Genomic DNA, 144,179 nt, shown 5'->3' on the forward strand with positions numbered 1-144,179 from the left:
AAAGACTTTCTGGTGTGTCCTGCAATGAGGAACCATCTTCCCCTCTGCCCCTGAGCACAGGGTTGTTGCTGGCTCTCCTGGCAGAATTCCCCTTGTGCAGAGGGGCTCTGGCAGGTCGGTTGGGCTCCTCAGGAGGTGAGGCTCATGGTTCTGTGTCAGCTGGGCTCCATCAGCCAATTTCAAGTATGTTGGGCAAATTAATGTAATTAAGTTCCTACAAAGTTCCACAAAGAAAGGTGGGTGGGACAGGTGAAAGGGAGCAGCTGTGAGCTCAGCCTTTCACCATCAACCCTGGGCGAGGACTAAATCCTTAACAGGCCTTGGCATCTCTGCCAACAAAGAGTGTGGGGTGCCTGGCCCAGTGCATTGAACCAGGGCTGGGTGAGGCCAGGCTGCAGGTGAAGTGCTCCCACCTTCCTCAGCACTCACTGCACTTTGATAATGTCATTCTTTATGTGCTGATTGCAAAACAAATCACACAGGTGGTGTGTGAGGAGGCTACTGCTCACTGTGGGCTGGAAGAAGCTCATTTTGCTTGCGTGTAACAATACTGAAAGATCCTCTTACCCACCCCCACTATACTTTCCTCCTAAGGAACCTCTTCCCTCTTGCACCCACCTGGTCCCAAAGCTGGGCAGCTGCCCTAGGAAGGGCTGATGGCAGCTCTGTAAGGCAACTACTCATGCACTCTGCTCCCAGTGAGCAGCAGGGCTACACTAGGAGAGACAAGAGAGTGGGCTCAGCAGGATGAAGCCAGAGTCCACCAGTCCCAGGTATTCTCATTTTTAGGACTCAACACTGCAGCTTGGGCAACAGAAAGTGGGTAGGGAGAGGATATCCTCTCCAACCCAGACACTGAGGAAGGCAAAGAGACTCTGACTTGCTTCCAGCTGCAGGTGAGAGGAGAGGGAAGGGGGCAGAAAGGAAGGAAGCTGCCAGCAGGCTCCCCCCAGTGCATGATTAAGAAAGTGGCTCCCCATGCAGTTAGTTAACAAGCTCAGAAAAAACAGGAGCTTCTCCCAGCTGTAAAACAGGCTCGTGTTCACCTGCCTGGCAGTGAATCAGAGGTACCTGCACCTTTGCATTAAGGCCTCCCCACTGAGAAGAGCACCACCAGGTACCAAAGGGGCAGGGGAGCAGCCTGCCCACAATTACCTCTCTCCAGCAAGCAGCACTGCAGCCTAGCACAGGGGAAAGGTGGAGACAGCATCCTCAAGGAGATACTGGGAAGGATGGCAGTTTATCCTTTTGTTGCCTGAGCAGGGTCAGCACCTTGGGCTGCATGGTTTCAAAAGGCACTGCCTCCAGCCCTGCCCTTGCCAACTATCTCCCTCAGCTCCCGCAGCTCCCACAGCCAGGACCCAGCTGGGGCCTAAGTGGGAACAGCTGTGTGGTGGGGCAGAGCTGGGCTGTCTCTCCCCTGGTAAAGGTGGGGGTGAGCTGCTACTAACAAAGGAATTTACAAGTGACAGGAGTAATAGCACAATAGCTGCTCAGAGAATATCATCACCCTGGCTCGCTGGGCTTCCGTTCCTTGTCTACCCCCTCAGCAGCTACCTGCATGGCAGGAGCTACCTGGACACAGCAGCTCACAGTAGGCAGCCATCTGATTTTGTTACCCCATGGGGCTGGAGGGAAGGAAGTGTAGATGTCAGCTGCCCATTACCTTTCCCCAGAAAGGGGCCCTCACAGTCATGCTACTGAGCCACAAAACACCCCTTCTGCAGTGCCACTTCCCCTTCCCTGCCTGTTGGGTGACAGGCCCAGCTGCTTCTTTCCACTAGGGCATCTATTTACAGGGAGGCACCAGCACAGCTGAAGGCAGGAGACAGATTGCACATGGCCCCATGTGATATGTTGTTTGTTACTAGCTGTGCCATTCCCCAGCACTCACAAGCACTTTCTTGTCCCTAGCCCCCACCAAGGCAGACTGCCTTGCTCACCTGGGGGTGGCACAAGTGATGTAGAAGTTGTGGGGACAAGGCTGTGCCTGAAGGCTCATCTGGAGCCACAGCCAGAGGTCTGGGGCACTGAAGGACAGATTTAACATATAAGGACCTGGATTTTAGCACCTTTAAAAATCTGTTCTGCAGCCCAAAGCAGTGAAGGAAGGAGGCAGGGCTCTGCCACGCTCGGCGATGGGAAACCAGCACAGACACGCGTACCAGGTTGCTGGGGAACCCTGGTTCCCTTTGGCTATGTTTGGAAAAGGTGCCTGTTCTGCCCAGCTCCTCACAGCCCTGGGGCAGATCAGACCCTCCCCTGACAGATGGCAGGTGGTGCAGAGAGCAGCCGTGCTGGGCTCCCAACCAGCACTCCTGCCTTTGTGTCCCGCTCCACAGGTAGAATCCCCTTCTGCAACCGTTCAACCAATGCAAGGCCCTTTATTGCCCAGTCCCAGCGAGGTGTGGGAGCTGCTTCTGGAAAGGGCTTGGGCCCAGTGCTGCTCTGCCCTGCTCTGAGGGAACTTGTACCTGGCCCCACTGCACCCTGCGTGAGGCCATGGCTACTCCTGCCCTGAAGGGCAGGGTTCTCACCCCAGCTGGGTCAGGCCACACTGAGGGGGTAGGAGGCCACCAGCCCCAGAGCTCACACAGCCTCTTCTTACCCCCCAGCAGTGGTTCTCCCTGCCCTGGCCTGGCCCACTGCCCGAGCAGCGGGTCTGCCTTTGCCAGCAGCACCAGTTCCATGCAGGAAGGACACTGTTGGGGGAGGAGTACAAATACCAGGAGCTCAGTTCTGTTTTGTTCTTTTTTTTGGTTGACTGGCCTTTTCCCCCTGCATGCCTGTGCCCTCCCACTCCCCATTCCCTTCAGTCTCTGCTCACAGAGTTACAAGCAAGAATCCCAGTGCAGCTGCAGATCGTGTCCATCAAGGAAGTCTGTGGAAAAGAGGCTGGGAGCCGCAGTGCTAAGGGGAGCCAAGCTCATGACGGGCCCCCCTGGCAGCTCCAGCCAGTCCATGCTGTCCAGGTTAGCCTCAGCCAGATCCAGGGCCATGCCCCCGGAGGGCTCATGAGCAAAGTGCAATTCGGAGGTGTCCATGGGTGAAGGCGGGTGGTCCAGGATGGCCGAGCTGCTCAGCATCTCGCTGTGGAGGTCATCGATCAGGGACAGAGGCTCCGGCCCCTCGTGGCCTGCCGTCAGCAGCGGGAGGCCAGTGCTGCTCTCCAGGAAGTCCTCCAGCCGCCCCACGGGCACAGGCTGCCCCAAGGACGCTGGCACCGCCAGCTCTGAGGAAGGGTGGCTGCTGGGCGGCGGGGAGCACACCGGGGCCACGGGTGGCTCTTTCCCAGCTGGGGATGACTGATCCTTGAAGTCAGCAGAAATCTCTGTACAAGGAACAAAGAGGCAGGCCAGCGTGAGGGAGAGCTGGGCCAAGCACCAGAAGGATCCCTCCCACCCACCAGGGAAAGGGGGACCTCCCAGACTGAGCTACCATCCACCACTGGGACAAGGAAACTCCTCCTATGCCCATGCCTGGCCAGCTCTTGCATGCTTTCAGCCTGCCTCTGAGGAGTTCAATTTCTGCCCAGTACTGCAGAAGAGGTGTGCCCAGAGCTAAGAAGCTCTCTAGCATACCCATGCCTGACATCACCCTCAGGGCCTTAACGACTGCTGCCAGTACTGAAGGCACTGAAGCAGGGACACAGACCTTAGCCACATCAGATTCTTTCCTCAGTGCTCTGTAATCTCCAGGCTCAAACCCAAGGACTATGGGAAATGCTGGATTTGTCTCCTTACCTCCACTTTCAATGAGAATGTCAAACAAGTCATCCATCTGCTGGCTGGAGCAGCCATTCTCCTGAGGAGAGCAACCACAGCATTAGCTTCCTATTTACCAGAGGAACTTTCACCTCCAGCAACACCCTTGGCTGGCTCTCCTCCCTCTGTTATCTAGCAAGAAAGAGCACAGGGAAGCATGGCACCAGAAGTCCCCATAACCCCAGGCTGCTACTGGATAGAAAGCAATTCAGTTGTGCCTCCATTCTCTTACTGCAGGCCCAGATCAGGAATCTAAGCAGATTTACAATCTCCAAGGAAACCAGGGAGAAGAACTGCTCTCACCTGGGCCTTTGGCTGTTGCTTCATGGCCTCTTCATAGCCTGGTGGCTCTTTCATGGGGGTTGAAGGAACAGGGAGAGGAGGTGGAGGACTTCCAAAGAGCATTGTGTGCTGTTGCTGCTCTAGGTCCATCTGGGATGGAGAATGGGCAGCAGGAGAGCCAGGCTGTGATGAGGGCTGTTTAGAATGAACACAGAAGGGGGTTAGAAGGAAGAAAGTCCACATCGACTCCTGTTTCACAACTGCCTTGAGAGACCATCACCCCTTCTCTTGGTCAGTGCTGCAGAGGTCTGCACCACTCTGCTCCCAGCAGCCAGCCTGCCTTCCCCTGTGCACTGGGAGCACTCTGCCCTGGCTGCAGGAGAGGCAGACAGATTTCCCTTCCAACTCACAGCTGGAAATCTTTTGCTGAGTTTTTAAACACTAAAGCAACCACACCACAACCCACCCCCTGGCTGCTTCTGGATGGGAAGAGCCTCATCTCCAGGTGGGGAATTCCTCTAGCACTTTGGAGACAGAGGGCACTTCCCTTTTCTGTTCAGCCAGCTCTGTGTCTTTCACCCACCTCCCTCTGCAGTGCCTGCTTTGGGGGACACAGTCATGCTTCACTGGCAGCAAGTTTCACAGCCTGGTGGTGGGTGGAGAGCATTAGAGCCCTCAGCAGCACCAGAGACCTCCAAAGGAAACCCCAAGTGTTGCAGGAAGTGGTGCTGGTGACTCAGCTTTACCAGATGAATTAGCACACAACTGCCCAGAAGAAAAGTTAAAGCATGGATCAGGCCTCTACAGCAGCTATGAGTGATCCACACTGGAGCAGTGATCCCTGGGCAGCAGCTGAATGCCAGCTCCAACCCTGGTACATGTTGATGCCCATCCTGGTTTTCATCTCTTCCGTGACCTGCAGGTAGAGGAGCAACCCCAAATCCTGGCCAGCAGAGCTGCTCTGCTGTCTGCTCTCTTCTTGAGAGGGCCAGAAGCTAGCACAGGCCAGTGGGATGTGCTGGGAGGGCACTTTTTTGACACACCGGGTGGGCAGAAGCGGCTGTGAGACCTTACTTGCTATCATGATGGTCACTGACCATCCTGTGCTTGTGTGTCCCCTTCCACCACTGCTACAAACCCTCAGCAACAGGCAAAGAAAAACAAAGAAGATAAGTGAGCAGGCAGTGAGCTACCTTCCTGCCAGATTGGTTTAGTCCTCTGGACTGCTGCTGCTGCTGCAGGGTCTGCTGCTGCTGTGTGGGCTGTGGAGGGCTGCTTTTAGGTAGCTGACACGGTGGCTGGCTGGAAGCTTTAGAGGGTGATGATTGTAGTCTCTGGAAAGAGAAGGGTATCTGTGAGAAGTGATTGCCCAGTCACATCACAGAGCAAGACTTGTTTCTTAAAGGCTTCAGGAAGTTTCTTTCCCCCACTCTTTATGCTTTAGGAAATTTAGTCAACTGTTGTGTTTTACCAAGCAGAGAAATCAGGCTGGGGTGGGATTCAGAGTTCTAAAAGAAAAGGTAGTACCAGTCTGAATCCATAGACTATCCATGGCATCCTTCAAGTGCTAGCAGACCTAACCTGTGCCCTTCTGGAGGAGTGGCTGGAGTTCAGGTGAGAGACCCTGGGGTGTCAAGGGTGACACTGGATGTTGATATTTTAACAGCTGCCTGGCATCTCACCTGCTACATAGCAAATGCAGCCTGCTCAGTGCCTGTCCTCAGTGGTAGACACTGCTACTTGCTTTGCAGGAGGTGCAAGAAAAGTAGCAGCAGAGAATGAAGAATTCATCTTTGATGCCATGGAACCTGCTGGGGTTTGACTTAGGCCATAAAACCCAGGCATATTTATCCCTTCCTGGAAGAAACACTTGGAACATTTCTGTTAAGTGCTGAGCTCATGCCAGCAGGGGAATAGGAGACCATCTCTGATTAAAGACTCTGTTAACACTGAAATGCTGACATTCATTAAAACAAAGAGCTGTCAAAAAGGAAGAGTCTGCTCCTGGGGTCTGATTTCAGCTGTCAGTAGATAAGGTGACCTGTCTACTACCACTTTGATGATGATGTCTCCAGTAAAGGACAGGAGGTGAAATACACTCTGCTTTTTCTACTATCATGGCAGGCATCGTTTAGCTGTTCTCTCAAAAACTAGTGGAAAGTGGCAGCAAGCCCTTGTCCCCCAAGCCTGAGCTCCTGCCTGACAAAAGGCAGAGCCATGTGTTTGAAGCAGGCTGAAGAGCCTGTGACGCACACGGGCAGCGGAGCATCGCTGGACGTGGTTCATCACTGTCAAACCCCTGTGGCTTTGCTGCAGAGCTGCTTACGCTGCTGCGCTTCACAAAGCCATGAGCGACCGGCCACCCGAGCAGGCAGCTCACACATTGGAGTATTTACTGCACTGAATCTCCACCGTGTTAAGTCATCCCATGGTAACCTGAACCACAGGAGCAGCAAGAGGGAGAGAGGAACCCTACTGCCAAGAGCAGGGATGTGATCTAAGCCCTGCCTACCTGCAAGGCCGGGCAGCTACTCCCTGCCTTCCCATGGGGTGAGAGGCCCTGCCTCTCGGCGCTCTGCTTGGTCACGGTGAGGACGATGTGGGTCCCTGTGGAGTCCGTAATGAGGGTGGGGGGAGGGGTGCCCTTGATGAGGTCGCTCAGGGCACTCCCTGGCTGGCCAAGGACAAGTCGCGGGCTGTGGGACTGGCATGGCGGCTCCGCTTCCGTGGCTGGCACCTCCTGCTTCACCATCACGGCTTTCTTTGGCACCGGGCTTGGAGTCGAAGTGTCCATTTGGCTAGTGGTTGGTGCAGGGCTGAATTGGTCTGTTTGGCCACTGGATTGCTTTGCAGACTGGCAACTCAGGAAACCGTTCTCACTCTTGACCTGGGTGTCAAACGCTGCTGGGCTGGGGGCAATGGCTGTTCCTTCTGCCGCAGCCACCGGGGCCGACAGTGACTGCTGAGAGCGTTTTTCCTGCTCTAGCTGTAGCCTAAGCATCTCAACCAGCTGCTGTTTCTGCTTCAGCATGCGGGTGAGTTCCTCGATCTGCTTGTCCTTCTCCTGCAGCATCTGGTCTTTGTCCCTAACTTCTGCATCTCTGCTGTTCCCTGTGCTACACCGCTCTGACCTGGTCGTCGCGTTTATGCTGCAGGAGGCGGACTTGGAGCTTTCTTCCTTCACCAGAAACTGTACTGGAGATGCCTGCAAGGTGAGCTGGGTCAGGGGGGAAGTCACCATCTCTCCAAAGGTATCTCCAGTGGCTGAGTTCTCATCCCCTGTGCTCATTTGTGAGCGCTCAGAAGGAGTTGGAGAAACAGGAGGAGTTGAGCCTGTGCTGCCGAACTTCATCACGCTCCCGCCGGTGACTGTGGCCACTACTACTTCTGCTGGTGCAATGCCAGTGGTGACCAGGGCTGGCCCTGTGCTCAGCCTGGCAGCTGGAAAAGCTACCACCACCTCAGCAGCTTTTGGGAGGACAGCTGCTGTGCTGGGCTTGGGAGTGGGGGTTATTTGGCTGGCTGCACCATTCTGCTCTTGGTAAGCTCTGAGACGCTCAATCAGGTCTGTCTTTGTGCCCGAGACAGGCAAGGCCCTCAACTTCAGCTCTTGCTTCAGCTCTGCTACCTGATGTGAGTTACAAAAGAGGGCAACATTAAGAAAGCATAAACTCTAACCAGAACAACTATTAACAGCCACCAGAGCCATAGTGCAGGTGACTAAACTGACCCTTCTGCAAGCTTTCACCTCGGGTACAGACTGTAGGGTAGCAATACCGGCTGCTAGCACTAACTGCTGTCAGTTTGCCTCAGCCCTGCTCTGGGCAGCAAGATTGCTCAGTAATGCCCCCTTACCATGCCAGAAGAGGGGCTGTGCAGCTTCACAAGACATTTACCTTCATCTCATCCAGGTTGGCAGGGAGAGGGCCAGGCTTGCCGACCGCAGCATTACTGTTCTGTCGCATTAGCCCACTGGAACCAGAGGATACTGAAGATGTGCTGCTGACTGTGGCAGAGAGATTGCGCACAGCAGGGGCACTGGCACCACTCTGCTGCTCTCCTGGAGGCCTGCAGGGAATGAAAAAACACAGGCATCAGAACCTAGGCAAAAAGGCCCCAGAGGCCCTCAGTGTAAACAATCACATACATTCAGAAACACCTGGGTCACCAGTGCCACCCCCTAGGCATTAGAGCAGCACACCAGTGTCTTCGACTGTGTCCATGGACCTTACTCTGCCAACCAACTCACTTCAGTTACTTTTGTCTGATCCATCTGACACCAGCCCTTTAGCAGGCCCACTGTCACCTAACAAGATTGAGTGAGTTACACCCAATGACCACGCCTCACACCCAGAACACAGTGTCTCTGATAACAGTACTGGGGAAGCAAAGGCTTCCTAAGAGAGAGCTGCCATTTAGGACCCATACTTTGGTGGGGCTGGCAGGATGGTCTGATAGTTGTAGTGCTGCTGCTGCTGGTTGAGGATCTGAAGCTGGAGAAAGAGCTGCTGCTGTTGCAGTATTTTGGCATAGGATGAATCCATGGGAGGAGCTCCCTTGTCCTGCTTTTGGTCCGGGGGAATATACTGATGATATTTAAGCTTCTTGACTTTCGGCTTCAACTCCTTGGCTTTTTTACTGCGCTGAGACTTCTCACTAGCAGACTTGGGCTGGCTTTGCTATTAAGAAGAAAAGGAGGAAGCAAGTAAGAATGGAAACACTGATATAACACCCCATGTAAACTACACACACTGGGATTTTCATTTCAAAATTCTCCAGATTTGACCTCAGGGTCTTTCCATCCTTCTCTAACTCAGACAACAGTATATAGTGGCAGCAGCTTAGACTGCACCACGATGCAAGTCACCTCTCCCAGCACCCAAGATCATTTTGCTTATTCAATGCAGTGCTAACTGTTTTGAAATGGTTTGCACTCAGGACCCATCTCACATAAGGTGAATACATCATGGAATAGAAAAACCTATTGAATATGCTACAACCAGTGTCTGAGGAAGACACTTTGCATCCGTTAACACCGTACTTCCAACTCCAAATCTTCTTCAAAGTAACCATCTTAACTTCCTTCAGACCAGAACCCATGAAGAAATCATCCAGAATGGTACCTTAATGAGTGTTGGGGGGGGCTTGGCAGCAGTAAGAGCCACTCCATTTGTAAGACTAGGGGGCAGAAGAGGTGGAGGTGGCAGAGGTGGGGGTGGCTGTTCAGGTAGGAAAAGTGTTTCAGTGGCATCTGCATTAATCTGCAATTGGGATGTACCCTGCAGGGACAGAAGAAGGCATAATGAATACACATGCAAGGAGGGAAACAGTTTGAGAGAGTGCAGAAAGTGTCCAGGGAAGCAGAATAGATTTCAAGTCATTAATCAGACTCCTTTAACACACTGCTTCATCTGTCCCTGGGAAGTAGCACAACTCCTCAAGGGCAGAAAAGGCATCAAAATCCCACTCCAGTATCTCCCAACTTTGAATGCCAGACTCAGTCACACACAGGGTGTGTGTCACCAAGCAAAGATTGCCCCCATTCCCCACACAGCACCACTATGAGGGTTTCTCAAGAACCAGAGGACTTCACCAATACCACACAGAGCTAAGCCCCTTGTGAAACCTCACAGACCACAGTTCTTAAGGACCCTCGGTCTCACTTTTTAGCATCCTCTGCCACAAATCAGCAGAAGCTGTGAAGCTCCAGGGCACTGCAGAAGGTCATCACATTCTCACCTGAGCTACTGATGTGCCAGTGGTGCTAGGGAGAGACTCACAAATCCGTGAATCCATCGGCGATGGGACAGAGCCCTGGGACTCGTGGCTGGCTGGCTGCTCTGGGGAGAGGGCATCACTGCTGTCCTCATCAAAGGAGGAATTGTCTGCAACCTTTGGGTAGTTCACCTGTCCAACTAAAAACACAAACATCAATTGTGGTCTTTAAAATGGACTAAGAAACTCAGCTGCCACTAGAGGTTTCTCAAAGATGATGAAGGAATGGAGAGTTGTGTCTAAGTTGTGCTTAAAGCAACTGAGAGACTAGAGGTCAAACAGAATCAGTTTTAAGGGTTTGCATTCATCCCTGCCATCAGTAGAATAAAATAATGCAGACTGGAGTGAACCATTTCCCTTGCTTCTCAGCCAGGATTAGGAAGCTTAACAAGAGCTACTTAACTCTGCCCAAACCCAGCTCTGGGGCATGGCTTGTTTGATTATCATCTGGCACCCAAAAAGAAGGTGGTTAGATGTTGTGAGGTTGAAGAAGGCTAGACAGGGTGAGTCATGACTTCTTTGGTGTTCATCCTGTGTGGTGGAAGGTAGAATTCCTCCTCAAGACAGAACCCCAACTTTTCCTGTTATTTCACAAGCAGCAAGGGCAATGCATTAAGCAGTGGCCCTGACTGCTATTAGCATTTCTGTTGGTTTACATGTCCAGTAGATAACCTCATCTGAGTGCACATCTGTGATGTACCAATGGTCTCTAGATCACATGCTCTCAAATCACTCCTGGTAAGCAGGAAAATGCTCTCATTTGCACCTAATGCAAAAGCAACAAAACCCCAGACAGATGTGCTTCGCTCAGTCAGAAGGAAGCCACATCTCTAATGCTCCAGTTCACAAGTTCACTCTTTCTCTTCCTCAACCACTTCTTGGCAATAGTGAAGCCAGGCTGTCCCAAACTGTCCTTTTCCTTCTTTTTCATGAGAAGTATTTCATCTTGCTCACAGTTGTGTCCCATTTGTCTTAAAAGTAGCTGTGCATGTTTGAGGGGATGAATAGCCACAGACGCACACAGCCCCAGTCTGGGGAGATGGGAAAGAGCAGTGCTGAGGCAGTGGGAAGGGTATTCCTCAGCATTCCTTCCAGCCCTTGGAATGGCACTGGCATGGTGACATCTGTTCTGGTTTATTTTTAAAGGAGTTGAATCCTCTGAAGTTTTGAAGTTCACAGACAGCTTTTGTTTCATCACACCTGTTTATGTTCAGTCTCTTCTCCCTGATGTAAGTCAGAGGGTTCTCCCTGAGCAAAGGTTGTGGACATGCTATACAGGGAGGGAGGAATTTTTAAGGGGAGAATCTAGAGAATGCAATCTTACACAGTCTTTCAAGTCTTTAGGGTGTTTGATTGCTTCCATGTTATTCTGGGATGTCCATACTCCCTATAATTTTATGCCTCTGCAGCACTATGTGTCAGAACAAGTTCTGCTTTTCAGAATCCTTGGGGCTGAAAACCTGTGATTCTGAGACAGGAAAACAAGACCAACCATGGGACTGCTTTCTCTTAGACAGGCAGGTGAACTGATAGCAAGTCTCAGCCACCTGTGGGAAATGTCCTCAACACAGATCCTCCTCTGGCCTTACCAATAATGGCTTCTTTCAGGCTCGATTCCACAGGCAAGATGTTCTTCTCCACCAGCTCCATGGGACCTGGCCTCTGTGCTATCTTCTCATTGAGGTCATCTGCCAGTCTGGCTCTCTTTAACTTCAGCTGCTTGGCCTGCAAGGAGGGTTCAGCTGAGGTCTCTGTTCAGGGAAAAGTGAGTAAAATGGCATTAATCCAGCAATGGTCAACTTAGGCACTTCAGCAGTGTTTTATTTCAGTTCAGAAAGGTAACTCTAGTTAACTGCACACAAAAACAGTGGCAGATACCAACAGGTAACTGTGCACTATAAAGGTATTACAGATATGATGGATATTTAAGTGATAAGGTAACTGCAGTAACCCTGGTGACTCTAGAATAGGATACAGTCGCTGTTCTAAAATTGATGTCATCCAAATCGCTTTCATCTCTTTCAGCTGTGTCCTGAGCAGCAGCACAGCATGGAGGTGCTTACTAAGTAGATGAGATCTGCCTCACTGCCTGTTGGATATTTTGCAGTGTCTTCCCTCAGCAGAAGAGCAATCCATGGCCATTCTATGCCACAGTTGCTCAGCTATACAAAATTGCACAATTTGAGTTCACATCACAGATTCTTCTGAGAATCTCCATTCAAGCAGAGCTGAATCCCTCCCAAGAACTCATGCTACAGACATGATCTTCTGCCTGCTCCCAAACCAAAGAGAGACTTGAAGGTCAGAGACAAACTAGAAAGCTGTTAAGTAAGTAATTGAGATAAAGTTTATTGTTGCTGTTTTCCTGTCTAGCACGTGCCATACCTTCCAGAATGTGCATCCTAACCAGCTCTGATCTCTCTGGCCGGGACCGGATTTTCCGTTTCAGATAGTCCTCTGTCTGCAGCAAAAATAGACAAGCAGGAACCAGTTTCAGTTGATCAGACACAAGAGTGATGTAATCTTGGAGAGCACAAACAAGAGAAACAACCATCTTTAGTTGCTACTGAGTTCTAAATAAATACAGAACAGAGAAGGGGCATATCTTCTGTTCCAGAGCACCCAGAGAATGAGCTGATTCTGAAGATGAACTTCCACTGTAATTGCCTCAGCCTAACAGTGCACTGCTGCCCTGTAGAACAGAAACTGGGAAGGACTTCCTCAAGAGCTGAAGCCCTCTTTCCCCCTTTTATGCAGCACCATTAACTTGTGTCAGGGTTAAATTCAAGACACTGCTTTTTACATAGAAGATAAATTAAGAGCTTCCATTGTTCACAGCAAATACTTTCATATACTGCTGGCATTCAGGGCTGACTTGTGGTTTGGGCATACTCTTTTATTTGTTTAAAGATATGTTATTTATTAAGCTAAAGACCTTGTGCAGTCCCTTGGCAGGCAGAATCTAAATGCTAGAACAAGGCTCATCTCATTTCCAGAGCTGCTTTTAGGTCTGTCTTTGGAGAATGCTCTACAGAGCAGTGGACAGAGATGACCCTGTCTGGGCTGAGCGTGTTACTCTTTATGCCACCCAGGAATGGGAATCTGGCAGCAGTAGGTAATGGACTGGTAAGTACTGGCCACCAGGATGGGCCTTCAGAGAAAACAAACACTAAAGTCAATCAGAAACTGATTTTATATTTGCTTAGCTGACTACACCAAAATATTAATTTAGTAAGAACACTTTAGGGCAAAGAAAGAAAAAGGAGGGGGGAGGAAGAAGGAAAAGCCTTGGGGACACTGGTTTTAACACAAAGTCCACTCTTCCAGCCCTTCCACAGTTTGAAGTGTTAACACTTCCTTACAGGGTTTAATTACAGCTGTTATTTTTATAGTGATGTTGTTTTCACTTTCAACCCAAAACTTAGCCCAGCAGTCATAACAGGTTTTATTCCCCTGCAGGCTAAAACCCTATCCCCAGAGGCCTCCTGAGGAACACAAACCATCAAGAACCCCCCCAAGTTAGCAGAGGTGCCACATGAAGTGTGACACCTGGCTTCCTCATTCTGCAGGGCCAGAGCTCTGTGTGATCTCAGTGGTGAAAGACTGGGGGAGGGGGGTGTCTGTCTATTCAGTTTTCAATTTCTAATGTCCTGGGTAAAGAAGTGCAGGCAACAGAGAAACCAAACACTTTGTTCGAAGGTAAAACTGAGCTCCCCATGATAGGAGCATTTAAGGGCAGACACCATAAAAATAAGAACTATATGGGCAGTGGGGAAGAGGAGTATCAGTGACTCCCACAAAGAAGTCTGCAGGGGGAAATCCAGACACCATATTAAATGGTTTTGAGGCACAAATAGTTAACCACCACCCCAGATACAGGAACACCCCATCCAATACTGCTGCCTAGGCAGCACTGTATTACACCCAGAATATGAATGATTCCCTTCTGCATCTCACTGGCAGCTACAGCATGTCCCAAAACATAAGACACACTACTCCTGGCTTCCCCCAAACATTAGAGACTGCTCCATCTTACCCTGGCCCGCTCCAAACTCCTTCTTTGTTCATGAAATGCAGCTGGACTTTTCAGAGCTGTTGAGAGGAAAACATTCAGAGAGTGAATTAGAATTATGGAAGTTCTCCCTCGGCACATCCCTTCAGGCCAACTAAGCTAACAAATACACCTCAGCAACTGCCTCCTGCATCTTTCAACACACTGCCCAGCTGGTACACAGCAATGTGAACTGCCATACTCCATTTGACAGCACAGAAGCTACAGGAACTGACCTGGACATTTTGTGGGCTGCTGAAGAGACTAATACAGGTACACTTCTAGCCAAGCTAACTGCTGTTAACAAAGCTGGGCCCAAGAACGTGAGTCAAACCAAAAGCCTTTTATGAGCTTCAACATAAAGTAAGATATCCAGAATCCTTAAGTAAGGGAATGGCAGTGAAACACTGAAGAGACTCATGAAATGGTGGGAAGGATGGAGGAGGATTCTAATGAACTGTAAATCCTCTTTACTATCTTTTAATGTCAAAGGAAGCTGAAAGTCTTTCCTTAGTCTGCACCTGTGTTTTGTGAGCATTCAAGGGCTCCACAGGACATACACATTGTTCCCTGCAAGAGAAACTATCATGAGAACAGGAAGGCTCGGACAGGAAAGTACATCTGTCTGTTGACAGAAAACCAAGACTGGAGGAATTAACAGCAGCTCCCTGTATAACAGATCTCCTCCCTCCCTCAGGCCCAGTATAAAACCATAGCCAATATGGATCATGTTTTAAGAAACTGATCCTCTGCTGTCCAGGACCCTACTAACCCTGGAGGAATCTCTCACTCTGCCTGGCTCCTTTGGAGCACACAAAGCTCACGTCCCACAGTAAAAGCAGAGAAAGAGGGTGACAAAACTAAGTGTCACCAGCTGCCCAAGGTTTTCCTGAATCCACCAGCAGCTTGGTTTTGAAAACAATCACACTGTGGCTTGTGTTCAGAAGTAGCTGGAGGGAACATAACCATTTATTTTCATATTTCTGCAATAAATTTGAAACTGCCTGATGAAGCTTTTCGATTGCCATCCAGCTAAACAGCACAGCTAAACCCTTCAGCTTCAAAGATGACGTGCAAGTCTTTTGAAGACAACTCTAAATTCATGCAGTTAGTAACTCCAAAGTACTGCATCTAGGTCCTCCTTGTGCTACTTTTCACTTGAGATCAATGATTAAATATTTCTCAAGTGCAACTTCACAATGAAATCTCAGAAGACTATGAAAAAATAAAAGCCCTTGCATAAATATAATACAAGAAACAACTTCTGACACATGTGTAACTTCTAAACTCTCTCCTGTGGAATAAAATGGAACAAAGACATGTTCTGCAAGATAGAGACAGTCCCTCTAGGTTCACATCAGTGAGGTAAAAAGTTGAATATAGCCCACATGTCAGGAATTCTGAACACAGCAGAGCATCACAGAATCACAGAATTCTTAGGGTTGAAAGGGATCTCAAGGATCATCTAGTCCCAACCCCCCTGCCATGGGCAGGGACACCTCACACTAGATCAGGTTGGCCAGAGCCACATCCAGCCTGGCCTTAAAAACCTCCAGGAAGGAGGCTTCCACCACCTCCTCGGGCAACCTCTTCCAGTGTCTCACCACCCTCATGGGTGAAGAACTTTTTCCTAACAACAGATGGGATTCAGGCTACAGAACTGAATGAGGAATAATCTTTAGAATAAACTATCAATAACTGCAAACTAATCCTAGCCAGTGGGTACACAGACCCCTACAAGGATGGGAAAACCAGTTCCTGTTCAGAGTAAAGAGAGTTTCATACAATCTGGTTACAAAGAAGAGAAATCTCCAGAGAAAGTTACACAAGCTGTGAAATGGGAGGGCACTGATTGCACTTTGGGATAAATGAAAGCAAGAGTGAAAAATAAGGTTTTGCAATAACTGCAAAAACAACACAAAAAGCTTCCCTGGCTAGTTGAGACACCAACTCCAATGAAGAGCAAGCCACAAATGATATTGGGAAATATTCTTGCCAAGCTGCATGAACACTCATGTGCTCGGACTTAAATTTGGGGCTCTCTCCTTGCATGCATACCACAGAAAAGTTCAGAAAGAAGAGAAATAAAGAAATCAGAAATAAAAGCTCAGGTGCACTTCAGCAAAGACACCATACAGTGTGGGCCTGATGATCTCAAAGGTCTCTTCCAACCTCAACAGTTGTCTATAAATCAGTACAAAGATCTGCCCTGGAGACAAGTGAAGCAGGTCTCATCTTCATTCCCTAAAAGCTCTCCCACTGGAATGTGCAGGCCTGGCAGTCATTTTTGACTCTCCCCCTTCTGCCTACCTCTGCTGTCAGTAAGAGGCAGCACATGAACTTTAAATGACATTTCCCTGACCACAGCAAATGGTCAGGAAAGTCAACTGCAAGAGTTCAGCTGATGTCACAGGTAGTGCATACAGAACAACAAAACAAGAAGAAAAGAATCCCTGAGTGGGAGAACCCAGGCAACCTTCCCCCCAAACACCTAGACATTAAATAGTAAGTAATGCAAAAGTGCTGCAGGAAGAATCTTGTAAAGAACAATTTCAGCCTCTCATGACTAGTCCTCTGGAAACAAACACTGAGTTGTAGCTCTCTGGGCTGGCAACGTGACAGAGGACTTCAGATTCGACCTCTGAAAATGTCAAGAGGGCACAAATCCTTCACTGCTTCCCTCAGCACTCTCGGATGGGGCTGTCAGAAGAGGGGTGTTGTGAATTCATAGTCCATTTGAAATTAACCAAGCTTTGCACAGACCAGGGCTGTGCAGCTATGTCCCTTTTCCAGCTCCTACCACTGCCCTTCCTGGCCACTTGCCACTGGTATTTGCAGAACCATTCCTGCCCCCTGCACCCTTCTGGCTTGTTCACCTGAGTGCTGCTTCATCCATTCCACTCAAAACAACCCACACTGACAAAGCTCCACTGTTCTCAGCCACATGAGCTATTCTGGCTCATTCTGGCAGTGCACACAAATGAGTGGCTTAGCTGGTGGAGCAGAAGCAGCAGTAAGCAGGTAGGCATGTAGCAGCACTTCTATCACTGACAGGATTCATGTCCACAGCTCTTGGTCCCTGAAGCAGCAGACAGAACCACAGAGAACAGGGATGAAGACATTCCAGTCACCCAGTGCTTCCTCACTGCTGGATAAAGTGTACTAAACTAGCAAATACACTGAACTGTTCCTTACAGTAGGTTTGTCTAATCTGAAGAGCTCTGATTTTAAAAATGCAGTAGTATTGCAGAAAACTCCCAGTGCACAGATGTCCTTCCTGTGGAAAAACCAACCCTTTCTGAATGTCTAACTTACAGTTCCCTTCCAACACTTTATTCTCATTATTTTCTAATTTACCTGCAGTCATTACAGAGAACAACTCAGTTTCTTCCTGCTGCCATCTGTATATACTTGAAAACTTAGGGTTTCCCAGTCTTCTGTTACACAAAATGACCAAAGCCTCAACCTTTGCTTAGAGATGCCATTCTTCCAGATCTTTTCTTCTTTGCTCTCTGCTGGACTCCTTCCATTTGACCTGCATTTTTCTTGAAGTGTAGTGTTCAAAATGGGGATCATATTTCAGCCTATGCTGTACCAGCTTTTATGGAGCTAAATGGTTATTAAATAACACTTCTCATGTATATGTCCCAGCCAGGCTGCCCTTTGTGTACATAAACGCTCCCTTGTGCTGGGCTCACAAACCATGAAAGGTCCAATCCCCTCCTGCAGAGCTGCTATCCAGCCAGTCATTCTTCAACCTCAATTCATGCCACTGACTAGCTGGGGTTTGTCCTGTATTTCTCAGCTTCTCTAAATACTGTGAGCCTCAAACCTGTCCTCCTCTCAGCCTGCAACCTGCAGGCTTAATAAATACCACACCATTCCCTTGTTTGCATCAAATGACTGAAACCCCTGAGCAGTATCAGACACCGACCTTCTCTCTCCCCACCCAAAAGCCCCCCAAAAGCTCAACACATGCTGCCAGTCTGGCACCAAGCTTGTATTCCAATACTGTCCTCTCACCAGCTGCAAACACAGGAATAGGAATAGGAATAGGAATAGAATAGAACCGAACCGAACCAGAACAGGATAGACCAGACCAGACCAGGTTGGAAGAGACCTTCAAGATCATCGCGTCCAACCTATCATCCAACCCACCTAATCAACTAGATTTGAGAGCACCAGGTGAGCCTGTGTCACACCTTACTAAACCCAAGAAGTGCAAACAGACAAACACTCTGACTTCCTGGGGAGGCAGTTCAACAGTTCATCTGGTGGTAGGTCCAGCTTAAGTAATGACCTCTCCCACATCCCACACATTTCTGCCTTGCCATTAACGCTCCAATGTACCATGCAGGGAGCTGTTCTTAGGGAAGTGTCTCCATAAGGTAACTCCAGCACCTCCCCATGGCATTTGCCTCTCACCAGAAGGAGGTACAAGTTAACTCAGTTCCAATCCTTGATGTAGCTTTGCCAGCAGAACTTTGGGTGAATCCTTGGTGAGAATTGCACACTGTCAGAGAGGCAAAACTGAAAACCTAACACTTGCCAAACTACCAGAGCAGTATTAGCTGTTGAGAGTTCCTGCTGTACACTGTCTGCAGAACAAAATTCCCTTACATTTCTTTTGCAGAAGTAATTTCTGCCATGCCCAGTTTCACGGAGGCACACCTTTTGCCTGCCTTTCAGATTTTGCTTCTGCATGACATGTGGATGGGATTTTCACTGTCAGGAAACTGCAGTTACACTTTCTGCCTCTGTTCATGTACCTTGGCCTAAGACAAAGCATGTTAGCCCTCAGTTGTGCTGACAGAACCGTTTGTGGCCTCGGAACACAGCTGTTTGGAAACAGTTATTTGAACCTGGACTGGTATGCTAGTTTAGAGCACAGCTTCACAAATAATAGTGTCAGCAAAACCGAGCAAAAACTGCCTTGCCAGAGTCAGAAATGACAGGCTGGATTTGAGGCCAGTGCTGCAGCAGAAGCCCTCGTGCTGCTGAACCACTGCTCCTACGTCTTCAGGTTGCTCTGTTTGCCCTAGGAAAACAGCCTGATGTCACAAACAGCCAAACACTAAAAATGGATAGTGACAGAATGGACAAAGGCAGCACCAGCAGGGTTTGGGACTGCACAGTCCAGTCACCGAGTTGTACATACTTTTGTCCCACTTGGACAACCCTCTGGCAGTCTGCAACATGTACAGTTAGGAGGATAAGCTTTCCCCCTCACCTTTAGATGACTGACAGCAAGAGATGCTTTTCCTACCACAGCCAGGCTGGCTAGCAAGGATCTTATGCAATTCCCACCACATATATACTGGCTTTTTAGTCTCTCTACTAGTTGCTGTGGAGCTTTTTGGTGCTTCACCACCAGAATTCCTGAAGCATTAGTATCTTTGTGGTCACACCCTTAGCTACCATAAGAAATGTTCCTGGAGATCAGTGATGCAACTGTTCCGTGCCTCCACCCTGCTTCAAAGCAGTTTGCAGCTCTCCACTGCAACTGTCTTTCCATCTGACCCCTAAAGCTAAGCAGCAGCACACAGGACTACCTACAATGATGCACACTTTATGCAAAGCAGAGATGGAGGTTGCTAATCTTCCTTTCAAAGCAATGTATCAATTCCAGTGGAACAGGGACCAAAACTGCAAAGCACTACTTCAGTGTTCCCTCAGTCCAAGCCACATTTTGAGGGTGGCAATGTCTGAATGAAGAGAGAGACTGCTGCAAAGCATCCAACTAGTGCTGCTATGAACAGACTGAACCAATGCCCAGGAACCAACCCCAGATCTCCAATATGACAGCAGAGACCAAAAGCCAGGCAAAATGCTCTGAACATTTCTTTTCAGGGTTTACCCTGCAGTGTACAAACCAAATTTGAGCTTTGCAAAGCTTCCAGAGATGGTCATATGCAGATCTTTCAGTTCCTGTTGCCTACTGTGAGAAATAACTGGAATCAGAACCAAATTCAGTCACTCTAAGAATGAAACATAGCAGGGGAGGGAGGCTGACTCAACTGCTGAGGAAAGAAAAAGGTTCCAATATCTGTATACCCTGTGTTTGTTTATGTAGCCCACAGAAGGCACCAGGGTTTGCAAGCAACCAAATAAAGGGAAGAAAAGCAAAAGGATCTCCACATGTCCTCACAGCTCTAGGTGGGGAGCAGAGACTGCAAAACCTTCTGCTATCGGTAAGATCACTATTAGAAGCTATCAGATAAGGGCTGACAGGTGAGATAGCACATGAGCTTTCCTTGCCTGCAGTGTCTAGCTCATCACAGACAGCAAGGTGATACTATAACTGCAGATCAGCTGGTCAGACAACATGCAGTGTTTGTAGAAAGGCAACAGCCACATCCAAAACCCTGAGCCAAGCATTCTGCTCCTCAGTTCCTGGGAGAAAGGTAAGATCTTCCTTTGCTACAACAAAGACATGCTGACTGAAGGCAGGATGGCAGAAAGCCTTCTGCTGCAGCTGTTCACCCCTGCTCTCCACCAGATTCTAGATTCTCTCTCTTGTTTACTATGCTTTCGTAAAAAAAGATGAGATAAAGTGCTGCAAATAGGCTCCACGACTTCCTCTGTCGGTTCAGGGTGGGGCTCCCAGCCCACAGCATTTGGTAAGAGACACAAGGCTTGAAACAGAGCAATGCAGCTGGCACTTTGCTCCTCCCTTCATCTTCACTCCACTTCCAAGAAAGCTTTTCATGGCATGGAAGAAAAAAGTGTTCAAAAACTGAGCTACACACACAGAAGGAGCTGTTGCCTTGCTAGTGGGACAGTATCAAAGAGCAGCAAGCTTTAGAAATATGAAAAGGAGGCAGGGAACACACAAGTGACAGAAAAGAGATCTCCCATCAGCACCACCACCTCCTTACACAGCTCCAGGGAGTGCCACATCCAACACACAGACCTGATCATACTTCAGAATTCTTGCTGATTTCAGTCTGCTGGTGTCGGTAAGAGCCCTTGGATTAAGACTAAGATGTAAGTATCAAGTGAAGGATAAAAAAAGAAGCCACAACTGCTAAATTGTGAGTATTCAAACTCTGAAATACATAAACCTAGGAAGTTCAAAATTAAGATTGACCTAAAAAAAAACAACCAACCACCCCACAAGCTAAATACTTCCATGAAGGTGAGAAACACAGTTGGTAGCACATAAGACCCTTAATGGGAAGGTCGTGAGTTCAAGCCTGCAGTGGGCAGTAGTGTCCTCCCTACTCTGGTCATGAGGTCTGTGATGACAGGTTGGACTCGATGACCTTTGAGGTCCCTTCCAACCTTAGGAATACTGAATACATCTTTGGTACCCAGACACACACATCTTTGGCCTTCAGTGACACCCTTCAATAACAGTATCACTCTGATTAAAGAATTATGAGTACTTCTGGTCTCAAAGAGAAGAAGGAAAGCTGGGGAAAGGTCCTTCCTCACATTGTTACTGTTGCCTGCACTACAAACACATAACAGTTGTAGTGCTACAGTTGCACCAAGTCTGTCCTATGGCTGGGCTATTACAATCAATAGAGAGAGGGCACAGAAGAAGGCAGCCACATAAAAGCCATGCGAACTTGATCATTTGATGAGACTCAGGCTGTTGTGGAAGCCAGAGCTGAAGAGGCCCTACCTCCCTGACACCCTACCTCTTACAGAGCCACCCCTTCTCTTGCATCAACACTGATAGAGTCAGTTAGCCAGCAGAGCATCCTGGCTCATGGAGCTGGTTGTTCCCCAAACAAGGCTACTTTCCAGCTCCCTAAACTGGGTTTGCCCTGGTTGCATGAGCATCTGTACAGGTGGGACTGAGGGACCCTGCCTCAGCTCAGCTCTCTGTGGAGCTACACACCAGCTGACTGCTTCCAGCACCTGAACCAAGCATCACTCCAGAGCCTATACCCACAACTCACCAAACTGTGGGATCTCCCTTACAATGCACCTGAAGTTTAGGATTGTCCTTAGTTTCAACAGTGCTATAAGCCTCAGATGTAGCTTTGCCACAGGAAACATGACATTACTGACAGAAAAGACTAAGCTTTTTCAAGGCACAACATGGAATTAATTTAAACTCTAGCAGTTGTGTGTAATTTCTCAGAAAGTCTGTCCTCTTTAGGAGCAAAATAGAAAGTGTCACCCATGGCAACAGTTATCAGATCTTTGGGTGACTGTGGCTACAGCTTTGTGCCAAAGAACATTTAGAGCAAATAGAGATAATGTGCAACCCACTCCATCCACTGGCATTCAAATCCTGAAGTGAAAAACAAAAGATAAAGCCTCATTGCAATTAGGATTGTGCCACCTTCAAACTGAAGGGGAAAAGGGAAACAAGTAACTTCTACTGGAAGCCTCCGATCCATCTGTTCCTAGACCAGACTTCATCTCTGCTTCTTGGATGGATAATCACCCTTTGCAAACTCTCCTGACAACTTTACAGAGTGCCCAAGCTGGAGGAGGCGTGGGGTCGTGAGAAGAAAAAAGAGAGACCATTCCCAGCCAGCAAGTGAGAATGAAACCAAGACAACTGTGGGAACATGAAGGGAAAAGAGCTGTATTACATACCAGATTTTACTCCTCTGAATTATTATGTTCCTCTTGCAACTGGCAGAGTTAAATCTTTTATCATTGCAGGGATCAAGGACTAAATACAGCCTACCAAATCCCTGCTTCCCTTCTCCCCTTCAGTTTGGAGGTGGGAAACAGCACATTTCCATTACTAGCACAATGAACTTTCCTACTCCAACCAGATCTTATTAACCAAGATGATATGAACACTTGGGAAACAAACACAGACATTTACCTAAACCATAAACAAACCAGGTGCAGTTATTGGGCCCCCGACAACGAGGCGCTTAGCTTAAATGGACAGACTCCTCCTCCACACAAAGCCTTAAGGCTTCAAAATCGTGCTTCAAGAGATCAGAGAAGCAGCAAACAATTCCTGGGAGACAAGCTGCAGGTAGATGATCAAATTCAAATAAAATTTCTGTGCTACATGCCATGAACCAAAAAAAAACCCAAAAGTCAAAACCCAACAGCCAGCTGCAAGTGTCCTCTGCAGGTTTTGTCTGGTTCAGGATACCTGCTTGGTGTTCAGCCTTACTCTCAGACCATGGTAGCAAGTGTATCAAAAGCCTTGCTGCGATCTCTGTATTTGAAGCCCCATTCTGTAGACAAGGAACCAGGATACAGCAAGGTTTCAGAAGTTAAATGAAGTAGTAAAAAAAGAACATAAAAGCTTTTATTGTTTTTAGCTCTTAAATGAATTGATAGGTTTGGCAATTTTATTAAACAAGCTTGGGAGTAAGAATATTTCCAGTCAATAGCTTGTTATTAACTCCTTATCCTAAATGAAAGTAGATTCAGCTTGTTCTGTAGGAAACCAGTTATGAAGTGGTCACCAATAAGCAGAACAGCAGACACTAGATGGCAGGGAAGTGGACATTTCTCCTTTTGTTTTGGTGCTATAAATATATTCCCACAAGAACTTACGGGAATGTCACTACAAGCCCTGATCTGTAAAGCAGCAAGAGAATGACAGGAACATGTTCTGCAGCTGAGATGGTAAAGCAGGCAGAGCTTTCTCCAGGTATCCAAGCAGTTGGTTTATCTGCAGTTCTAATATAACACACAACAGTCTTGAAATATTGACTGTGTAGCCACCCTGCAGCACTTCCAAATCAGCAAAACTCCTCACAGGCCTAGCAGTCCATCCTCTGTCCTACCTTTTATGTAGGAGATAAAATATTGTTATGACATTCAGAACTGCATCTGCAGTCATCAGCAGGACTGCAGGACAGCTCCTGCCACAAAAAACACTGCACATGGAGGTAACTCAAAGGACAAGTCTCCTTCACCTACCACACTATATACAACATTGACAAGTTGCAGGTTTACAATGGCAGCTTCACAAGAAAATATAGACGTGAATAAATGATTGACTACAGAGCTATGGAATTGAGTTTGAAGTGCAGAATTTTCATCAACCTCTTTTCTTTTTCAACTGAGAAGTGGTTAGACTATCAGGCAAAGGCTAAAGCAGCAGTGCCACACACAAACACAAGTGTGGATCTGTATGGACAAATTCTGGGGTTGAGATGTTGAAATCTAGAGACGTGGTGAACTTCAGACACTGCCAGGTAGAAAGCATTTTGCTTCCTGGGATTAACACCTCAAAGATCCCTGGTTTCCCAGCATGCTAGCTGCACTGGGAGACCAGTTACAAGTTTTGCCTAGGTGATGATCAACACTGATGTGCCAAAGCATAACCTGTGTTCTGTCTCCTTAAACCCCTAAGCACCCCCAGTAAACAGTAACTCTTTTAGAATTAAATCTCACTGACTCTAAGCAATGTCTCACAGCCCAAAAAGGCAAATACTCTATTTTAGCTTTAAAACACATATTGAACTTTCTCCCTTAGCCTTATGGCCACCAAAAAACACACCACAATAATAATAATAATTGCAGCTAGTGATATGAGAGGCATAAGAAGATATTAGAGTTATTAAGGTATTAAAATACAGACTGCCTACAGGGGAAGTTTAGGCTTGAGGTGAGGAGAAAATCCTTCCCAGAAAGAGTAACTGGCCATTGGAATGTGCTGCCCAGGGAGGTGGTGGAGTCATCATCCCTGGAGGTGTTCAAAAAAGGATTGGATGTGGCACTTGAAGCTGTGGTTTAGTTGTCAGGAGGTGTTAGGTATTAGGTAATACGTTGGACTTGATGGTCTCTGAGGTCTTTTCCAACCTGGTTGAGTCTATGATTCTATGTTGCAATTGAGCTGTGGCTCCCCTCCTGTAGTCCAGAGATAAAATATACTCCCCTTGGGAGAGTTTGAAACCCAGCAGCACAAATCTGGTACTCTGAAATACATTTAAGCAGCTAACTAGCAGAAAACTGCATCAGAGTGATGGTAATACAGACCTACAGCATGGCAACACCCCAGCACCTGTGAAAACAGCCACATTACAAAAGCAACACTGACTCCATCCTTTTAGGATTCTCTATGCATCTGTGTGTCCTGCACATACTGTGTCCTGGAATGCAAACATAAAGGCAGAATGCTTGGATGGGGGCACAAAAACCCTGGCAAACATCAGATACACTGGAGTGAAAAAGAAGCCCCTGGAAATCCTCAGCCTGTGCTGCAGCCACACTCTTTCTAGCTTTCAGTCTAGACAATGCCCTTTTTCAAAGGCTGCTTTGTGTCATCTTTCAGCTATTCACAAAGCAGCACCACAGAGCAATACAAGGCACACTCCCAGGAATTCTCTTCTGCTTCTGTTTCTCCTGCTTAGGTGAATCTGATGGTCACAACAATGGCCTCCTTGCGGGACTGGGCCACACGACAACCTTGTATGCTTGCCCATATCTGGTGTTTGCAGCCAGAAGCCAAAGATCACAATGCTGATGGATAAAACAACAGCTTTGTGAAGCTTTAAACCTTGCAGAAGAGAGAAAGCACACCATATTTTGCAAAGCAGAGTATTGCTACATTTGCCAAATGTCTTTCCCCTGAAAGTTTTTCCTGTTTTCCACATCTTCCTGTGCAGATGCACACTAGCTACTGTTATAAAAATTCAAGGGTGAAAACCTGGGTGTTTAATACTCCCCCAAAAGAACTTACAATAGCAATAACCTTTAGATTTGACACTCCAAGAACTGAGAGCATCTGACTGCTCTTTTATAACGTGGCAGAGTTCAAAGAGTTGAGCACAGACAGCAGATTTTGTTTAGCTTGCATTTTATGAGGCTGTGAAGATGAAAATCACCTCTGCATAGCTATAACAAAAATGCAAATAGCAGAACAGCTTCTCTGTTTAAACTACCAGAAAATAGGCCAAAACCTGAATAAGTATGAAAACTCAGATCTTGTTTCTAGACACAGCCCTTCTAGCTCAGATCACAGGTACATCAGATGCTGACAACTTGCTTCTCACCTCTGTTGTATGGGCAGCTGAGAACTCTAATCTCCAGCTAATGAATCCTGCTACTAGGAAAAGGTTATGCAAAGTGATAACAGAAAAGCAAGAAGAATTAATGAAGCACAAATCCCAATTACTCCAAATCCTCTGTCACTGCTTATAAATGCTTTGTTTCTTACTACAGTGCACTCATTTTCAGTGAAGCACAGCTCCCTGGTAGGTGCCTGGTGGGTTGGAAAGGTTATTCAAGTAAGATTAAGTGTACTTGGTAAGGAAACGCTGAAACGTTTGCCTTTGCTCTCCCATGTAAACACAATTCCACGTGGGAATGAAGTAAGCAACTTCCATTTCTGTTGTGAACAAGCAAGGCAGGCATAGTGTGACTAACTCTCACTTTGATGTGACACAGATGTGTCTTCTCCCACTCCTCAGATTTACAGTGCCCCAAACCCTTGTGTTGAGGGAAGCCTGAAACGGAGTTTCTCTTTTAGGGCACCAAGCTGAATCTGAACACCAGGTAAGACTTACACTGCAGTCAGGAGAACCAAAGCTACCAAAATGAGTTTGCACACTAAATAGTTTTTACTATAAAGCAAAAACTTTTACTTCTCTCACACCTGGCTCATGGATTTTTGTATGTCAGTTTGGCTACAAATCCAGGGACCAATCTGTTCTGTCTAATGAACATGCAGAATAGCATAGCATAATCCTGTGCAGACTCCCCTAGGTGATCCTGCTTTTGGCAGGGGCGTTGGACCCAATGATCTCTGGAGGTCCCTTCCAACTTCTAATGTACTGTGACAGCAAGCAAAACAGCTGATGTTGAGGAACTGGCATCCACACTCCACACATGAAGGTGAAACAGGAAGTGTAGTGCCAGACAAGTTGTACTCTGGTCTCATGGAATGAACTTAAACTGTAGGCTGTTCTCAAGTTTACTTAACAACCCATTTGAATCCAGCTCTGAAACTTCATTCCATGGTGCAAAGCAAGGTACAGTAGGCAGGTGCAATCAGCATCTTCACTTCAAAAGCACCTTCTTGACACAAGCTATAGTGCCAATGTAGATACAACAGCAACTGCCACAATTCTTTCAAGAATGTTATGGCTCCTCAGATGGAAAATAAAGACTAGAAGCCAGTCAGCATTTCACATGGAAAGAGCACTCCAGCTCACTTAATCCAGGACCAAACCACCCTCTGGATTCCTGCTTTGGTATTTCTTGTTTAACCATCATAGAAGGCTGTTTGGAGCTTGGTTCCTGACTAACAAACTCAGAAGAGAGACATGAGTCCCAGTATAGCCATGCTTAGTAGATGATAGGGAAGCAAGCCAAGTACCTAAATGTTTTCACAGACAGGGGTACAGGGCAGAGGGGTGGAAGAATACAGGATACCTGCATAGTCCCAGTAGTAAGTGAAAATGTGTATTCTGAACTGCTGGCATGGCTCTGAGACACGTTCAGGAGGAGTATTGTCCCTACTCATCCTCCATACTTCTTCGGTTAAGAATAGGACTTTAATTTGAAGCATCAGAATTAATCTTACAGCTGATGATCTCATTAAAAATGGCCCAGGCAAAGGATGCTTCAAGCATTTCCTTATGGGAGGTTATTCCCAGCTGGCAGGTAAGGGTAAATGATACCATGACTTGGATGGAATCAATTTCAAATCATGTTCAGAACAGGTCTGCTAAAGAGGCTTTTCTCCATTGCAGAAAGAGCCTTTGCACATGTCCCCAGTACTTTCACAATGATATTTCACTGAGCATTCTTCTTTGGTCTGCCACAAAACTCATATGTAAGAGACACAAATGAAGCAATAAAAGGCACAAGTCTGAAAAGACTACTTATTTAAGCTATATTTTAAGCAAATTTAAGACTAATTACTCTGGGTGCCTTACTTGAATTACTTGCAAGGGCCTCCTTTTCAAAGGGCCCACAAAACAGACCCCTCTCAGGAATCACAAGTCTGGCCAGCTACACTTTGAAGAAAGCCAGTGCTGAACATAAGTTAATACAGGATTTGCATACATATCCACCTGAAGGAGGAGACCACAAAGAAGCCAGGAACATTTTCTTCTGTGAAGCATTAGTAAAAGGGCAGTCACCGAGACACTAGTCTGTCATCCAAAAGCAAGTAAGTGTATTCTGGAGAAGCACATATATAAGTCCCCCAGGTAAAAGTAAGAAGACAGGCATGATGTACCATACCCAGACAGGACAATCTTTCCTTTTGGTGGCAACAGAATTTTAAGTAGGGGTCCCAGAGACATCTTGAGCATGACATTACCTTCCAGCAAGCCACTTCAGCTGACAGAGTGCTGCTGATAGGTCTTCATTCAGAGAGAGCTAACTGCCTAACCTTACACCTTTAGTATGAAGTCTAACTCACATCACTGTGTCACATTACAGTGTGCACTCCAGAAATAGAAGGAAGGAGAAACTGCTCATTACTACAGTGTCTTCAAGTAAGGCTTGTGAAATAGGGAAAGGGTTTTGAAAGAAGAAAACACATACCTGATCTACTGCCTTTCACTAAAGCTGATAAATGAAACTGAGAGGACCTCAAGAATAAAACATGCTCTTGGGTCTTGCTTCAAGTTGTTACCTAGAATTCAGCTAGTTCATGATAAAACTATTGGTCAGACATCTTTTTGCATCTGGGGGAGAAGGAAGTGAACACAACAGCAAAATACCTTCTCCAACACTAACCTGACAGTGAATTCACTAAAGCTTGGGACTAGGGTATATCCTATGTGTTACACCTAGGAGAGTAAAAGTTCTCCTGACCAACAGATTTTGCCTTCCCCTGATGGAAGGAGAATGACTGATGCCCGCAGGGCTCTTACTAGCTATGTTTTCTAGCTGCAAACATGACACAGGGCTCCTTGTTGGCTAACATGTTGCATGCACCGCTTGTTGTCAGTGGGTTTATGGAACATGCACATACAAAGTTCCAACTGCCCCAGAGGTCTGGGGAGCTGACAAACAAGAACAGAAACAGCAGAGGCAGGAAGCCTGTTAAAAGAGTGATTACCAGCATGCATGAATTATATAAAGCACTTCCAACACAGTATCTTCTCCTGAAAATTCTGGTGCACTGTGATCAAACACAAACATTGGTTTGGAGCAGAGTTATGCTTGGAGCCATTGCTGCCTTCCTCAGCATCAGAGGTGGCCCCGTACCTCACGTACCAACACTTCAGAAGAACCAAGCTGGGTGGGACAGGGTGGGGCTCTCATATATGATGTTTTTCATGCAGAAACGAAGAATCTGATCTTTCAAACCCTCTGTGAAACCATTCTCCACCCAAAAACATGCATAAAACCACCAAGACAAAGAGTTGGTGCAAGACTTACGCGGCATGATCCCTTGGCTCACCAGCTCCTCCCGTGTGCGTCGCTGCTGGAGCTTCAACTGCAGCACTGCACGACAGCAGAGAGAGGGAAGAGAAGGAAGCCCATCAGTGCAAGAAACATTTTCAAATTCATGGTATTTTCTTCTTCATGTGCCAAGGCACCAGCAAGGAGCAGAACTAAAAAGATCCCCCTCCCACCCTGCCCCACTGCCAATTGCAGAAGTGGCCTTCAGCAGTCAGGTTTCCGTATCGTGCTGCGGGCGGCAGGGAGAGGAAGTTGCACAGGGTCTTGGCAGGGTGATAAAAATCCGCAACGCCAGGCCTCTTTCTCAATTCTTTCTAGAGCATCAACTTCTTTCCAAACCATTAATATTAAAAAACAAACAGAGAGAAACACCAGCTGACAGTCCTCCAATAAACACAGAGCGACATCCCAGCTGCTAATGACTCCCGAAAGCTCTAATTACCATGTGCAGATTAAACTGATAGGACAAAATTATTGGTCATTACTCTAAATTACAAGGCTTGTTTCCCTCCTCAGCCCAGAAATTCACCTTCACAAAAGTGAAATACCATGGTTCTGGCCACAAGTGTCCTTGTTCCACAGCAAAAGGAAGGAGCCCCTTATCACTAGAATTTTTCCTGTTTATTTTAGCATAACACCACACACACTTGACCCTGTGAAATGCAGCCCCATAGTTCTGTTAGCAATGCAAATCTCTGGGCTAGTCATAATTTCAACACTAAGATTATGACAGCAGTTTCTCTTTAATTTATACAATCAAAGCAACATTCTTAGATTATTCTTAGACAAAGACAGCTTCCATATGAAAGGGACTTTCCAAAACTGAAGAAAAAAATGCCACATACAAGTGTGTACACACCCCCCACACACACACAACCTGAGCCAGCATCCATGGATACTGAATCCCATTTGCAATCAATCCCAACCTTCCAAGTATACTAATCATAAAATATTACTAAATTAATGGCATGGCATCTTTCCTCTTTTCATTTTCATTTCTTCCTCAAGCTTATGTCTGCTGTACAGTCCACACAGGAGAAGTCCACACAAACGTAGTGGAACCATGAGAGAGCAATCTCATGGTAACTCTCAGGCTTCCTTTCCAAGTACTTTGTTTGTCCAACACATCCATTTCACACATTATATCCACATGTATACTGTACACTCCCTAAAGTAGATATGGAAAAAAATGAAGGAGAAGATGCCACTTCATCTACTCACACACATCATCACATTTTACCTGTTTCTTTCAACCTCCTATTTGCAGTTTGCATTTGACTAAAATACATCTTCTGGTCTGGTTCTGGTCTTCATGTGAAGTTAACAAGAAATCCACCTCTTCCTTGGTTGCTTGTACAGTGGCTAATCACCCTCACTTCAATGCACACTTAAATTTCTGCTTGGATTTGCCTAGTGTCCACGTTCACTGTCTCTTGATGTATCCTTCTTTGACAGTAAGAACATATTTCCTACCTGTATTTCCCACCCATACTTCCTTCAGCGCCCACAGTGTGCAACCAAGTTATCTCTCTTCTGGCTCTTAAGCCAAGCTAGGATTTCTTAATATATTCAACTGGGGCAGAAAACTACTTCCTTCAGTATGGGGAATAGAGAGGAGGGTGTACAGACAACAATGCTAATTCTGCATGGGATCAGCCAAGAGCCAGAGCCAAGGAGGAGGGAACACAGAGGGGAAGGAACAGGGCCTTCATTTGGCTGTGAAACTGCAAACAGAAGTGATAGTCCCAGGCTCTTCCTCCCACCGGGCCTGCAATCGCACGCCTACTTCTGTGCTAGCAGGAGGGCTAATTCAGCCTCCTGACTGACCTATTCACACAGCTCTTCATTTACTGGGTTCATTCTGAGGTGATCAAAACATTCATCAGGGAATGACACATCTACATGAGCACTTGAACTAACAGCTTGCTGCCACAGAATCAAATGGCTCGCTCCCCACACTGTCTTTCATGTTCCCCTAACTTGGGGCCAGAATCTCTGACAGATTCATAGAATGGTTTGGGTTGGATGGGATCCTAAAGATCACCTAGTTCCAACTCCCCTGCCAGGGGCAGGAACACCTTCCACTAGACAACACTGCTCAAGGCCTCATCCAGCCTGGCCTTGAACACCTCCAGGGAGGGGGCATCCACGACTTCCATGGACAACCTGTTCCAGTGTCTCACCACCCCCACTGTGAAGAATTTCTTCGTAACACCCTGTCTAAATCTGTCCTCCTCAAGCTTCAATCCATTCCCTCTTGCTCTATTACTACAAATCCTTGTAAAAAGACCTTTCCTGTAGCCCCATTTCAGGTACTGGAAGGTGGCTGTAAGACCTCCCCAGAGACATGCCAGAGACCACAACCCATCCAAAGCAGGGAACAGTTTTCTAGCTCAGTGAGCTGAAGAGAACACTCTACAGCCAGGTATTTGCTAACACTAACATAAGGTGGGAGTGAGACTTCATCCCTCCAGCAGCAGTGTGCCACTAAGTACCTATTAGGTAACGGCACATTAAATGTCTCACTGTATGGCATTATTTCCACTAGTGAGCCATTCAGGGACTCATTTCCATACCTTAAATTAGCACACCTCGCTAAATATATACAGACAAGGCACAGAAGAGCTGCAGCATCAGGTTCAACTCACCAGCTTTAAGTGCAGGTAATCTCATTATTGCTCGTGTCTTCCCATTTGCACATCTAGCTGTGCATGCCAGCCCTTTTTGCCACCTTGCTATTTACATGCTAGGACCATCCAACTTTCCTCCCATTTCCAACTACACCTACTATTTACTTTCCACATCCCAGAGTGAGGGATTTTCAGTTAAAAACTTCCCCACACAGGTGTGGCTGGCATCTTGCTCCTTGGTGCACAACTGCCCTCACCTGTCTCCTAAATGATCCTCACCTGTTTGTCCAAATGCTCTAAACCACTTTCTTTTAATGCCATTATTTATGCCTCTGCTTAGTCTGTGTTCCATCCACAGTGGATGGAACAATCTAGCATTCCTTTCCAGACTGCACCAGGCTGATCCCAACTGGAAAAGCTTTCCTACTTTATTTGATTGTGGTCAATACTTAATCCACTTAAGCAGCAGTACTTCATTACATTCAAAGATAGTTTTGAAAACCAAAATATACCTACTCAGGCTACTCAAAGTTGTTCTAGAAGTCTGTTACACCCAGACAAACCCCTTAGCAGCCACATTTTGTGTCTCCAAATGACACAACACATTTGAGCAGACCTGTTTTCACAAACTGAAAAGCTGAATAGCATGACTCTACTGCTGTTCTTATCCCACCTAAATTCTCTATCACATTTTCCACAGCCTTTTCCCAAGAACTTACACCAGTTTAGCTGCTCTTTGTTCACTTTGTTTCAGTAGTGGTGCAAGATGTTACTGGTTTCTCGCTCTTCTGAAGTCTCCCTGCTGTTCCCAGACTTCAGTCTCAGATGGGCAGCAAAAGACTTCACCAAATGACTTAAAATTCCCTTCCTGACTTCAGCTTCCCTTATGGATTTTCTAAATATATCTTATTTCTGTACAGTTACAATCTACTACCCTTTTTCTCTACCCACTATATGCTCTTTTTTTTCCATTTTCAAACATTACATCCCTTCCCTGCAAGAAACTAGCAACTGTCAAGAGGCCTAAACTGGAGAAGAGGAAAAAGGTAATTTTCAGAATACCTTTAATATGCACTGACTAATTCCCTGGGATTTATCATAGTATCAGTCAGGGTTGGAAGGGACCACAAGAATCATCTGGTTCCAACCCCCCTGCCATGGGCAGGGACACCCCACACTAGATCAGGCTGGACAGAGCCTCAGCCAGCCTGGGCTTAAACACCTCCAGGGACAGGGACTCAAAACACCCCCCTGGACAACCCATTCCAGGGCATCACCACTCTCATGGTGAAGAACTTCCTCCTCACTCCCAGCCTGAATCTCCCCACCTCCAGCTTCATTCCATTCCCCCTAGTCCCATCACTACCTGAAATCCTGAAAAGTCCCTCCCCAGCCTTCCTGTAGGCCCCCTTCAGATACTGGAAGGCCACAATGAGGTCACCTCGGAGCCTTCTCTTCTGCAGCCTGAACAGCCCCAACTCCTTCAGTCTGTCCTCATAGGAGAGGTGCTCCAGCCCCTCTGCTCATCCTCATGGCCCTTCTCTGGACACCTTCCAGCACCTCCATATCCCTCTTGTGATAGGAGCTCCAGAACTGGAGGCAGTACAAATGTATATACACACATACTGAGCACAACTTACAACCAGCAGATAATGCACTCCTTTTTTTTATCTCTTTCTTCCCAAAGACAGCTTATTTTTGTGGCAGGGAGGAGAGCAACAAGGATTACTTCACTCCTAAATCCATTTTGGCTCAAATAAGTACTTGGAGTTCCCAGCGGGATTTCATATATTTAGGAGATCACCTGTTTACATCTGCAAGTGTGTGAATCCTATATATAGACTAACAGATGTCCCAAGAGCCAATCCAACCCTGCTGTACATGGAGCTCAGCCAAAGGGCTAGAATGACCAGAGAAATGCAGAGTTACTCAAAGATAGACTCGGAGTGTAAGCCTCTCGATCACAAACCAACAACCTTCTGTTTCCTCCATCCCTGTATTTCAACTTTAAATTGATTTTCAATTTAAAAATCAATTAGGTCAGACAAAGGAGAGTATCTACCTGCTGGCTTAAAAATAAGTTCCATGCTGGTACCCTTCTACTCACCTCTCTCATTTTCTGAGCCACTCAGTTTAGGAAGGAGGTTGACTTGCTGGAACAAGTCCAGAGAAGAGCAACAAAGTTGGTGAGGGGTTTGGAACACAAGCCCTATGAGGAGAGGCTGAGGGAGCTGGGGTTGCTCAGCCTGGAGAAGAGGAGACTCAGGGGTGACCTTATCACTCTCTACAACTACCTGAAGGGAGGTTGTAGACAGGCGGATGATGGTCTCTTCTCCCAGGCAGCCAGTACCAGAACAAGAGGACACAGTCTCAGGCTGCGCCAGGGGAGGTTCAGGTTGGATGTTAGGAAGAAGTTCTATACAGAGAGAGTGATTGCCCATTGGAATGGGCTGCCTGGGGAGGTGGTGGAGTCACCATCATTGAAGGTGTTCAGGAGGAGACTTGATGGGGTGCTTGGTGCCATGGGTTAGTTGTTTAGGTGGGTTGGATTGGTTGATGGGTTGGACACGATGATCTTGAAGGTCTCTTCCAACCTGGTCTATTCTATTCTATTCTATTCTATTTGACTTGTGTCACAGTCTGTGCAACACTTTGTGGGCTTTGTGTATCTGTCTGATTTGCCCAGTCAAAACTGGCTATGACTGATTTATTTCAACAGCACTCAAAATTCTGAAATGCAGAGAAAGTTTGAGCAAGGCTTTTCTATCTCTCATGAGCTGCCCCAAGAATTAGCAATCTATTGCAGGGAAATATGGGAACTGGCACACAGGACTGCTGCCAGCTGTTTAAGAGGGGAGGTAGAGAAGAAATGAGGGGGGAGCAGAGTATCATAGTATAGTATCATAGTATCAGTCAGGGTTGGAAGGGACCACAAGGATCATCTAGTTCCAACCCCCCTGCCATGGGCAGGGACATCCCACACTAGATCAGGCTGGCCAGAGCCTCATCCAGCCTGGGCTTAAACACCTCCAGGGACAGGGCCTCAACCACCTCCCTGGACAACCCATTCCAGGGCTTCACCACTCTCATGGTGAAGAACCTCCTCCTCACATCCAGCCTAAATCTCCCCACCTCCAGCTTCATCCAGCATACTGAGAGAAAAACAACACTGCAATACAGCTGCTATCAACAGTTACACTGCCAGTGAAATGCAGCAAGTCATGACTACTTTTTGTTCATCTTAACATAAAACTGCCTCAACAGGGAACCCACTGGCATATTCCAAGCCCAGAGCTTGCTTCTGCCTACTCGTGGCTGGTGGCAGCTTAAAGCAGTACAGAGGCTGCCCCTTAATGTACAGAGGCTGCCCCTATATGGACCTGTTCATGCCAGTTACAACTCTAGTTGTACTAGAGGGGTGCATCAGTAGTAGAGGCAGTAGCAAGAAGAGATATTTATGATGAGCTAAGTTGTTCTTTGCAGCTCATCGTCTAAATCTGCAACAGCATGCCTGCCCTTACACCCCTGAAAGCCCTTCTATTTCTAAACCACAATTCCTGTGTAATAGTGTGACTAGAACTACTCCAGAAACTAGACTGCAGTCTCTGCATCTCAGGAGAAAGAAAGAAAATAATCTCACCTCAGAGCCTATGTCACATACCAGGATGGGTTTACAACAACACATCAAAAATTATTCTGCATTTCCTGTTTTTTAGGAAGCTAGTGAAGGCAAGCACCCAGCTCTCAACTGCAGCTTGTGGTGAGGCCCTGTGCTGCTCTGTTCAACACAGACTGAGTGCCAAGGGGACTCTTTGTTCACACTTCTACAAAATCTTTTCTTCTCAAGGCTGCCCAACCAAGGCAATGATTAAGCAGAGCCATATTGTGGATTACAACGGGGACAGCAGGAGCAGTAGTGCAGAACAGGAAGGGAAAAAGGCTGCTATAGCCAGACAAAATCCCACAGAGGGGCTGAGGGAGGCAGAATTCCCTGGAACTTGGCCTGGATACTCATGCAAAAACAGGAGAGTGCAAGCCATAAAGCACATATTAACTAGATAGGCTGCATGCTCACAGCTGTGAGTTACTCATTTTGTACACGCAGGGAAAGCAGTCTGCCTGACAGAAAAAATTCATCCTTGCAACCCAATCAATAAGCCATGTGATTAGAAAGAGAAACTACTGAAGAACAAGTGAAATTAGCCTAACTTCACTATCTAGGCTGAGGAAACTGCAAGCGTAAGTAAAAGCAGTAAAAAGCAAACTGTGCACTTTAATGCCCCTGAGGGTTCAGGGTCGTTTACTCTTCAGGCTGTAGAGCAGCTCTGCACACCCCATCTGAGAGTTACAGCACCCACTTGGCTCACAGCAAAGCACTAATACAGTGTGAGCTGGGATGGCAACCTGCCAGTTGGATCATCAACACCCAAACCTTTCAGTAGCAATGAAGATTTTCAGGAGAACATTCACTGCCCTGGGACTGAGTAGGTCTGGCTGGGTTTAGTTTGTGAGGGTCTGAGACCACAGCCTAAGGAAGCATGGCACTAGGCCACCATTTGCAGCCCACATCTATTTTTCAGTTTTTCAGTAGAGAGTATGTAACACCAGGAGATGAAACCAACAGCCTGTGTGCAACCACATTCATTATGATATGCAACCATAAGAGATTGTCACAGAACGCCTGGTTGGAAAGGACCCCAAGGGCCATCTGGGCTAACCTTTCCAGGTGATAGTGTAGTTTAAACGAGATGGTCCACCACCCTGTCAGGCTGAGTCTTAAAACTGACCAGTGTAGGAGAATCCACTACTTCCCTTAAGAGATTACTCCAATGTCTAACTGTTCTCATGGTGAAACATTTTCTCTGAAGGCATGGGATACTTGCTGAACAAAATCACCACAGATGTTCATGCAGAATTAGGTCCTCTGTCTTAAACATCACAAGGCCATGTATCTACTGCTTTGAAAGGTGAAGCCACCTTTCCACTTACCATTTGACCACCAGAAGCCCTTTTCACTTACTGGGAAGGTAATATTTTTCCTAGTTTCTAATCAAATAGTCATATCTGACCAGGTGCCAGTGCCAAATTCAGCTTTGGAATAGGCAACACACCAGCTGTAGCTTTCAGTGAAGGTTATACCTCTGAAACTGAATTCAGTCCCTTGGAAACATGGCAAGAAAATCTTCCCCTGGCACCAAAACCCTGAGCATTTAGCAGCTGTGCCTGCTTACAAAACAAATGTTGACTCACACCAGCTCTTTCATCCATCTACAAGAAGCTAGAGTACATGCTGGCTCATACACCAGCAACAGCAGCATCTGCTACACTCTGGTTGCAACACCTTTCTAGTGCAGAAGCAGCAAGGGGTGGTCAGTATTACCAAATGTTTTACAGTGTCCACAAGAAGCTGTAAGAAAAAAACCCAGGTGTGATAGTTTGCAATCAATGAGTGAGTATACAGTGGTCAAAATTAACTTTGACAATAACTCAAATTGCTGAGACAGACAACTTTTTCCCCTCTCCCCCTACAGCAGCTTGGTTTTGGTGCTGTAGACAACATCCTCCCCACATCACACAGAATGTGCTAGAATGGGGGTTACCAGCAAAGAAAAGCCAACTTTGGGGACCTTTTTTAAAGGCAACTTTCTGAGCCTAACAGCACTTTAATCCACTAACTGCTGATGGGGAATACATGCTGGCTTTGCATTTAAGCAGACTGTGCAGTTAACAGGGAAGCATTTAAGTGAAGCAGACTGTAAACGACACCCAAACTGCAGGGATTATGTGACAGTTTGCTACCCTGGGAAGGGGATGCCAAGAATTCACGTCCCTCTGTGGGGTGAAGGAGAAGCAGGAGATACACACACCATTGATCCTCACAGTCTGCAAGGAACCACTCTTGTAGGGAATTGAAGGCATACAGTTCTATTTAACTTGATGCACTTTAAAGAATAGCTTGGAGCAAGCCTGGGCAAAGGGACAGTTAAGCAGAAGTTTCTTTCTTTACTATTTGTGGCTATCTCCCATCCCACTACCCCTTTTCTCCCCTGCAGCAACAATGGCTGCTATTAAAATGCAGGCAGTTTCCTCAGCTCTTCCTTAAGCAACCATACTATGGCAAAAATGAAATTTGGGAGGATAAAGAATAGAAAGAGAATTTGTTTTGGTCCTTTAAGCTGTTACAAGACCCTTTCATAGTAGAGGCAAAAGCCACTATTTTATATTCCTGCTATAAATTTATATAGGCTTTTTGTGAGAAGCAGGATTGAGATCATTCTTTAGAATAAACCTTTATTTAGAATAAACCAAACCAGGTTGGAAGAGACCTTCGAGATCACCGCGTCCAACCCATCAACCAATCCAACCCATCTAAACAACTAACCCATGGCACCAAGCACCCCATCAAGTCTCCTCCTGAAAACCTCCAATGACGGCAACTCCTTCTTCCTACAGCCAGAGAGGAGGCTTGAAGCAGATCTGAACAGGAAACAAAACCAGGAGCAGGAACAGTTCCCTGCTGCAGGTCACATGAGTGATGAAAGTGGGTTTCTTAGCAGCATTGCAGAAATCAGCATGTTTGGCCACAAAGCACTTGGATGGGCAGGTGTGTCACATCAGTCTGGGGAACACTTATGAACTCCTTCCTTACCCAGCTGGGCTGGCCAGCAGAGATGATTGTAGGCACGAAGCCAACAGAGGGTTTAACCAAGAAAGCCATACAGCTGCATCAAAGGCAATATAGAGGACCTGAAACTTTCTCTATGGCCACCTTTTCCTTCTTATCCTCTTAGTAAGCTTTTGAGAACAAGAGTACAATTCTACCTCTATCAAGTGATTCAGAATAGAATAGAATAGAATAGAATAGAATAGAATAGAATAGAATAGAATAGAATAGAATAGAATAGAATAGAATAGACCACCCCAGACCAGACCAGACCAGGTTGGAAGAGACCTTCAAGATCGCATCCAACCCATCAACCAATCCAACACCACCTAATCAACTAACCCATGGCACCAAGCACCCCATCAAGTCTCCTGAACACCTCCAATGATGGTGACTCCACCACCTCCCTGGGCAGCACATTCCAATGGGCAATCACTCTTTCTGTATAGAACTTCTTCCTAATATCCAGCCTAAACCTCCCCTGGTGCAGCTTGAGACTGTGTCCTCTTGTTCTGGTACTGGCTGCCTGGGAGAAGAGACCAACATCCGCCTGTCTACAACCTCCCTTAAGGTAGTTGTAGAGAGCAATAAGGTCAGAACAGAACAGATCCTTCACCTGCAAAGCAACAACTTTCAAAACATTTCACAGCAGATGTGCTAGTAATAGCTTTAGAACATAATGTGGGTCACATAACACTAGGGATGCTTTATTCCATCCAGCACTTCCAAAAGCCCTCAGGCCCTCAAATGCCCAGCAGCTGAGGAGTACAAAAAAGAAGCAACTCATCATGTAAGAACACAAAAAGAGGAGGAAGAGAGAAAATTAACTGACTCTCAACCTGAGAACAAGAAGGGCTTGTTTCTTGATGAAATCACATTCTTCACAGCTTCTACAGCTCAAAATGTTCTTGGGTCATATAAAATCAGCATGACATGCACCTTACACATGCCTGCTGAAGCACTGCATTCATTGTCTGTATAGCTGTTTTCCAGAAGACCACTTGTGGCAACTAGAAAGGTCAAAAAAAAAACCCACAACCCAGGTACAGGACAGTAGTCCCTTCCTGTACTGTTGGAAGAGAAACAAGAAATAAGAATAATATAAAAAAATGTTTTCAAAGGATGATGAACTACTTCCCTGTCCTATCTGTTAATGAGTCAGTGTTATGAGGCATTAAAGAGTTCCCTCGGTGGAGACAGACAGATTCTTTGATATGCTTCATTTAGCAAAATTAAAGATTCCAACCTACAGAAGAACTTGGTCTCCAAGGAATATGGAATCAGAAGCAAAGACAAAATCAAAAGCAAAAGGCTCTATTTCCATGCTCACATACCACAAGGCTAACACCATGAACACAGAACAAGTGACTTCTGCAGGTCATTTCTGAGGCTTCATATCAAATTTGATACAATATGGAAATCATTAAGTAATGGTACTTAAGAACTGTATGTAGAAGATAAAGACACCATTTACAGCACTTTTAGTTTTGTTAGGATACAAGATCACAAAACAAACAAAAGCAGTAGCATGGTCCAAGTATCATGACATAACCATGAATGATGTTGATACATCAGGGCATTCACCTGGGCCCACTTCTTCAGCTTGTCCAGCTCCCTCGGGGATGACATCTCACCTGCCTGGCTTATTGACTGCACCACTCAGCTTGGTGTCATCTTCAAACTTCCTGAGCATGCACTTGATCTCACTGTCTGTGTCACAGGTGAAGATATTAAGCAGGACTGGTCCCAGTATGGACCCCTGAGGGGCATCACTTGTCACCCATCTCCATCTAGACATCAAGACATGGATCACTACCCCTCTGGATACAACCATCCTTATCGACCAAACGGTCCACCCATCTAATCCATATCTCTCCACCTCAGAGAGAAGGACATTGTGAGGGACCATGTCAAAGGCCTTGCAGAAGTCCAGATAGATGACATCCTTGCAAGCCTTTCCCTTGGCCACTGACATAGTCACTCCATCATAGGAAGCCACTTAGGTTGGTCAGGCAAGACTTGCCCCTAGTAAAGCCATACTGTCTGTGCCAAATCACCTCCTTGCCCTCCACGCACCTTATCAGAGCTTGTAGGAAGTTCCACGTTCTGCCAAGACACAGAGGTGAGACTGACAGGTTGATAGCTCCCAGAGTTCTCGTTTCTATCTTTTTTAAAAATGGGTGTAATGTTTCCCTCCTTCCAGTCACCAGGGACTTCACCTGACTGCCAGGACTTTTCATGGAGAGTGGCTTGGCAACTACATCAGTCAGTTCCCTCAGGACTCTGGAATGCATCTCATCAGGTCCCATAGACTTGTGTATGTCCTGGCTCTTCGAGTGGTCACGAACCTTGCCTTTACTTACAGTGAAAGGGATTTTGTCCCCTTGGTCCCCATGTAACCTCTAGAAGGGACAGAACAGTTACTCCTATCAGTGGTTCTCAAAGGTTCAAGCCAGCATCTGTATTCTGGGCTGTTAAAATGTGCAGACAGAAAAGGAAGACCCAGTTCACAGTCTAGAATTTACTGCCTCAGTTCTCAATATTGCACACAATTTTCTTTCATGGGTGCTACTCATGTATGTGACTCTAAATATATGCAAATGATTCCTACCAGCAAAGTTATGCTAAGTTTTGTGGGGTTCTTTTAATGTTTATTTAAAACAAAGACAGGCAGCTGCTCTGCATTTTACACCATTTGCTTTCCCCCATGATTTCACTCCTGCCATTTCCATGAAACATCTAAAATTTAAGGGGGGTTAATGCCATTTAGTCATTGCTACTCTGTCAATGCCAGCTTTGACTTCTTTAATACTAACACTTCAAGATCAGAGAAATGTATTGCTAGTATTACAAGTGTTTCTCTTCAACTCTCAGGAGCCCACTTCTATCATAGAATCTTGGTACACCCAGTAGCCCATTTCAGCACTTGCTGAAACTGTGATAATAGGACTTCAAGAAATTAACTTAAAACACATGTAAGCTGGCATATTCAGTAAGATACTCAACATGTGAAAATGTGCAACATGCCTGTTAGCAGGAAAAGTTGGTTTGCTTCCTGTGCAAGGGACTGATTCTTGTAAAATCACTTTGTCCCAGTAATTCTGCTTAGGTGAAAACTAAGCATGTGAATAACTAGGCATATATCCACATCTGGCTACCCTGCATGATAGAACAGAATAGCATAGACTAGCATAGAATAGAATTAACCAGGTTGGAAGAGACCTTTGAGATCATCAAGTCCAACCTATCATCCAACGCTATCTAATCAACTAATCCATGGCACCAAGCACCCCATCCAGTCTCTTCTTGTAACAAAATAGCTACATGGAAATGTCTACCTCAAATTGACACACCAGTATCATAAGACAGTCAAGATTATGTGTAATCAGTGCTTGTTGGTGCCATCTATATATCCATTGCTACAATCTGTAGCTGGAAGAGAAGCATTAAGGTGGGGAAAAGGGTGAATGTAAACTTCAGTCACAGTCTATACTGATTTATATGTTTCCATGAAAGAACAAACAAGGAGGAACTAACATTGCCCTTAACCACCTTGCAAAGACCCCAGAAAGAAATTCTCCAAGATAATTTGATATGACATGGCAGATGGGGACAAATGAAGGAAAAAGAAAGAATGGGTAGACACATCCTGACAATCAGATCTACAGCTGTCTACTAATGTGACAGCACAAAAGGCAAGCTACACAAGGGGAAAGCAGGAAGACAAGCTGCACAGGGGAAAAACAAGTTTGAATCATGGTAATTTTATCTTACAAAGACACTGGTATCTCTGGTTACATGGAGAAAGAGCTTTCCTTAGAGATGAGACATGAGTTGTTCACATAGCTTTTCTGAAAACCTATCCAGGAGGAAAAAAAGAGGGAAATGCACAGTCTGGAGATACATCAGAATGGGAACAATTTGTCATTTTCTTTAAAGCCCTGGGCTCAAGGGATATGTTTTTTGTGTATTTCTAATATGCAGGAAAAAAAATCAAGTCTTGAGACAGTGCTAATACACATCCATAAAACACATGACTGGTGTGCTTGCAATACTGATATTGATGAGGAAATCATTCCATGACTCTTTCAGCAGTAAGAGACAATGTCTAACATTTTTCCTTCATAGCTTTCTTCCCATTCTACAACTTCTACTACAGAAGAGTCCTCCAGTGTACTAACAGCCTCTCACCTCAAGGCCAAAAGCCTCCTCAAACATTTCATTGGAGACTGTGGTGTTGGCCCAGTGATTCAGCCTTCCTTCTGCCACAGGGCACCCTCTACAGACAGAAGTTAAAAGCTTCCTTCACAGAGATCTCCTAATGGTCAAGATACCACAGAACTTCTGTGGCAACAGTTGGGACACTTTGACATAAGAGCTGTAATTTTGGGGTTTCCCACTTAAACATGGAATAACTCTCTACTTCCAAGACCATTTCAGATTCTTAACCACTTAAAGACATTTGGTTTACTGAAACCAAATGCAAATGAGAGCAAATGTGTTCTTCCACAAGTGGTAGGGGAAAAAAATGAACTTAGAAGTATGCAAATCTAACACAAACCCAGCACTTCTTTAGAAGAAGGAATTAACCAGTTATTATAAGGTACTCAAAAAGCTGGCCCTTATAATTTTAAATTAGCTAGCTGGGGCATCTCCCAGCTTCAGCTGGTTATGATTCTGCTTGCAGTTACTTCACAGGACATGGAACAAAAGTAGTCATGTCCAACATGCCTATTACATGCAAAATACTCAGAGCATTCCCATTGCAGATAGTTACCACTCCTGCCACCAAACATCCTCTCTTAGCAAGAATTTCAGGTGGATGCTACAGGGAATTGCCATATTTCTTTAATTCAGGATAGTGAAAAGATCTTTGCTCTCCTCTCAAAGACTATAAAGAACACATGCCACAATCATGGCATCTGAGGTTCAAATAAAGATCCCAGCCTTTGTACTGCGACAGCCTGGCCCTTTCTTTACAACATAACAATTGCAACTCTGTTTCTACCTGTAAGAAAGTCACAGGATTCAGCTATGAGCATCATATCTCTCTACATTAGAAATCAGTTCCTTCACAGCAGCCCAGTGTGGAAGATGATCCCCAGAATTTGAATGACACATAGAAAGCACATCAAATTCCTTCAAAGTCTGTCTGCTACTTTTTACTTCCTTTCAAAACTCTGGACTACAGGTCTCCAGGGCTGACTTTGCTTGGGCTTTTCCATGAGGCAAGATCCACAGCATGGAAAACAAATCCAGCTCCGAGGCTTAATGCAGTTCTTACATGCTATCATAGCTATAAATATCTAAACAGTATAATTCTGTGTAACAGGTCAATCAGCAAACTAAAAAAGCCCAGCAGCCCAGAACGGCTTGCATGACCACTGACTTCAGACTGCTGGACAAATTCTGCAGATGTTTAAAGTGTTACTGCTGGCTCAGTCCTCTGCTTGAAGGGCACAGAGGAGAAGGCCAGTAGCAGCAGGTACTCCTGCACTCATTACACACAGTGGAAGATTCTCTCCAACTCCTAGCAGATGTGCACTTTAGCCAACATGCTGAACAAAAGCAAGTGGAGGACAGGCACGTGTCCTTTCTGTGGCTCCCTCCAGGAAAGAGGCAGGGGAGATAGCTACGTGGTGTTTGCAACCATGGCAGTTAGTCTGGTGGTCACATGTCAGTCCTGAAGGTACAATCCTCATTCTAAACTGTCAATGTGACACCTATTATTAGCAGCAGTAAAACAGTCTCTCAGTGAGGCACAAAGGTGCTACTCGTTGCATCTACTTCTAAAATGTTACCCTGCACTTCTGAAAAGGGAGGATTTGACACGGGAGCATGGAGAAGGGTTATGAGCTACAAGCAGGCTTAGAGGGACACTCACACATAAATACAATGCAGAAAGAGGCATGAAAGCTTAGGAAAGTGAAAGTGAAGAGCATCAAAAGAGCACCAGAAAGAGCACTCACCAAAATAAGAAAGAAACCCCACAACTGTTTGCAGGGAGAGGTTATGTGCTGCTTGTAATACTGACCAAATTCCACAAAGGGAGCTTGCACATCCTGCCCTTCAGCACTGCCGTGAAATCTGCAGAGGTGAGTAACCAAAGAACACAGCTACTGCCACATTCAACTTCTACACACCCTGCAGCTATTGTCTCCATACATCTGACATACAGCAGAAGGAAGGTGAGGAAACTCCACAGAAAGTCAAAGTGGATCTCTTCCTTATGTCATGCAGAGTGCACCACTGGGATCCCCTGTGCCAAGAATCCAGCTGGGCTGTGCAGTGTTTGTGCCTTGACAAGTGTTTCAGTGAGCAAAGCTACCAAGAAGATGTTCAACGTGTCAGCTGATAGGATGCAGCAGAGCTGTTCTGGTAAAAACCTCAGAATGGTGACAGGCCCATGGGCTGCCTTTGGGGATGAAGACCACAGAATGAGGTCTTCAGAAGCATGGTTGCAACAGATGATCCCTATCCCTACCACGGGGAAAAATTCATTATGAGGACTTCTACTGAAACCTTTGAAATAGTTGGGGGTTTTGGGGGGATTATGGCTTCTTTTTGTGTCTAAATTATTATTTTTTTACAGATGCTTAATTCTCAAAGGCTGTTTTAAAATTAGATAGCCTGGAAAGCCTGGATTTCACCAATTTTCACTAGCAATTTTGGAAAGAATCTCTGTCCCCTTTCTTATTACTGACTTTATTTCATATTTCTTTTTAGCTTTATCAGACTAACTCTAGATGGCAGAACTGCAGAATGTTTTCTTGGCTGAATGCTTACTGTGTTAGAGACACAATAAACTTTGACACTAGGTCACCTGCACAATTCTTCTCCCCATCTCACCAAACCCCCAAGAAAAATCCTCAGTACACTGATGAGCAAGAAACCTTTTGGTAGTTCTTGTTAGTAATGACCATATGGCAAGGTACTTCAGCCACTGCAAGTCTGCTTTTAGTTTGGAGAGGTATCAGTTTAGCAAATTTCATATACTGCCAGGGAAAAACATAGTATCTGCTTCCATTAACCCAAGGAAGAGAAAGAAAACCATGAGTTCTGCTCCATGTTATGCCATTCAGCAAATGATGCATCCACTTAGAGGTCCCCTGCAAGAAAAAGGCACACCATGTGCCCCAGGGGCTCCAGTGCATGTTTTTGTTTGAACCTACCTCTCTCAGGGGTCATAACCTGTTTTCTATCATAGGCTGCACAGTTTCTTGCCAAGAAATGTGCTGCTTTAACATTTTGGATCAAAATTTATTGATGCAGCAGGTGACAAGACCAGTAATTCAATGCTCTGAAAAGACTGGATAGATGGGAGTTGGGGCATGAAAGGAAAGATATAAGGAGGCACTTATTTTTGGTATAGATATTCATTAAGTTGTTGATCAATGACTTGCAGGTGTGACAGAATGCTGCAAAATCTGAGGTGACTAGTGACAGACCTTATAGGTGATAGAAGTAGTGAGATAGGGTTTACACAGGCAGTCTGATGTGGATCCAAAAAATATGAGCAGAAACCACAACTGTCACTGCCCCTTATCGTCTTTGGGCAGGAGAGTTACAGTGACATCTGTCTGGCAAGGGCTCTGAACAAGCATGTCAACTGTAGAAATTGTCCATGGATGCAAAACAGGCAATCTGAGCCTATGTATCATAGTTCTGCTTGCAGAAAAGCATCTGCTTTTCAAAAGCTCCCTGGAAGTCTAAGCATCAGACATTTGCTGGTGACAAGTACAAATAATGTCTTTCAAATACAAACAACAGATAATTATCCAATAATGAATAATTCCTTAGCCACCCATGTTCTTTCAAGCTTTATTAACATGCTTCCCAGATGCTGGGATCATCAATACCCCAGCAACTCTGCCATTGAACATGAAGCTCGGCTCAGCTGTGAAGAAAATTCAGTTGATGGGGCAGGAAAGTGCTTACTGCAACTGTTCCTTGGTATCATTACAAGTTCAAAGCACTGCCTGCATAAATGCTATTGACAGCTGTACTCATCACACCACACCCAGTCTCTGTTCTTTTTGTTTTCTGCATGTGTTGAGTCCCTACATCTCTGTGCTCTTGTGGGTCCAAGGCTACAGTTCTTTCATTTTAGTGTGACTTAGTGCAAAAGAAAGTATTACAGTAGCCAATTTTTTGACATATGAAGTAGATCACAGTGTGGTAAACAAGCTAGCTTCTGTCCTTCTCCTCCTCCCATTCCCAGCATGAAAATAGCTAGGGCTAAAGCAACAGCTGGGGATCATTACACTGACAGGAATAGGTCAGTAAACTCCAAGAGGGGAAAACATGTCACATCCAAAAAAACCCAAAAACACACTAGGGCAGCAGGCCCCAAAAACTATGTGAATTCAACTCCAGGGATAATGCTGTGATTCTCCTTTCACTGATAACAGCTTATAAAAACCCTGGTCATCCAGTGTTAAGCCTTTCCCTAAGCTTCCCAATCATGTCACAAAGTTAACAAATGCCCTGAAACACCTCTAGGCCTTCCAGTCAAATGGAGCACACTGGGAATTCAGAAAAACAAACAAATAAATAACTTAAACTGCCATCTCACTGCCCATTTCAAGCTACCTCACATTGATATACACTCATTAACTCCACTGCACTTCTTATCCTCTAAGCATAGTTGCAGTCACTGTGCCCCACGTGCAAAGAGTGGCTGCAGCACGAAGCTCCAGGGGGTCCAGCTCCATACATCCAGTGTGCCTCAGGATTTGTCACAAGAAATGCCAGCAGATTCGCTCCCCAGACATTCAGTGTGTTTTCTGTGTTCTCCATGTCACAGCACTGTTTGCATAAACAATTCTGAATTGTAGGATATGTCTGGCCATAATTCAGAGGTGTGCCTGTTAGATTTTGTGACTGATTTCTGACATTCCTCCCTCATGCGTCTGCATGAGACATTGCTTTGACACCTCCAAGAGCATCTTCAGGTTCACTCTGAACCAGAAAGACCTTTACAGAAAAAGGTCACCCTGCATTCCTGTGAGATGCCTTGGAGGCAGGGGCTGCCCTCTTGCTGGGCATCTCCTCGGTGTTGAGAGCTTCCAAGTCTGCACAGGGAGGTTCTTCTGCCCTCTACTGGATGGGCCACCGACCAGCTTTACGTCCAGGTGCCCAGAGGTGTAATGACAGTAAGGTCTAGCTCAGTCGTGAAGAAAGCTGTATGGTAATGAGCACTTGCATGACTCCTGATCTCTTCAAAGTACTGAACAGATATTAATAGTTTAATCAAAGGCTAAGCTAACTCAAATTACCTCACATTTGCTGTGGCCCAAGAATGTGCACACAGTTACTGCAGATCAGATGGCACAGGCAGGAACTTGTTCATGTGTCTGGACCCTCAGACACAAATCTTGGAAAAAGACAGGTGAGTTTCACTGTCAAACCCCCAAATCACACTCAGCATTTTTGAAGGGAGAATTTTAAGGGGGAGGGAAGTATTTAATTTAAGAGCAATGAATGAAAGACATTGCACAGAGATGGAAAGGTGCAGTTTGCTTCTGGAAACACTGACTTCTAAACTAGACTCACACAAATGCCAGTTGGTTTTGGAGTAGCTTTCTGAAGTTTTCTAAAGCTTATGATTTCTGTCTTCCATCAAGGGCTACCAACACTGTTGTGTTCACTGGTCTAGGAACTGTAAACTGGGCTCTGGTATTTGAAAACTAAATCATTCCAAGGCATTCTTGAATAGAAAACATGTTTAGAGATTCTTGAATTCTAGGAATTTTACAAATAACTTTGAAAAATGCAAGGATATGTCCATGTCAAAGCCACTTCTGTGTGGAAAGGATCAGCAGTTCCCAAACTTCAATGTCAAGCCCTAATTTAAAAAGCTAATAATAATAACAAATTGATCTGATTTAGGAGACCATCTGGTTTCCTGAGGCAAGGGAAGAAGATGAAGTCTATTCCAGAGACTCATTGGATTCATTAAGAGAATAGGTATGAGCATTATTAGCATGGTGCAGAAGGCCTGTGTTTGCCTGGCTTTACTGAGAGGAGAAGGCAGACTGGCACCCATTCACCTGTGTGTGGTAAAGAGCAAGGAAAAGAAGTGCATCCACTTTCTGTCCTGGGCCATAACAAAACTAAGTCATCTCCTTTGTAGGGGGATCAAAATTACAGTGTTATAGTCATTACACTGTCAGCTTAATGCTAGTTTTGGACTCCCAGAGCTTCAAAGGGTTTTCACATGCATGCATCTGCTTTTCCACTGCCTGCAAGATTTGGTTCTGCAAGACACAATGCATGCTACAGCATAAACACAACAGGCATCTCAAGACTGCAGGAGACTTGAGCAGAGCAGCAGCAAAGCTAAAAGGTTTTGGTTTTTCTCTCTTCAGAGATGCAAGAATCTATCAGCACCTATTTCTCTTCCTTATTCTTCCTGCTTGGTAGCTGGCAGAAAGCAGCCTTCCTCATCACATATAATATTAGAGTAGCATGAATTAGATATGGGGTAGGCTGATGATATTGCTTGACTTTGCAGAGTCAACACAGCTTTTCCCATAATCAGAATTACACACAAATTCAATGACCTTGGTTCACTTCAACTTGACATACTGTGCAGCAGACATTTTTATATTGATTAAAGTGCTACAGAATTGCATTTTCCTCGTTCTACATGTATTCCTACTGGAGCACTTGTGGTATGTAGTGACTGGATGAAAGATACATTCTGGCACACCCAAACGAAGAGCACTCACCTTGTGAAAATCAATGCCTTGCAAGTACAAGGCAGCTGCAAGTTCTCTTCTGTTCATTTCTTTCTGTGCTGCAGTTCTTTGCCTACAAAGCAAACTAATCTGGGAATACTGCCTAGACTATTGGATTTATAACTCCAGAGCATAAATTTGAGGACTATGACTTCAGTTTTCTTTTCCCTTTCCATCTCCAACAAATATTCCAATGAAAGTGAGCAACAAACAACAGCAATGTTTCTTAAATCCAGTATCAAACTGACTCTTGATACATGCTAAAGAGGCTTGGTAGGTGGGAGTGAGAGTAGCAGGTAGAAACTTAGCAGCTTGCTTTGAAAGATTCAGCAGGCCTAAAGCTTCATATGAGAGAGAAATCCTCTAAATGCAACTGCTACAATCATCTCCCACACCCCAGCCATCTTTCCACAACAAACATGGCCTTATTCTGTCTGGCTTTTTGTCCTTAACTTCTACCACCCTTTACTTTACTTTTCTATCCAAAATGTCACTGAAAGTCATTTTCCCTCAAATCACATTACCTGCTCTTTATATCAATCATCACCTTTTTTCTGTGCTCAAGATCTTTGTTCATTCCTGCAAGTTCCTATTCAAATGTCACCTGTAGCTAGATGCATCCAGTATTTCTGAGAAAACAAACCTTGTCACATTTGCCACTGGCATTTTGTTATGCTCTGCCATTCTCCCAGTTCCTGTTGTTGCTATTATTTATGCTGTGTGCTATGAATGGATCACTGTCTGTTTTCATCTTCTCAATCTTTTTCATTCCCTCCAGATATTCTTCTTTCCCTAAAATCTGACCTCTGTCTACATAATTCCTCCAGAATTGTCAAACCCTCATATAAAAACCACACATTTTTGCACAAGAACACTATTTACCTAAACCAGAATCACATTTAGATACACACACCCCAGTCCTTTCACACTCTGCAAACTTAAAACACAATACTCTGTCTCCTTAAAGGCAGAGCTGCCACTCCAGAACAACCCTTTACACCTTTATTAAAACAGCCTTAAAACATTGCTCACAAGAGCCCTACAGACTGAAAGTAATTTAAGCTATGAAATTAAAATTTCCAAGTGCAAGTGAAATTGTTCCAAGGTCCAGGCACCGCGAATCACGAGATACAGGGCTCCAGCCTTGTCCTGCGACAGGCTGATGAGCTCCCTCGGGAGCGACAGGTCACAAAAGTCAGAGGGAAACCCAAAATCTGGACTACTGCCCACCAAAGGAAAAGCAGGCAGATTCAGTATGCAAGAGGAAAAAAAAGATTAAGAAAAAAGCAACCCAACCCCCAATTCTACAGTGCCTACAACAAAGAAAGCAGAGCCTGCTAACCTTCTCGTAAGCTGTGGTATGAATCCTGATACGTGCTTGAACAGCTCTTCCCTTGCTTTGACACAGCCTCTGCAAGCGGCACAATTCCGACATAGGCAGGCTGGAGGGTCTTGGCTTTATCCAACATATTAGAGGAAATTCTTGGACCTGAAGGCAGATTCTGTAACTCAGGAGGTGTCCCAGGCTAGTGGAAGGGATGCTTAATCCTCACAAGAGACACAACCACGATCACTCTCTACCAGGTTTCAGTCACTGCACCAAGGGCAGAGTAGGGAAAAAAAAAAAATCAGTTTACTGCTAGATTCCAAGGCTGTGCTTGCATAGGAACAGAGAGGTACTCGAGGCACAGACAAATCCTGATAGCCAACATCTAAAGAGTAAAATCAGCAAAGCTCTTAGCAAAACTTTTTTTCCTTCTGTCTCAAGGCTCAGACAGAAACTTTACTGTTTCAGCAAGTGGCTGTAAGCATTTAGGATCCCAGTATGCAGAGCGGTGCTTATCAACAGATGCGTGGACTTCTTTGTGCAGCCACTTGCAGTAACAGCCAACCTCATTCACCCAAAATAGTGAACAGTTGGTTTCTCTACTCACACTACAGACACCTGCCAGACAGGCAATATCATGTGATTGAGCATTACCCTCCCTCTCTCTGCACCTCCCAACTGTAAGCATGCTGTGCACACAACTAAGAGAGCACCAGAAGCAGAAGCAAGGCTGCCTTTTTTCCCTTCCTATTGAAAACATTAGAAATCAAATTTCAGTTGTGGAGAAATCTAAACTGATAATCTGGAAACCAGAGTTCTTCTGTGCATTTGCTCTGAGACCACACACAGGTAACAGCAGGCTACTTCTGTACAAGCACATACTCTCACCTCTTCCCTTAAATCCTTTCTCCCAACCTAGTGCAAATGACTAACTAAAGATAATCTGCAGCCCACAACCCACAACCCTCTCCTGCAAGCACTAAAGCTGCAGAATCTGTGCTTCTCTGGAGGCAGTTATTTCATCTGGAGATTATTTAATACATATCACAAATAGATGTCATATGGTTGACCAGTTCTGGTTATACATATTGCCCAGGCTGGTACTGGTACCGACTGAGGAAAAGCATGCTCCATCTGAAGAACAGCCCAGAGGTACTCTCACCAGTAAAGCTGGTGGCTATGTTGGGTTTGATCTCACACAGCATGAAGCACAAAAGGTGCAATGAAGTTTGAGGACAACAGGAAGGAAGGATATAAAGAAGAAAAAGAAGAAAAAGAGTTGTCCAATGAATATACAGACCTGAAAAAAGTACTCTGGTGTCTTCCCAGAAAAACAACCGAATCAAAAAGGTTAACAGCTTCCAGTGTCATCTTACAAATCACAGAATGGTTGGGAGGGACCTCTAAAGGTCACTTAGTCCAACTCCCTCTGCAGTAAGCAGGGGCATCCTCAGTCAGATCAGGTTGCCTAGAGCCCTGTCAAGCCTCATCTTGAATGTCTCCAGGGATGAGGCCTCAACCACCTCCCTGGGCAATTCGTTCCAGTGTTCCACCACCTTCATGGTAAAAAACTTGCTCCTAACATCCAATCTAAATCTACTCTTCTGTAATTTCAACCTATTGCCCTCCATCCCATCATTCCAGGCCTTTGCAAAGAGTCTCTCTTGGTCCTTCTTGTAGGCTCCCTTCAAGTACTCTTAGGTCTCCCCAGAGCCTTCTCTTCTCCAGGCTGAACAACCCCAGCTCCCTCAGCCTGTCTTCACAGGATAAGTGTTCCAATCCCCTGATCATTTTCATGGCCCTGAAGTGGACCTGCTCCATCAGGTCCATGATGCAACCTGAAGCAAAGACAGCCTCATGGACACTACAAAACTAAGAAGTCTCCTTTTCAGATTCGCACACACACTCACCCCAGTCAAGACAGAAATTTCCTGTCTCCAAATAGTCTGAGAGGCATCCAAGTCATTTTATCAAATAAGGCTGGAGTAAAAAGGGAAACAAAGTCTCTAATACTGAAGATCATAGCTGAGAAAAGTGTGCAATCAGAGTTTTTAAGTATGACTTTAATTCTGTCACAAGCTGCACTAGAGGAACCAAACAACCTAACCTATGTTTAAATGGCAAACTGAAAACTAATACACAGAATTTTGCACATTTACTACGTCATTATGCAAGATGGCATCAGTAACATTTCTGAGCACCTTCAGGAGTACTGCTCTTGCTTTGAAATTTTCAGCCTTGACTCAGAGAAGAATCCACACTCAGTTCAGGTTCAAACAAAATTCCCGTGGTTTAAAGAAATGCCTTTGGCCATAATAATATACAGCTCCACAATAGCTTTATTCCCAATTAACAATGTATACTCACCACTAACTCTCACCTTAAATTCAGGATTTGTAAAAGTCAAGTAAAGGTTCAGTTTCACAATGAACTTTGGCCAGTAAGGTCAAATTACTGCACAAATAGATGAGCCTGCTTTTGCATGAGCACTGGCAGTCGTGACACTGCAGAGAGCTGCCTCGGGAAGCTGACCTGGCAGGCCATAGGAGCGCTAACGCCAGCACGAAGGAGAAGAGAGAAAACCACACTCTCTAGATCTCCCCTTTCAGCAATGACATAAAACTGACATAGAATCAGGCCTCATACTCTGTGCAGACAGGTCCCATAATTAATAACCAAAGAAGAGCTATCCTATGCCAGACTCTGAGTCCTATGTTTTCTGGCAAGCAATGCACCATCTGGATGGTCGAAACAACAAGATTCAGCTACAGAGGTCAAAGACTGCTGTTACTTTGCTCTAAGCAGCTCACTACAGTGTATGAGGCCTGGGAAATGGGAGCCAGTTGCTCTACCCAACTGACTCACCAATGTCCTGGTATTGCCAAAACAGCCCTAAGATGTTGCTTGAGTTCTGATGAATAAAACCTCAAAAACTTAGGGAAGTGAGGCACCAAATAGCTACTGACATATGAAATACATTGCCAGTCCTGGCAATCTGAAGATATAACCAATCCTCTGCTGCTGTAATTGACAGCTCCAACTTGATGAAGATAGGAGCCTCTCAATGCATTATTGCAGAGCTGCAGACACACCTTTCCTTCTTCCTATGTAGCTTGGAAAGACAAACTCTTGATTGGCTCAATGGTAGACAGATAAATATTTGGCAAGACATGCTAAAATTTTGGCTACAATATCAAATTAATCCTACAGCATTGTTCTGTGTTCTGAAATTAGGAGCAAGTACTCAAAACAGAATAATATGTGGCTGAACACTACAAAAAGGACTTGGATAACGTCCTCCATGCTGTAAGAACACAAACTCCAAGGGGCCCAGGTCTTCAGCACATAAGCAAGCACTTGTGGGTTATCTCTTTGCAAAATAGAGATTTTGATAGGTGAGTCAAGACCAAGACACTATCAAGGCACTGTCTTGTGCAAAACAGTGACATCATTGCCAGATGTTGATGAGCAACAAAATAATTAAACCAAAGTTTGGTATATAGGATCCTGATAAGAGATCTGGAATCCTGGTCAATGATCACATGGATAGTGGACTGTAAGCCCAAGTAAGGTGTAACTCTGACAGTTACTTTGGAAATCAGCAAGGTAGATGGGAAGGTCTGTTTGATGGCAGAGGGATGATTTCCAACAGCTTCTGTTGCTTAACCACTCCAGAAAAGTAGGATCAACCCACAGCAATGCATGCCAACATTCAGAGTCTTGCACATCCTTCACCCTGGAACTGCTGGCAGGAAAGGTCACCTTTACCACCAGGACTTAGGTATTTGCCACAGATTTATGTTTTGGAAAACATCTGGCCCAGCTTTCATTACCTGTCCATGAGACCTCTATTGAAACTTACAGCCTTTGGCTTTCAAGTGTGAAATGAGGAAGGCTATGGCAATGTGTTCTTCCTCAAGATACTGCATTAATATTTATACCCTCATACAGAAATGAAAAGAAACATCAGGTACACATATGGCTTGCACAGACACTGCTGCTGGTCCTGAGGAATGGTGGGCACAGAATGCAACACTTGCATTTGGATGTCAATTATCATTACTTACAATTTTGAATTAATTTAATTCATTAATAACTTTCTCTTATTTTTCTACCCTCAAAACCAAGGCAGCACATAAGCAGCAGCTTTTTCAAATTCCCATTCTGTGCTAGAAGAGAAATATGGAAGAGTGAACCAGTTCCTGGTAAAATGCAAGCCCCACTGTAGATACTGGAACCTTTAAAGTCCAGAAGCACACAAAAATTTGCCTCAGAACTGCAAGGTGCTATAGCTTAAAGCTTGCTGCCACCAAAAGGATCCACTCCCACTTCACCTTCTCCTGCCCTTCTCCCAGCTATGCACTCTCTTAGCCCCCTTAATAGCAGTTCTGTCACTCATACAGTATCTTAATGAGCCAATTCAACCTACTAAGTATCATTACCAACAAGTGGGATGAACAGCACAGCTGGTAGCTGATGGCTGCTGAAGATTGCCGGGAAGTGAGAGAGGGGCTTCGCCAGTCTTGGCACAGGCTAGACTTTGGATCAGCTCAGCTGTAACACAAAACTGCATCACTAGGTTTATCCCCCAAATGAATGCATTCTTTAAGTTCAAATTAATGAACAGGCAGGAAATGCACTTACACCCCACACACATCTACTTACAATGTGCATATATTTTTTTCCACCTTGCACTTCTAGTCCTCCAAGAAGCTCAATGCAGGTTTTTGGTCTTTCTTCCCCCACTAATACTGTCCTCAGGCGACACCATGCCTGCAAGGATCTGCATGCACATAATTTAATGATGAAATACAATGTTCCCCTAAAAACTGTCAAGCAGCTGCAATATATGATCACTCAGGCAACGTGAGCAAGACCTCAGTTGAGATGTAAGCCAGAAGAACCCTCAGAAGGAGATATGAGCCCACTATATTTGAAGAGCTGTCTCTGGTGTTTCTAGCAAGCAGACAAAAGGTGGAAAAATAATAGAATGCTTCACCTACATCACTGTAAAGCTTTGATGTCTCATGACTCTATTCATTTTATACTTCAGAATAAACACAGTCTTCACACTGACACTTGTGTCACTTCTCCTCAGCTAAGGATCACATTTATGTAATGTGAGTTTGCTTTGGATATTCCCAGGATCCTGCCTCCCACCAACAGTGACCTTCAGGAAGAGGCATAAATGCCAAGCTGGGAGCACTGTACATTCTTACTTCTCCAGTTCTTAGGAAGAGCCTGAAGTTTGCATACTATTTTCAAGTAGCTGGTGACAGCTATCACTGCCAGTCAACATTCACAAAACTCCTAGACATAACAGGTAGCCAAAGGTAAACCACCATGCAGATGTAAAACAAGAAAAGGCAACAGCAGCAGGCATGCCTGGGAACCTGGACCTTTGTCATAGCTTTTGAACAGCTCTTCAGTCCCCCAACCCACTCTGGGATATACCACCACCCCCACTTTTGGCAAGTTGGCTGTCATTGAGCTGTAAATACTTCGAGTTGAAAGCATAAAAATAGCTACTGCACAGGCTGGAAAACCTATCAGATGATGTCAAGACGTGTTTTGAGCCCTCCCCTCCCCCTCACCACTTCCTTTCCTATGTCACTTTCTCATTACCTCACTGTCTCTAATTCTGAAAGTGCTTCTCTCTGCATCTTTCAGCTGCCGTAGTGAACTTTACACAGCGGCTAAAGCCAAATCACCCCCCCCAGCACATATATAAACTCTGCCACCCACCCCATTCCTTGGGATTCAGCCAAGATGTCAGTTTGTCTTTCCCTGAAAACATGCACATGAAATCCACGATCCCTATCTACAAAACACAGGAGTGAGAAGAATCAGTTCAGCCCACGGAATGCAGCGCTGATCTGCATTTGATTAGGGAGTGAGAAGAATCCGTTCAGCCCAAGGAATGCAGCACTGATCTGCATTTGATTAACTCCCTAGATAAGCCGTTTCCAACCAGCAAGGCAAGTCAACCTCTCAAGTGAGGTGTGGAGAGACAGCAGCAGCGATGCCCCATCCCCCTTTCCCTACGACTGAGTCATTCAGCTCTGCCTCTGCAGACCAGAGGAGGAAGAGGCAGAAGGAAACTGAAACCTTTGCTTTTCTCACCTCTGCCCTCCACAAACCAAGAACTCATTTGGGCAGTGTTGCTCACCAAAGGTCATCTGCAAGACGACTATGGCAGTATTGCTACAAGGACAGGAAAAAGAGGAAGGAAAAAGAGGAAGGGAAGCAGACATATTGGTTTGCTTATGGTTCATATCTCTCCTCCTCTCTCCCTCCAAGACCTGTTGTACTGAGGAAGCTGGGACTCTGGGGAACCTGATCGAGTTGAGAATGGGAGGTCCCTTCCAACGCAGACCACTCTATGATTCAGAGAAGGAAATGGTCCAGAAGTCTACCCTACTCAAGATCACACCAAAAGAGAAGCACTATGCAGCACATGCTCCCAATATTACTACACTGGAGTGTGACATCCTCTCAGAATGTGTTGTCTGCCCAGACACAGAAAGTAGAGCATTTGTTGCATTTTCTTTCTAAATCCATTGGCAATGGTTCTGTCAGTGCTGTTGTCTAGAAAGCTGAGCATGTTTCTTGACTACAAAACAGCACTGCCTAGGTAGAGACTTCTATCCAAGAGAAGAAATGCAACTAAGAGGTGGATTTCCCTAGCTAATGCAGTGAAAGGACTCTCTCCACAACAGACAATGGAACAGCAGAGAGCAGGAGGAAAGTGGAGAGATTATGAGAAAGAAGTTTTATAGCCAGTTGCCAAACAACTGCACATATGAGCTCAATAAAACCAAACAAGTAAATTAGAAGCACATATCAAAACACATTGCAGTTGGGTTTTTTTACCATTTTGTTAGATGCAAACACTGTTGCATGCATCTTTATAGTTCAAAGTTAATAGCCCTTCTTCAAATGACACCCTGTGCTGAGCCCTCAGAACGGGTTGTATGAACACTCTCGCTCTGTTCCAGGGCAAAGTTAGAAAGATTAGCTCGAATTACCTTTGCTAAGCCAACAATCTTCACAGTGAGATCTCACAGATCAAGTACAGCATCTCAAATGTGGAGTGGGTATCTGTAGTGGAGGGGATTTAGCGAGAGCTGCTCCAGCTGGAATTGCAACAGAAGTGGTTCAGCTATTACCTCTCTTGCTCTAAAATAATCACTTGAGATCAAAGGAAGTGAGAGTAACAGTTTCCTGCTCTCACCTAAGAGCGATAGTTTACCTCTTATAAAAGAATTAAAGGTTTCAAGCCAGAGACAGTCACAGAAGATTCAACAAAGTTAGAATTGTTCTCATCAGCCTACAGTTAGATCTAACCTACGGTTAGATCTGCTAATCCACCCACATGCACCTTAAATAACTTCAACCACTTCAGGGGGAGGCAGATGTGCTCACACATACAGATGTGTATTTCCCCACTACCACCACAGCAGAGAGGCAGGAACATCCAGAGGCTGCAAACAGCCTGACATGCAAGTATGTACTGAGCTCAGTGAAGAACACTAAGCACAGGAATCCAGAATTTTCAAAACATATCTTGCAGATATTCCAAGCTTTAATTTAAACCACTGTGAACAAATGACAATGAGAAATGCCAAAACATTTGGGTTTGCTCTTGAAAGTAGAAAAGAAAGTTCTGACTGACAGACCAAGGAGAACAGTGAGCAGGACAGAGCAGAAAAGGAGGAAAATCAAATTTGTCTTAAAACAGCAATTTCTTTTTAGGAGGGAATAACTGGGAAGGGACAAAAGAAAGATATCCTTGCTCTCCTGTTAAGGCATGTCTAAGAGTTTGAGAAGTTATGTCACTAATTCCTGTGGTTGTTGAGCAGAAGATACCCTGCACTTCTCCCTCCCACATCCTTTCAGCTCCTGGCAATAAAAAGTTTCTTCTCTGCTGCACAAAGGAGCTACCAGCAAACACCTGGACAATGCAGTCTATTTTAAAACCACTTAAACAAGCTGGGAAACAGCCAGGCTGCATTCGATGTTCATGCACTGTTTGTGAAAAGAAAAGATGAGCAAACTCTTCAGTTTCTTCTGTTACCAGCTCAATAGCTACTAGGTAAACTCTTCTGACAGCTTTGTGACTTTTACCCACAAAGTTACTGTTCCTCCTCCAGACACATCACTTGCATGGGCAGTAACAACATCACTGAGGTTCAATGTGGCAATTATCCTTGGTTAATCTGATACAGACTCCCAGAACCTGGATTTTCATTTAAATGCCCATTTACTCTTTATGGTTGCAGAAAACTGCTTCCCAGCTTGAAACCACTGTGCACTAATGGAGATAAAATTCTTTTTAAACAAGTCTCTTCCAACCTGGTTTATTCTATTCTATTTAAACCATAAACCACTTATTAATAGGGAACTAATGCTAAGAATTTTAGACATGTGGCCTTTTTGACTCTTAATTTCTACTCTAAAAATGGTTCAAGTTCTTTTTTCCACAGTCAGGCAGTAGTGCAGGCTTGGATGAGGTAAAATAGGAGAGGAAGTTTTATCATACTTCTAAGCCAAGCCAGTGATTAGTTGCCACTGAAAATGGTGGTCACGGATGCTTATCTCACCCCACAGTAAAAAACAGGATTATTAGAGACAGGAAATCATTTTGTCCTTGGAATGTAAAATTCAGTTCTTGCATTGCCAAAGACCTATAAATCACCTCCAATGTCAAATGCCTAAACTTCTCCTTTAGTGCCAAAACTCAGTTATTCCCTGGATAGAGGCCAATCTCAAGCTTTCATGGCAGCTTCAACAGCTGAATTTATGTTTCAAATATAAAATGGTATGGTATGTTCAAGTTGCAATCCTTAACTACATCATAAAATAAGACTAACAGTGTTAAGGTAGGCAACCATTTAATCTCATGGAATGGACTGCACTGGTCCTGGAAAGGGCTCCCAGGGTCTAGTATAGACTCCTTTCCCCTCTACTTGTGCAGACATGTCAGACCTTCAGTGCAACACAAAGTATGAATGTCAAGAGAGAGACAGCATAAGACTGCATTTGGGAAAGTTTTTAATCAGCATACTACTAAATTATTCAGGTTTTGATTAGCAGGAAAAATAGTCTGGGTATGCTAAGAAGTCCTTTAACAACTTCATGGGAGTCACTCACCTACAACTTCAGGAAGCTATGGTTTTGATGGGACCACCACTCCTTCTCCACAGACTGCATTTTCAAGTACATTGTATACTACATTAACCAAACTAAAGGTTTCTTCTCCTTGAAGCTGTTCAAGGCTATAACAAAAGACAGACTCTTGGTGTGAAATGTACAACTTCTCCCATTTTACACATCATTTGTACCTCTCCCTAGGGATTTGCTCACAACACTTGCAGGTACCAGACCAAAATGGAGTATTTTCCCCAAACAACCTGAATATAAACCCAAACTATTCAATGTAGTTCACAATAGATCCCATTTTCCAAGCATTTGAAAAGAACCATGTCTGGATGGCAAAAGCAGCTCACCAAAACCCAGGCTCAAGCAAGAATCAGTCATTTTTCACAGACAGAGCCATAAAGAGCTCCCTTCAGTGAACACTGGGGTGAGGTTACCTTGTTTTTCCTGTTTGGGGTCTCAGCATTACATTCACCCATACAAGGAATCGCCACAAAACATTAAGCTGTAGCTTTATCTCCCAGAGCTAGCCTGCACATTATCCATGTTCCAAGCCTCTGCCCCAAAGACCTTTCTAAATATGCAAGATTGCAATTTTTCAAGTGATGCTGCCCTCGTTGGCAAGAGACTTGGGAGAGGGGGAAAGCACAGTAAAATACTGCGTGTGGTTACCCAAAAGGGAGCACAAGGTGGAAGCAAAGTTACAGACCTCCTTTGCACAGAGCATGATGACTTTTAATTTTATCTCAAACTCAAGAGTTCTGGCAATCCCAGCTGTGAAAGCAAAGACAAGGCAAGTAACCAGAAGAGCACATCCTCTCCTGTTGCCCCAGCAACACTTGCTAAATCTTACGAGTTTTAGTCCCCACTTGTCTTAAAAAGCTTTGAAAGGCTGTACCCTAACTGCTTGTAACTGTGAAGATAACTCTACAGGGAGCATTATGTTCTGATTCAGGACTCAGATATCTGGTCTGGTTCCCTCCTCCTAAATCAATGAGCTCACCTGAAACAACATGCAGAGAAAATTCTCTTTGGTTGCTGTCTTTCATCAGCTGGCTGCCACCCATTTAATATCTTTTGTTGCTTCAGTGTGAGTTACCAGAACTCATCAAACACAACCTTGTATTTATGGTCTCTAAACAATTCAATTCTATAAAAAACCCTTTGGTTTGATGAACTGGGTTAAAGCAAGTGAGAGATTTACCATGTGACACAAAGGCTGTGTATCAGAACCTGAATTAGAAATCCTAGCATCCTTCCTTGGCTACTGAATGGGTTTTATAAATCCAGACCCAAGAGAGGGACCACTGGGCAGGAGCACATAAAAGCAAACAGGCTGATGATCTCATTGAACAGACAAACATGCAACTGAAAAATAGATGGGCTTTATATGCCTGCCAGTTCTTATGATCTGACAGGACTTGGCTGCTCACTCCCAATACATTGAACAGCTGGCTTAACAGAAGTCACTTACAAACAAACTCTTTAGAACAAAAACATTTTCAATAGTATAGACATTGGCATATGCTTGCTTTTGGCAACTATATTACAGTGAGTCCAGAATTTACCATAAATTCACAATTCTCTCCTACCAGAAAATATTTTTGCTTAAGTGAGACAGCTATTGGGCAGAACTGTCTTCAGGTTTGAGCTACAATGTGGAGAGACAGACATGACAGAAGAGAGGAGAGCTGTGGATGCTGTCTACCTTGACTTACTAAGGCTTTAGACACTGTCTCCTGCAACATCCTCATGAAGAAGTTGATGGCAGCATGAGTTAGATGAAGAAACAGTCAGGTGGACTGAAAACTACCTGAAGAGCCATGTCCAGAGGGTGTGCCAGCTAGGGGCTGAGTGGCTGCAAAACAGTTTGGCAGAAAAGTACTTGGGGATGCTGGGGGATGCACCAAGCTGAACATGAGCCACCAATGTGCTTTTGGGATAAGGAAGGCTAATGGTATCCTCACATGCATTAGAAGGAATGCTCCCATCAGATCAAGGGAGGTGATCCTCACTCAGCACTGGTGAGGCCACACATGGAGTCCTGTGTCCATTTCTGGGCCAGTACAGGGGAGACATGGAGATACTTTGGCCATGAAGAGTCACCATCCCTGAAGGTGTTCAAGAGGGGACTGCATGTGGCACTTGGTGCCATGGTCTAGTGATGAGGTCTGTGGTGACAGGTGGGACTCAATGATCTTTGAGGTCTCTTCCAACCTTGGTGATACTGTGACACTGTGATAATGGACTGAAGCATTAACTAAGGAGGCAGAAGACATTCAGAAATCTCAAATGTTTCTGTAGCATAATCATAATAAAAGTGAGATGGACTACTCACAAGAAAGTCCAATCATCCTATTTACATCCAAGCTAGCTAGAGCTACACAGCAGCTGCACTGAGCAGCTAACGATGAAAACCAAGAGTGAAGATCAGTACAGCCCCTTCCCCTCCCTTCCACTGATCATGACAAACCATTAGGTCAGTTCAAACTGTTTCCTGTTACTTCACCCTTGAGTCAAGCTTCTTCATTTCAGTCTCAGTCTCTTTATAGTAAACAGATTAGACCCTGAGAGACAAAAGCTGCTACATTTCTGTTTGGAACATCCTGAAGTTAAACACAAAAGCATGTGATGTGTAGATTGCCATTTACAGTAAATCCAACACTCTGTGAACACATCAGGGTTACTCTTTGAACTACAAGCACACTCTACAGTTAATTTGCAAAAGCACAACATGTTCAAGATAAGTCAGATTTATTCTGATAATGCTGCAGAAATGTCAGGGATTTCTGAATGTCTTCTGCCCTGGCAGTTAATGGGGTGTAGTTCCAGCAGGGCAGCCAAACATCTGGAAACTCTGCACAAGTCTTAGAAGATCTCTCATGGTCCAGATGGGAGGGGAGGAAGTGGACAGTCTGGGAACATATATATATGATGTATAGGAGTCATAGCAAAGTTTACAAGGAGATGCAATTATCTGTTGTTAGATCAAGCCTCTGGAAATGAAAGCTCCCAACACAATCTAGGTCCCTAGGTCTCCACAACCAATCCATGCTTCAAGCTTAAGTCTGATAACTCCCATTCCACAATGCTTATTCAGGATGTGCTTCAGCTATCAGCATCTTGAAACCATCATGTCAAAGGCATGAAATTATGCACAGTCATCCATTACACAAATTAGAGAGAACTGCTTAAGCATTAGATAATGCCAGAATTATATTAGGCCAGCCTCTCCCCACATCGTCCTCCCACACTTTTCTGTCTTCTGCCTCTTTTCTCCTCCTCCCCTAAATCAGTTACTCACCACTCTTCACTAAAGAACTAATTTTTTCCTCCTGCTCACTCTCCAAATTATTAGCTGCTCAAAACTCTAAATCAAGCTCTGCAATCTCCTGTCCTAATTAAGACACAGGAAAGAGTAGTTTGCATAAAAAACATTTTCAAGATCTAGTTTGAGCTTCTAGATTTTGCAGCAAAGTTTCCAGTCCTGCTTCAGGGCCAGAAGGTTAAACATTTCTCAATGACGCAGGCTCCCTTAGCAGGAGAGATGAGGAAGTGGTCCAAAGAAACTCATTCTTCCCAGGCACTAAATCAACAACCACAGCAAACAGAAAGTGCCTCTATCTGAGGAAAACTGGGAGGAGTGGAGCAGTCTCTTATTATAAGCAGTCACTTAGTTTGTCACCATAAAGCAAAAAAAAAAAGCACAATGCAAGGAGGAAAAGAAAATACAGCATAACAAAATGGAAGGAGAAAAAAGACAAAGCAAAAGCAAAACAAACAAACCAAAACACACAGCAGAAACAAAATTGTATGTAGTGCATTTAAAGTTAGGTGGAAATCAACATTTTAAACAAAAGTAAAAAAGTTTTAACTCCCTCAAACTTAAACTTCTGTAGAATACTGCACTACTCTGTAAAATTGCCATTCTTTCCTGGTCCATTTAGGTTGCCAGTGACCTTCTAGCTTAAACTTAAAGATGCTTTGAGCTTTAAATTGGCTGAATTTTTCCTACCTGAGAGACAAACATCACACACTACAGAGTTCCATGCACTCACATGCATGACTCTGGATTTTCAGGGTAAAATTAGCAGCAGAGGTTTCTCCATAAAGAGTCTACTAATCTGGATCTTGTTCTTGCTTAGGCTGAGGTAAGATGGGGTCACAGCAAAGGCATGCTGCAAAGTGTATTCTGTTTATTTCATCTTTTAGTGGATGAATCTTGAAGGCTCTAAGTCTTGGGAGTGTTTTCCAATAAATCAAGTTCAGGGTACTTTCTGAAGAGCTTAACCAAAAATCTGGGGAGTTGTACTTTTTAACTGATGGTACCTCAGAGTCAGACAGTAACTTTAAATAAACCAGAAGGGAGGTTGTAGACAGGCAGAGGTTGGTCTCTTCTCCCAGGCAGCCAGCACCAGAACAAAAGGACACAGTCTCAAGCTGTGCCAGGGGAAGTTTAGGCTGGAGGTTAGGAGGAAGTTCTACACAGAGAGAGTGATTGCCCATTGGAATGGGCTGCCCAAGGAGGTGGTGGAGTCACCATCACTGGAGGTGTTCAGGAGGAGAATTGATAGGGTGCTTCGTTGCATGGTTTAGTTGATTAGGTGGTGTTGGATGATAGGTTGGACACCATGACCTTGAAGGTCTCTTCCAACCTGGTTTATTCTATTCAGAACTACCCAACTTACTTTTAAAAAGCATATATTCAATGAGCTGACAGCAGTGAACCCCAAATCCAAATCTCAACTATTGAAAGACAAAGAAAACCAGCTTCAAGAAGAGTAGCAGCAGCAGAAAAATAATATATATATACACATATATTTTTAAAGCTCAGCAAGATCACTTATTACAGGCTGATCAAGCCAGCTTCTGCTTCACTGGAAGCTGCAACTTCGTTATTTGGGATACACTCACTTCTGAGAAAAAAAAACAATCAGGGCAAAGAAAAGTGGAAAAGACTACAAAGAACCATAAATGCATTTCTCAACCTGCTTCTCATACTGGATAATTAACAGATTCCTAACCTGCTGAGACTCCAATGCTGTATATAATGACTAGGAAATATCAACACTACTTAGAGGAGATGCTTCCAAACAAGCATCACAGTAGAAAGGCAAAAACAAGAAAGAGAAAGTATTCAGCAGGTCACATGAGCAGACACTATTATAGCACTTGCCTGTTTTTCTTAAAGCAGCTTCTTCTGCAGAAAAATATTTCACCTGCAATAAGGTTTCCCCCAGTTTAACTACAAAAAGCTATTTGGACTAAAAGACAGTGACACACATGCTCATTTAATATCGAAAATTAGAAGATTTTTAAAGAGAGAGATACATTCTGGGACAGCTTTCCAATAGGAGTTGCTGGTTAAGAGTGAAATCAAATATGTTCTCAGTGGTGCTGGATAAAATTCTGAAGGGGAGTGTATGACCTGATTGCTTGGAGCAGCAGGGGAGTGGGCTCTGTAATTCAAGGGTAATTCAAGTTCTGTTTCTTCATGGCTCCTTACCTACTAAAACAACACTGAGGTTAATCATGGAAGGGAGCTGTGCCAATGCAATTAATCTACTTTCCCATATTGATTCTGTTAGTCAAATTCTCTTAAAGAAATTGAGGGGAGAGGAGGGCAATATTTCTTCCATTAAGTTAAAGATTCTGGTTTTCACCTCCATAAAGCAGAGCTCACGTTTCCTTAGTTGCAAATGACCAGAAGTTCAGGCTGTCTCAGGACAACCACCTGAGGTTTTTCCACTTGCAAAGACATTTTGAAACAAGTGTCAGTCGCTTCTTGGAAGAGCCCTAAGGTTAGAACAGCAGAGGGTGCTGTAAGTCTGAAGTGAGGTGCATCAGCCCAGCAACAAGGACTACCCAGAGACAACACAAAGCAGTAGGTTACTCAGGTTTGGGAGCTTGGTTTGTCGTGGGGAATTGTGTTTGGGTTGTATAGTTTGGTTGGTTGGTATTGGGGGGGGGGGGGGGGGGTGTCTTTTGGTTTTGTGCTGCAGGAGTCATCTGAGAATGATGAAAGCAGATGGCAAAGATTTAAATACTAAAATGTATCAATGTCATTTTCCACATAACATCAAACAGTAACATCACAGACATTCCCAAAACCTCAACAGTTACCTATAATCCCTAGCATTGGCCTGAACAGCTCTAGGCATGTGTTAGAGACAGATTCATGTTGGAGCTTAGATATAAAAAAATTATCATATTTTAATGCCTATAATTAAAAGGTAGACTGGACAGGAATTCCATTATTGAAAGTAATAATAATCCTGAATCTAAACCCTAATGTAAACTTCTGCTATCACACAGGAATGGAACTTGAGCATTTTGTTAAACATTACTCATCTCAAATCTGGCAAACACTGGATAGCAAGGAGTAACCAGGTAACTGGAAGGCAGAACAGATGTGTGTCTGCACTGTATCCCTTCAGGCAAAGCATGCATGATGTAATCATCATACCAGTTTGGAGAGAGTCAGCACAACACATGTTCAGAACCTGAATTAGTGGCAGGCCACAGAGATGACTATGATTGGTCTGAGACACAAAGATAATAATGATCAGTCTGAGCTTATTTTAATTATCTTTTAAGCAGTTTTTACACAGTTATGCCTAAAAAAACCCAAGTAAGAGCTGATTTAAATATTTCCTTTTTGCTTCATTTTGCTCATACACTTGAACTATGTTCCTAAGGAAAAGTTGATTCATATTAATCATGCAAATGAACAGGTAACTTACAGAATATGATGAGAGCAATTAAACAGGACCCATTATACACAAGGCATTAATTTCACAGCAAGGAGCACTTTGATTGAAGCTACACCATATAAAACCTGTCATGAGTTTACATCTATTTTAAACTCTCATTTAGTTTTTAATGGTGTTTGGTGAATGATACAAAAAAAAACCCAGTATGATGATGACAATCTTGGTATGGAGACTGGAAACTGATTAAAATGCACATGCACACCCCAGAGTTATTTCTCCATAGTTACATTTTTAAGTAAGCTGGAGCCATAAGAAAGGTTAGAAAACAAAGTAATTGGTGAGTAATTGTTTCATGTCTACCACATCTTTACCAGCTTAGAACAAATGCAGCCTGTGTGACCTTGCAAGTTCATCTTAGTTCACAGAATGGATAAAGGCAAAAAAACTGCTTGGGTGGTTCTTTCATGCTCCCTCTTTCTCAACTTGTAGTGTAACACTTGCAGCATAAAATGAATTAAGAGTATTTTCAAAGCAGACAGAGGGAAAAAAAATCAATATTATGAGAAGGCAATTTAAGACTTCAACAAATACTGTAAGTCTGAACAGATTTCCAATAGTTTCTTGTTTAAATTGAGGGGGAAAGGAAGGGAAGACAGAAAGGAAGGGAAGACAGAAAGGAAGGGAAGACAGAAAGGAAGGGAAGACAGAAAGGAAGGGAAGACAGAAAAAAGGTACTGCTCAACTAAATGACTGTAATGAGTAATCTCTTTCTTTGTTTTGGTGTGGGGGTTTTTTTTGTTGTTGTTGGGTTTGGGTGTTTTTTTTGTAGACTGTCATTCTTGACACACAAAAAAGGCAACCTTTATATCCTTAGCTTCGGTACAATCCTTGAACTCTAGTTTGGCTAACACAACACCAGGGTGACTTGATTATTCAGTAGTCAATCAGAGGGATAATAGGCAGAAAAAGGTTATGGTCAAATCTTTCATGAATGGAATAACTTGGTAATGTGCAGCTTACAGTTGTGCACTCCTCACTCCACATCTTATAACAGCCAACTCAGAACCTCATGCAGTTAGTAGCTCCAGCATAGAAAATTTCCATATTTAAAGCTGACTTCAGGAACGTCCCATTTGCTGCTTCGGAAAGAATTCCCACTGCATGATGACGATGAAGCTCACATAACTTTGTTCAGTCTTTGGATCACATGCAGGATTCTGGTTAAAAGCCAGTGAAGAGTCATTTTATCACTAGTTAGAGTATACACATCTCAGGGAACTGCACCAGCGTCCAGGGAACTCTTTCGACTTCCCAGGAACTTGCTACCTAGATACAAAATGTTACATTTCCAAATGCCATAGATTCCAAACTGAAATAAAAAGTTCTATTTTTAACGTGGTGATTGATGCTAACTGTAAAGCTAGGAATGTTTTTCCTTCACCTCCACCCTCCATCCAAAACCAAAACCCTTGACTGCATTAACCCAAGAACTCATCTGGAAATTGCAAGCTGGGGGGAGGGGAGAAAGAAGGAGAAGAAAAGTAAGAACAAAAATAAAATAAAGAGAGAGAGAGAAGAAGAAGAAAAAAATTAGTACTTTAAGTTCTACTATGCAAACAAAATGAAGTGCCAAGAATTAGGGGGGAGGGGGGGGAAATCACGACTAGAAAACTAGGACACAAAAACAAGAGCACAGCAAAGATCCTACTAACAGGTGCTTGACAAAGACACAGTGAAGTTACAAGGCATTCCACTGCATGAAAGCCAGCAGTGAATTTCAACTTAATCTAAAACAGGTGATAAAAATCAACCACAAAAACTGCAGCTCTGATATTTGTCACTCCTGAAAGCTGAAGAGGGGGACACCTCCATTCTATGAATACAGAGACAAGCTGCCCCCTTTCTTTTCCCATAAAGAGTAGTTTAGCAACTGTCATCCCTAAAAGCACTTCAAATTAAATACTTTAAAGAAGGAAGAGAAAGAGCCCGGGAGCTGTTTTGAGAGAAAGAGTGAATGTGATCGGCATCAGTTTGCCCTAAATTGAATTTAATATACCCCTAACCAGCTGAAGCAGCACAAAAATGCAACTTTTCCCCTGAAAATGAGTGAAGATTTACATTTGATTCAAGACGATGCTAATTTTCAGCCAAAATGATTGCTCCCTTTTCAGAACCAGTTGGATACAAAGCAAATTGGACCAGAGAAGTCAAATTTTACCCACTATAGAGAACTGAATTATGTCTATGCCCATTTACAGGGCTAAGTTTGAAACAACACCTCTTTTGTTCTCTAAATGTGCATGGAAAGGACTTTCTCCATCTAAACTGCACTTCCAACGGTTTAGAACCATCTGTGTCTGGTTTGCACACCCAGACTGAGCCCTAACAGACTCTAAGATTGTTTTTTTCTGCATGTCAATGGCACAACATATTAAAACCCAAAGATGCTATGCAATAGATCACTCTGTGTTGAAGAGATCTTAGGTGGTTTTTTCCACTGTATTTGCAGAAAGAAATTAAGTTCAGAGTATTATTAACATGCAATAGGGATGATGACAGTGCAAACCACAGCATAGTGCACAGAAACCAGCACTACCCAGAAGAGTAAATGAAGAAGGTTAAGCAGAGTGAAATTTCAGAGAAATAGAATTCATTAACAAAAGTAGCCATTTGGCAAAGTGCTAGCATCCATTCATTCTGACGATGCTTAGATTCTAAGTGACCCTAAGAGGCCATAACTCTTGTCTACCCATGCAAAATGTCTGCACAAAAATGAGCTGATGTTGAAGGCTTATGTAGCTGGCTGATTGCACCTCTCTATGGGTGCTCTACATATATTTCTGCCCAGCCACCTATCAGCAGCCATAAAAAGAAACTTGTAACAAATAATAACTAAAATTAGTGGGTTTAAAAACTCTCTTGGAAAGTTTGTATATGTCATTTAAGCACAACATTTGCATAGAGAGGCCAGCAGCACAACTCCTCAGACTTCCCCTTCTTGCACTAGTCTTTCATACAGCTCTTCAACAAGAGTTTTAAGTGTTACCAGATTGTAGGTTGTGTTTAAAACAGGAGTATCCTTGTAACACTCTCCCCTCTTCATTAAAAAAAGAGAGAGGAAAAAAATCCCAACAATATTCATGACTCATTCTTTCAGTGGGTCAAGCAGCCTATTACAAAACAAAGACAGGTCATATCAACAAACTATTCAGTCCCTATCTTGACAGAACAGTGACCAACAGCAAAAGAATTTACAGGCTCTCCATATGGGATAATTAGGCAGTGACATGAAAAACACAAAGGCTTCAAGGGAACAAAAAGAGGCTACACGGGGACATTATAATGGAAGTAGATAATGGAAAGGAATCGGCAAGCTTTTTGGAGTCAGCAAAGACATACAAGAAAACCAAAATGAGTCAGATGCTAAGAATCGAGGCAGCAAAAAGGACCAAGTGACTCTTGGAGAAAAATGCAAATGCTAAGAGCTTGATATAGACCTGCACATGAGTTTCATTTTCAACAGAATGAAAACACACACTGTTTCCAAAACTATATCCTTGCATAGCAATGTAGAATTTTCCTCACTGTGTATGAGAGAGGACAAAAAGGCATTCACTTTTTGAGTGACTGGGTCACCAACACTTGCTCTTCAAATGCGTTCAGCAGCCCAATGAGATGTCAAATACAGCAGTTTATGTTTCCACTCTTATTTCCACATGTCTTTTCAGCCTGGTTTTTCACTTTCACTTTTTCTTCCTGGGCTGTCATCACTTGTTGTTATTTTTCTACTCTTCCCTTTCTCGGTTTGAAAGGTGTTTAATGTTTTCTAACACAACGTGCACCTCACTAATCATATTGTTCCTGCTTCACTTACATTTTGTTCTGAAGAAATAGTTTCTCCCTGCTTAAGCTATTCTGCTCCCAGAATAGAAGTTGTGTTCTCTCCCTCAGTTCTTTCTCTATTAAGAATGCTTTCTCATCTTCTCATCACATCAAAGGCATTTCTTTTTATGTGCCAGTCAACATGGAATGCAAACATTATCTCGTAAGTCAGCTCCAGCTTCAGATGCTGTGGCTTCTTGAATGGACTCCCATTGGTACCCCAGCATTAAAAACATACAGTCTTATGACCCATATGCTTTAAGAATGCTTGGTCTCTGGTATGCAGGCTGTGTAAAGTCTATCATGATAGTTTATTCACCTAGCTTAGACCATACTTTTCTAATGGGTGTTCAGAAACCTGATGAGTTGGCTGGGACTGAGTTGACAGCTGTTTCATCTTTCCAGTAGAGCTTCTGGAGGCAAGCATCAGAACCAAGAAGCCTTGAGAAGTTAGGTATTTTCTCATTAGATGATTCCAGCTCTCAACAGAAAAGAGATCCAGTTTCAGTCCCTAAGAAGTCTTAAGTAGTTTAGCCAACAGACAACTTAACTACTTCATTAAGCAAAACAATAGTAGCAACTAACAGCAGCTTAACACAAAATAGTTTTTGTTGAGAAAAAGGTTTCATCCTCTGGTCTTGGCATCAAGTAGCCATTTTCCTTATCTAGATGCTTGTAATACACTTCCATTATTCAAGACTGATCTTTACAGGTCACTATGCACATGGGTTACATCCTGTTGGCAGACTTATTTTCCCCACCAATCTCGTGAATCTGTTCAAGTAAATATTTGTCTGCTTCTTACTTAATATTTTTCCAGCAGTGGCTGGTCCAGGAGAAAAGAGATTTGCCACTGATGGAAGAGGTGCAATAAATCTGTATCCCTCTTAGGTACGCTCAGCTTGCCAGGAAATTGCCTCAACATTGCAGAAGGCCACTGGATCATCTAGGACCAGGGTTAGCTGACCTAAGTGGAAGCTACACACAAGCACTCTGTAGTGGGAGGAACTCTCACCAGAAGGATTAAATGCCAGCCTCAGGAACTTCCATAATTTGGAAAACATGAGAAAAACAGCCACAAATAAAGTTTTTTGGGGAAAAGTAATGCCAATATGAAGGGTTTTTAACAATTTATCCTGTGAAACTCCCCAGAATATCATGCACAAATTCAGTTGTAAGAACCCTGAAAATATAAATTCCCTGGCTCTTTGTCTGCAAAACTAAACCCTACCATAACTACAAACCTATTAGAAACAAAGCACAGCGAGTTAAGCATCTTTTTCAGGCCTGATGTTACAACTGTCTGATCAAGAAAAACAAAAAATTTCTTTACCATGAATACAGATTAGGCACTGTCTTGCTATACACATCCTGTTCAACACCAAATACCTTGCCAAAGTCTAAATCCTCCCTCCAAAATTCAGAGATTCCAAGAGTATGACCAGAGGAATGATGTATTATGCCCCAACACCCTTCTGAGCACAGACAAAATCTATGTATTTCACACAAAAGTGTTCCTGCCATAACACCTCTCTTGCCTTTCCCAGCTACAACAGGAACTGCAGGGGGGGAGGAAAATGTACTTTGCTTCTCTAAACAATGAAGAATATAACTGTATGCCAGAACTATAAAATAAAGGTCAGACAAGATCTTTACAGGCACACACAGCCTTCACAGATATTTCACAGAACTTAAAGGTAGGAAAATCAGTGCTGCTAATTCAGAGAAAAAGCCACACAGCCATTTCTGGAAAAGGCTGTGAGCTTATTGGTTTAGTTCTCTCTTTCCAAGGCACTACTTAAGGAAAAAGAAAAAGCATTTAACTTTCAAGAACAAGTCTGCCTTGACACCTTCAGCATTACACATGTGCTGCTTTTCAGGCAACACCGTACAACAGCTGAAGAGGACACAAATGCAAACCTAACCTTCTAAGCTGCTGCTAGTTTTGAGGTCAGATCTTACCAAGGTTACAGTCCGTTCCCAACCACAGAAGAGAGGTCGCTCATATCTATACATATTTGTTAAGCTTTGTGACTACAGAATGTTCCAAAGCCTCAGATAATAATGCCCTACAGAACTGCACCACACTACCATTAACAGATAATTCTCACTCTAGCATGTTTTACACGTCAGAAATGCAACTCTCAACATATCTAACAGATAAGCACGACAATCAGCATAGTATTTAGGACAAAATCATACAAACACATCATCATTCTCAAGGAAATAGTCTTGCAGGATATAAAGCAAGTATTGGGAGGTTTCAAGGTAGAAATGTTTTTCCAAAAGGACACTATTGAAAATCTCTCCATCTCCCTCTCATAATGTGTTTCACTGGAAAATAATTAACAGTAAGCCCACGTATACCAACCAAAAGCTAAGACAGGAAACTTCTTCAGAACAAGTCCCAGATTTGACTGAGATTTCCTGATCTTCATGAGACAATTAAATGTCACACTGGGGACCAACAAACCAAGAACAGAAAGACAATTTTATCTCTGAAGAAGCTCTCAAGTGATCAGTAGTTAACATCCAACCAGTACCCATCTGCAACCTGCACATGAAGTTACCACAGCTCTCTACTTTGTCTTTACTCAAAGTCACACAGCCTCCTGGCACTCCATATATAGTTCAGCGACCATGGTTCCCTAGCAAAATCTGCCCGTGGGATCTCTTTGGGGTGATACCTGATTGGAGTGTTGTCATCTGCCTTTCTGGTGCCAGCAATGTCATGTTGATCCTTTTCTCAACAGTTACAATCCCTTTAAAAAAAAATCTTTCTTTATAAGCAGATAGATAGAGCTATGTTAAAAAAATAACAACAAAAAATATTCAACAGGACTCCTCAATTCTAATCTCATTCAAAACTTGCAAGAAATTCTCATCTTTAGATGATGAAAACTCTGCCTACTGAGAAAACTCAGTCTTTCAACATGCAGTTCTCTGCTTATGTGCTAGAGACAAGTTGGAACAGCCCCGAATCAAATTGCTGCTAGGAGAAAAAAAGAATACTTAAAGGGGAGCGTAAGATATGTAGTTTGTAAAAATAAGGTCCACCCCTTGATGCTCTGTATGTAAAAGGGAGGGGGGAGGAAGGGGTCAGAGACACTGAACTGGCAGGTTTTTTCCCTTTTTAAAAGGGAAGGATGACGTGTTGGGTAGACTTCAAATTCCCTAAGGGGCTCTGCTGATGAGGCAATTTCATTCCAAGGACAAGGAGACCCAGTGTTAACATAAACATGCAGACATCCTCAGCTCTGAAACAGCTTGGCCAAACCATATCCATCTTGCTGACAGATCAGTCACTTCTCTTCAATCTTTATCAGCCCTTTTTCTTATTAAATGCACTATTCCCCTATCCCTATCAGCTCCCTTTGCTGACCACTAAACTTGAGCCACTGTAACAAAGGACTGAAACTTCTTCCATGGTAGGATTTGTTTCTTAAAACAAACAAATCAAATGTCCTTTCTCCTTCAGACTTTTCCCATTGTGGATCACACCTTCCATCCAACCTGTCTAGAGGTGTACAAAAAAAATATTTAACCCATATTTCCCACATCCTGATGACTATTCTCCAATTATTTGGGATAGCGGACAAAACTTTTCTAGGCATGTATTTCTTGAATAGAAGATAAAAATAGAATTAAGTTACTCTTCACTAGATAACTCTAGCTCCCAACAGAAAGAAAATTCAATTTCAGTCTCTAAAGAGTCTCAAGTAATTTGCCCAACAGATAATTTAATTATCTTAAACTAATTCCAACCCTCCTGTCCCCAGAGCATCTTTTCCTTATTCCCCTTCTTTCCCCAAGGCTCATTGTGATTTCTCAGCAGGTCAAGTAAGTATCTGCACCTACTTGCACCAAGCTCTGCATCAAAGATACAGACCAATCTCTAGATTTTAAATTCCTTTCTAGCAAGTTAGAACCCCTCTCCTGTCCCTATAGTATTCATGGAGATAAGTAACTGAGTGTGTAAAACTGCTTTAACTCTGTTTTCTAAGCCCTCAAATCTTTAACAACTTCAGGGCTTCTCTAGCACTCAGATGCAAGAACTTCCAAACAGCTGCTCCACAGCTGAGAGAAGAGTATGGCAGGTTTTAGCAACATCTTCCCTCCCCCACACAAACACATCTGGGGTTTCAAAGGAGGCAGCAGAAACTCATGTGGCAGCTTTAAACAATAAAGGAAAGCCCCTTACAGTGATGGTATTGTAGCGTTTCTCCGACTTCCTTGCACCAGCAGCATATTGTAAAAGGACATGAATCAGCTCATTTGGGCTTCTCTCATACTGAAACATCACCTATGCTGTCCTAGATTTGCAGCCAGACTCCACAAAAACTGCAAGCCTAAAAGCTCATTCTGGCTGTGCAAGAATGAGAGGACCTCCAGTGGTGCATTATCTTGAGAATTCAGAGGCACAAGTGACAGAAAAGTCACTGTAACACCCAGCTTGAATATCTGTGTTCAACACAAAGTTGAACCATCAGTTTTCAGCAGAACCCATGCTTATTTTTGTGGTGATGTGGGAAAATATAATGGGAAGCAGCAAAAAGAAAGCAGAAAGGAAATCTTTCCTACAGTGTCCAGGGACATCACTTAACTCTCTGCAGTATGTACATAGGCACTGTCAGAGACCATGAACAGATTAGATGAAATTTAAAGCATTAATCAATATGTTGCTTATTTGACCAGCAAAGATGATGAGGACTGCAGCTCTATTGTCTTTGGGCAGAGATTCCTTCACTGTACTTTGTAGTAACATATTGATTGTGGCAGAGGGAGAGTTACAGCCTGCAGAACTGGCTCATAGCATCCCAATAAAAATGAATTACAGAAAACAATATTTTCATGAAGAAAGCCACATATTGGAGAAGCAGGCTACTCCCCAAACCTAGGATTCAGTTTGCTAAGTAGTAGCAGCAATTGACTACTGTGAAATAGTGCAATCTCCCTTGCATGAAGCAGCCTTTCAGTCACTGTAGAAATAGAACAGACTGAGAATGGCATTCTCTCTTTAAAGAGCCAAATTTCCTTTTCCCATTACTACCTGTAATACCTAAAAAGCAAAGTTAGCAACAGAAGTCCTTACTCATACTGGCAACCCAGCTGCTAGATCTGGGCCTGACTTGTTTAGCAAGCAGTTTAAATTCATGGAAAAGGAATATTTCTGAAATAGCTGTGAAATTATGTGTCCAATCTATCAGCCCTGAACCTCGAAACCTCAAAGGGAAATTGAAGTAAGAGAGAACCTGGAAAGGAGAAACAGAAGGGAGAAGAATATTACAAACTAGTGATTGGAGAAGGGCTTTAATCTTGTTAACTTGATCAGGGCCAAACAATAACTGCATTGAGAGCTAACTTGTTAAAGCCACCAAATTAAAGCCTGCCTTTGGCACTACCCCTTCAAGCTCAACTACTCCCCCATCACTATTTAAAAGTTTGTTTTAAATATTTCAAGAGATTACCACTTCTCAGCTGTTTAGTAGCTCCCAACAGTAACAGGCCAGTCATTTCTATCATGCTCTCAATCTCATGGCTCTATCAGAAACTTTCAGACAGCATGCTAAATTTATAGCCTCCTGGGACAAAAAGTCTCTTAACACAAATCTATCCAAGACAGACTGGTTGTTTTTACTCTAACAAGCATTCCCCTTGCTCACACACAAGAGAAAACAGCAAGCCCCATTGGAATGTGTGTGAAGGACAGATCTGAGAATGCTGTATATTTCCTGTCTTGGTCCTTTCCTTACAATACAGACAATCTTCTTCAGCCAGAAGTTCTGGATGAGGTAGCAACCACTACTTGGTAACTAAATGTAATTTAGTCACACCAAAAACCTGAGAAAATAATTTCAGAATAATTCCTACATCTTTAAAACCTCTTCCTGGGAATAAAATGCCACCAGCATTGATAAACAAGCACAGCTGACTTCTTAAATGAGTTTCCAAGTCACAATATGCACTTCTTTAAAGAGCATTTTTATGACATGATTTTAAGAAAACATTATCAGTCTTGTATATGATCAGTACCACATAAAATCTGCAAAACCAATGGAAGAAGTTATATTTTAAATAAATCCTGAATCTGACTACATTCAAATGTAGTAACAATCCAGGTGGGGAAGGGAAAGAAGAGGGAGATAGGAGCATATAAACTAACAAGAAGACTTGTAAGATCAATCACCTACATAATGCTTTAAAATAAACCAGGGTGCCCTAAGAAACTTTCAAAGTACTATTCCTAACAGCACTAAATCAGCCCCTCAGAACCATTTTAAGAGTTCAACTTTGCAGTTTGTTCGTGACTATAATCACCCACAGCTTATGTGGCAGCAGCTAATCCCACGCTTTGCACAGCACTCAGTCTATACAGTAACAGGAGTACCTTCTGATACCTAAAGCACATGCCTGTTATATGACTTAGTCATACTGAAATTCCCCACATTCCAGCTAGTCTCCTTCCCCCCAGCACGTATGGTACTTTGTAGACATCAAGCGTCCCAGATCCAGGGCACCCCAAAAGTCGACAAGCTGGTGCAAGTCTTGCTCAAACCTATAACCCCGAAGTGCAACACTTCATTAGAAAGAATGTTGCCTCACCTTCAACAAACCTCCAGCGAGAAGAAACCAGGAGTGTGCTACCCTTCTAATAGCAAAAGTTAACAAAGTTAACTATGAATTCATCTGGGGAAAATGGGTTAAGAGAGAGGATCAATGAGCTACTGGAGCAATTACCTCACATTAAATACAAGGACAATTTTGATCAGAAATTACCAAACTGCTAAGATTTGTATATTCATCACCAGGTTTTTTTTTCTGGCTTTCTGGTTTTTGTAACATCCGTCAGAGACATGCTCTAATCCTGCTCTAAGGGGTGGGAAAAGTTATCTTGGCATCTTAGTACATTCTGAGAAAAATCAAGATAAACTTAAGAGCTTCAGATAACTCAGTAATGACCTTTATTTGACTTGTATGGCAACGAATGAGTCAGTCACAGGTAACTCCTCATAGTTTAAGAAAGTTGGGGCCTTGATGAACATTGGTAAAAAAGGAAAAGGAATGGGAATTTGGAGTAGGCAACTTTAAAACTACACTTTGAATGTTCCATTGATGGCTCAATACTACCTAAGGACTGTGTCAAACTATTTTACTAACACCTAACTACATACAGTTTCCTTCCACTGAAGTGACAAAAGCTTGTTTCCTTTCTCTCTGATACATGCCAATACTTCACACACATCTTTAATGGCTTTTATTTCCTTTTAATTTAATGTAACAAATATTCAGTTGAGATGTTTAAAGTCTCTAAACCTGCCTACCTCTGTATACCTATCCTTGTAGGTACATACACATACAAGGAGAAGAGGAGTCTGGCCCCAAAACAAACCAAAACCCCCAGAAACTCTCTCTTGCTGCTCTTCAGTTCTTTGAGAGGAGGGGGGAAACAAAACAGGAATCTTCTGTTCTAGGACATATGGCAGCATGTGCATACAGAACTGCATTCCCAGTTCTCCCATGGGATACATAATTCCTTGGTGCTTCACATGCCAAATCAATTTCTATTTTAACTCAGTTAATAGTTTATGTTCCAGAACCAGTAAAAAAAAAAAATCAGTACAAAACCACGTAATGTTTTTCTACAGACATCTACAGATAAACAAAGTCTTCCATAAGCAGAAGTTTTACACAAAGAGTTAACCTGATAGAAGCTTCAGTCTAAGCAGCTCCTTCAGCTGTGAGTCAGCAATGCCTGTCTAGAACTGCAAACAGGAGACCCTTTGACACAGATAGACAGCTTCCAGCAAGTCTCTTATTTACCATCTCCTCCCCTCCCACTGCCCCTCAGCTTGAATCTTCCTCATACCTTGAGTTTGGCAAGTTGTCACAGAAGCAGTTTCACTGCACAAGGTATGCTTCTACAACCACGCTGGATTGCTCAAATGTTTCAGCAGATTGCCATCTCAACTGCCAGATAATCTCTAAAGGTTTTTCAACATGTCTGAAGCCAAAGGCACAACAATAAAGACACACCATACTTGAAAAAGGAGCTTTAACAAGCTCACCAGCTTTCAACAGCTGGGCAACCTCTACCCCAAGATAAAACTGAAAAGTTCCCCATTTGAGGGAACAAGTTTATTAATTTAAAAGGCACCAGCTAAGTCACTCAACTGCTCATTAAGCCAAGTCTCCTTGCTGTGACAGTTTGCAGATAACCACATTTCAACAGCACTATAATGTCCCACACTACGTTAATGAGTGTACATGCAAACAACATATGACAACATACTGCAGCCTAGGAGAAAACGGCATTGTGTGCCTCTGAAGACAAGGAATATTCCAGGTAGCCAAGATCAGGGACTTTGGACTTTATGCTTTGTCTGAAAAGCTTCACCTCCAGCAGTAAAGTTCCCACTATTGTGTAGAGGCCTGATAAAGCATCAGCTCTGAAGAGACCCACCTAATGAGTCATTTCCGGGAATATCCTCATTTTCTTTGGCAAAAGGTAGGGGCAGAGGTGTTCCTTTTCAAATACTTTTAAAAGCCAACTCTATTTTACCTGTTACAGTCAAGCAGATTTGAAGCCCACAGTGATACAGCTTCGAAGTCAAGTCCATAAAAATAACATTATTCTGACATAGGAAAATGATCCATTTATGTAAAACACTCCCAAGACACCAATTTTTAAGCCTATCCAAACAACTGAATCATATAAAAACTCTTTCATTTATTTCCCCTGACTGTAACAAATGCTGTTGTATCCTGCTTGTGTCCATTATTAGTGCTGCTACAAGTTTCATTTTCCTAAAAGGTACTCTACCTATAGCCAACACTAGTCCCCCTTACCCTGTGGTGTCAAGAATAAACTGCTTCTTCCCAATTCAGGGCCCTTAATCCTGCTGTATTCATTAAGGAGAGAACCCTGCCTCAAGTAAATCCACAATGTCACCTTTAGGTGTCAGGTTTTGGAAACAAAGGTTCATGTGTTTTTCCCATGCTGGCTTCAAGCCTTCTAGCAGTTTCAAAGCCACCTCAATTAAATTCCATTTGAAATCTCTTCTTGCCTTCATAACTATAAAATGCTGAAGTCTACCACCAGTTGAAATGTGTTGCCATCACAGTCTACCACACTCATATTCCAATTTCTTCTCTTATTTACTACCACCTTTATATCCATCTGTTGTTTTATCTGGTACTTAGAGGACTGCAAACATTAAGGATTAGAAGCTTTTTATTCTGTTTTTGCAGTATCTAGCTTCTCCATGTTTAAGGCCTGGTAACTTGACTATAATCATGACAGTATAATGTATGTGAATGAGGAAACTCCTTTTATCATCCTGAAAAAAACCAGTTTTGGTTGAAGTTAATTCATTCTTCCAACTAGCAAAACACTGATACACTGTTCAGAGAAGAGCATGCTCAGTTTCTGGAGGTAAAGAACCAGGCATGTCAAGTGAGGTATTCCTCCAATCCAGTTTACTGTCCCATAGTAATCACTTTAACATCAGCATTACATTCTGGCTGCAAAGCCACTCCAAAGCTCCCCAGTATTTTGGACGTGCTGTGCCAAACAGCTCTATGTAATGCATATAATGTGACATATAATGCCCAACACTGTAAGGCACCCAGGACTTAACCATGCCCAAATCCATAGCACCTGTCAGGTAAAGTTGACAGCAAGAATTCGGACTCCAGCCACCAACCCAACAAGAAGGAGATCACCAAGAAAAATTCACAGACAAGGCAGCAGTTCTCAAATGGTTTCACCAGTCTGTCAAGTAATGGTGTTGAGCATGCAAAGCCTTCCATGGCAGCCTGGTGATCCTAAGTTTCAGAGAGTTCACATTCTTCCACATTCAGGAATCCTGGTCACCAAGTGACCCTATATTTCGTCATTCCACTGTCACCCACCAAACAGTTAGGGGAATTCATACCATTCTTGTCCCATAGGCTACCCACAAACTGTAAACAGGTCATTATCACTCTAGGATGAGAAGGTCTACTGGCATATTGCATTTTTAACTCCAGGTCTGGTTCCTCCTCTTAACAAGTTGGACAGTACCTCTTGGACATTTGCAGTGAGAAAGTTACCCAACCTTGGTAAGTACAGATCAAGGTGGCAAAGAAAACTCTACAGATGGCTATGGTGTGAAGATGAGCTACACTTCCTTTGACTGACTGTCTCAGCTTGGTACAATTTCAGCAACCACAAAGCACATGGAATTTGTTCCTGGTATTCAACTAAAACAATAATCTAAAGCATTTCTCATTGGGGCTCTCTGGAATTTCCACAGCCAGCAATATCCATCCTTCCCTTCAAACAATGTAAATCACTTTTGTCAACTTAGATTATTATTAGTTCTTCATACAGACAAAACATTGTCAGAAGCAGTAGGTGGCAGCCCTGTCATCACAAGGCACACCATGACAACACCACAGTATTCCGTTGGCGAGGACTGCTACAGGGGCCATGAGTGCACTCTACCACTTACCGTTCTTCCTTTCACTGAGTGGAGGAAGGTTGGGGTTTCGGCCATGATGGAGGCTGAGGGTCAGCTCGGGCTGCAAGGAGAGCTCCTGCAGCTCATTGGCAACAGCTTCGCTCTGCGGGCTGGGGGCCGCCGAAAGCGACACCAGCACCGGCTCATCATCGTTCTCGCCAGCCCCTCCTCCGTCCAGCCCATTTCCAGCAATGACGGAAGGGGGCAGGCACACCACACCGGAGAAATCCACTTTGGCTTTCGTGATGGCTACCTGCCGGACAAAGCAGACAAAAACCACACTTAAAATCTCCCATGAGAGCCTTAACCCATAAGGCCAGTTCAGCATGGTGTCTCCATGTTCCAGAGAAACGTGTTCTTTAGCACAGTCTTTGTGGAATCACCAATTCAAACCCAACTCGTGACTGACAGTTGCTAAAACTCAGCGGTTTCTTGCATAAACTTCCAACTGTGTCACCACTGAAACTCTTACCAAAACTACAGATTATTGTCATGGTCTTAAAAAGAATGAGAACATTTGCAAGGTTTTGGTACTTTAGAAATACAGCCTTGAGAAGACACAGATTGAGTTGCTCCAATGAAGTCAACCTTTCTAGAACCTTGCTGAACTCCTGATTACTGTACTTTTAGAGCACCATTGTTGGTATAATAGGACAACTGGCAACTGGAAATCCAGTCAGGTAAAGTAATTTCTCATCATAAACCTGGCAGGACAGCAGACTACATCAAATGAGGATTTTCAAAGAAAATCAACTGCATTTTGCAAAATAATTCCCTTGCTCCGTTCTCCCTTCCCCCATTCACAATCAGGGAAAACGAATGGAAGAAAAATATTCCACATGAAGTAAACAAAAAATCTTTCCTGTCTAAACCCTCTGCAACAGTATCAGAAATGTGTAATATATATATAAAGGGCTTTAATGAAACAAACCATTTTTAAATGTTTCATAGTATCAGTCAGGGTTGGAAGGGACCACAAGGATCATCTAGTTCCAACCCCCCTGCCATGGGCAGGGACACCCCACACTAGATCAGGCTGGCCAGAGCCTCGTCCAGCCTGGTCATGATATTTCCATAATTCTTTTAATAGGTATTTAAAGGCCACCAGCCACCACTAGGTTAAAATGACAGTCCTTTTATGCTCAGTCATTTAAACAGAAACAAAGCAGCTGGAAGCCTCCAGTTTAATGGTTACTGTGTCAACATTCAAACAGTAACGGACATTATACAAGGGCAATCATATGTGGGTTTGATTAATGAAGATGGAAGTCTCCTGCTTCTTAGCATGCTGCTTTTTCAACCACTCTGAACTCAGAAGACTACCACTACAGGACTCTGCTGCTCTGTAGTCATTTATCAAGCAAAAGGTATTTCCAGAGGCTAACCTTCAACTTCAAAGAGATTCAAGTAAAGCAAGCGGCAAAGAAGCAAAGCAAAAAACTTAGGATAAGCCTCCAGCAATCAACCAGAAACCCTAAACTTGGGGTAAGATTCTTTAACAATAGTTTTTATTAAGTGTTCCCCACTTAACACTCATTATTAACCTGAATGAGTGTGAGAACATCAGCACATTAATAGTTGATAAAGTAGCTCAAACAGTCATTTTCCCCACTTCCATTTCAGTTTTGTACTTGAGTTGATTAGTAGTGTTTGCTCAGCAATGCTCAGAACAAAGTTATAAGTAGTAGTACATTTGTTTCAAAATTTTGTTAAGTGTATACTCAAGGCAACAGCCAGAATTTACTGGTAATGAACACACACTATTTCATCCATACTGTCATACATTCCATTCCCAGGACCCTATGTCATGATCTGACGAGAAGCAAGGGAAAAAAACATGGCAGGGGTGGGAGGGGGAGGAAGAAAAGAAAACCTACCAACTGAAGCTGGTGCTTGCTACAACAAAACAAATGAGACTGAGCCAACCCTCACTGCCATATGAAGTATTTGCTTTTACTTCAGTTACAATTTGGCTAGAAAGTGCCTACTCCCTCTTTGATATATTTCCTGTCCAAAGCAAATAGTGCTCACATCCATTAGACAGCAAACTGTAACGGTAAGACCTGCAAAGGGGAAAAACTGGGATTGTGCCCTTCTCCTTACAATGGATACATGAAGCCTGGAAACATACACCCTTAAACCACAGACTTACAACAACAGAGTTTGCCAAGTATAACAATCCTTGAAAAGGCTAGGAAGAGTTAAATCATGACCAATGTAATTGTCATCAGGCCCTGTCCCTGTAGGATGGGAGGCCTGTGGAAAGGGGCTAAAAGGAAGAGTAATTACTCAGTGAGGAGGCAGGCTGGTAAGTGCTGTCACCATCTTAGTGGAGCCAAAGCCATTTGTTTTAGCAAAGGAGATGCACTGGAGACATTACCTTTTGCTAGCACCACATGATGGTTAGATTAGATCATGCAAGAAGACAAAGGTAGCCAAGCCTGCACCCACAGACATGTACATCTGACATATCTTACACCTACCCACAAGGACTTGGGATGGCAAGAGGCTCAACCTTCCCTCCTCAAAAGAAAAGCAGCTACTTCCTCTTCCCAAAATCGGGGGGGGGGGGGGGAACGTGACATGTCTCAAATATGTAAGAACTGCTTCACCCACTGTGGCAGTTTTAGGCTATGCCTTTAAAAGTGGGAAATTTCTAAACCACCACACCTAGCTAAACCATAGATGTACTTAAGAACTTCTGACATACCAGGTTTTCTTGTCAACAGGAATTTGTATCTTGTAAAAGAAAAAAGAAATATCACATTCCAAACACCATTTTAGTATATTCACATTAGCCAGTCCACTGAAATTATATCCTTAGAGTAAAAGCACCATATCAAGCTGCATTGAAAGCAGCCTAGTCCAGCCAACGACAGCACAAAGTGGAGCAAGACATCAGTACTCCCACACTGCTATGCAACCCTGAGCAACACCATACCAAATGGTGTTAACTGGTACTTGGATTATAAACTAGAGTTTCTCCAGTACATTGCTGAACAAAACTTCAGCACAGAGGCTGGATTATCTGGAGTTGCACCTGAACCTGCAGGTTTCCTAACTCATGCAGAAGATGACACAGATGGAAGGTACCTTCTTCTTAATTCTAGTTGGCATGTTTGTCCTACATCAGAGGTTGAACAGCTTAGGTAAACCTTGCCTTGACATTCATTCCTCGCCTACCACTGCATCTTGCACTGTGCTGATTTGGCTGAAATGCAGTTTTTCCTCCATTATTTTTTTGCTGGGCCAATTCCACTACACAAGCCACAGCTGAACCAGCACAATACAGGAGGACACTGCCACAAAATGCAAAAAACTCACAGTCTGACTCAGTGCATCTCAACCAGCCTGGACAACAAATCTATTACTTCAAGCAGGGTTGCTGCTCAAACAAATCTAACCAGGGATGAACCATTAAATGCATTAGGACTTCCTGCCTTCTCCTTCCTCCACACCCCCTCCCATTTCAGGCTGGCACAACAATCTACAGTGACACATAATAAACAAATGAGCAAACTCACCCAGGTGTGAAAGTCTTCTGGTTCACACTCCAGCTAGATCAGGACCCTGGTGCAGTTTGCCACGCAGACACCAACACTTGTGCCAGCACAGCACAGGGGGAGAACCTGCTTACATCATTTGTACATCCAAACATCTCGCCACCTTTGAAGGGAAAGAGAAATGTTTTCAGATCAATGTTAAGTCTTAGTAAGCAACATATCCCCACTTTAAACAACAACAAAAAGCATCCAGTCCACAAGACTGCAGTAAAAGCTATAATTGGATGAGTTTGATTTGTTGTCTTCAATGTAAAGGCTGATAAGGACATAGGGGGATTTGGAGGATGCTTTAAAGATTTACAATCACCCATGCTACGTTATTTGGAAGTCCTGTGAAAGGCATGGGATCCTTTTCTGCAACCAACAGCAAGGCTGTTTTTAGACTTCCCAGACTCTACACTACCCACTCTACAACTGTCATTGCAGGAGGATCAATCAGTTAGTGACATACATTAATATTTAGAACCCAATTAAAATTTTAAAATGTTTGGGTTTCAGTCATTTCTGAGGAGATCAGAAACTTTCCCACAAAAAAACAGCGCCGTACCATGATCTTTCAGTGAGTCATTCCAGAAGCTGATGGACAGTGTTAACAGCAAGTATTTCTTATCCTTAGTAAGGGTTTCAGGGTGAGTGCCCTCATGGATTTGTTGCTTAACCAGAAAACAGCTTCCTATCATGGCATTTTTCTACTTTGAGCCAGCTGCTTCTGGGACAAGAGCAGCTATGATCCCACAGATGTTCTATAGTGGTAACATCAGTTTAAGCAACCTACAAGTCCTCCACTGTCCAGCTGCTCATTTCTGTATCTAGACTGCCCTTTCTTCAACCTGACAATCAGTTTAGATGAAAGCCAGCCATTTTTTCCTGGCTATTCAGCAAAATCAGTTCCCCAGTCTAGTCCACTGACACAGTTGTGTCACCCTAATGCAGGGGAAACAGCAAGACCTCAGGAGCTAGAAGGGACCTGGGGGTACTGATCGACAGCTGCCTGAATATGAGCCAGCAGTGTGCCCAGGTGGCCAAGAAGGCCAATGGCATCCTGGCCTGAATTAGAAATAGCGTGGCCAGCAGGAGCAGGGAAGTCATTGTGCCCCTGTACTCTGCTTTGGTTAGTCTGCACCTTGAGTACTGTGTCCAGTTCTGGGCCCCTCAGTTTACGAAGGACATCGAAACACTTGAACGTGTCCGGAGAAGGGCAACAAGGCTGGGGAGAGGCCTTGAACACAGCCCTATGAGGAGAGGCTGAGGGAGCTGGGATTGTTTAGCCTGGAGAAGAGAAGGCTCAGGGGAGACCTCATTGCCCTCTACAACTACCTGAAAGGTGGTTGTAGCCGGGAGGGGGTTGGTCTCTTCTCCCAGGCAAACCAGCACCAGAACAAGGGGACACAGTCTCAAGCTGCGCCTGGGGAGGTTTAGACTCGAGGTGAGGAGAAAGTTCTTCACCGAGCGAGTCATTCGTCATTGGAGTGTGCTGCCCAGGGAGGTGGTGGAGTCACTGTCCCTGGAGGCGTTCAAGAGGGGATTGGATGTGGCACTTGGTGCCATGGTCTAGTCATGAGGTCTGTGTTGATAGGTTGGACTCGATGATCCTCAAGGTCTCTTCCAACCTTAGTTATACTGTGATACTGTGAGTACTCAAATTATGTTGCTATAGAGCAAAAAAACCACTGTCACAACAATATAAACATGGACCACAACTGGGGAGAAGATGAAGCTGTTCAAAAGAGACATTAGACAACTCCTTATAAATATATAATAATCTTTATCCCTTTCTAACTTCTGGGGGCAACTAAGAAAGTTCCATTTCAGATAAACAAGGCAGAGTCAGTTTTGTGTATGGATTAAGTACCATAGCTAATAAAAACTTCTAGAAAAGTATCATGAGACCTGCAAATTACAGAAGATTCAATTCCTCTGCAGCCTCTACATGGTAGACTTTTAGGCACATTCTCTTGCCATGACACCACCATATCACAGGAAACCTGATTAGCTCACTCCTTGGTGGAAATTTGCTTTGTGTTTACCATATGACAAAATTACTTAAAGAAATTTCTCATAGATCTGCTTGTCCAAAATCACTGAAAGACAGCTCAGAGAGGTCAAAAGGAAACAAAACAGACAGACACGTGCAGTACTGAAATCTGTCTGACCCACAGTAAACTACTTCACAGTGTTAAGTGAAAAGAACACTGGGAGGGGGAAGAAGGGATTAGGATTAGTTTCCTGCCATTTTAGTTTCATTAATCATCCCATCATAAGGGCAGACAACCACCAATGTTGGCACAAGGAAGCAAGAAAAGGCCTGCATCCAAGACCACCCCTTTTGGCAAGAGCTACCTTAGATCAAGTCAGCTGCATCACAAGACCACATCTTCTGGTCAGACATTAAACTGGCATTGCCAACAAAAGGAGCAGTCCAGCCTGCTCATTCCTCACCTCCTGTGGGCCAACACAGGCTGAATCAGATCAAAGAACTGATCTGTGTTCAATCTGATCTGGTCACACACACACATGCAATTACCAGCTTTAATCTGCAGCAGTTCCTGCTCTGGCTTGCCACCTAGCCTCACAAAACCCTGGGCTAGCATGAGGGAGAATGAGGCACAAGGAATTAGAGGAGAAACTGAGATGGCTGCTTTTTTGTAGTTACACAATTTATTCTATCCAACATTCATGTTGGACATGGAGACATGCAGCAGGTCCTCATGCATTAGACTGCTCCCAATTTTGCCAATATTCACATACTCATGGCATAATCAGGACCTTGACAGCCAGTATTTAAATGAACCAAAGACCAATACCATCTTCTCTAACATGAAACCTCAATAATTAAACATGAAAGAAAAGGAATTTAGAAGTAAGTTGGTGGCAGAGGGGAAAAAAAAGGCAGGAGGAGGGAAAGAGCACAATTCCCAAATCAAGCAAGGATACCTACAAACAACTTTCCCCTGTTTGCATTTTGGTGCTGAGTTGCCAGGGTAATAGCAATTTCCTACCAATATAAGAATTGCTAAGCAACCTACAGCACCTAACAGCAACAGCATGTGTGTGCAGCTGGGTTATTTTGAGAAGTCAGGGTCCTTTATTTCAAACTTAGAAGCAGCTCTCTGTTAAATGATTATGGCAGCTGAGATCATCCAGCCAAGAGAAGAGGCAACCTTGTGTCAAAGTGGCTTTAAGTGGATGAATCTTTGAAATGAATGAGAGGCAAGAAAGAGAATGCCATGACATACCCAAAAGCAACGATACCCCCAGTTCCTCACAAATCAGAAGAATAACCCAGTAACACTACATGAAGAGAAGACATCTTTCAATTAACACCAGAAATCTCTCTCCATTACCACCTCCAGCAAATCTATCAGTACAAGAGTCTAGTAACATTTCCTGTCATCTTCTTGCTGGCCTGAGCATGTTTTTTATCAGACAAGAAGGCATGAACAATTGTATAGAGTTAAAATCATAGGATCATAAAACTGTTTCAGACCTCTAAGATCATTGAATCCAACTATCAACCCAACACCACCATGCCCACTAAACCATGCCCTGAAGTGCCATGGCTACACTGGGCCCCTCAGTTTAAGAAGGACATCGAGACATTTGAACATCTCCAGAGAAGGGCAACAAGGCTGGGGAGAGGCCTTGAGCACAGCCCTGTGAGGAGAGGCTGAGGGAGCTGGGATTGTTTAGCCTGGAGAAGAAGAGGATCAGGGGAGACCTCATTGCTCTCTACAACTACCTGAAGGCGGGTTGTAGCCAGGAAGGGGTTGGTCTCTTCTCTCTAGCAACCAGCACCAGAACAAGAGACACAGTCTCAAGCTGCACCAGGAGAAGTTTAGGCTTGAGGTGAGGAGAAAGTTCTTCACTGAGAGAGTTGTTAGCCATTGGAATGTGCTGCCCAGGGAGGTGGTGGAGTCCCCATCCCTGGAGGTGTTCAAGAGGGGACTGGACGCGGCACTTGGTGCCATGGTTTAGTCATGAGGTCTGTGGTGACAGGTTGGACTTCATAATCTTTGAGGTCTCTTCCAACCTTGGTGATACTGTGATACTGTGACTCCATATGTTAAGACTTGAGGGAGAAAAGATGCAAAGAATACATCCACTGCAAAGCAATTGACTGCATCATTTCTGCTGCAGACAAACACAGCCTCAGACATGCCTTTAACAGCCACTCATAAAGAATCCTATTTCCCAAGCCCTAAGTATTTCCTCTGTAAGACATCAGCCTTTGCTTCACTCAGTGCAGTGCTGATAGAAAATCTTTAAGATGTCTTGAAAAATCATCATCCAGCTTCCACTTCTTAAAACCACATCTAGCAGGCTAAGAAATGTAGTTTGGCATTCCAGATGTTTTTTAAGAAATACTTTCCATGATTCAGTAAGAACTTTGTGGCTTTTAAGCTCATGGAACTCTACACACACAGAAGAGCTGATAATACCAAAGCTAGTTTTGAGGATCACAATGATATTTGTGATCAACAATCCTGGCCGGAAAAGAATGAACTGCTCACCTATTTCTGGAGCTCTTATTTAAGCCTAAAGCATGGTGGAAGACATTCTTCTAATTTCAGAGGACACTGAGTCTTAAACTGGTGAAGCAGTTTATAGATAGCTAATTCTATCGTAGCTCTCAGTCTCTGTTGAATTAATCACCTAGCTTGGGAGACTAAAGATAGCTACTAAAGAAGTAATAAGTTCCATTGAAGTTCAAAGAACAAAAGAGAGTTTAAAAGATGTACTGTCCAGGTCTTGTGTCACTCTTGTATACTTTAGGTCTTGGTCATGATACAACTCAACATCAGAATTAAAAGAGGATTCCAGCCTTCTGCTACTGAGCTACTGGTTCCTGCTGCTTCCCTTTTGTCTGATGTAATGAGTGTGCACCCACGGGGGTGACTCAGGTCAGCTGAACCAGCAGACAATTAACTCTGCAAAAGATTAGAAACCATTTTCTACAGGATCAGTCAGCTAGCTGGACATGCCCTGTGGCTGCAGAGTCACTAGCTCTGATGCAAAGGAGGAATGCACAGCTGCATAGAGGTTTGACCAGCCGTTGCTCACCGAAAGATCAACTTAACTGTAAGATCAAAGAGCACACTTAAACAGCTAGCAGTGGTGCCAACTTAGGCAGTGTGCTACACATTCTCTCTCATGCCTTCCTCATTGTAAAGATAGTATAAACCTCACAGAGACAACATGTACTGGACCAGATGAAAAATAGTCTAGGAAAAAAACCCACTTCTTTCCAAGAGGATCTGTTCCCCAGGGTGGCTCACCATGGCCACAGAAACAGCTATGCCAGCAAAACACAGGGAGCTGTGAAAGGGAGCAAGCTGTTTAAGCCTGCAATGGTGCCAAAAAAATGCCTGATGAACTACAGTGTGTTTAGAGCATGACTGCTTGTTTTCCACCACCTTCTGACTGACTTCCTTGAAACTGCTGTCTGATGCATCTTTTAAAATTTCCTTCATGTTGGAGGCAGAGCATGCCTCCCCATCCCAGAGGGGTGAGCAGATGAAGCAACGGCACACAGCAACAGATGCCAATGGCCAAGGGAAGCAGGGAGGCTGCAGCAAGCCAGAAAAGTGAATGCTGACAATCTGCAGCCAGATAGGAACTCTGAACTGGAAAATCATGGCAGGAAAACTCAGGGACTGAAAGTTTACAGGCACTGGTGTTGAATGTGGATTTAGGGCAGGCTGGGACAAGAAAGCCTTTTATATAAATCAGTGTAGAGAAGCAAGTATCAGTAACACTGAAAGGTTTGGCACCTAAGTAACAGCTGACTTGTGACAAGTCTAATCGTTAGGCAAGCAGCGAAAAGTGGACAAGCATGCCAGTTACACTCTTACACTAGAAAGTCCTTGCTGGACAGCTGTCACATCAGTACAAATTCAAAGCATTCCATGCCTAACACTACTACCTCTTATGTTTACTGACTATAAGCAATTTTCCAGGTGCAGACTACAGAGAGAAAAGAGAACACAATACATACCTTACTCACAGTTCCCATGGACAAACCCAGCTCACTTCCATGCCAGCAGCTCTTCCCCTAGTCACTAAAAGGGAAAACAGGACACACATACTCAGAAACCTTAAAAAAAATAACAATAAATCAATCCAACTCAAACCCAGCCCATTTTCTCCCTTAAGAGTAGGGAGCAAAGTTCTTTACCTAGGATTATTTTTTCATATAATCTTTAATTGACTTGGCACACACCACAGAAGTTAAGACTGAAATACCATAAAGACTGCAACACTTGTATACACATACCCATGGTACTCGGAGAGCAGAACTTTTGCTTTAGGACTATTGGTTTGTCAGTTCTGAAGAATGCATTGTTTGAGATTTACTAAGCCAAAATATTCACAAAATGCTGCACTCCATCTTCCTGTCCTTGTCCTGAAACCATTCTTAAACACTGGGTAGTAGAAGCTGGAGACTGTTATGACTAGTTCATTCCACCATGTTATCTATCCAAACCAAAAGAGAGAAGGGGAGGGAAAAAAGGACATTTCAGACATTTGTCAAGACAGCAGTGGGAATCCCATTTTGGAGGTGGGAGGGGATGGAAACATCCTGCACATCTTAAAGCCTCATAATGTACTGAAGTAACACGTCATTTTTCTCTGTCAGTTCAGTTTTAATAGGTGTGCACAGCAGCACCTGACTAGAAAATAATTACTTTGGAGATTCTGGAAGACTATTGTCCCAAATGGCAACAGAAAGGGTCACAAGTTGACACTTTCACTACTCCTTCCTCAGCTATTTTTAAGACAAAAAAATATAAATCACTATATAAAGATTTTAACACCAAGTTTCTATTCTATTTCCTCATCTGAGCTTTTCAGACGTGAAGGCTTCCTAGACAGCAGAACCACAGAGCTGCAGCTGAGATACCACAGTGTTGTGTCCATAAGAGAAAACAAAAGAAACCCAGGCACCTCCCTAAACACAAACTTCAGAGCAGATGGACTTAGGACACAAGCATTAATAGAGCTGGAGTGTAAAAAGAGAAATAGTTCTCGAGACTGATTAGTCTCTTCTGAAGAAAAAAAATGACCACACCTAGACACTTGGTTAAGTACCCTACCACAAAAGTTGAAAGAGTTCCCTGACCCCCAACAAACCAATAAAGGAAGCTGTTCAGAACCAGCTACAGGTAAGGAACTGAACATCTGCTGGGTCAATTCTCCTCCAATTAACCATTTGTAGGAGAAGGATTTTAGAATACTGATACTAATTAGAGAGAGAAAAGAAAAAAGAGGGGAAAAAAGAACAACCAACCACCACCCAAAGTAAGGAAACCATTACTTCAGAAACTTCCCTTGCAGTCCCTCTCAGGGAATGTTTCAACTTTTCTTTGAATAAAGTGTGTCAGCATACATGGCTCTGCTACAAAATTAAGAAGTCATTCTGTCACCTCCTACACTATTTGTCATCGAGTCAATATTTAGAACCACTTACAACCACTTAATGTGGGAACCCATAACAAGCAATTATTTTTTGCTTTAATGAAGGAGCCAAACTGATACAACTGTAATTAAAATTCAATCATGATGCAAGGCTACAAAACCAAGTGTACACTTAGAAAGTACTTTTCACAGAGTCACAGAGCCCTGATTTCCTAAAAGGCAAGCAGAAAGAAGACTTCAAGGACTCTAGGAAGACCTTCCCCAAAGACAATTAAATTATTAACCACTCTTATTAACTCTATTAACCACCCCATGCTCTTTAACATCTTTGTTGATGATCTGGATGAGGGCGTTGAGTCCATCAGCAGTAAATTTGCTGACAACACCAAGCTGGGGACAGGAGTTGATCTGCTGGAGGGTAGAGAGGCTCTGCAGAGGGACCTCAACAGGCTGGACAGATGGGCAGAGTCCAACGGCATGAGATTGAACACATCCAAGTGCCGGGTTCTGCACATTGGCCACAACAACCCCATGCAGTGCTACAGGCTGGGGTCAGAGTGGCTGGAGAGCAGCCAGGTAGAGAGGGACCTGGGGGTACTGGTCGATGGTAGGCTGAACATGAGCCTGCAGTGTGCCCAGGCAGCCAAGAGGGCCAATGGCATCCTGGCCTGCATCAAGAACAGTGTGGCCAGCAGGAGCAGGGAGGTCGTTCTGCCCCTGTACACTGCACTGGTTAGGCCACACCTTGAGTCCTGTGTCCAGTTCTGGGCCCCTCAGTTTAGGTAGGAGGTTGACTTGCTGGAACGAGTCCAGAGAAGGGCAACAAAGTTGATGAGGGGTTTGGAACACAAGCCCTATGAGGAGAGGCTGAGGGAGCTGGGGTTGCTTAGCCTGGAGAAGAAGAGACTCAGGGGTGACTTTATTGCTCTCTACAACTACCTTAAGGGAGGTTGTAGACAGGCGAGGGCTCGTCTCTTCCCCCAAGCAACCAACACCAGAACAAGAGGACACAGTCTCAGGCTGCGCCAGGGGAGGTTTAGGCCGGAGGTTAGGAGGAAGTTTTACACAGAGATTGTCAATTGGAATGGGCTGCCTGGGGAGGTGGTGGAGTCACCATCACTGGAGGTGTTCAGGAGGAGACTTGCTAGGGTGCTTGGTTGCATGGTTTAGTTGATTAGGTGGTGTTGGATGATAGATTGAATGTGATGATCTTGAAGGTCTCTTCCAACCTGGTTTATTCTATTCTATTCTATTCTAAGAGTCTGATAGTCCAACCTGATGACCAAAGTGCTCTATATAAGCTGACAGAATAATTTTGCTGGAGCATTCTTCTGATAAAATTAAGCATCAAAATAAAATTTAGCTATGGAACATTTGCTTGTGATGGTGGGATTGGGGAGGGAAGGGGGTGTTGGATTTAGTTTTGGTTGGTTGGGTTTTAGTCACAAATTCTAAGCAAGTGAAATCTGTCTGTATATTAGTTCTTTGCTCCAGTGCAAGTTTTTGGCATCATTTGGGTCTGAGTGGGGTTTTTTTATTATTATTATCTGAGTGGATTTTTTCCATTGAGTGATTTTTGAGACATCCCTTGAAAATGCTTTTCACACATGAAAGTGTGAAGAAGTCAGAGATGCATTTCATTTGAAGATTTCTGCTGGACAATCTCAAATTTTCAGTGATCCTGGTTCCCTAGATATTCTCTCCCAATTTGAGACAGCAGCAGCTCTGATAAACCTGGACAATCATCGTGTTACTCCACTTAATTTGCAGCACTTAAGATCCATGTTCTTCTGAATCTCATTTGAGAGCCAAGACAAGGCAGCTCCAAGAAGCCTTCTCTTGGTCTGCCTCTCCTACTACCTGGTACAAGACATCTGCTAGTCTTTAACAGATAACCAGTAAAAAAACCTCTCTGTAGACCCCCAGTTCTACATGACTGCCCATTGGAATGGGCTGCCCGAGGAGGTGGTGGGGTCACCATCACTGGAGGTGTTCAGGAGGAGACTTGATAGGGTGCTTGGTGCCATGGTTTAGTTGATTAGGTGGTGATGGGTTGGACACAATCATCTTGAAGGTCTATTCCAACCTGGTTTGGTTTATTCTATTGTTTATTCTATCCTTTCTAAGGCACTCAATACAACAATTAGCCAACACAAGACACTGGACACATCTCACCTGGCACAACTACAGAAGACTTTGAAGTCTTACCTCTAAAGGTATGCATACAGATGAAGAGTACATGGATGAATGCACACATACACTCAGTGATCTCTGGCATCTTTGCAAAAAACTTAGCACTACCCTTCAGAAAAGATCATGCATGTCTGTGTATGTGTAGATGCAAACACACTCAGAAAACAGGACAAATTGATTCAGTAACTTTCTTGCTTCAGTTTATTTGCCTCTCCTGAGTTTCCACACTTCTCAGGTGCCCAGAGATCCTTTTCCTCCCACACATAACTCATCCTCCAGGACAGCATATATTTCTCTTGCTCTCCCTGATAAGAACTAAAGTTGTATTCCAGACAGTCTGTCCAGTAAGAGGCCAGCTTTAAAACTTTCAGTCCAATTTATCAAGGAAGCTCCTGCTCAACCTTAGGTGATTGAAGTATTGCATCCTGCAATTTACTGCTTAGTCACCTGAACCCCATGAGATAAACTGGCTTGCAAAGGTCATGGACAGTCACTGACTTTTTTTTCCCTAATACACATGTGCCATTCAGCTAAGAGATGTGAAGATTTAATGTATTTCTATGATTACCCTTATTTAGTCATCCTACAGAACTGCAACCCAGCTTGAAGAGGGGACAACAGAAAACACAGATACACCCTCCCCCTTCAAAATAACAAGTCAGACTTCACAGAACTGTGGCACAAGAGCCTCACCACTGCAGTGAAAGACAAGCTCTTTATTGCTCTTTCTATACTGCAGCAAGTGAACAAAGATTAATCTGATAACTGAAACATTTTCTGGCAAAATTCCACAGCTAAACTGCTTTTATTATTCTTTGCTTATAGTACAATCAAAACACTCCTCCAACACTCCTTTTTCCTCTCACTATACAGTTAATGTAGCCAAAGGTCTACTGTCCTACATCTTCTGAGGAAGAAAAAAAAAAAGTAGTGTCATCCCTAAGAAATGCAGAAGTCTCATCTTGCTGATAAACTTCTCCATCCAATGGAAATGTTTATATGTCAGTGTTTACATGTTCAAGCCAAATGGCTGCTATTCCAGTGATTACAATGGCTTATTGCCTTCACTGGTGACTTGGAGCTTAAGCATGTCTGAACAACACAGAAACTCACTGACATGATTTGCAAGTCTGATCTGAACATGGCAATGCAGATTCCATATCCCATCTTTCTAATGGCCATGCTACCTCTGGGAGCCTTTGAAATGCTTCAGACTCCAAGTGATCTGTTCCTGTAAAGCATGCCTGACAGGACATACAAGAGCAAATGTAGAGACATGGTTTTATTAGGCCTTACATTAACTTGGCCCTACCAAACACTCAGAAACCTCTCTCCCGGGTTTGGGTCCATCTTATACAATGAAATAGTAATTAAGTTACAATGCAGACTGTAATTACATTCTATGGGAAACTTCTCTTATTGCTAAGCCAGGGGAGTGGGGGAAAACAAACTATTTTTTAATTATTTGAGTAGAGCCTTCCAATGCTTTTCCAGAAGTTTCTTCCTGAAGAAGGAAAAGTTTCCCTGTAATTGAAAGTGAATCCTGCCTTACCTTTCCTCAGAGCTATACCTTCACACACACAAAGAAAGAATGAGTTCATCGTAATAGGGATGGCTGTGTGTAAAGGATGATCTCATCTCAGTAAGCCTAAATAGTGCAGACCAATGGATCAATCGTGCAGTGAAGACATATCCTCAGTGTCTCTACTAAACCACAGAAAGGGCAGAACTCAAGGAACCACAGTATACATACAGCCCCTCCCTAGTGTGGCTACAACTAGTTGTAATTGCCACATGTTACAGGAAGCAGTAATTTGAGGTTGAAACAATCTGTGATGTAGACTTCTGTCCCAAAACAGAACCAATTTCACAAACCTAGATAGAGCATTTCAGTCTCCTGTTCCCCTAGCATGCAGGATGATGTGTAGTCAGCACATTCATCTGCCTCACAGGAAGATGGCAAACCAGGGAACTTTCTGCACTGCTTTATGCCAGAGGCGCCTGCATTGTGGTACATACACACTTCAAAATGCACTCGTGGCAAGCAGAGACAATAGCAGCAGCAGCAGCTTCTGCCCACATCCAGGAGCGGGGGGGGGGGGGGGGGGGGGGGGAAGGGAAATAAATTCAGTGCCACAGCAGCAGCCCCCAGTGATCAGCTGTTAAGAAATAACATGCTGGTGCATGCAGTCGCTACCACGCTTTCTTCTGCTGTGCTCCATAAAAACCCTGCTTTTCTGGATCAGCAGGGCCAAAACAAGCTGAAATAGGGAGCACAAGTTAATTAAGAAGGATAAGAACAAGCAGTTGACATGCTAGCTTGTGGTAGAAGAGCAAAAGTAGATGGATGGCATGAGGTTAAGGTGCAAAAGAAAATCCCTAATTAAAAGCTCAGCCTCTAGCTTTCGAGACTTAAAAAGACTTGTGACTGTGTGTTAAATTTCACCATCACACAGAGATGTTATCAATGTGGCTGTGTGCCTAAATCCAAAATATTTCTTCACACAAGAATAATGATGCTGCTGCACACACAAGAAAATGGGGGAGGGAAGGGGAGAGGAATGCTGCACAAACAAAATTCATTACTTCAGCTTTTGAAATATAAACCAATTTAATGTACACAATTTATACAAGGTACTGACCTTGCTCGGTGGCAAACTCTAAAATCCATCTGTGTGGAAAATAAGCATCTCATATCAGAAATAGAAAAGGATCTAAGAAAGTGAGATACTGTTACCAGCATGAAGCCATACTATGAAAACACAGTATCAGACTGATGGCAGCTTCTGCTAGAAGCTGCATGCACCATTTGCCCTCCACAAGGACAACCCGCATTTAAAAACCTGAAGGCACTGACTGACCACTACGGCACACCTAAGCCCGGTAATGTAAACTGCCCTCACCCCGATGCCATTCATTTCCCTTGAAGAAGCCACTTAACAGTGTTTGCACTCCATAAAGCACTCAAAGGAGGGAAGGTAAAACAGACACATTAACCACACATTACGTCCCCGAAGGAGTGAGCAGAGTATCTGACAAAGGAACGGGTTTCTGAATTCACACAAACTCATCCATTTCATCCGATGCACACACATAAAAGACGAATCACCGAACAGTTTTAAGCAACCGTTCCAAAAACGTTCCCTTTAGCTTTAGCTCTTACGGATCGGCTCCTGCACTCCCTCCACCCTAGCCATGCATTCCTTCGGCCCTCCTCCATCTTTTATTTTGGGGGCTGAGAGGGAGAGGAACAGAACATGCACGGATTAAAAACCAGGTCTCTAACCTGGCTCAGCATGCAGCCCCGCAGACATACCATCACCACTGAGGTGACAGCACATGGTTGGGAGGGAAGAAAAAAATGAGAAGAGGGAAAAAAAAAAAAGGCAGATGGGAATATGAGCTGCTTAAGACAGCCCCACCACTAAAAGAAACGTCGTGTAACCACATCCTCCGTTTTCAGTCTCAGTTCAGCAATGTGTCCAGCAGGAAATAATTAGATTTGGCTTTCCCAGAGTAGGTGTTTGACGGCTTCAGACTGCTGAACAGTTGCTTCTTCTTCTGCTTCCTCTTCAACAGTTTCTCAGGAAAAGACAGTGACCCTCAGGACACACTTAAAAAAAAATCTTTAAAGGAAGAGCATTGTGTAACTCTAATAAGATTTACTAATTGTTACCTCTTTTCACACAAAGGAAATGAACTGTACTCTTCAAAAGGGATCATAATCATCAGCCTGAGTTATCAGTAAGTAAACAGGCATTGAGACAGTCCAATTATGTCACCCACAACACAAGAAGGACAGCTGAGTATAGAAAGTAAAGACAGAAGACTCTTGGAAGTGCTATAAATTGTGCTTTTGAGGTAAAGGGCATCTATGGAGACACCTCACACATTCCCTGGGAGGGGAACAATTAATCTTGTGAGAATGTCTTGACACATCCTAAGAATTTATCTGCTTTCTGCTCTAACATTCAAATCATTTTTGCTCTGATCCTAATCTGCATCTAGTACAGCTGCCCCCCACCTAGTACCATACAGCAGTGTGATCACAGCTCAACAGTGAAGGAAATCCAGTTAGGGCTTTTTATTATTAATACTATTAAATCCAGGGGTATTTTGATTGCCTGAATGTGCATTTTACCTGAAGGCTCAAGGATGTGAAAAATGCTACTGCTATCCCATGCCAACAGAAGCCAGAGTTATAAAAACCAGTCTCAAGCAAGCACTCCTCCCTAAGCCCAAGACTTGCATATTGAAGGGGAAGAAGACTAAACCACCGTTTTGGGAAAACCCCATATTCTCTTAGGCCTGTGTCAAAATGTCTTTTGCACTCCCTCTCTTTGCATTTTATTTCATGATCTGCTTGTTGCTCAAGATTTGGAAGTCTCCCACATAATGTCAGAGCGGATGGCCTTAATTACAGCTGCTTCCACATCTGCTGGAACCAGCAAACACAGCACTACTTGCATTTTGTACAGCCAATACGATGTCCAAGGAGCCATAACTACCAATATTTCACTCTTATCCCGAAATCACATTTGGGATCTAAATTATAAGTGAGAGAGGACTGAAAAGGGCTCACTATGTTAATATCTAGTAGTGAAGAAGGGTAAATTCACCTACTTGTGAAAAGCTTATGGCATTTGCTTTCAGCCCTGAATCTCTCCTTTTAGCAGAAAGCACAAATCTAAAGAACAGAAAAGGAGTTCACAGTCAGCCTAAGATCATACACTTATTTTTAAATCTATTATTAGATTCTATTTAATCACAACTATTAGATCACTCATTTAATGACTGCAGCAAATGGGAACAAATGTGTGTCCCTCTTAGTTCATACACAGAAATGACTGAAGTATTTTTGGCAGTACTTATGGAGAACTGAAGGCCTAACCTATGCTTTTAGTAGTGCTACAGGAGGGATTTTAATGGTGTTTTTACCTGACAGTAAAATCAACACACACAATTAAACACACTGCTAGTAAGTTTGCCTTGCCATGCCATGCCTAACTAGCCCTGATGTCAAATGCAACTTTAAAGACAGAATTGCATACTGAATTTTCTCCCTGCCCATACTGGAAACGTTGGGACAGACACACTCAGCCCAAAGAAGCTACATTTTCTCATTTCCAAATATTCAGAGCTGCATCTTCAAATCCTACCAAGAAATAAGAAGCACATTTTTGCTTCCATAACCCAGCAAAGAAGCTACAGACTTCAACAGAAACATCTTTAATGCCTTCAAAACGGATTTTCTATTGATGGTAGACTAAGACACAGCTTCATGGCAGAGACCCTGACTCTGTCTGGACAAACATGATACAAGAAAGGAAGAGCTGTAAGCAGCAGCAAAGCTGAAAACTCTTATTCAGCCCACTCAAGGCTGATCTTGCAAAAGAGAACCATACGATCATATTAACAAAAACTTCATATGATGCAGCATGAGGGTACACGGATAAAGGGCATAAAGGCCTCAGGAGTGTATTGCCACTTACACGGCAAAAGGTCAGTTTTCATCCTTGATTTGAGGATACCTGAAATTAAAGCCCTCTTGGATACAAAGTCACAGACGGGGGCGATCTAGTCCCCATTGGACCGGCGTCTAGGACACTCTGATGTTACTTTAAATACACATCAAGCTATAGCTCGCACAAGCATCTTCCCAGTGGTGAAAATCAGCCCTGCTTAACACCATCTGGTGTGTGCATGGAGCGGTGGGGAAAGCGGGCGACTGCTGCTGCACGAACCTTTGTAAACTACCGTCAGCGCTACCAGGCTTGTAAAATCAGCGAGACAGCACCGAAGAAAAAGCCACCACCGACCTACTGAACTCGAGGTGACCGGGACCAAAGAGAAGGAAGCGGTGCAACGAGCCCCTCGCAGAGGGAGAATGCGGAGAGCGGTCGGAGCGAGAGTGGCCGAAGGGACACTGACGCGGGGGCTTCGGAAGGAGCTGAGCCGGCCCACGGCTGAAGATAGCGGCCATGCCCCAGCGAGGAGAGGCCCCTCAAGGCTGTCCGGGGCCCCGCGGAGCGGAGCTGTCCAGCCGCGCCGGGCACCTGCCTCGCCCCGCGACCGGAGGCCGTGGTGAGCGGGAGGGTGGGCAGGGGACAGGCGGTGCCCCCTCCCGCTCCACACCAACAGCTGCCGCTGAGGAGAGGGCCGGGCGGCGACGCGAGACCCGCGTTGGGGCGGGTCCCCGCGGGCGGGCCCGCGCCCACCCCCGCCTTTCTTTGCCCCTGAGCGCAGAGGTCGCCTCGCAGGTCCTGGCCGAGCCGCAGCTCCGTACTGTACCTGGTCACGGCTCCATCTCGCTCCGACCCCGCCCGTCGCTGGCGGAGCCGCCGCCGCCACCCGCCGAGAACGAGCTTCCCCCGAGCACTGCCACCCGGCCTCGCCACACTCGACCGGCGCCTCGCAACCGCGGAAGCGCCCGCCCCGCGCCTCCCTGTCTCGGCGACACGCGCCAGGCTCCACCAGTCAGAGCGGAGATGCGCGGGTGAGCGCCATCAGGACTCACCAATGGGCCGCGAGCACCTGGGGAAGCTAACAGGCCCGAGGCAGGGCGAGGGGGCGGGAAGGGGGAGGGTCCTCTGTGCCTGACGGGACTAGTAGCCAATCGGAATGCTGGAATGATGTCATCGCGGGTTGTGGGGGCGGGGCGTCCCACGGGAAGGCGGGGGCGGGGAGGGGCGGGTTCAGCCCTTAAAGGGACAGCGGTGTGGATGGGCGAGTGTGTCTGGAGTAGGCTAGGCTAGCGATTAATATTTGGGGGCTTATTTCTTTATTATTTCATGGGGGGCTGTTTTTCTCAAGTGGGAGTGTGGGAGTATGGGAATAGCGTGGCAAATTCTTGGCTGGCGTCAGTGGGCAAGTGAGAGACCCCTTGGCCCTGAAACAGCACTGCAGGACCAGACAAGGCATGCTAGGAGTCCAGGACAAGTGGGCTGCCAGCCTGCCTCCTACTCCCTTTCCGTTGCCTACCCCATCCCCGGGACGTGCTTACCCAATGCCACCCACTCCTACCCCTTTAGGTGGGCCTGGGCTGGCGCTTGGTCTTGGGGCAACAGAACAGCTCTGCCAGTGGTGGCAGGGAGAGACCAGCAGCCATGTTGCCATCATTGTCCGACCTGTGACCTCCGCTGGCTGAAACATCAGCATGGCTGGATGAGGGAGTCCACTTTTCTTGGAGGAGCATGGTTTTCCTTGACTTAATTTGAAGCTGGGGAAAGAAATAGTAAATGGGTGAAATTTCCATAGCAAAAACTTTGGTTAACTTGGGAAAGATGGTTGAGAAAATAAAGGAATGATGCCATACATAAAGAGTTGGGCAGAGGATTATAGTTAGACTATTACAATGTTGTTATAAATAATTGGTGAACATCTACCTGCAGCGTTGTTCTCATCCCTGCTTATTGTATCTTAAAAGAATGTTAAGGGCATGAATCATAACAGAAGCTGTAACGATGCTCAGTGAAGGATTATCTCACACTGCAAAGTTGGAAAAAAAAAATAGGGTTGCCTTTGAAAACAAAAGGGGACGTGAGGAGGGATGTGTGAAGAAGGCAGACAGGCCTTTATCCTCTTGTGTAGTGAAAGAAATAGAGGACATGATATAACTGCAAAGCAGTGTATGTGAAATAGGAAAAAATGTGCCATGTACAACTAACCTATGAAATTCATGATAAGAAGCTTCATGATACAAGAAGAACCAAACAGCCAGTTAGTGCCAGTCTGGTGCTATCTCACCCTAGTTTCTAATCCAGACATTTACAGTTCTTTGTTTCGTTCCCAGAGATCTCGCTCAGCTTTGGCTATACACATACAGCTTGATGTAATGTAATTCTTTTCAATGCTCTTTGACAGGGTTAGCCCTCCAGAGGTAGTTGAGTGAAAGAGTAAAGTCAACACTATGAAACATTCTCAGGCATGATGGTAATTCTGGGAGGTGTAGGTTTAATGACAACTCAGAGATATTTGCTTTCCTTTTCTCCCATGTTTGTTAAGAACAGCTCTTTAGTGATCTGAGAGAAAAGCTTCAAGTGGATGAGAGAGCATGGGTTTCTTTCATTTACAGTGCTGGGTTTAGAATAATGTGGGGCATGTTCTTGAAATCCTTTGCTTAGGAGACTCGTTAATAGATCTGTTTACATGTGGGCAGAGTGATGATGTCTTCGAGGGCATACCACAAACTGATGACAAAAATCACAGCTATGCCAAGTTTGTCAATTCACAAGCCAGAGTCCCACTCACCAGGCTGTATCTTCCTTCAAACAGATGAATGTTTAAGAGATGGAAGCCTTCCCCTTAGTTTCTATCCTATTTCTATGCTAATGTCTTTACTGATAGACATGTTCTGTGTATTACTAGTTGGTTTTGATATCTACTACTACATTTTACTAAAGTTCCAAAGGTATTTCCAGACCTTGGTAAAGATACAGAAAAAAAGAGAAATCAAGAGATCTGCTTGCCCATAAAAGCCTTCTGTCTTCACCAGGAATAATGAAATGTGAAGAACATGTATTATGCAAGCTGTGGGGTTTTTTTGTCTTATTCTTTAAGACCTCTTTGTCATTTTCAGTAGCTTCCAGTTACCTTAAGACTTATAATGAATCAACTAAATTAACATTTTATTAAGAGCTGTATAAGAACAGTCTGCAGTGTGGGTAAAGGCAGCAGATCAAGTATATTAAATGACTTCCATTTAGAATATTAGAATTAGAATAAACCAAACCAGGTTGGAAGAGACCTTCAAGATCATCGTGTCCAACCCATCAACCAATCCAACCCACCCAAACAGCTAACCCATGGCACCAAGCACCCCATCAAGTCTCCTCCTGAACACCTTCAATGACGGCGACTCCACCACCTCCCCGGGCAGCCCATTCCAATGGGCAATCACTCTTTCTGTATAGAACTTCTTCCTAACATCCAACCTGAACCTCCCCGGCGCAGCCTGAGACTGTGTCCTCTTGTTCTGGTACTGGCTGCCTGGGAGAAGAGACCATCATCCACCTGTCTACAACCTCCCTTCAGGTAGTTGTAGAGAGTGATAAGGTCACCCCTGAGTCTCCTCTTCTTCAGGCTGAGCAACCCCAGCTCCCTCAGTCTTTCCTCATAGGGCTTGTGTTCCAAACCCCTCACCAACTTTGTTGCTCTTCTCTGGACTTGTTCCAGCAACTCAACCTCCTTCCTAAACTGAGGGGCCCAGAACTAGACACAGTACTCGAGGTGTGGCCTAACCAGTGCAGCATACAGGGGCAGAATGACCTCCCTGCTCCTGCTGGCCACACTGTTCCTGATGCAGCCCAGGATGCCATTGGCCCTCTTGGCTGCCTGGGCACACTGCAGGCTCATGTTCAGCCTACCATCAACCAGCACCCCCAGGTCCCTCTCTGCCTGGCTGCTCTCCAGCCACTCTGACCCCAGCCTGTAGCACTGCATGGGGTTGTTGTGGCCAATGTGCAGAACCCGGCACTTGGATGTGTTCAATCTCATGCCGCTGGATTCTGCCCATCTGTCCAGCCTGTCGAGGTCCCTCTGCAGAGCCTCTCTACCCTCCAGCAGATCAACTCTTGCCCCCAGCTTGGTGTTGTCAGCAAATTTACTGCTGATGGACTCAATGCCCTCATCCAGATCATCAATAAAGATGTTAAAGAGCACAGGGCCCAGCACTGATCCTTGGGGCACACCACTAGTGATTTGATTTAATGTTAGAAGATTTACCCTAAACTAAGAGAACACTAGTGAGGTTATGATGGAACACAGTAGAATTCAATCTACATACAATAGCACTAACTCTAAGTACAGACTAATTCTGAGCTCAACTGTACAATTACAAAATGAAGTTACTTTGGTTGCCTACCATGAGCAACTAAGCTTAGAATCTTCCACAGAAATGTTTGATTTTCCTATCCTGTTCCTTTAGGCATCACTTTCTTAGCATTACATTCGGTTTTGCATTTGGGTTTCCTTTTTCTTTAAAGAAAAGCAAGAAGAATGTGGAAAAAACCCAGCAAATAGAACAAAGCTAAAAGGTGTCCCTAAGAGTATTTCTAAAGGTAAAATTCTTAAAATTACTTAGTGCTAAGCTTAACCTCAAAGGCTGGATGGCCTTCAGCCATCTAAAGATGACTCTGCTTAAAACCTTAAGCTAATAAAGAAACCTTAATGACTCAACAACTCAGAACATGCCTAATGATGTTTATTGTCTTGACATTAGGCTGATGGACAAATCATCTCCCAATGGAGAAAGAACTGGGTCAGCTCAGCTACCTAGTCCAGCTTCTTTTTTTCTTGTTTTGTTTGGTGTGGGGTTTAGGGGTTTTTGTTCTGTTTTTTTTGGTTGTTTTGGGATTTTTAATGATGAATTCTGCTAACTTGGCTTCTGACTATTTGTATGCATCTTAGCAGCTCAGGAAGATCCCAGGTTTTTCAGTGGTTTGTCCAGGCCACAGCAACAGATGCTCACGTATGTGCATGCACAAGCAAGAGTATGCAGGGGCTTTCCAGGGCCCAGAAAAAAACTCCTCCCAGAGGCATTTCCCCAAACAGAGGTGTTTGCCAGCCCTTTGCTTAGGCAGGGCCTGTATGCCAGCTGCTATGGCCAGGCAAGTCACTGGCCTGGGCTACAGTGGAAGCCACTTCTGTAGTGCCTCTCTCCCAGCAGCCCTGGCAAGCATTTGCGTGTAGATGGTTTCTCCTGGGTGGTAATTGCTTGCGTCGAGGCAGGATGAGCTCTTCCACCAGACCAAGCACTGTCAGTCACTTGATAAGCTCAGCTTCTGTGTATGGCCTCAAGCCAAAGCCTACACTTCCCTCTCAGGCAGCAGGGATGAAGTTGACAAGGAGGGTGTGCCTGGCAGGGGTGGTTAAGAAAAGGAATAGGAGGGTGCAGAAGCAGCTACTGGAGTTCAGGCATGTGTGTTTGAGTACACAGGAGGCGTAGTGGGGTGTAGATGCTTAAGACTGGGCTCCTAATGGAGAGAAAATGGATGTGAAGACTGCATTCTGTGCCTGATCCAGCTGTGAGCAAGCAGCTGCTTGCAGCCACCCCAGGTAGCACTGCAGTCCTGCTATGTGGGAGCTTTAAAGGCAGTGGTTGACCATGGGGTTGTGTTGTAAAACTGGGAGGAGATGGTATGTTCTCAGCCTTGTTTATCAAGTCCTGACAAGTAAGAGTAAAGATACAACCAGAGGAAGTGCCAGACATGATTCCCTGCCTTCAGAGAGGTCAGTAGTTTGCACTTCTAACTGAATCATGTTCTTTCTATGGTTGCATTCCTGTTTTCCACGTCCTGCACATCATCAGCTGGTTGCTGTCCTATAATCCCCTCGGTACAAGTGCCTCTTGGGAAAGGAGTTAGGAGAGGATAAACATCTTACAGGGGTAGTTCAATGACTCTGTTCAAAGCATTAGAGACAACCAGTTTTCCTCATACTGAGGATTTTCTGTTTTGAAGTGGCTCAGCGGTTTCAGTCTGGTAAACATCAACATATTTCTATCAGTGTAAGCTTTGCTAGGCAAACAAGCATGCTTCTGATCTGTTGTCTTTCACAAAAAGAGGATTTTATGTGCTTAGCTGCTCAGAGAAAGAGTAACATATAGGAAAAGGAGAGCAAAAGCAACTGACACCCTTTGAAAAGTATGTCCTGTTGGCAAACACCAGGCACAAGAATTTCTGATAAATTGCTGGAGGAAGTGGTAAGTGCATGTCCAAAGTGTGTGGACTAGTATCAGAGTGTTCAGGCTTAGTAACTACTGTGTCTCCTGTCAAAGAACACATCAATTATTAACTTAAGACTGTGGCTTCCAAGTTGTGATCCACGTGGGTAGAAAAATGTTTACAAACTGATCGATTCAAAAGTGCAGTGATAAAGCCAAGAAAAGTTGAAGTTTGGCCATCACCTTTTTGCCTGGGAGGACTGGAACAGACACCCGCGCGTTTTGGGGGTTATTGTAGTATTTTACTGCTTCCCATAGGTGGAGCCAAACCCACATCGTGCACCTTCAGGTGACTCACCAGCAGGGAATGCAGATTCCCCAAAAACACAGAGCAGAACTGTAGTAGGAGAGGTTATCATGTGCCCCCAAGCCCCATTTCCTGCCCATTCCCCTAGGCCGGTTCCCTAATACTGTTTCCTTCTCTCTCGGGTCTGTTCCCACAGTGCGGCAGCAGCAGGCAATGCCACATGAAAGCACTGATCTGACACTGACTTTCCCATTCAGCTCGAGGGGAAATGTTTTTCAGATGTTATAAACATTACCTTTCTTACTACATGCCGTAGCACAGCTTTGGCTATTGGTCTATTTTTATGTTTCTTGAATGGATAAAGCATTAGGAAAAGGTCTTAGGAAATACACTTTGGAGGCTTCTTCCTTCACTGTATCACAGTATCACAGTATAACTAAGGTTGGAAGAGACCTCGAGGATCATCGAGTCCAACCTATCAACACAGACCCCATGACTAAACCATGGCACCAAGTGCCACATCCAAACTCCTCTTGAATGCGTCCAGGGATGGTGACTCCATCACCTCCCTGGGCAGCACATTCCAATGACGAACAACTCGCTCAGTGAAGAACTTTCTCCTCACCTTGAGTCTAAACCTCCCCTGGCACAGCCTGAGACTGTGTCCCCTGGTTCTGGTGCTGGTTGCCTGGGAGAAGAGACCAACCCCCTCCCAGCTATAACCACCTTTCAGGTAGTTGTAGAGGGCAATGAGGTCACCCCTGAGCCTTCTCTTCTCCAGGCTAAACAATCCCAGCTCCCTCAGCCTCTCCTCACAGGGCTTGTGTTCAAGGCCTCTCCCCAGCCTTGTTGCCCTTCTCTGGACACGTTCAAGTGTTTCGATGTCCTTATTAAACTGAGGGGCCCAGAACTGGACACAGGACTCAAGGTGCAGCCTAACCAAAGCAGAGTACAGGGGCACTATGACTTCCCTGCTCCTGCTGGCCACACTATTTCTAATTCAGGCCAGGATGCCATTGGCCCTCTTGGCCACCTGGGCACACTGCTGGCTCATATTCAGGCAGCTGTCAATCAGCACCCCCAGGTCCCTCTCTGTTTGGGAGCTCTCCAGCCACTCTGACCCCAGCCTGTAGCTCTGCATGGGATTGCCGTAGCCAAAGTGCAGCACTCGGCACTTGGACTTGTTGAATGCCATCCTGTTGGACTCTGCCCATCTGTCCAGTCGGTCGAGGTCCCTCTGCAGAGCCTTTCTACCCTCTAACTGACTAACATCTGCTCCTAGCTTGGTGTCATCTGCAAACTTGCTGATGACTGACTTGACCCCCTCATCCAGATCATCAATGAAGATGCTGCAATGAATGATGCTACACTGTGATCTTGGGCAAAATTCTGCTCTACCAGGTCTTGTGACTCTGGCCTTCCACTTGCAAAATGTTTGGGATCTACAGATGCAGTACAATGACTTGTAAATGAAAGCAGAAACTTCAGAGAATAGAGAGGAGAGTTCTACAGTCTCAGCCACTTGCAAAGCGATGGCTAAATTACAGCAATTTGATTAAAAAACCCAAATGTGTAAAGAAGAGAGACTCAGCTATCAGCCAAACAGAGGAAAGAGCATTACAGGGTAAGGAGTGAGCATTTCCTGCCTTTGGGTGTAGGAAATCGTAGCTCCTGACTGCAAATCATTGTTTGCTTTGCTCACTTCAAGAGCCATGGAAGGCATCTCAACACCTGTGTTCAGAACAGTGCAAAGCTGCTTATGTCCCAGTAAAGGGCGAGAGCAAATATTTCCACGCTGATTTTACTTACCTGGCAACTAGTTTCATTACACCAGACTTGAAAGTGTTGTGGAAACATCTGAGGCAGGTAGTTTTCTCAAAAGATCATTAAATTTGAAGGGACAGTCTTACTATTGTGTTACTCAGCATTCAAACTGAGTCATGAAAGACTAATTGAAACACGGAGGCTGTGTGTCAGTAATATCCCAGCAACACATACATGCAACTAACTGCTCTGCATCCAGTTTTACATCCCTGTGGTTCTATGCCTACAGCTGCATTGGCAGCACCCCCTGTACTTTAGCTCATTCACAGACATGCAGCATGGAGCAAGAGCCTGTGACAATCAAACAACTGAGGAGGCTGGGAAGGATTTTCTCGGGACAGAGCAGTCTTGTGGATTGAGCCTTCTCTTCCAGTGGCTTGTTGTGAAGAAGGAAAAGGTGCTGGAGCTCACTCTGGTTTAGCAAGTCCTCATCAAGACTATTACTTCCCAGCTGCCATTCTAAGTCCAAAGTCTGCTCTCAAAGGAGTCCAGCTTTCTTTCATTGCTAGAGATTGTGCAGCTGAAGGATTTGTGAAGAAGAGATTCGAGCCCCACACAACCCTGGGGCTCCCCAGAGAGGTGAGTAATCAGCATGGGTAGAGGAAGTGTGTGACACTCACATCATTATTTTGTTTAGATGTTTCCCGTGGAGCAAATGAGTACAAGAGGATCTTTGGATTTCTCTTTGTAAAGCCCGGGTCTGATTTCAGCTGCGATATCATCCCGAAAGAGCTGACTCATCCAGCAGGGCTGCAGCTCCAAGGAACACATGCAGAGGCTGGGAAAGTTCAGAGCTATTTTCAGAGCCTGCACCAGGGAGTTGCAGTGTGGGGTCCCACTCTGTGGAAGAGGTGCTAGACAGAGAGTGTGCTTTTGAGAGGCTCAGTGAAAACTGGACACTACTGCCATGACCCCACGGGTTTCAAAGCAAACAGACCACAGCAGCAGAAATGAGTAGAAGGCAATAGTCACCATCTGCTGGGAAATGGTTGCTTCGACATTTAAGTCTTGCCAATCACCTTCACATAGCTTAGCTGCACCACATAGTCCATGGAGCAAGAATTTGGCAGTGCACAGATGAAGGTGGTCCACAAGGAAATTGTGTGGCACAATGGCAGAGCATGCTGGAACTCAGCAACCTGACTGCAAGCTCCTCTTCTGCTTCAATTTACATTTATCTCTTCACCTTGGCCAGCTACTATGCCTGGTATTTCCATCTCCCTAGTCCAGCTACGGCTTGTTAACATGACATTCAGCCTTCCAGATTTAATAACAAGATGATATTTTTTTGGTGATAATAAACATTTTAAAATGTGATTTAAAACATATATTAAAAACAGTGGAGGGGGAAGCTCTGGAGGGAAATCAGAGTATGCTGAGTTATGTCTGAGAAAAGAGGGATCAAATGAAAGGAAAAGAAGAGCAAGTGTTTAATGTTGTCTGGGGAGCACAGCAGCAGGCTCTCTTGGACAGGCCTGATGCTCCTTTAAAAATAACAGATCTAGAAATGAGCATCCCAGGGGGCAAGTGGGGAGAAAAAAACGAGGCATGAACAAAGGAAGTAGGAATGAAAATCAAGTGGAGCTGCTTTCCATTCGCCTCTGCCCCTGCTGCAGCACAACACTGAAATTGAGCAGATTAATTTGCTCCCAAAGAAAGATATCCTTGTGTAGCAGAGTTGCCTGGCTGACACCAAAGACTCTTCCAACTGCTGGCAACATAACAAGAGTGATGGGCTCCTGGCCAGGGCTCTCCTGACGAAGCCCACATAAACCAGACGAGCGCCTGTGGGCAGTTGGTTAGCGCTGGGGACTGCTCAGCATCTTGGATGCCAACACTCCCCAACTCCTTCTGCTCACAGGGAGCCATTTGTCAGAGTCTGAGTTAAATGTCTGGTTAAAGGGCCTGATGATGGAGTGCTCTCTGCAGAGCTGATTTCTCCAGAAATGTGCATGGTTCCAGTGTGCAATATCAGGAGACAGCTTTGCTTGAAATATGCAGGAGATTGCATTTCAAATAAATGGATGCTGGAGGAAGGGGGTAGGTTGGAATTTGAAGAACAGATATGACTAAAGGGAGGGAGAGGCTGCTATACTGAAGCACCCTGTGAATATTTAGTTTACAAGGAGACATTCAGAAAAGGGAACAGAGAGTTATGTTATGTGTGTACAGGAAATGCATTTACTACAGAAAATTGAGAGTTTCACAGGGCATCATTGAGGACAGGAGTCAGCTTAAGTCTTAAATAAGATTAAGAAGGGGCTGGAGAGGTGAGAGGGGAAGAGGATAATCAGAGGTTGTTGCTTTTATTCTCTCTTTCACGTTTGAGGGATAAAATCCCACTACCTTCAAGGCATAGAGCAACCTCAGAAAACTCATGGCTGAGAATTAACTTCTTGTGTGGCCAAATTATCCTATTCTTCTCTTGAACTTTTCTGGGAGTAATCTTGTGCTGGTTTGTCTCATAGATAGGATAGCCTGCAGGGGTGTATATATATATATATATATTTCAGTATGTTTGTTACTGCAGGGTGTGTTAGTAAAGGTATGAGCTGGAATTTCAGAGACTGTTTCCAGACCCCTTTTCACTGACAGAAAAGCAGTGACAGATGTAGATAGGGGTATACTGACTGACATGATTTTTCCACCACTCAGTTCTATCCCAGATGTGGGATTTTTTTCACAGCAACCCAGCCTTCAGAGCATCTCTTAGATTAGTCTTGCCCAAGATTGTATCTTAAGCATCATCTATCTTCTGGACATTGTCTTCATCTCTGTTGCCACTTCTGCTGTAGTGAAGAAATCCAACTTTCTCTGGTGCCACCATCTTCCAGATGTCTTCAGTCTTTCCATGGCAGTTCATCTTTGGGATCTATCAGTGCCTGGGCAGTGGGATCTGTCACATTGGGCAACTCCATGTTCAATTCCCCAGCACCCCTGTTCTCCCTGTTCTTACTTCTGTGTGCATAGAATGATGTTTAGACACTATTCACCAATCTTCTCCCTCAGATGTTGGAAGTCTCCTCTTGCTGACTTGGACATTTGCCTCCAGTGGGCATGTCCTCATCAGCATTACCCTGGTTTGGCTTCATGGCAGGTTCATCCTGGCTCTAATGGTGCCAGTGATTGTGGCATTCACAGACCCTACTTTGGCTGCATGCTGTGTGAGTGACCTTCACTCCTCACATAATGCTACCTGTAAACAGAAAATTCAAGAGATTAAGTCTCTTCTCCTCCAGCTGCCCAGCAGAGTGCCCAGCTTTAGGTGAAATGAGGCACAGAAATTGCAATTGTTGTATTCTTGCTCTTCTTTATGTGCTGCACATGGTATCAGTTGCTTCTGTAGATACATATATTCTCTGATTGTCATCTGCTCTTGCACCTGAAATGTGGACACCACCCTGGGCTGTGGACAGAGCTGGCTTATGTTCTTGGAGGGTCACCAGAGCTGTCGCTGGATCTCTCTTCAGGTCAGTGGTCCAGGACAGGCAGGGACTGGGCACAATTTTTCCCAGGAGGCAAATAGCAAGCCAAAGATTAAAAGTATTTGAAGTAAAGGGGATACTGAGTGATGCATGCAGGTGCCTGGATTCAAGAAAGACTTCAAAAGGGTGTTTAATTTCCCTGGTGAGTCCAGGCTTTAAAATGTTTAAAGAAATCCATTGTATAATTTGGTTGGATGACAGCTCTATAAATTTAGAAGAGAATGGTAATAATGATTCACTAAACTTTGGAGGATATAAATAGTGGAGGAAGGAGGAATAGTTACAGTGGTGCTAGTGTGATAACCAGAAGGACTCAAGTGGGTTTGAGAAAAGGAAAAAAATCTGGCTCAGTACAAGGAACAAAAATATAAACTAAATAAAGCAAACTAAAATAAGTAACTGTACAAAGCCTAAGAAACCAAACAAAACCTTTCCTCCAAGTAGTTATTTTGAACGAGGAAAAGTACCAGATACTACACTGAGTTCTCTGCAAGCTTCACTCTTGTTGTGTGTTTTTATATGGGAGCCACTCAAAAAAGTTGTGGTGATGGTGGCTGCCTAAAATGGAAAGGGCCAACAATAATAACCGCTGCTTGATTTGAATAATCCCCCAAAGGGAGAGGCTGGAACCCCTCAGAAGCAGTAAATTAGAAGTGAGCAGAAAGCTGGCACGTGTAGCAAATGACGCAGCTAGTGAATGGCACAGCCTTCTGCCGGGCACTGCGCGTAGGGGACACACACATCACAAGTTTCCATGTCTAAAATGAAAAGCCTATAAAAAGCATTTCTTCCACTTATGGAGAGAAATAAATTGCACAAGAGTGATTTATCTTCTTATTACAGATTTCATCCTCTTTCTCTCTTTTTGTTTTTCTGGTTTCCTCCATTCCATGGTGAGTTTTCTAGTGCAGAAAGGAGGAGGGGGGTGGAGAGTTAAAAAAAAAGGTGTCTGATCTGGGTAGGAATCTGGTGCAGATGGGAGGTCTGAAACTGAGAAAATGTCACTGCTTTTCAGGTTGACAGTGCCCTCTCTTCACTGGAGTGTCCCTGGGGTTTAGAAGATGTGACAAAGCATGTGGAGGAAATGTTAAATACTCCAGGCAGGAACTGAAACAGTCTTCAAATGTATTCACTGTGCTAGAAAATTGTAGCAGTGGCTAAACAAAACGTTTAAAGGTGTGGAAATAGAAAGTCAGGCTAAGGGTCAAAAGCAGAGATCAAAGCAGAGCTTCCCAGGTCGACTTTTTCTATTTTCTGATGAAGGTTTCTTAAAATGAAGGCTAGAAATACCTGTATGGCTGCACCTTGGTGGATGAGTGTCAAACAAGGCTGGCCTCTCAATCAGTGGGACAGATGCTGCAAAGGAGAGCAACCTTGTCAGCTTTTTGAAGGATTAACTCCTACACAAGCAGGGAGGCAAAGAGCTGTTGTGCCATGTCCACAGTACATTAACCACTGGTATTTTCAGTACATACCAAACCCCAGATCAAATAACTCCAATGTTAGATCATGCTAAAGTGCTCTGCTGCTTATTTCTGTCTGTCACATACAAGTTACCAGGCTGCAGAGGCACCCCTGAAAGCAGTATGTGGAAGTTTTAAACTATATAAACTTTGGGTCTTAAACCAAACAAACATGCAGTCGTTGAGCACTCGTTGTTCCGTGTTTATGCTGTGATGGAAAAGCCTGGGATTCCTGCTGGCAAGCAGGATGACAGTTTTAAAAGGGCACAATGCAGTGCCAGGCAGCAAGTCACCACCCCAGCCCACTCTGCCTGGCCCTGGCAGGGCTAGGCTATGCAGAACCATCACTCTGCTCCTTCCTGCACCCCTGGTTTCTGCACCACAGGCGCCTGGCCCAGCGCTCATCTTTCCGTGGGGCTCTGAGGCCAGAGCAGGACAGTGGTTGCTTGCAGGGAGGAGGCAGGCGACAGGAATGTGTTGCCATCAGACCACTCTCCATGTTTTTGAGGGTTTGGGCATTTTGTTTCAAGGGCAGTGCTCTCAGAATGCTTTCATTCACGTGTGTTTGGAACTGCCAGGTGATGTGCCCTTTTTTAACTGGGCAAATGCTCGGAGTGTTTCACAGGATGTACATCAGAAGCCCAGGAACCACCAGCAAGCACAAGAGTCTGCAGTCTTCCTTCAGACAAAGCCCGCGGGCCTGCTGCTTGCCAGCCCATCTGAGACAGCAGAAATCAGCGCTCAAAGAGGTGCCTGGCGTTGTTTGCGGGAGAGGCTCCCCGGCTGGCCCCGGGCCAGAGCCCGCAGCCCTGCTGCAGCTCTCAGCGGCGGGGCAGAAGTGCCGTGCAGTGCCGCGCAGTGCCGTGCCGTGCCGTGCCGTGCCGTGCCGTGCCGTGCCGTGCCGTGCCGGCAGTGCTCTGCTCTTTCTCTGCTCCACAGCAACCCTCGGTGTGACAGCGCTGCTGATATGCTAGTGGAGACTCTGGACTGCTTCAGCCAATGCAGGCTGGGAGGATGAACTACAGTGCCCTGGTTTAATTCCTCTTGCTTGTTTTGCGACCAAGCCCTGCACCATCTTATCCCTCCCAAGCCCCATCCTTCCCTAGGCTTTGCTTCTGTTTATTACCCTCTGCTCCCCAAATTTCTACCACTGATATTTTCCCCATACCTGCTGATTTTTGTTTTCACCACTTTATCTCCTCTGAGAGCCCTGGGCCTGTTTTAGTCTTGAGAAGACTGAGAGGGGATCTCATCAATGTGTATAAACATCTGGGGGGTGGGTGTCAAGTGGATGGGGCCAAGCTCTTTTTGGTGGTGTACACTAATAAGACAAGAAACAATGGGTTCAAGCTTGAACATAGAAGATTTCACCTCAACATGAGGAGAAACTTCATTACAGTGAGAGTGACAGAGCACTGGAACAGGCTGCCCAGAAAGACTGTGGAGTCTTCTTCTCTGGAGACTTTCAAACCCCACCTGGATGCATTCCTGTGCAGACTACCCTAAGTGATCCTGCTTTGACAGGGGGGTTGGACTCCATGATCTCTGGAGGTCGCTTCCAACCTCTAATGTACTGTGACACTGTGATACTCAGCTCCTACATATCAACATAAATACACTAAACATGCTAAGAGCAGTCTCTCTCAACATTGTTACCAGTATGGTTATTATTGGTTTCATTATCATTATGAGTATCATTGATATTCATGCAATAATTGAACATGATGCCATATAATAATTACAACCATATATAAACCAGGCAAAATAATGCCAGTAATGCAACAGTGTCCTGCTGCTGGGAGGAACCATTCCCAGGAAAGCTCTGCTTCATCCAAGCACGGCACATGCTGTGGAGACATCACCTGCCCATGCTGAGAGAGATGTAGGAATCAAGTCAGTGGTGCTCTGTCTTTTGATTTAAATATTCATAATCTATAATCTCAACAGGCATGGACCAGGGGGTAGTGAAGAGCCCAGCATCATGTCTGAAGTCCCACTAGGGTGGGTCTGTGTTAGAAAATCTTAAGGAAAGGGGATGTGGTTTTCTTTTTACAGTAACAGATCTTGTTTCCCTTAGTCAGGGTTGAAGTCTCTTTATCTGGAATTTCCCAGAGACAACACAGACCACAGGCAGACTTTTGCCCATACCACTAGTCAATGTTATCAGCAACTTTAAGTGAGAGTTGCTAAGAGGAAGGGTCAGGTAAACTCAGCTATTTGTATTCCTCCCTGCACCTCTCATAGTGAGATCTAGTCCTGCTCATCTTTCCAGGTCAGCAGTTTTATTGCTAGCTGTGACACTGGAGGAGCCACACGTGCCTGCAGAAAGCTGCAGTGTTTTGCTGTCCTTTTGTTTTGTGGCAGAGGCAGCGATGTAAAAGGACAGCAATATCCAGCACAATGGCTTCTGGAGTGGAGGAAGAACACCTACAGTCTCTGTGAGCTCCCATCTCTCCATTGCTGTTAGTGATGGATCTGTAGCACCAGGGAGTCATCAATGGGATTTCTGCTTGCCACTGAAAATGTGACCATGGAAGCAGATGAACAAAGCCTATGTCAGATCCAGCAGGAGCAAAGGTGGTTGTGTGTCTTTTCAGACATCCATGTCCCAAATCCAACCTTCATGATACTGAATACTGATACTGAATACTGAAATCAGGTACTGTCCTAACTAGGAAAAGTGTTCTTATGTCTGCCAGCTCCAGAGGTGTTTCATTAGTGATATCAAGAGGGAAAACACAGACATTCGCAAGATCAGGCCATCTCAGTCCATGCTTATTTGTGGTTTAGATTTGCTGTGAGTGGAGCTCTGTGACCCAGCAGCATGAGCTCCTGTGCACCTCATTGTGCAGGGGAACATCTCCGTCAGCAGAGCCATCCAAGGGGTTGTTGAAGAAGGGCTTGGCAACAGCCACCCTCAAGGGAGAAGATCCAGTTCTGTGGCTTTATTTCTGTAGCCTATGTAGTAGATCTCTGGAGAGAAGTCTCAGGCCATCATCTCCTGACTGAAGGCCCTCACTAGCAATACTGATACTCATGGAACCATTGCTTCCCGACGCCTCCATCTGTTCCTTCCTTCAGGTGCATCTCAGCACACTGTCACCTCTGCAGCATGATGTGTTCCTACCAGGTAAATGATCAAGGCTGAAAACACAATAAAATAGGAGGAGATGAGGGCCAGACCTCTTCAAACATCTGTTGCTATAGAAAGCCCTCCAGGAAAATGCAGACCTTGAAGCTCAGCCAGCCCCAAGCATAACTGACTGGTGTGAGCATGGGGCCCTCCTGGTCCTGCCTGCCTTTCCCCAGCAGAGCTGGTGGGCATCAGGCACCCTACAATCTGTGGCCATACTGGTCCTTCCAGACACCCTGAAGCCTGTTCAGGGCTGGAAACCCATGGGCCATGTGGATGACCTTTTGAGGTGGGAAAAGCCAAACAAAACCCGTCTTCTTGCTTGCTTCAGTTTGTTCTAGTGACCAGGTCTGTTTCTGTGTTCAGAGATATTCTTCATGTGGAAAAAAATAAGGGGGAGTGTGCCTTTCTGCCTCCACTCTTCTCAAGTGGTTGGGAAAGGGCCCTTCCTCACCTTCCAGTTTTTCCAATGTGTCAGAAATTTAGGTCTTAGCAAAAGGTCTCAAAAGCTTCTGGTGATAAAGAAGGAGCAGTTGTGTGAGCAACCAGCTGCAGCAACATTCAGGGGGAATCTGAGGAAGAACTGAGTTCATCGAGACCACCTGGAGTTCTGTGTGCCACTGAGGGGGACCAACAAGTAAGAGGCAGAAAGAAGCAATGAAAGGTAAAGTTTCCAAGAGCAATAGAGAATCAATCATCACACAGGACATTGCAGGGAAATTGGCTTTGCAAATACAAGGCCTCTCAGGAGTGGATGGCATTCGCCATGTTGTGCCCTAATAACACCACTCCCTTGAACTGCAGCCACAGACCACAGCTCTACTTGCACTTCAGCTTCCTCTTTCATGGCTTCTGGGCTTCACACTGCCACTGTAGCTGATGGCTACCCCAGACCCAGAGCCTCCTGCAGCCTGAGCTCTGTTTACTCAACTGGTGAAATAGATTGTTGCATATGGTTGTCCTTTTGAAGTTCATCATTCACTTCAACCACAGCCCTGAGAGAGCTGCCCACACACAGACGTGAGCTGAGCCCCGGGCAGATATCACTGCTGAGTAGTTGGTGAAAGTCGGAATTCAGTTAACAAGCCTGGGACATAGTAAAAGCATGAGTGAGAGCTTTCATGGTGAAAAGGAACAGTAAATTGAGCCTTAAGCACAGCATGTCTCTCTTACACTTAATTTAACACTCATTCCGACAGCTCCCGCTGATGCAGACCTTCTATCTGCCGGCTGCAGCCTCTCCCACAGCCATGACTCAGCCAGCCCTTGCCTGAAAGCCTTATTTGAGCGAGAACCTCTTCAAGAGGCCCTGACAAAGTTCAATCCCCATGGCCCCAACCATTTCTCACTAGGTCTGTTAGGTCTGATAGCATCAAGCCAAGTCCAGGAAGAACTGACCCAAGTCAGTCACTAGGAAGGGAAGAGGCACTGCTTCGGGCCTAAGCTCGCTTGTAGGCAGGAAAAACCCTCCAGACCATTGCTGCCTGTCCTCCGTGTCCCATGTACCTGTCCTTGCATTTGAGGCCCTGCATGTTTCATTCCATTAGCATCACTCAAGTAATTGCCTTTGCTAGTCTGTCTCTGTTGGATGTGGGCAGAGGAAAACAAAGCTGCAAAGGCTTGAGAGTGCTGATGTCCATGGCTCTGCCGGCACGAAGTTGGGCTGATGATTCAATAGTTGTGTTTCCATCATAAACTGGCTGTGCAGCCAGTGGTATGGTCCCCTGGCCCGGGCAGGAGAACTCTGCCACCGAGAGAAGCCACCCTGCTAATTCTCCTTGTGCTACCCATGACAACATTGCCATCTGAGCCCATGGAGAACCCATTTGAGTAGAATTTAGAAAAATATTGGTTCAAAAAACAGATTAATTAAGCAGAGCTTTAAAAGAGCAAACAGAAAAGCTGCTGCTTGGTTTTTCCTTTTCTGGTCAGATCTGCTGCTCCCTGCACTGGCATATTAAAGGCTTCAGTGAGGATTATACCAGACTTGCTCCTGTGCTGCATGGCCCCTACCCTGGCCCTGGCTGACTGCTGGCCAGGTGATAAAAAGCCCTGGAGGAAGGGACATTGGATGCAAGGTGAGGCAGAATGTCCTGAGCTGTTTGACCACATGAATGCTTGGGACAGCTTGAAGCAGGGAATAAACAGCTAGGGAAAGGAAGGTGATGCTGAGCTTAGCTCCCCAAGACCTGCCAATGAAGTTCCTTGGAATGTTTAGGGGACTTCTCATGTGCTGCAGGACAAACATGGCTGTCTGCAGCCCTGGGGTCAGATATGTTTGCCCTTTTTCCCTGAAACATTGCTAATTATTGTGGTAAAAGATGCAGCTTCTCTTCAACCCCTTACCTGTGTCCCTCAGAGGATTGAAGCCATTCATCTCTGCCTGAAGTTTCTCCAGAGAGGAAACAAATGTGATTTCAATGGTCTGGCTGCCATGCCCTTCCTCCCTCAGCCATCAGTGTCCCTTCACACAGCCACAAGTCTGACAGTGAGGGGAGCTCCCATGGATGATGTGGATCCTTCACTGCATCACCCATAGCAGCACTTGCTGTGCACTGTGCTGCACATGGCTGGCACAGGTAAGAGCTGGTGGGGCTGAGGCCCCTCCAAAAGGAGCAGTCTGCAATGTGGTTGTCTGCAAAGCCATCAAACATCTCCACTCACTGAGGCTCTGGCTGCAGCAGCTGGCAACTTCCACAGAGCCTGCAAGAGGTCAGAGAGTCCCTGAGGTGCCAGCCCTGCACCACACCTGGGACCAGGCAAAGCTCAGGGTCTGTCAGGGAGATGAGGGGATTTTACTGGAAAAATTGAGAGGTGAAAGGGTTCAGAAGGAGAAAAAGAGTCCAGAATGCTAGTTGGAAGTGGTGTTCACAGGGCTGACTGGCTGCTGGCAGTGGCTGCAGCCAGTGTTCCAAGAAGTCAAGGGAAAAGACAGGGAGCCTAAGAGTAGGAATGGCCTATTGAAAAATCCCATCTGAAGCACACAGAAAGGTGAATTTTGGGAGCAAAGGGGACTGAGGCAACACTGCAGCCATACCATGGTACCCACTTCCCATCTTCATCCCCAGAAGGTGCCCAGAGGCATTTTTGGTCCTGCCTTAGAAACATTGCTCCAAGCAGGAAACTAAGAAATGTGTTTATTTCTTAGTCAAGAGGAACATAGACCAAAACCAGAGCAAAAGCCTCCACTTATGATTACAGTAATGAAGGACAGGCAACAGGAAACACTATTTACAGTGCTGGGAAATGCAGTCATCATGTCAACCAGCTGCCATGGGCACAGTGTGATGAATGGAACTGGGCTTGGCAGGGAAGCCTGCTGGCTTGCACTGGCCCAGTTCTTATGGAAAGAGAAGAGAGCCTGAGGACAGATGCATCTAGCAGCATGCTGCAGGGTGGATTCTGTGAGCACCAGGTGCCACCGGCACCTCAAACCCATTCATACAGTTTGCCCTTGAGAACAAAAAGAGATTTTAAGAGAAAAGCCTTCCTGGTGACCTCCTGCATATGCCACAAAGCCAACATCCTTGTTCAGTTCAGTCAGACATGATCAGAAAGCAAACAAGGTGAAAGAGGTGCGTGTCCCAAAAGCCTCAGGTGCAAACTTGTCCCTGCCAGGAGTTTCCATTCACCTGACACAGATGGAGAAGAGCCACCTGAGAAACCACACAGGCCACTTCACAGCGTCTGCTCCAGCCATGTGCCTGCTGGAGTCACTACTACCTCACTGACCTCTGCCAGTGACTGAGGGCTGAAAGTCCCAGCGGGCAGCTTCGCTCTGGAATAAACACTGGCAACATGTTGGCTGTGATACCTTTGTAGCCCAGAGAATACACCCCTGCCAGTAGCTCTGCAGGATATCCTGCTGATTTCTGTATCCTGGACAAGCTGGGGTGCAGATTCTCCTCCTCTGAAGAAGCCAAAATTGCAATTCCTGTTGCAAAAGAAACCTTAAACAGAAACAACCTTGCAGCAGCCTTTTGGAGAAGCAGCATTTTCAGACAGGGCAGCAATCACCTTTCCCTTCAGTTTTAAATAGATTTCCTTCAAAAAACAACAAGTTTGTCCTCATTTTGGGGGCTAGTTGGGTCATTTGGTCATGCATCAGACATGAAGGATTCCTTGATGCATTGAAAGCAAATAGACCAAGCAGAGTGGCTTGAGAGCAGAAATGGCAATTTGGCCCCTTTTCAATGGCTGGTGATGGCTTCTAATGCCATTTAATGGAGGTGTGACACCTCATCCCACTCACATGGATGCCTCCATGCATCCTCTGTCCCTTCATGGTGACTGGGGAATATAAAATAGGGCAATGTGCACAGCTCCCTCTTAAGATGCAGACAGGAGGGAGCACATGGGACATTGCTTTGGTGTCCACTGTGGTGCTTTGGGGTGCACCTGGTACAAGATTATCAGAAGGAGAGTGGCTTTAGGGAAACTCTCACCCACTCATGGAGAGGTCAAGATGACAGTACTCCCTTCCCACAGGGTCCCCAATGTGGGAATGAATCCCAAGATGGGGGCAGGCACAGACAGCACTGCCAGGCATGGGACAAGGACAGGAGTTCCTTCAGTCACAGCAAAACCCTCACATCCAAGCCACAGATCAGTCCTAACTGATCATTAGCCTGGGGCTGGGATCTGACATCATCTTCAGTCTGGGGCTGGGACCGTGGCCAGAGCCTACATGCAGCTCCCTGTTCCCATGTCCCCCAGTACTGCTACTGCTGAGGCCTTCTTCTGAACATCTCTCACTGGTTAATTTGTCTTTGCTGAAGTATTGTCGGGTCCCAGCAGCTGTCATGGGGCTGGGAGTTGACAGAAGCTGTAAACTGTTACCAAAAGATGGGGATTCTGTTGCCAGTGAGTGAGTATTGTTAGGCAAGTTGATCCAAGAAGAGGGAAAAGGAGAAAACCAGCAGAAGAAAAGATCATGTTTCCCTGCCAGCACTCCAGGTCCTGCTAAAACTTTAGCCTGAGCTCCCATCAGAAAGAGCTGAGTCAGCACAGAATCAACTGAGGAAAACAAGAGAGGGAGTGAGAAAACAGAGGTGGGAAAAGCAGGAGAGCAGCAATCCCTGCCACCAGTCCTCACAGCACCTCCTCTGCAGGGCTTCATAGGCCCTTGCCCACCTGCCCTGATACACACACTCACAATAAGAAGTGGTATGTTGCACAAAAACAGACTTAAGTTTCCTTCTTTCCCATCACTAAGCCTTGGCACAATGCCTCCCTCAGCAGTTTTTTATGCACCCAGGGTGTCTGACACCTCCTAAAACAAAGCCATCCCTTTTCTCTAAGTGTGCCCCTCTCACTGCTTGAAGGGTTGCTGACACGTTGAGGTGGAGGAAGCTGCCAAATGCCCAACAGACAAATATTTCAGCATAAAGAAGAATTAGTGGGAGAGTGGGTTGGGGTGGAGGCAGGAGGAAGCAATGCTGTATGGGCATGAAATGCCAGGAGCACCAAATGATGGCTAGGAGGGGGTTGGTCTCTTCTCCCAGGCAATCAGCAGCAGAACAAGAGGACACAGTCACAAACTACACCAGGGGACGTTTAGGCTCGAGGTGAGGAGGAAGTGCTTCACAGAGAGAGAGTTGTTAGCCATTGGAATGTGCTGTCTAGGGAGGTGGTGGAGTCACCATCCCTGGAGGTGTTCAAGAGGGGATTGGACGTGGCACTTGGTGCCATGGTTTAGTAGTCATGAGGTCTTGGGTGACAGGTTGGACTTGATGATCTTTGAGGTCTTTTCCAACCTTATTGATTCTATGATTCTAAGAAGGGCTTTTATTAAGAACAGCTAAAAGAGAGGGAGGCACTTATCTCTTAATTTCAAAGCCTGGAAAAGGAGCCTATCCACTGGCACCTGTAACCCTTCTGCACTTGCTGAGGCCACTAGTGGACACAAATGTCCATGCTGTCAAATTCCAAACATAAAAAGAATTGGTGCCCCTTGGGTTGACTGTCACCCCTGGAGGGCCAGCAAAGTCCTTCAGGGCACTGAGGGAGCAGCCAGCCAACGAGAAACTCCACAGCCCCCTCATCAAGCACAGAGGAGCAGGAAATTGGTGGTATCTAGGCAGGCATGAGGTAGGTAGAATGTCTGTCAGAGGCAGGAGTAGAAAGGGAAGAAGGCTTTTTGTGGGGTTTTGTTTGGTTGGTTTGGGATCTTTTTTGTTTGGTTTGGTTTTCTGTTTTGTTTTTCTTTTACACTTTCTTTAAGTATGTGCTGTGAAAAGAAAGGGCCTGGAAGGGGCAGATGTGTTATTTCCTTCAGGCAGCCAGAGAGTCCCTGGCTCAGCCTGCCACAGGGCCATCAGTCCCCTCTGGAAAAATCCACCTGCAAAAGCTGACAGGAATGAAAGAGCAACGTGGATTTATCCAAGCAGCAGACAGGAGCTTGCTTGTTCCCACAATTACACAGTCAGAAAGTTCATTTCTACTAACTGCTCCCAAATACCTTCCTGTGCAAGTAAAAGCTGGCAGGATCTCTTTCCTCTGCTATCACTGAGGAATCTCAAAGGGGCTGCAGCTCTCTCTGAGAGACCCTGAAGGCACTTTACAAAGCCACCATGAGTGCAAGGCCCTTTATGTAAGACAGAACCGGATTCCTTGCCTGTCCTGGCTGGAAGCACCAGGGACTGCTCCATCTCAACATCCTTTGGCTCAAGGGGATGTAGCAGCGGCTTCTCCTACTCCACCTGCACCAGCTCTAGTCACCCTGCCTCAGGCTTCAATCCAATTTAATGAACAAACAATCTATCCAAGAATTAAAGTTATGAAAGCTTAGAGGCTTGGTTTAGGTTGTGAGGGGAGATGGAAACTGTATGTATGTGACCCACAAGGGAAATCTTTCATTTAAAAGAGTAACCTTTCATTTTAAAAAATACTTAAACTACCCAGTGTAGTACTGGCTACAGGACGGGTGGCTGCTCTCTGGTTTCAAACCAGAGACCTGCCTGAGAATTGGTCCAGAGCAAGAGGAGCTTTCTCTGGAAAATCAACACCAACTTCCCACAACTTCTCATCACAGATTGCAGCCATCCAGTATTTTTCACCAAACAGCCCAAATTTTGCAAGACCCATGGTCAGCCTAGATGAGAGTCTCAAGCTCTTTTGTGTGCTCTGGAAACCAGGTTTACCTTCCTTTTGTTTTCTGATGTATGAATGACGTTTTAGAAGTCAACCACTAACCCCATCCTAAGCGATTCCAGATGCTTCTGGCTATAGCCCACCTTGGGGTAAGGCTGTCCCAATGGTGTTGGAAGAAGGCAGGAGAGGTGATCACAGTATCACAGTATCACAGTGATGATCCCCTATACTCAGAATAAGATGCTGTTCAACTCCTGTCTGCAAACCACCCAACTCTACAGCAGGCTCCCCAGGCTACCTCTTCCAGCTTAGCAGCAAGCCTGGGAGAGTGGGAAAATGGATACAGTTAAGTTGGATGTGAAACATCAGTAGTGACTGCAGGAAGGAGAAAGATGAAAACTGCTCATCAGCTGCTTGTGTGAGTGCAGAAGTCAGCTTGAACTTGTTTGCTGGTTGGACTCAGTGGGCTGCAGTTGTTTCCTATCCTGGATCACAGGCCTCAGGCAAAGCAGCAGGGGACCCTCCACTGCTGGGAACTCCCGACCAAACTCATCCCTTGACCCATCCTGCTTGGGTTATGAAAGATCCATCTGCAGTGCTGCAAGTCCCTTGAGTGTTCTGTAGCCCAGATAAGGACAACCACAAGAAAAATGAGTCATTTTAGCTCCCATACTACTTCTTTCTTTCTTCTTTTTTTTCCTTCTGAGTCCACTATGAAAAAGGATGAGGGGAAGGATTACTCATTCTCTGTAAAACTATAATTCTCCCCTCAGGAGAGACTCCCACTCACCCCAGCTTTGCATCCTAAGACTGAAAAGCATGCACCCCTATTTTGCACAAAGAACTCCAGCCACTGAGAAGAAAACTATTTCCCCACCCTGTGTATCTTGTCTCCTTTCCAGCTTAGTACCAATCTTAGCAAAGTAACACAGAGGAAACTAAAGCAGAAACTTCACATTTGCCAGGACCACTGGAAAGGGTCTGAAGCTTAAGGTTTCCACCTCTCACCATGGCAGTTTATGCAGTGTTTGTACAGTGGAGGCAGAAAGAGAAACATCTAAAGGGCAAATGTCAGGAGGATGGAGCCAGACTCTTCCCAGTGGCGCCCAGTGACAGGACAAGGGGCAATGGACACAAACTGGTGCACAGGAGGTTCCATGTAAACATAAAGAAAACCTCCTTCACATTGAGAGTGGCAGAGCACTGGAACAGACTGCCCAGAGAGGTGGGGTCTCCATCTCTGGAGGCATTCAAAACCTGACAGGACACGTTCCTGTGTGATTTACTGTAAGTGACCCTGCTCTAGCAGGACTACATGATCCTCTCTAGTTGCACTAGATGATCTTCAGAGGTCCCTTTCAACCCCTGCCATTCTGTGGTTCTGCAGAAGAGGAAAGGAGGCCTGCTCTTTTTTTTCTGTTTACATCTTCTTAAATGATCAACACTAGAGAGCAGAACTGCAAAATTATGGCCTGATAGAGCCTCTCCTCATTCCTCCTAGATCTTTTCTCAGTAAAAGCTAGTAAGAAGATCTTTGATGTCTTCTGCATAACCAGCATGCCAAACTTATCTTTCCAGGGATTCCTCTACTGTAAACAATCATAAGTGAGTTCAAACCATACTTGCTTTTCTTGCCTGTATTCCACAGAAGAGATGATTGCAACAGCAGACAAAAAATACAAGCCCACCATAAGATGCAGCATCACACAAGGGACAATCAGTAGGAGACCAGGAGGAAGGCAGCTTTTACAGTTCCTGCAAGTTTTGGCTTCTCTTACCAAACTCCTTGAAAGACAGGGCAGGAATTAATCATTACCTGTTGTAATGGTGCTGGTACAGTGTAGACTTGTGCCCAGAAGCAGGTGACTGCATCAAACAACTCAGCCCAGCTCTCCAAAGCAGCCATCACACAGGGAATTCCTGGGCTTATGTCATCTCTGAGCTGAGATTTGGGAAGTCTCCTAAAAGTCCCCCACTAGCTAAGAGGGTTTAGCACACACCCCAGCCACAAGGTGCCTCACAGCCAAGAGAAGAAAGATGTTAAACTGCCATTCCAGGATATTCAGAGCCTCTCCTGGTGGTAATACTGGGCTCTTCTAAGCTCCTCTGCCTATGGTTATCAAAACCAGGAGGTGCATTGGGTTCACATCTCTCATTACATGTGTGGTTGGATGAGTGGCAACACTGTAAGTGGACACCAAGCTGTAATTCCTGCTTCATCTTATTAAAAGTACTACCAGGGTAGACAGGGTGATGGAAGCATATCTCTTTGTGAGCTGAGAGAGGACTTTGCTGTAACCTGCCCTGAACCTGATTTGGCCATGTCTCTGCAAGCTGGGGGTATTCTGTCAGCAGTGATCACTGCAAATGTCAGCATTGACCCAGCTTAATTTTCAAGCTTAAAAGCAGGTCATATTTGCAGTGCACTGACCCCAAGGCACTAAAGAAGGAAATTCCTTTTATAAAGTCCCTTCCTTTTGGGGAGCATGGTCAGATGTTATCCCCATCTTACCAATCATGAGACAGACAAAAGGACCTCATTTTGCTGTAAAATAAAGCAAATGTTCCCTTTTCTGCACAGCTTGAGACACCTGGGAAAGGCTTATGACATGGTCTGAATCAAACTTAAGATGGCTGGAAGATCACAGCCATCCACACTATTGAGCTTGGTAGCCCATGTCCCTTCTTGAGGAATTACTCAAAGCCTCTCCACATGGGCCAAACTGCACTGTATGCACCATGCTCACTTTTGGATCACACAGCAGAGCTGGTTAGATGTTAGGTGACAACATGCACAACTCACCACATGGTCCAGCTTGCATGCAGATGATGGTCATTTACTGAGACCCATCATCCTCACATCACAGGCCACAGTGCCACTTCTGCTTATAGAGTGGCCAAAGAGCTCCGGAGTCCCTCAGCAAAGAAGGGCTGCAGTGAGGAAACACTAGAGAGCAATTCCTTCAGCCTGTGCCTGAAAGATGACTGGGAAGGAGAAGGGCCAGGGCGAAGCCCCAGGCAGGGGCCACAGCCTGCTCTTCAGACACAGCTAGTGAGTGCCTCTGCTTTTGAAGGCAGCTGGCCAAGTAGGGTCTGGGGAGGTTCTGCTGCAGCTTTGCTGCTGCCATCCCCTACCAAGGACAGTCAGATGTCTTTCAGTGTTACACTGGAAAGCCAAGCTTCATGCTTAGGCATCACAGCATACATCACATTGGCTGCTCAAGCAGCTAGGAAGGGAGAGTCAAGATTCATTAGTGTGGCTTTCAAGTTAATTACCTTTGCAGAGCAGTGTTGCAGTGAGATCTTCTGACAAGCAAGTCTGTCCTTGGCTGATGTGCCACGGCAGGGTGAGGCTACATCACTTTTTCCTTCCCTTTGCCTACCAGAACCACATACATCTTTCCACCAGCAGTAACCAACAGCACACTAAGATCTATCAGGACAGAATAAAAGGGTTTGTGGTCGGTGTGCTGTCCAGTTAACAGATGATTTTGATACTTCCTCCCCACTTCTTTCAGCGTATACAGCACTAGATAACTGCCTTGTGGCAGCTAACTTAAACTGTTCTAGCTTCTGGGAAGCAAATGGGCTGGAGAGGTGGCTGCCTGGGACAGTTCTGGTTGCAAAGAGTCAGATTTCTTAACAGCACTTCCAAGTCTCCATCTGTTGCCTCGAACAAAGAAAATAGATGACTACAACTACCCTACAAACTGCACAGGCTTTTACAACTGAAAAAGCAGGTTTCCAGAGCTATCAGGCTGCATTCATTCATTCACCTCTGACTTTCTAATGCGAGTGGAAAGCAAACTCCTCAGGGAAAAGGAGTATATTTAGGCAGGATGACAGCTGTGTTGAAGTTGTAAATGAGCAGAGGGAAGTATGGCTTAGGCTGAGTTCATCAGAAGAGACTCAGTTGTACAAACCAGAAAGCAGAGACTGAAACCATGACTGCTGGTGGCACTGTGAAATTCTTTGGTGATAGCTTTAAGCCAATTGCTTGCAACAAATCTGCCCCAAATGCAAACAATCAGACAGAGCAACAACATCAACCTTTTCCAACCCAAGTAATTCATTCCATCTCACAAAATCACACCAAATCTGCAGAATAAAAACTGCATTCAAATGGCCAAGCAGGTTTTGGTGATGGTGGCAGCAATATGAAACTATTATCCCACCACACCCCTGGAGCATCCTGAATTGAAACACAACTCCGTGCTACAATCGCTTTACAATGATGGTCCAGGGGCTGGAACACCTCTGCTATGATAGGCTGAGGGAGCTGGGATTGTTCAGCCTAGAGAAGACTCTTGGGGAACCTTATAGCTGAAATACCAAATGCCAATATAAAGCAAGGTTATACTGAGCTCTGTGAATGCACGGTGGTCACAGTAAACGGGAAAGCAGCCCTCAGGAGCGGGAGGGAACTAGGAGGGAGTGGGGGCCCGAGCAGGAGGCCTCCCCGCTGTTCTCAGCAAACTTCCCGCTTCACGAGTGTGACATTTATGGCATGGGATACACCTATGAGCCAGCATGGGTCAGCTGTCCTGGTTGAATTGAAATTGCTGATGGTCTGGAGACCATGGCTGGCCTACAATTCTGTCCCAGCAAATCCAGGACACTGACCCAAGTGATTCTATGAGCCTCCTCCTGCAAGGGAATGCAGCTTTTCTACACAGAATGGCATTGACCCTATCCTCATCACCAGCTCCTGGTGTGCCACTCCTGCAGGCTAAGGTTCAAAATCTTCAGATTGCAATTTGGTTCCTTTCGGATCACGTAAAAGCCTCTCCGCCTCGGTGCCTGCGCTGCTCGGTCCCCGGCAGGCAGAGCAGGGCTCGGCTGCCATCTGCCGGTGCCCAGCTCCTTCCTCCACCAAGCACACGAAAAACCGCGAGAAACACCGGGGGAAAAAAAAACCAAACCAAAGCCCACGACACACCAAAAATGCAGAAATGCAGACACATCCCCAGATAGAGCCCACTTTATCTCAGCAAGAATAAACCAGACTCCACCAGAAGAAGAGGTGTGTGATCGAGTTGCTGAGCTTTACAAAGTAACACAGTTTCAGACTCGGCTATGAAAGCTCATGGAATGCTACAGGAGTGGTTAACATCTTGCAGACAGGAGCTATAAAGTCTCCAGAGTAAATTTTCATTGTTAAAAGGTCAGCCAAACACACACCCTCTCAAATGTGAGGCCAGGATGCCACTCCATTACAGAAAGACTTCACCTCCACGAATTCCTGTTTCAGCACTAAAGTTTACATGCATTTGCTCCAGAGAAAAGCAGGGAATTTCTTCTTATTGCCAAATGAGGAAAGAATTTATTACCTCTTTCTCCATTTCTTTGTCCTCTTCTCTCCTTATGAGGAAAGCAGAGAATGTTCCCCCTTTATCCTCTAACACTACAGTACTTATAGGCAAAAGTATTCCAGTTTTCCTGAAACATTTTGGTTTACTCTTGATAAATACTTTGAGAGTTTTGAAAGCAGTACACGAAGTTTCTAACCTGTAACCTTTCAAAATGTTATAGAAAGGGTAAAAAATGCAACAGGGAGATAATGAACTCTTCCCTTGTGGAAAAAATATTATAAGCTCCTCATCCATTGCCTGCTGTCATGTGGGGAGTCTCAAACCTATAAAACTGTGGTGCCAAAGCATTTTTGGTTCATGGTCACAAGGCAAGCCGAGGAGAAATAATTCAGAAGAAAGGATGACATTTATTTTGTATGCAACAGGTGACTCTGAGGCTTAGGACTGCATGGACACGTGCACAGGGGAAGACGGTGAGAAAAATCCACCAAATTAGTTTTCTCACATCAGCATTCATGAAAGGCAGCACTTCATAAAACCTGCACATCAGCAAGTCAGCACAGCTCCTCAAGGACATTAAAAGACTGTCAAACTTCCTAAGAGCAAGAGGAGACTTTTCTGTTGTTCAAAACTGGTGTAGGCTGAACATGAGCCTGCAGTGTGCCCAGGCAGCCAAGAGGGCCAATGGCATCCTGGCCTGCATCAAGAACAGTGTGGCCAGCAGGAGCAGGGAGGTCATTCTGCCTCTGTACACTGCACTGGTTAGGCCACACCTCGAGTTCTGTGTCCAGTTCTGGGCCCCTCAGTTTAGGAAGGAGGTTGACTTGCTGGAACGAGTCCAGAGAAGGGCAACAAAGTTGGTGAGGCGTTTGGAACACAAGCCCTGTGAGGAAAGACTGAGGGAGCTGGGGTTGCTTAGCCTGGAGAAGAGGAGACTCAGGGGTGACCTTATCACTCTCTACAACTACCTGAAGGGAGGTTGTAGACAGGTGGATGTTGGTCTCTTCTCCCAGGCAGCCAGTACCAGAACAAGAGGACACAGTCTCAGGCTGCACCAGGGGAGGTTTAGGTTGGATGTTAGGAAGAAGTTCTATACAGAGAGAGTGATTGCCCATTGGAATGGGCTGCCCAAGGAGGTGGTGGAGTCACCATTGTTGGAGGTGTTCAGGAGGAGACTTGATGGGGTGCTTGGTGCCATGGGTTAGTTGTTTAGGTGGGTTGGATTGATTGATAGGTTGGACGCGATGATCTTGAAGGTCTCTTCCAACCTGGTTTATTCTATTCTACTCTAAAACAGCAACTCTGGGCCTCTTGGCACACCACCACCCAGCTTAGGGGGACATTGAGCAGGGCCCTGTTGCATCTCTAATCCATCCAGACATGCTGAAATCTTCTGTCCGTCAGAGATTAAGATCAGAAAGACCAAGCCAAGAATTGTAAAGCGAAGATTTTCACTAAGGAAGCCATAGTGGAGCCTGCCAAAGCCTGGCTGGCATTTGTCTCTAATTCCAAATAAATCCTATCAGAAAAAGGGAACAAACCACGTCCTCCGTATCTGGGTGGAAGCCTTCAGCAGAGATTAGCTGTTACTAAGAATACGACGAACGCGTGCTGTGACGCCAGCTGGAAAACAAGCAATCCTCCCAGCTGAGCACTGGGGGAAGTCAGAAAAAAATGGTTTCTTGTGGTTAAACTGGGGCTGATCCCACTGCCCCAAGGCTGGCAGGGTTCAACCCCAGGCCCCTTCTGCATAGATAGCCCTGAGGCCAGCACACGTGTTGTCATTTGGCATTAAAGCCCCACATACAACCATGTGAAGAGGATTTCACTGTTGTTAAACCTACTCCTCTGAGGTGCTGTTCCCAACATGCCCGGTAACCCTGTGCCTTTTAAATTGCTTCTGACTTGGTTACAACCTAGCATATCAGTTGGGAGACCTCCTAAGCCTTTTAATGTGATTTTAGCAGCCAAAATCCAAGTGAGAATACCAGCAACCTGGACACACCTATTATTTCCTTCAGCTGCTTTGGAAAAAAATCAGAGCAAGAAACGCCACAAATTTAAAGCACCGAATAAAGGGGTGTTCTACAAGGAAAAAATCCTATCCAGACCATTTGGGCTCCAAATGAGGCAGTTATTGTGAGAAACGAAGATTCACCACCGATGCAGCCGAGGGGATAATGTGAACTGCGTAGCTCATTGCCGCTGCGACAGCACCCCCGTGAGCCAGGCGCTGGCGCGCAAGTGCTGCGTCAGGATCCGTCGACCTGCTGAAGATGTACAGGGAAGCCCTCACGGAGAGTTCTTAACCCTTGCTATCACTTCTGCATCACTGCTAGCTGTGGGGGAAGACCCTTGTCTCACCACTCCACCACCACGCTACAGCTCGTGTCTCCTCCAGCCGCAGTAACTGCACTGGTACCTCTCGGACTGCAGAGGACACAGAAATAAATATCCTTGTGCAAGCTTCTGCCCCTTTACCTTACAGGGGCTGCACTGTCCTCACAGCTGTCTGGACAGGTTCACTACATTGCTGCAAACAGCAAACTTGCTGGGCAAATAGTAGATGGATCTCTTTTTAGTTATTATTTGTCAGAAAAGTCTTGGAGCCTGTTTATTTCAAAACACAAACTGAAGGATGAAATTCCACACACACACACACACCCCACACACATTAACTGTGCCAGACCAGCTCAGTTGGAAGCAAATGAAAGCTGTAACAAAATTTTAAAGTTCAATACAGGAGATCTGTTCCAGGTTTAACAGTAACACAGACACAACCAAGGCCAGCACTCTTCTCTACAGTTTTTCTGTATTCAGCTTTTTGTTTTGGGGTTTGTTTTTGTTGTTTTCTTTTTGCAAGAATGAGATACTCCTTTATCCCTTTGAAACAACACTGGCCAGCAGGCAAGGCTTTTTTGGCTAGCTAGCAATCATCTAATTTCTTCTTACAGCTATACCAACCAGAAAAATCACAGAATGGTTTGGGGTTGGAAGGGACCTCCAAACGTCATCTAGTCCAACACCTGCAGTAAGCAGGGACATCCTCAGCGAGCTCAGGTATCTTTTTGTATTTGCAGGAATTGCTCTTTCATGTCACAGACCAGAAAAATCTAAGAGATACTGAACTGCATCTTCTAGCAGCCACACAGGTTCCAGCCATAGTAGCAACAATAAGCACTTTGTATTTGTGCAAAGCCACCAGCTCCTCCATTCCCCCACAGCAGGAATTTCAAAACGAGGTAGCTTATCGAGAGCAGCCACACACTACTGATGCTGAATTCCTAATTAAAAACATCAAAAAGACAGCAGAGTGTTTTTCCACAGGATAACTCAGTCCAGTCAAGAGTATTTTCACTGAAATTTTCAGAACTGTGATTGTTTCTTTTCCCATGGTGAGGTCTGTAGTCTCTCATTAAACTTCATGTCATCTATCAAAGGATAATTATAGCCCATTATGCTTTTTTCATTCTTATTTGACATGTAAATCTCATGTGGACTGAAGAGCATCCAGCACTCAATGAAGAGCATTTTTCTTGTATACAGATACTCCCAGTACTCTTAAAAGAACCAGTCAGTGTAAAGGGTTTATTCTTGACCAAAAGGCAGCATTATCTGCAGAACTGCATTCCAATTTCATACTTAGAGCTGCTCAACTGAGAGCATTTCAGTAACACATTTCCTGCAGCACTTCATTCTTCTTCCAGATATCCTTGGTTTTATAACTACCATGGAATTTCTCAGTATTTGAAGAGGGAGGGGGACAGGCTCCTGTCATTTGTACCCTGTGACAGAACAAGGGGCAATGGATATAAACTACAGCACAGCAAGTTCCACCTCAATGTGAGGAGGAACTTCTCTACTGTAAGGGTCAAGGAGCACTGGAACAGGCTCCCCAGAGAGGTTGTGGAATCTCCTCTGGAGACTTTTAAGACCCATCTGGATGCATTCCTGTGTGACCTGAACTACATGATATGGTCCTCCTCTGGCAGGGGGGTTGGACTCTATATCCAGAGGTCCCTTCCAAACCCTAGCATTCTGTTATCCTGTAAAACTCTTCTTCACAACAATCCTACCGCACACTTCATGACAGACACAGCAGGACTTATTTGGATTTTATGGGCTAGGACTATTGAGAAAAACTATGCAAAAAGAACATAGAAACTTGCAGTAACTGGGACAACTGTTATGACTTTTATGCTTTATGGTCAGGAAAATGTCTGGAAAGATTAGTGGAAAAATAATTAAAGCACATTTTTGAGAGGGCATGCCACTTCTGCAGCATAGGGTTGAGCTCCCTGCCTGACATGAATTCACATATTCTCACAAGGGACAGGGTTGCAGAACTTCATGCATGTCTGTGTAACAAGCCCAATTTCTTGAAGCAGCCTGAAGTACTTAGCTTGGCAAAGCAAGAGGTTTTGTTCCTCCTACCTAGCCAGTGCATGCATTCAAAAGTGCCAAGATTCAGAACAGATGGATCCAAGAAGGCAGTGTGTCTACTCACTGGTAATGTACATTCTAACAGTTCAGAAATCTCACCACAGGTATTTAGGGCAATATCCTACAGTTAAAAGAAAACTATGTCCAAAATCTTGCTCATTATGAATTAGTTTAATGAATCAAATATGAAGCAATGTAAACACAGATCAAGGAAAATAACATGAAAGCAGCCCCACCAGCTGCTGGCAGAAGGTAAAGACAGAACAATAGCTGATGATGCCTTGAGGAAAGTATGGTGAGATATTCATTCATTCCAAGAATGTCAAACAAATCATATAGTACTCAAAATTTCATGTCAAGTGCTTAAATAAGGTCTCTGCTTTGTTTTGTAACAGAGCAAGTCCACAGAAGAGCAGGGAATAGGCTATCCCTGAATTCATGGCAACAGGTCCTAAAAAGTGTGTTCCAAATTCCTCCAAATACTGGACATGGAAGTGGCTAACCGGAAAGAGAAACGGAGACAGTGAGGACCCTTTGTAACCCAGCCTGGTCTCAGAAAGGAAGCGTGTTTTCTAGACCCCACAATCTTTGGCATTGGTTCCTTTTTCATTGTCTGCGTGAATGCTTTAATCCCATGACTGTGAAGGTGGCAGCAGTCAGTTTCTCGTACACAAGAAACATAAGAGCAGCAGTAAGGACTGTCTGCAGAAGCTTTGCTTCAAGGCCTTTGTAGAGTCCCATTAATCCAAAACGCCTGAGGAGGAAAGAAACAAACATGGAAGCAAGAATGAATGACCTGCTGTAAATCAGTACAATACACAGAAAAACCAACATCACAGGTTAATGACAGCTGTAAGAATCTTAAATTCATTCTTGGCCTGAGTGACAGCTGCTTAATCATCACATTTTGAAGAGAAAATTCTGCAGAAAGCTACGTCTTCTGTGCGAGAAACTTGCTTCTTTTAAAGATGAGAGGTGAAGTAATCCGTACCCACAGATATCCTTGATACTGCTTGCTGTACAGATATTCAGGAGAATTTGGTTCTGTGTACTTACTCTGCAACATATAAGGAAAGCCAAACGGAGCCAAATGGCAACTTTCAGGGAGGGAAAAGCCCCCAAGTCAGATCCAGCAATATTTTCAACATATTAGCAAGAATCAAGTCTTCTGTCACGTTAGGAAACAACACCTGGAAAGCTCACCTCACTCTCTGTTGAAGAAGGTAGAGAATATTTCTCAGGCTGCCTAGTGTTCGGTTCTCTGGGTTCAACCTGTGGCGCCCAAACTGAAATAGAGGAAGAGTGTTTCATTGTGCTATTTCCCCATGGTGCCAGGCGGAGAAGCCAACACATGTCAAAACATCTTCCAGGTTACACTAGCCATCAGTGAAGAACTGAAGCCAAAGTTGACACTATGGACCTTTACACAGTAGACATTAAAATGGTCTGGGATATACTGCAATAGTTTGTTCTGGATTCTAAGGAAGTTTTACACGTGGCGGTATTTGCTCTCTTCCAGTTGCTCTGGAGGAAACAGTTTTCATGGTCTCCAAAGCATAATTTGCTGACTCTTAGTAGGGATAAGACATTCATAGCAAGGCAGCCACCAACAGAACAAGAGGACACAGTCTCAAGCTGCACCAGGGGAAGTATAGGCTGGATATTAGGAAGAAGTTCTTCACAGAAAGAGTGATTGGCCACTGGAATGGGCTGCCCAGGGAGGTGGTGGAGTAACCATCACTGGAAGTATTTAAGAGGAGACTGGATGAGGCACTTGGTGCCATGATTTAGTTTATTAGATGGTGTTGGGTGATAGGTTGGACATGTTGATCTTGAAGGTCTTTTCCAACCTGGTTAATTCCATTCTATTCTTTCTGACCTGATCAGCTCTCATTTACCAAAGATTCAAAGCCTCCTATGTCTGAGAAGCATAACTACACTGAGAGTGCATAGTTGAACCCTGAACTTATCTGCCCAACAATGGTCTTGGAAGAAAACATTTACAGGTTAACTGCTATGGAAGAATCCAAACTTGTGGCCTAAATACTACTTCTCTTTTATACACTGTGTTTTCTTATCCCCAAACTGGTTTTTCAGCAGGTATGATAGCTGCTGCTGTAATTTTATGTCTTGGGAGTTCAACCAGAAATTTCATCAACAACACACCAACAGTACTTTCAGCAACCTGCAAATATGAATTATTAATAAACAAGGGTTGCCACACTTGTATTTATAACAACATAGCCAAATAGCTTTTGAAGCCTCTATTATGCTTCTTTGCTAAGAGGGGTGAACTTGAGCAACTGTTTGCGGATGAGTTTCTTCCAAAACTTAGGCAACTGTTGTTTCTTAGGCATAAGAAATTAGCATTAGCAATGGGCAGAGTGCACAAGCAAATTTAGGCAATTCAGAAACTGTAAGAAAACACAGGGATGACACAGGATCCTTTGCTAATGTCTTAAGAACCCAGATGGAAACAGCAGCAACAGAATGCTACTGGAAATCTCTATTAGGCAAATACATGCTCACGATCCATTATCTTCTCATCAGCAACTAACTCATTTGATATTGATAAATCAATGTTAAAGGTTATTGCCAGAAGCTCTGACATGCCCCAAAACATTGCTAATGAGGTTTCAAATTACAATGCCAGTTGTCACTGCCCAGATTACTCATAGTTTTCCAAACTACACCAGGATTAGGTGCTTCCTCCTCCTCTTTTTCCACCACCATGCTATTTTTGTACTGCAAACAAAGGTTTGTCCAGGGGAAGCTAATTTCTCCTAGGACATCAATACTTCACTGATTGCTGCAGAAGATTTCCCAAAGGAACTAGCGTTCTCTACACCAGAGAAAAGAGGCTTTTAAAGAGAAGTTTTCACCCAGGATCAGTGAGAACATTAACAGTATTGCTATCTCTCCAGAGGGAAATTTAATTTACCTACTGTTTACTGACACATAGGCTAAAGAACAATTTGACTGCATAATGAGTAACACCAGTGCCATCTATTTTTAATGACTGAAAAGGAGATAGGCATACCAAATGACAAAGCTGGAAGCTGCTTCCCGCTATCCATTACACAGAATAACTGCTCATTACCAGGAAGCAGAAGAGTGCCTTGTCAAAATGGTGAAAGCAAAAGGTGTAGAGACATCATTACAGAGAACCCTACTAATTTTCAAACAATAAGTTTCTGATGTTTTCAGGTTGAGGAGTCCTGTACTCATACCTTAATGACAGAACATGATGATGATGTGCAAGTTTTTATGAATGATGAAGTTTCTACTAGCTTGTAAATCTGCTGCAATGGTTTCAAAAAGCCCACAGCTACACAAAATATACTTCATGCAGCATTTTATTTATGAAAATACTAAACCTCTAGTCATAACTCTTTTTTTTAAAGTCACTTAGTGTGAATAACAAAAATTTCAGCAAATCTAACAATGGCAGCTTTAGATTAGAAAGCAAACTGCCAGGTAGTGCAAGTCTGAACTGGACAGCACAAGCATCACAGATGCATGCTTCTGCTGTCCTGGACAGAAGTGTTCAGGGTTTCTGGCTATTACTTCTTTCATAGAGGAAAGGGAAAGAAATCACTCCTAGTGACTGCAGAACTACAGACAAGGTCCTTGTATTCCACATTATCACAGGGAGAGGATGGACTGGTATTGACAAGTAGCATATAGGCCCCCCCATTTCACAGTGGCCTGCTGGGAGAAAAATCCTTCCACCATGACACTGCTGGCTAGCTGTGCTCCAGCAGAAAGGAAGCTCATCACTGCTCAGGCAAGTGAGCAAGTGAGCAGCTGACTTCAGCTGAGGTGAGCAATGTGCAGCAGCTGGTTAGCAGATCAAGCTGGCAGCACAACTTAACAGAACTGCCCTGGTTTTGAAGAATGAATGTCGCCAAGAGACAGAATTTTCACAATGACAAAAGGAGACAGACAGAACATGAAAAGTCTAGTAACCATTTCTACAGCAAGCACAGAGAAGAGCAAGAGTTGAAGCTGTAACATTAATACAGCCCTATGAAAACTGCCCTGTCATGCAATTTAAAGCTAAACTGGACCACTCCAACTTTCTTCCAATCCTGCTTCACACCCAGCAGAGAAAGCAGCACAGATTTAAAACACACTGATGCTGCAATTTATCCAAACAAAGCTATATTTATTCACATGTTCTTCTGTATCTGTACTTCAGTAGAAGTCTGTGTTATTAGGTTAACTTCTGAGGTGTGTCCAGGTTGTTAAAAGCAAAGACACCAAAGGAAGGTAATAGCTCAGCTATCACCAAACTTCAGAAAAGGTGACTGCTGACAAAACTACAGTGTGGCTGACACATCAACAGTGCAGGTGCCATTCTGGGCACCATTAGGGTGGTGAGGTAGAGAGCTTTGCAGACAGAAAAGTTTTACCTAGTGTCTTTTCAGGGTAGCAGCAAACACACAGTAAATATATTCAAGTCCTGTTGGTTTGAAATAGAGCATCTAAACTATCCAAAAAATCAAAACACATTTAGTCCACCCCAATTAGAGGGAAGAAAAACTAAATTAATCACAAAACTTGCATGAAAGCCACTTGATGAAAGCCAGATGAAAACTTGCATGAACCAGATGAAAACTTGCATGAAGACCAGATGAACAAGAAAAATCTCCAATTAGACAAGTCTGAAAAGAAATAATTCTACTAATTCTGCAAATTTATGCTCATTTCAGAACATGATAATGGTTTTACCATGCAAGCAAGTTAAGGCTTCTCCTCACTTTGGAAAACATCCCTAAATTTTATGGGGAAACTTTAACTGGTACAAAAGAAGCAACAGAATGCTTGTTCATGTATGGCCAGGTCTCCTCTCCACTCACCAACTTTTATCATGTTTCAATATTACAACAATATTGGCACATACTGAGGGCAGCAGCATTATCCAGCATACATACAGATTACAAGTGAGAATAAATTCCAGTGTTTCCATTACCATTACAATTCGTGCACAAGGCCAGGCAAGTGGTTAAAGATATTATTTATGAGGGAGATCAGCTTCCCCTGATGATTCATATCCTGGCTACTGACAAGGGCAGGCCATCACACAAATAAAACAAAACTTAAGAAGAGAACTTTTTTGGATTAGCCCAGGTCATCTAGAAACAAACTAGCTTTAGAGGATTCAATTTTAACTGCCCACTTGACACAAAGTATATATTCAAAGAACTAAATGTACATTTTGGTAATGCATAGCAGCAATGTGGAGCATTAGCTTCTGTGAGACACTGGACCAATGCATTATGTTGCAAATCCTAGCAGCCACCTGCAACAAACATGCATCAGGAATTCCAAGTTCTATCAGAATCTGTCAGTACAGGATCAAAGAAGAGAGGCATTGTTATCAGTGACTTGCATCATGCAAAAGGAGCTCCCAAAGTGATGGGTTCATTAACAAAAAAGGAAAGCCACAGGAAAAAAGGAAAGCCATACACATAAGGCTTGCATTATGGAGTCAGAGGCAGTTGCCCTGAAATGGAATTATTACTTACCCGCAGAATTGACTGTACTGTCTGCAGAGGATAAGTGAGTGTGGTGGCAACTGCTTTGGCTATTGCACCAATGACAAAAGCATCCAAAGATGTGAGCTGTTCAACAGATAAAGAATATATTACTTCCACATAGTACCAAACCAGTCAGTTACCCATATGTATTTGAAGGTTCTGGTGCCTGCTACCAGGTTATTTAAGTAGCCTTGGCATAAAGATCTCATCAAGTCTTCTCACTTTAAAGACTTAGTTATAGTTCAGCCAACCAAGGTTTATTTGTAACTTCTACCTGCTCATAAGCTTTTGCACTCCTCACTCAAAGAAAGTGGTGATAGAGCTATATGACTAGATCAGTTTAAAGCACCAAGAGTAGACAACAGATAGGGGAGTAGCATTTCAACACAGCACCAATCAATAAGCATTTCAACTTTTGCAACATGTGAGCTAATAAGTTACACATCACTTGTGGAAAAAGTGACATTTAAAAGACTCTTTGAACATCACTCTATAGCCCTGATACATAATCACAATGCTGTGAGGCAGAATCTTAAGTCTTGATGACATAGGCAAAGAGTCTTATCCCTTAAGAACACCTGCTGAAAGCCTATCCTCATCTCCAAACCCACAACATTCCATGATGCACCAAATACACCTAAGCCAATTACATTGCATCTCAGTCTAACAGTGTGAATTATCACTGAAAATAAGCAGGTGTCCCTATCAAACCATGCCCCAAATTTGTAAATGATGTTGATTTCAATCAAAAATACACACACATAGGCCCATCTTTGAAAAGACAATCTGATATATTTAATCAGGAAAAGATAAAATAGGAGGAAAAACGTTGCCCAAAATAAAAATTAACATTGCTAGGGGGGAAAAAAAAAAAGTATGCTTCCTCTCCACTGATCAGGGACAAAACATGCCCTAATTTAAGGCAGAACTAAGTAACCAAAAAGAAACACAAGAAATAAACATAGCAATTGGCCAACAGACGAACAACAACACAGAGGGAAGCTCAGTTTGTTGCTCAAAAAAATGTATTGTCCATTGTAGCTGGAGAGAGCCATTAGGTACAGAGTGCTACAGCTGTAGTCTTGACTACAGATAAATGAGGCTTGGGTTTTTACCATGATGCATGATCTCATGTAAAAATAATTTCACTATGTCTTGAGAAGAACCAAAATGGCTTTAACATATTGATATGATCTAGCAATTTAACACAGCCAAATGCATTCTGAAGTCACAAACGAACAGCAAAGCACTGCAGCTCATACATATGCTATGGCAATATCATAAATTATAACCAAATGCTGTTCAGTTTGCTAGAACATAAAAGGAACATGAGTTCAGGTGAGCTGCTATAAGGAAAAAGAATCAAGAAAAAAGGGACTGCAAATCAGGGACAGAAAAGTGATTCTACCTCAGTTTAAAGAATCAGGGAGGTGTGGTTGCAATGTTCAGTTCTAGTGTCCATCCTTGGAAAAAGAATATTGGAAAATAGAGGGCTTCAGGAAAAGCACTACTCAAATGACAGAGTCCAGAAGAAATCTGTGATAGTTCAAAGGCTCTATGTGCTTGAGTTACTGGGGAAAGGGTTAAAGAGGTGACTTCTGAACAGCCTGTACATCCAGAGTTATATTTAAAATTAAACAAAAACAACCCAGATATATTAGAATTGAACTCTCTACTTTAAATCAAAGACCTGTGAACAAATCTAAACAAATGGGGATAAGAAGTGCACTTTTATTTTTACTGGAAGAGGAATTCATCCTTGGAATACATTCCCTAGGGATGTGAAAGATTCACGTCTCACTTCACAATGATGGAATTTTTAGAAGCTATATTAACTCAAAAGAAACTCAAGAATACAAGAGGCAAAAAGCAAACCTACATTCCTGAATTTGCTCAAGCAACACATGTCAAAGAACTTGTCTTATAAAGGAGCATGTCCCATTACCTGGCCTCAAAACATACTCACTTGCTGCTGCTTTTTCAACAGCTTGCGCTTGAAGCCTTCATAAAACATGAACTGTATGGCAGGGTTGAAGACCAGTAGCAAGGAGGGGAAAGTACCATTCCATAAAGCTAAGACTCCTTCATCTCTTATTATCTGATGAAAGGCATCTGAGGAAAAAGGTGTACAAAAATCTTTAAAAAGAGCAAAAAAACCCACTGAGTACCAAATTCTAACTGCAGAAGAGGACAAGCTACACTCAAAGCCTAAAATTTGAAGTGTATCAAAATCCACTGTAGTCTTTTATGTGACTTTTTAAAGCTTCCATTGTAATCTGGATGGTAATGGAAAAACTAGTGACCAAGGAGGTTCTTGCTCACATTACCATAAACAAAACTTATCATCTGCTCTTTTTTAGTACAAGCTCTTTTTAGAAACTACACTGGTTTTAGTACAAGCTCAGCATCAACATCAAGGTCTTCTAAACATTCTTCAAATCATCAATCTTTATTTTCAAAAGGAAGACAGCCTGAGCATGCAGGTGATTAAGAGATTGAGGCAAGTGAAGTTTAATTTGCAGATTGTCTGTCCCAGCTACCAGAAGCTACTCTGCTCCAAAAGTGAGCATGTTAACTTTTGTTAGAAGATGCCTGCCCATGCAAAAGGTATTTTAGTTACAGGTGTGCATACTACAAACTCTTAATTACCATCAGAACTGGCTAAGTGCAGCTCCCTGTAGAACTCAGTGACTGCAAAGTCACAGGGAAGCAGAGAGACTCCAGAGTGAAATCTATTACATAAATAAAGGTCTTCAAACTTGAGAGGCCTTGGTGCATTTCATGTGATGAAATTCTCTTTGGCTGAAGACAAGAACAGGTGCTTACCTATTATGCCTTTATAATTGGTTGGTACAATGTCTTCATTTCTAAACTTTGCTCCCTGCAGCTTCAGACGTGTGTTCACTACCCAAAGAGGAGTAGTCAAGAGTACATTCACTACACCTAAGGCATAATATAGCACAAAGAAAATCAGCAAGACCCACAAGAAGGTTTTAAACATTTTATTGCACCCTTTTACCCCAATTCAAACGCTCCTGAAATGACACAGCATAAGTACACTTAAGGAGGGAAACACAGGATTCTGCAAAAATTTCAAGTAAGGCTCAGAACTGGCCAGAGATGACTTGATTACAGTAATAAACCCCAACACAAAAGCTTGAAAGCCAGAAAAGCCAACTTAATTTCCTTCCTTAGTTCCCCCAAGTATTCAACCATTCATTACACCTACAAGAAACAAGAGCCTTCCTCTACCCACCACCCCACCAAAACAAAAACCAACCAATCCCAAAAACAAATAACCAAACAGGAAAAGAAAACCAAACCCACCACCAACCCCAAACAAAACCAGCCCATTACCCAGGCCTGTTTTGCAAGATGTTTTTAAAATCAGCTTGTCTCAGTACCCTTGCATGAGCAATTGTTCCTGCAGAATTTTCTAGCGGGCACAGAGTAGCAATTTTTCACACTGGATTTGCTAGAAAAGCCACTAATGCCATTGTCCCTTCAAAGAAACCTCTGCAGCATGCAAGTACGAGGAAGGGATGCATAATAACTTATAGTCCCACTGCACCTGTATTTAAGTAGGGATTTACTGTCACCTTAAGGTGACAACCCAAAAAGAAGCCTGAAAACTGTCACCCACATTAAAAACTCTAAATTACTGCAGTTGAAAATATCTCAGAACTGACAGATAAGAAATAGAAACGTTTTATTCCTCTGGAAAAAAAATAAATATCACCTCTCCCTGCCACTTGTCTTCAGCATCTAAATACTGATGTTTAGAGACCATGGCAAACAACATCTCAAACACAAATAAAATACTAGATGACAACGGTGCTGTGCTTTGTGCCAGAATTCACAACAACAACAATTCATGTATCTATTTATGAGGCAGGGAAGGCACAGAAGAGCAGTTGGAACTCTACAATGAAGCAGTGCACACAGTGGGAGGTGCAAGCACTCAAAGTGACCTCCAGTAGAGGGGAAAAAAATAGCTATAATACACTTGAAAACACATTTTGAATGAAATTGAGATTTTTCAGAATTACCTGCAACAACCCCAAGAACCAAGTCTTTCCCAGTTGTTGAACTCTGACCTTTGACCCAGAGGGCTTTAAGACTATTAAATGTATAAAAATAAACAAAATTGGAGCAGCAGAGGCTGGAGATAACAGGGAACCATCCTCGATATGGTGCCAACCTAACGGAGAGGAAAAAGTCACAGGAAGGATCAGCAAAGTATTTAGGTGATCTGGTGGATTTTAGATGTCAGTCCTAAAAGAGGACAAAAGCATAGGGAAGAAAGTAAAGCTGTTTGACAAACACAGAAAGTCCATTTGCGTTATCCACACGAGAAAAGCAGTGTCACACACGTGTTACGTGAGACGAGACTCCACAAGCTAATGCAAACAAGATGTTTATGATCTTGCATCACATTTCAGATTTGTTGTCATTTGTGGCTTTTTTTGGGTTATTCTGAACATCTCTCATTGCTTAGTCAGGCCTTCCCAATACTTTTGGAAGAAACAATGCTCCCCATTTGCCAGAATGTTTTTTGTTTTACAGGAAAGGGAGGACGAGCACTTTTGCAATCTCTCCACTTCAGTTCACTTTTTGGTTCCTTCCTTTTTAACCGTTTTTTGTTTTCTTTTAATAATTGAAGTTTACTTGCTGCCCTCATGTGGCAAAAGTAATGCAGGAATGTGAACAAAGCAGATCTCTGAGAAGTACCATTACTGACCAAGTTAAACTTTTGTCAACTTTTGCATCCTCAAACTTCTAATGTACTTCAGTTCCAGGGATTTACTTGGGAAAATACTTGTAACAAGGACGCACAAACCACTGTTTTTCCCAGCCAGCACAGCTCAGGCTACGTGACAAATACTAAATACAGCCCCTGTACACTGCACTGGTTAGGCCACACCTCAAGTACTGTGTCCAGTTCTGGGCCCCTCAGTTTAGGAAGGATGTTGACTTGCTGGAGCATGTCCAGAGAAGGGCAACAAAGTTGGTGAGGGGCTTGGAACACAAGCCCTATGAGGAGAGGCTGAGGGAGCTGGGGTTGCTTAGCCTGGAGAAGAGGAGACTCAGGGGTGACATTATTGCTGTCTACAACTACCTGAAGGGGGGTTGTAGATAGGCAGAGGTTGGTCTCTTCCCCCAGGCAGCCAGTACCAGAACAAGAGGACACAGTCTCAGGCTGCGCCAGGGGAGGTTCAGGTTGGAGGTCAGGAGGAAGTTTTACACAGAAAGAGTGATTGCCCATTGGAATGGGCTGCCCGGGGAGGTGGTGGAGTCACCATCGCTGGAGGTGTTCAGGAGGAGACTTGATGGGGTGCTTGGTTGCATGGTTTACTTAATTAGGTGGTGTTGGATGATAGGTTGGACGCGATGATCTTGAAGGTCTCTTCCAACCTGGTCTATTCTATTCTATTGCACAGCATTGCTGAAAGTTGATAGATCTTGAATCTCACCAGAATAGAGCCACTTGTTATTTACTTTCACCTGCTCAGGAGAAAAAAAAACCCCAACTTCTAACTGGGACACCATCTCAATTCTCCTGCTGAAAGTGGCTCAGCCACCTGAGGAGTTTCATCCTTGTTGTGAGAAACAGACACACCCAAGAATCCAGGCAGATGAAGCTGGTTTATCAGGTACCTGAAGGGACAGTTGTGTACAAACCTGCATTTCCAAGGAGGCACAGCTACCTCACTCATGGAGGCACAGTTACATCACTGAACAGATCAATTGCATAAAGTGCTCAAGAAAGTTAATCCAAATTAGTTGGAGTCAAGGATACAAGATTATGCAAGTCCTATCAAACTTACATGGAGACATTTTAATTCAGAATAAAAACCACTGTCCACTGAAATAGGGGCTAATGATTCTACTTTAAAAGCAAATTCAAATTAGTTTCAGAGCTTGTCTACATGAAGACAGGCAGAA

General features: G+C 44.5%; 2 protein-coding genes and 1 long non-coding RNA gene across 5 annotated transcripts in view; all 3 read right to left on the minus strand.

Moving 5' to 3' along the window:
• Window positions 1-2,364: 2,364 nt before the first annotated feature.
• MRTFA (myocardin related transcription factor A) lies at window positions 2,365-80,801 on the minus strand. 3 transcript variants are annotated; one of them, XM_068142514.1, is made up of 14 exons: window positions 80,789-80,801; window positions 29,155-29,220; window positions 13,858-13,913; window positions 12,207-12,282; window positions 11,411-11,572; window positions 9,786-9,961; window positions 9,170-9,325; window positions 8,475-8,725; window positions 7,943-8,114; window positions 6,559-7,674; window positions 5,240-5,380; window positions 4,068-4,241; window positions 3,744-3,804; window positions 2,365-3,331 (listed from the first exon to the last, which is right to left on the minus strand). In XM_068142514.1, the coding sequence occupies exons 2-14, from the start codon at window positions 29,159-29,161 to the stop codon at window positions 2,832-2,834; spliced, it is 3,048 nt and encodes a 1,015-aa protein (XP_067998615.1). In that variant the 5' UTR covers window positions 29,162-29,220; window positions 80,789-80,801; the 3' UTR covers window positions 2,365-2,831. The 3 variants fall into 3 exon arrangements, with proteins under 3 accessions (XP_067998615.1, XP_067998614.1, XP_067998616.1); XM_068142513.1 differs by lacking the exon at window positions 80,789-80,801 and adding an exon at window positions 50,557-51,007; XM_068142515.1 differs by lacking the exons at window positions 2,365-3,331; window positions 80,789-80,801 and adding an exon at window positions 50,557-51,008 and having other exon boundaries at window positions 3,722-3,896.
• Window positions 80,802-80,964: 163 nt separating this feature from the next.
• On the minus strand, window positions 80,965-100,409 carry LOC137443121 (uncharacterized). Its single transcript, XR_010987823.1, has 4 exons — window positions 100,261-100,409; window positions 90,356-90,419; window positions 84,322-84,463; window positions 80,965-81,050 (listed from the first exon to the last, which is right to left on the minus strand). It is a non-coding gene; the product is annotated as an uncharacterized lncRNA (long non-coding RNA).
• A 32,431-nt stretch (window positions 100,410-132,840) lies between these two features.
• Window positions 132,841-144,179, minus strand: part of SLC25A17 (solute carrier family 25 member 17) — a 17,310-nt gene continuing 5,971 nt past the window's right edge. Inside the window, exons 4-9 of the mRNA XM_068142523.1 lie at window positions 142,283-142,434; window positions 141,060-141,176; window positions 140,200-140,345; window positions 138,222-138,317; window positions 133,894-133,976; window positions 132,841-133,444 (exon numbers count right to left, since the gene is read on the minus strand). Of these exons, the coding sequence (XP_067998624.1) occupies window positions 133,297-133,444; window positions 133,894-133,976; window positions 138,222-138,317; window positions 140,200-140,345; window positions 141,060-141,176; window positions 142,283-142,434 (742 nt within the window). The 3' untranslated portion in view covers window positions 132,841-133,296. The remainder of the gene's footprint in view (window positions 133,445-133,893; window positions 133,977-138,221; window positions 138,318-140,199; window positions 140,346-141,059; window positions 141,177-142,282; window positions 142,435-144,179) is intronic.

This window comes from Melanerpes formicivorus, unplaced genomic scaffold, assembly GCF_026170545.1.
Source record: "Melanerpes formicivorus ecotype bairdi unplaced genomic scaffold, bMelFor1.0.p_v2 SCAF_8, whole genome shotgun sequence".
Lineage (NCBI taxonomy): Eukaryota > Metazoa > Chordata > Aves > Piciformes > Picidae > Melanerpes > Melanerpes formicivorus.

What these genes read in the sequence shown, in the direction of transcription:
- MRTFA (XM_068142513.1), bottom strand. Translation starts at nt 50,683, where the DNA reads ATGTTGGATAAAGCCAAGACCCTCCAGCCTGCCTATGTCGGAATTGTG. An exon ending in ATACCACAGCTTACGAGAAG is followed by an intron (nt 29,221 to 50,556) that starts GTTAGCAGGCTC and finishes GCTGTCGTGCAG; the next exon opens with TGCTGCAGTTGAAGCTCCAG. An exon ending in GAGCCAAGGGATCATGCCGC is followed by an intron (nt 13,914 to 29,154) that starts GTAAGTCTTGCA and finishes TCCTCTCAACAG; the next exon opens with CTCTGAAAAGTCCAGCTGCA.